Source organism: Pocillopora verrucosa, chromosome 1, assembly GCF_036669915.1.
Source record: "Pocillopora verrucosa isolate sample1 chromosome 1, ASM3666991v2, whole genome shotgun sequence".
Taxonomy (NCBI): domain Eukaryota; kingdom Metazoa; phylum Cnidaria; class Anthozoa; order Scleractinia; family Pocilloporidae; genus Pocillopora; species Pocillopora verrucosa.
The window spans coordinates 18,006,547-18,116,325 of NC_089312.1; the positions used below are offsets into that span (position 1 = coordinate 18,006,547).

Sequence of the window (109,779 nt, forward strand, 5' to 3'; positions counted from 1 at the left end):
ATTGTGGTGAAAATAATGAAATTTATTTTCAAGGATTTTTGATTGTTTGCATATTTAATTTGACGAATTTTGATTTAAGAAGTTCCCTTTTTAGTTTATGAGGAGCTTCTACAGCAACACCTACCTTGTCATTTTTGAAGTACAATCCCCATCTGAATATCTTGTTTTTCAGAGAAGTAAGGGTATTTTACAGGAAAATTTCTGATCTAACCCCAAAGTTTTGGTGGCTGGGTACACAAGGGAAGTGAAGTGCTTTAAGTTTTGATAGTCCACTTAACTTCTATTCAAGGTGAAGTTAAATATGAAGCTGTTGTTTGGTCTCATCTCTGCAAGGTTGACAGTGTGGAGAAACTGCTTTAGGTCTTTTAAGACTAAGCAGCAACAGCAAAGGAGACAGACTTAAGGGTAGGATATACCCTGTACAATTCCTTTTAAGACTTTAAGAGATAGCTATGTCGTAGAGAGGCACCATGTAAAGGCTTGGGCCATATGGAAGGATAGGGAATTACTAACTGGTTCAGGGATAGGTAAGGGCAAGAAAGATTGCAGAAGGGTGAAAGGGTAAACTTATGATAAACTCAATAAAAAAGTGAGTTAAAGCTGTTTAGTTTTCAAGCCTTTACCCTTGTTTTCCTTTGTAACAAAAGGAAATTTCAGGAATACAGAGTTTTACTTCATGAATATAAAAGTTGTCAATTTCCATAACTGTTATACAAATGGGTTACCATTTGGTGAAAAGTTGTCAGTGAGAAGTTCATTCTCAAACAAGATTTTATTAGGTACATGTGAACTTCTTCCCTCAACTCATCAATTTGTTTTTCCCTTTCTGGGCCTATGTGACAACATATCACTAATGTGACAGTTAGTTGTTTGGTTGTTTCTCTGTCTGTTTTTTTGTTTGTTTGTTTTTTGTTTCCCTTTTACTGCTGAGCTGTACCAATAACCAAGGCAAACAAACAGAAAGTTCTTACATCTCCTGTGGCTTATTATAATCTTATAGTCCATGCAGTACCTGAAGGCACTGCTTAATAACTGCTCATCATCACAGGTCAATGTCCATCATTCTTGTCTGAATCAGTTTATAATCAACAAACAAGATCAGAATGCAAAACTGGACCTGGATAAAATTATGGTATGCATAACTACCTGCCAAATAACAAGACCCATGCTCTTTTTATAAATAAGAAATCAAGTAATCCTATTTAGGACAATTGTTTATATTAACAATTATTTTCTTTCTTTGCTATTGGTGAAATGATAGTCTTTAATGAAACCATAAGTATTAAGTAAGTGTCTTCCTGACAGTCTTCCAAGCATTTCTTACAAGTTTAGTTAAGAGAAGTTGGCATTATATAAAGTTGTTTATAGACTAGTATAATTCTCAATTCAGACTACCTGCTTAACAATGTAATTATACTGCAAAGAGACATTTTTATTGGTCACTCCGTGAAAGGCTTTTAGGGAAAGAAGATATAATTCTCATCTGTGTAATTTCAGCCTTTTGAGACTTCGACAAGTACCTTCATCCTTCAAAAATTGTCCTTAATTGTGCTACAATAGAGAGTATGGTTGATTATTGGCACACAAACAATTCAGAAACCTATCACAAAACACCTAAAGGGTGGGAATCAGAACAAACTGTCAGAAAAAAACAAATTGAAAATTTAAAAATGCCTTTTTGTGCAACTCATTTATGTTCAGACACATTACTAAGATTTGACAAAAAGGGGAATGAAACTTTGAAACATCAAAGGTGGGAGCCACAATGCTGAGCAAGATTACAGACAGTGGCATCTTCCTTTGAATTTTTAGCACATTTAAAGATAATTTTCAAGAATATAGACTACTAGATAGAATCTCAATGTCACTAGTGCTATAATTTCATATAAACCTTTAAAAATGGAAATAAAAATAACATGATCTCTGGAGCATACTTCTCCTTTGGGGAATACAATCTACCACTTTGTGAAAAGTGTAGAAAGAAGTGCACCCACCACAGAATTGTTTAACCTGCTGAAACCCCGATCAGAGGTTTGACTCTTCATTCTCCCATTGATAGGGTGTTTATAGAGCAGGGGGAATTTCATAATTGATCAAGAAAGGTGTCCACAGAAAGGAGATAAAGCAAAACAATTAATGTAAAGGAGCTGAGTGACTTCAAACTTGTCAAAAGGGTTCTTTGCCCTGCCTCTCCAATGCCATTTCTATAATTATTTTTGCACCTGCAAATGAAACCCACACATGAAAACTTCAAATAATCTATATCATCCAACTTGTAATGTCCCATGTATTTTCATTTCAATTTTCCTAGGCTTTTTCTCTAGTTCTTCCTAGAAGACCTATTAAGTTAAGAAGTGTTACCTAAGATAAATAGTCATCACCTCTTGGTAAAGGAGGCTAGACAACTGTTGAACCACTAAAAAACTTGACATACAACACCATCTGCTTTTCATCATCTCCATATTTCAAAGCTGAAAAAAAACCTTGAAAAAAATTCTTTCTTTGACAGGGTTTCTTTAAGTTAACTTCTTGGAGAACAAGAGAGTTCATCCACATATTACTGCTGGAAGCAATCAAGACATTAAATCTCATTCCTAAGACCCCCTTCTACACATTACACAAACTTTTCACCAGAATAAAACTGAGAAGCGAAGCCCATATGTACAACTTACAAGACACTTGTCTTATATCTGGATTTCTCTATAATTTAAACCATATAGCATAGCCTGATGTAGCTTAGAAGGTCTTGCGATGAATGGCTCTGGCTCCCTCATCATCATATTCTTTTTTGGACACCCACATCTTCTTAAATGTGTCTAGAGATGCTAAAATAGAGCCCCTAAAATAACAAACAAAAAAGGAAAACTAAGAATTTTGAGATGCAAGGTTTTCATAACCAAACATGTTCCACAACATACTGAGAAAAAGGATCATGACAAGTATTCAAACAAGTGCGAGGCAAACTTACCCAAACCATGTTGAGTAAAGCCTTTCTGGAGGAGCTGAAATCTAAAGACAGACAAAAAAATAAATAAATGGAATAGAACTCGAATTACCTTTAGTCACACTGATAAAAAAGTTAGACATGTTATGTCTCATCAACCAGCCCTTGCTGTAGTTACATGCAGCTTTAAAAAATTTAGTGCAAGAAGAATTATTGAGAGCATACAAACCCTAATTTTAATATCTTTTGGTGCCAATTTCTTCACTTCACTCAGCAGCCTATCTCCAAAACCTGTAAAAAAGGAAAAATTGAAACTGATGATGTGTTGTAGTTCAAAATTTTCCTTGCATTTAATTCCTTGTTTCAATTTTGAACCACAAAATACACAAACTCAAATCTTTCCATCAGGATTACTAGGATACTTGTGCTTACAACATCAATGCATTATCCAGTAAAGTGGAAGGGAAATGATGCAAACTAATCAGCTGGATAGTATTTTCTTCATGTGGCCAAATCTTCTTACCTTTAAACAAGGTTGAGCCACCAGAGAGCACAATATTCGAATAGAGAATTCGTCTTAGATCCATGTCAGATTTTTGAATAGCAAATGCCAGTACCTAAACAAAAACAAAACCATTATTCAGTTCTAGACACTCTGGCTCAATGTAATTGGCAGTACTGTTATATCAGTCTCCCTTACTTCATGGATTCCTTCACATTCCTCTCCAACCAAGTCAGGTCTAAACAGAAGTTCTGGTGCTCTGAAACGTGCTGGTCCAACCTAAACAAGACAAAAAATAAGTAATTAGAGACAACTGAACATTTTCTCAACATTATCATAATGGTTCTGTCTCAGCATAACAGTAGGTATAGAGGGTAACTTATGACAGGCTAATGTGAAGGAGTAGCAATTCAACCTGAAACTGAAAGAGGCTTCAGTAGTTATTGAAGTCACACTCATGACATGTAACCTTTATCTAGTTCAGTTTAAGGAAATTTTTGAAGCAAAAGTCTTTTACCTCTAATATGCTTCCATCTGGTAGTGCATATTGCATTCTTTCTCCTTCCATCGACTCCTGCAAATTTGATCAATAATTTTGATCACTGACATTTTCTCAATAAAATGAGTGGAAACATCAAGGCAATGAAATCAAAATTAAATATGTCTCAGAATATTTAAAATCAATTAAGATCTCCTTCACTTACCTCTTTCTGTGGGTTAATTGCAAGGTAGCAAGCACGCTGGAAAAAGAGGAATTAAACATTTTTAGTTTTTTATACATTTGTTCAAAAATGTATTTGCATTGACCATTCACAAGCATATTTGCAGTTTCAACATATACGTATTCAAAACAGAATCCAAGATTTTCTCACCTCTTTAATAGTTCTTACTATTTCCAGCTCTGATGAAGAATGAAAGTTGAAGCCTTCCTTTCTCAAAAGCAGTCTTAAATAAGCAGTTACATCTCTGTTGACAGTGCAAAGTAAAGTGATGGATAATAAGTTACTCTCTCAAACCAATCAAAATTAAGGTCCACTTAATGCTCACCAGATGAGAATTAAATAAACAGTACATTATGTAAAAAGTAGTTTGATTTATTTTATTATTTAACCCAAAACATACCTTCCAGCAATGTCTGTCCTCATAATTGAGTGTGGCATAGCAAAGCCTTCATAAATAGGGACTGAATGAGACACTCCATCACCAGAATCTAACACCACACCTGTGGTACGACCTGAAGCATACCTGAAGAGTAATGTTTAGTAAGAGTTTGTAAACAGAGGTAAATTTAAACCACAACATAACCAATCAGAATACAGGATTCCCTTCATCTTGCCCACTCCTAGAGCCAGCCATAAACACTTGTTATTTTCATTATCCCCTTTAAGCTACTGTTTAAATTATTTCATTTCCATTATCACCTTTTTGCCCAGATTATTCTGTAAATATCATATATAATCATGACAGGGTTTCCTCATTAAAAAAGAATCCCATGAACAGAACTTCCAATAAGGAACAAAAGCAAAAAGATGGTAAGAATTCAATTAAAAACCGTTACTTACAAACTAAGTACTGCCTGCATAGATATGAACAATGCTGGAACATTAAATGTTTCAAAGAATATCTGTGGGAAAATTGCATCAAAAGAAAAATGAGTACACCATGGAAACATACTTGAAAGTCACCTTTAATTAGAAGATTTTCATTTTAGACCATACTGAATTGACTTATAATTTACTCTAATTTTTTTTGTGCAAAATTTTCAGCATTTGTTAAAAGAACTCAGACATCTCAGCTGTCATTTTGATATAAAAGAAACCAATGGCATTGATAGTTTCCACCTTTCCTCACCCCCCCCCTCCCCCATATAAATCCATTTCTTGATTCTTTTCATTATTTCTAACCTCCGCTGATTTCTCTCTGTTTCTTCGAGGATTCAGGGGAGCTTCTGTCAATAGCACAGGATGCTAGTAAGAAAAAAATTACCACACATCACATTATTGTCCATACAGGTGTACCAAGGTAATGGTAAAAGAGTATGAAATTTTAGTACTGTATGACACAGATAAAATGTTTACCTCTTCTGAAAATGTTTGAAGCTGGTCTTTGGAGTATATATACTTGAAAAAAGAGTTAAAATGACAACAAATGTCAGTCTGGCAAATAGTGTAAAAAAAAAAAAAAAAGAAATTCCATTAAAGTTTTTATCCATCTACCTGCCAAATTCTTTCCATGTCATTCCAGTCTTTTACAACACCATGCTGAAAACACAGATAGGAAAGGTTAATTGATTTTTTGTCATCAAATAGTCATACTATATTGTTTGTAATATACTAAAGAGAGGTGCATCTTATTAATAATAACATTATTTTGTTCTGATTTGCACAGTACATCAATACAAAAACAATAAATGCATCAATTAACCAATCTGATACACGGACCAGGGATTGCAAGGCTAGCAAATAATTGATCATCTCTTACCTCCATGGGATATTTGATATTTAATAGGCCTCTGTGCTCCTGAAAAGGACAGCATAAGGGAAAGGCATTTGTTAATTAAAGAACCACTAAGTGTGAGCTACTTTGTATATAATAAATCAGTTGTCTAACTCAGCTTACGCTACTAAGTGTGAGCCACTTTGTATATAGTCTAACTCAGCTTGTGCTAGAATCTTACAAAAAAAACAAACAATTAAAACAATTCTCAATTCATTTTCCATTACTCAACATAAACAGACTAAGTCATGTACCCATGGTAACAAGAAAATCTTTTGCAGTAGTTTTGACAGCACACACCTCAGCTTTAGGTCCAATAAATATGTCACCCTCCAAGGCTCCAGCCATGACACGAACATGTTTGGGTCTGCCCACACTGACATAAAAAATGTGTCAACATACATCAATAAACAGTGTCCCTGGAAAAACCTTTTTAGTTCACTTTCTGGTGAAAAATACATGTATAATAGAGATGGTTTTCCATAGGACAGTACATTCTTTTAAGAGAGCTTGTGCATCATGTCAAAGTAATTGGACAGCAATTTATGTTAGGTAATAATAAAGGTAATAGCACTGATTAAAGTCCAGTTCAGTCAGTAATCATGCAAGTTATTAAAAAAAAAAACCAGACGACCATGAAGCGGAAGTCTGATTTGTTGGTCACAAGTATAATTACAGACAAAATTGGACCACACAAAGTCCTGGTAATTATCAAAAATATGACAAAAGTTGAGAAAGAAACTAGACATTGGTTACACCTTTTCATAAAAAAATAATAGTTCATTTGGTGAAAAGCACAGCAACAGCATGTGCACATGATGCATACTGTTCAATTACTAAGGCATAACAGTCCTATTATGCTGTCCAGTCACAAGCATGGCACTTACACTGTCCATTGGTGCTCAAATCAGGCTGGTAATAACCATTCACATTCAAGATTTTGACATAGTTTTGATTATGTCCTCCATATCCTATCTTATATTTTACAGTTGTGTGCTTACTTTTTAAGCCTTTAAAAGAGGGTAAAACTGGACATCTGGACAAGATTGACTAAAACCTTAAGACCTTAAAAAATGTTAGGTAAATTAAGCACACAGATGTAGAATAGAATACACAACAGCTCATATTTGTTGGATTTTGTTGAATTGCTTTTGTCATTTCAAGCTTAAGTGGACTCTACTCAATAAGCAAGTTTACGAAGCCATTACTGTATATCACTTTCACCAGAGATCTAAATTTAAATATTGGCCTTAAGAGCCATTCGTTAAGATTCTGGTTACAATACTCAAAGCTGAAATCCAAATTACACTATTTTCTCTCAATATAAATTGGTCATAAGGGTCGGGCCAATCAATCAATTTGATCACTTGAAAATAATTACGCTTTTAATTTATCTTAAGCACAAAAATTAAATTATGTACACATGGACTTGACATTTTTCTTACAATCGAGATGAAGAACAAGTTTGAGGACAAAAATAATAAGAAACTTACAAATTTGGAAAATGATATTTGGGAATCTGATCTCCAGCAAATCCAGCTTTGATGACTCCTGATCCCTATTAGATTGAAATCAAGGTTAAAATACTAAAAATATTCACCTATAAGAAGTTAGCTACACCTGATTTCAATACAGAACTCGATACAAGCCTTAAAAAATTGTCAGTCTTCCCGAGAACGATATCGTTGACAAGAATATGACATACATTATCTATGACAATAGGCTGATTTGCTATCACGTCAAATTGGTCCATCTTGCCACAGAAAATAAGTACTATTTACACTATCCTCAGAAAAAACATAGAGCTCGGTTCAGAATGTAAAATGGCGGACAACCCTTTTTTTCCACGTGACAATTTTCGACCAATCATTAGGCTGTGAATCCTACAAATCGATTTCTATTTGACCAGCGGTTCTCCACATTATAAATATTATTACAAAATGTCCAAGATGGCGGCGAAATTAAGACAAGGATCATGGAATTTATTGGCCGAAATCGGAGCACGAATGATCCTGTTTGCAATATTTATGTAAGTCTTTTGTTTACTTATTGTTTTTTCGTAAAATAGAAACAGCTCTTTTAACGAAATACCGCCTTTCCACGTCCAATTTCATTCAATTCCATCGGCCAGAAAGCCAGCTGTCGACAGTTGTACCGAAAAACTTCGTTACTATGCCTCCCTATCGCCAGAGAACGAATGCTCCATTTGATGCCTGTGATTCTTTTATTTTGATTTAACCCGGGGTCAATATTTCAAGCATATTCTAAAGGTAATAGATTAGTTGCTAAATATATGAATAGTTGTGACATCTAACCTGTAGAACTGACCAAGTGACCGTAAATCATTGATTTGATCAACAAATTTTGCTCATGTGGCCACCGATTGCTTCCTTCATTAGTAAGATCCTTCCGAATCAGTTCGTTTGATAGTATGGTCAAGTCTCTATGCTAACCAACAGAAAATGCAGTGTCTCAATAATTATGTAAAAAGACACGCAATTTCAAACGGATGTTTGTGGACTGGACAGAACTACAGAAGTTTCCCAGATTCTCCGAGATGACACTTTGAAAACTTTGAAAACTTTCACACAAAACAGTTTGAAAACACAACTTCTTTGCTTAATTCCAAATGCAGTGACAAATTCAGTTTAACTTATCCATTACCTATCATTATCTGTACGCATGTAAACCATCATGAGCTATATTACCATAGAATTATGGTCAACTCGCCGACGGACCAACTCGCCAACATTTAAAATCGAGTAGAGACGTCGGCGAGTTGGTCCTCAATCCAATACAACTTATTAGAAGTTAAACATACAGAAAAGTAAATGATATTTAGTAAAAAACACTGGTGAACATTGGTGAACATCAGACAGAAGCTTAAACATTGGTGAACATTGGTGAACATCACCAATGACTATAACAGCTTAAGACGTGAACAAGATAAATTGTGCGACAACAACGCCGTAAAGACTCATCATGTCAATCGCTCAGATTTTTTAAAGAAAACTTGGCTCTCTAGACAAGATCTTTAGTAAAAAGCAATTCTTTCTGTTTGCAACAAAGTTCATAAGGATCTCAAGGCGAATAAAGCGAAGTAAACATCACCAATGACTCTAACTGCTTCAGACGCGAACGAGTTATTGTGTGACAACAACACTGTAAAGACTCATCATGATAATCGGAGATTTTTAAAGAAAACTTGGCTTTCTAGACAAGATCTTTAGTAAAAATCAATTCTTTTTATTTGCAACAAAGTTTAATTAAAGGGATCTCAAGGCGAATAAAGTAAAGTAAACATCGCCAATGACTATATCCGCTTTAGAAGCGAACAAGTTATTGTGTGACACCAACACCGTAAAGACTCATCATGTCAATCGCTCAGATTTTTTAAAGAAAACTTGGCTTTCTAGACAAGATCTCTAGTGAAAAGCAGTTCTTTTTATTTGCAACAAAGTTTATAAGGATCTCATGTCAATCGGTCTTATTTATTTAAGTCAATTCGCTTGGTAAAAAGTCAACGCACAAACGGTGTTGTTGTCACAATAATTATCTCGTTCACGTCTGAAGCGGATATAGTCATTGGTGATGTTTACTTCACTTTATTCGCCTTGATATCTTTATAAACTTTGTTGCAAATAGAAAGAATTGCTTTTTACTAAAGATCTAGAAAGCCAAGTTTTCTTTAAAAAATCTGAGCGATTGACATGATGAGTCTTTATGGTGTTGTTGTCGCACAATAACTCGTTTGCGTCTTAAGTTGTTATAGTCATTGGTGATGTTCACCAATGTTCAAGCTTCTGTTTGATGTTCACCAATGTTCACCAGTGTTTATTTTTACTAAATATCATTTACTTTTCTGTATGTTTAACTTCTAATAAGTTGTATTGGATTGAGGACCAACTCGCTGACGTCTCTACTCGATTTTATATGTAAGCGAGTTGGCGTCAGCGAGTTGGTCCGTCGGCGAGTTGACTGGATACCTTACCATAAGCAGAAAAATTAGAATATGTTATTGAATAGTCTCACCATGTAAAAGAGTGGTGGAAAAATCAAAAACACACTTAAATTTTGCAAAAATATTCTTGGGTTTCAAAGTACTGCTAAAGCGTAGGGTGATATTTATACAGTGTCAGGTGGGAGTAATAGACACTTTTTTTGTTAAGCTTACAAACATTTTAATCTCTTCTCAGGTCATTGGAGTATACTTCTGCATTTGTGCGTGTCATTCACGAGGAAGAGATGTGGCTGTACAAGAACCCTAAATCCAAAAACACAATCTCAACAGAAATGCTTTTTGTAGGTTACTGTTTTATGTTTTTATCAAGCTAATAGATACATGCCTTCAACTGCTACATGTATCGAAGTTTAATTAAGGAGCTAAAGAGGACTAAAGAGCCATCAGGGCTGAAACAATTAATAACTCATGGTTTCTTCTCTCAAAAGCCAATTTGACTATTTCATAGACTGACTTTATTCAGTTTAAATCAGTGGTCTGAATCAATGAAATAAGCCAATGTTGCTTTTGAAATGTAAATTATAGAGTCTGACTCATATAGACATCATTCATATATGGTGGTTCTAATTTCTGTTCTTAACTATTCATCTACATTAGCCTTTCTGGCATGGATAAAACACTGAAAAATAATCCTATTTTTCCTCAAAAGCAAAGGCAAGAGGGCTTATTTACAAACAGCCAAAAGGAACTTAACCATGCTTCCATTTTAAGAGAGGTCTATCTTAAATGTTATAGAAAGCCTTGCTTAGTGATACAGTATGATAGTTGATGAAAGTTTGTTTATTCATCCACAGAGTTGTAAGAACTGTCTATATGGTTCCCTGTTTATTTATTTTCTGTTTTTGGCAGGTAATAGGTGCAGTTCTTCCTGCTGTTTTAATCCTTTTTCTAGCAACATTAAGAAAGGACAAAGTTGATGGTACACAAGCTATTTTAGGTAGGAGTAACACTCACTTCTTCTTCAAAATTAACTAACTTTCTGTTCTTACTTTTGTCCACCAATTGGTATCCCTCATATCATACCGCCACATTTATTCATCTGTGTATTTATCATCCTTGTTTGCCTTCCAGCTCTAACATTAACTCTTGGACTCAATGGAGTTGTGACAAACATAGTGAAAATTCTTGTAGGCAGGTAAACATTTACGTCAGATTTAAATTTCTGTGAAAGTACTTGCAGAGGGATTTCACTGTGCAATTTGTTTCCAGTTGAATATTACTTCTCTTACCTTTACTACATCTGTACAAGAGAAGCAAAACCTACTCATTACTTAGCTTCTAATTATTTGAAACAAATTTGATTTTGTAGAGATTCTTAATATAGAAATACCATGACAAGTTCTTACTTGCTTGAGTTGTTGATCCAGGCCTCGTCCGGATTACTTCTGGCGTTGTTATCCAAATGGAGTTATTCCAGCAAGTACAGAGTGTGACGGCAACCCTGATGAAATAATTGAGGGCAGAAAAAGTTTTCCAAGTGGCCATTCTTCATGTAAGTTGTCATTTATAGGCAGGAAAGGAGTATTGAAAAATAAGAGATCTCTTACCAGGAACTCTATTTTTCTGATAAATAGACTTAGCTTAAAATTCATAAAGTTGAGGAAAATCTTGTTGTCAGTAAAGTGGGAAAAAAATCTAGGGCTATATCCTCCATATGTTTGGTGATAGGCAAAGGTGACCCATGGTGAGCTTGCTGGACTGTGGATCAAAAGGTTCTGGCTTGAACTTGTAAGTTCAACCACAGTCGCATTGCTGCCAAGAAACGTCACTCTCACACTACCACTTTCCCCCAGGAAGGTAAATGATTACCACAGAATTGTTTAGGAAACTTAATAAAATCTTGAGGTTACCTATTCTGGAGCACTATTCCTTGGCAGAGAAGGAACTAGGTATTAGTTCTGTGAATAGCAGGAAAACTTTCTACAACATAGGCCATTTAGCTCAAAAGCCATACTTAATGTCTTTATTGCATGTATACAAGTTAGATCACTGCCTCTGCTTTTTTTGTTGTTGGTGGAATTGCTTAATTTGTCATGCTTGTGTATTGCTTCAATTTGCAGTTGCCTTTTGTGGCCTTGGCTTCACCTCACTTTATCTTGCGGGAAAGTTACACTGCTTTCAAGCTCAGGGAAGAGGACAAGGGTGGAAACTGTGTATTGCTCTAACCCCTTTGATAGCTGCCATGGCATTGGCACTCACCAGATATTCAGACTATCGCCATCACTGGCAAGGTATACTAGACAGTAGAAAGGTGACAATCTCAGGCTCCCCAGGCCTTGTGGATAACTATTTCATAATTCATACAGGGAAGTCCTGGAAGCCGTAAAAAAAAAGGCGTCATGGCTCTCAAAAGTAAATCTACTGTTAATTTCAAATAAATATATATTTTTTTGCTGTTGTTGATTGGAACTCCTTGTTACAGTGAAGAGAGACATTTTCCAATGTCGTTTTAAAATCTGTTTTGTCATGTTTTTTTCCATATTCTTATTTTTGCGAAATATACGTCTCAAATTTAGGATTTGAATGGAATATCATATAACAGATCAGTTCAGAGCTCTAAGATACTTCTGCCTTGAAATTTTCTTTTATGAGAAAGTTGAGCAGGAGAGAGAGAATGATTTACAATGAACGTATCTTCCTTCCGACGTGCAAGCAATCCAAACAATAGACTGATCTTGTACAGTTTGACGAGAAATGAGAAACGGGAAGCAAATAATTCGCTCATAGATGTTAAGCAGGAACATGGTCGAAGAGCTTTGACATAAAAATTAAGTTTAATTGTCTTCTGATCACTATCATTTTTCCACAGACATAATGGTTGGTACCATGATAGGTGAGTTACATTGTTACCAGCCACTTAGCCGACTTGTCAACTCGTCGACAACCAATTCACCGACACCGTTAAAGTCAACTCGCCCACACCAGTCAACTCGCCGACTTCAATTTGCCAACACCGGTCAACTCGCCAACACCGGTCAACTCGCCAACACCAACTTCTGGTACTCAACAGGTTACCAAAGACCAAAGGCGACTGTCGGCACGTCGATATAAGGTGTCGGCAAGTTGACCAATGGTGTAGGCAAGTTGGTTGTCGGTGAGTTAACTTGTTGGCAAAGTGACTAGACATCGTATTGAAACACTACTTGTTTTAAAATGTAACTTTCCTTCGTTGAAGAACTAGGGATTCAGTTGTGATTGAAAAAAAAGTCTTTTAAAATGCAAGTGTTTGGTCTCTTCTCATCTGTTTTGCGTTGAGTATTGGTTGAAGATTTCTTGATATCGCATTTCCTGAAATCGGGAACGGAACTGTTCATTTTTCAATAAGTTCGACAAAGAGTTTTGTATATGAAGAAGATAGGTATTATGAGTCGTTTTTTCCGCGTCATTCAAAGCACCCCCAACTTGAGGAATAACGTAGAGTTTTTAGCTTGCTGTGTTATAAATACACAAAAAATTAAGAATTACAGCAAAAAGGAACTATTGTGGTTACGAATGGATGAGAATCAAATGGATGGATTTGATAATATTAGACTTGAATTTTTAGGATGGACAAACCGTGACGGTTTTATCTTTAGGAGTGTTGTGTCAGCGGGTTCCACCGCAGTGCAACTTGCAAACATGAGGTGGTATTCTTAAAAACTTTTCTTTGTTCCAGGTTTGTTCTTCGCCTATCTTTGTTACCGACAGTATTACCCAGCGCTTAACAGACCTCATTGTCACATGCCATACTGTGCCATCATGCCGGCTAAGTTTGTTGGTGATGAACATGATCACATGTTACCAGTGACAGTTCGAGAGATCAAGAATGTTCATCCTATTGTGACAAAATCTCTTTGACTACAGCTGAATCTTAGAATTAGATGTACGAGATGCAAGAAATATACGTATCGAGAATGGTTTCTTCTTATTTGGAATTTTACTAGATAACCTACAGAGATTTAAAGTTAGATTACGCCCCCACCCCCGTCGAATTGTTTCAGGACGAGTCTCATGCATTCGCAGTTTTCAAGTAAAAATTACACCTTGTACACTGGCAAAAAGAACGTCACGTCAAAATTCTTGTTCCCTGAAAATTCCTTTCCATAAGAGTTTTAGAAATTCAGATGGCTAACGGCTTTAAAATATATATTTTCAGATTTAAATTGGGAAAAATTTGATTGGAAAATTGTCTTCAGAACTAGGGCTGGTCGACATACGCTTTTCCTGAAATATAACAAGAAGAATTTTTGATGGGGTATATTTATTTCACGAAATGTATTTTAAATACTAATAAACCAAAGAAGACGTAATACCTGGCCAGTCAATAAAAGATACAAGTAAGAATGCGTGTCTATTCATCTGTTCAAGGAGGTAACGGGGGGGGGGGTATCCCTGGGGTGTCCGTGTCCGTGTCCCCCCCTTTCCTAAGCCTTTTTTGTCACATTGACTGAATGAAGTAAGGCATGAAAAATTCTTGGCGACGCCCTAGTTGTCTATGTCATATTGGGGGAGATTCCGCTTTTGAGGATGTTTTAGCTTCCTTCACAACTCGGTTAAGCTGGAATTATGTTGTCTGGCGCTTCGAGGCTTCTATATTCCCCCAGGCATTTGCCTCACCAAATTTTAATGTCGAAGGTAAAATCAGAGACCGTGTCTCTCCATACATTGACCAAGCTTTGAAACCTAGACCTTGTAGACCTTTTCTTTCGAGCCATTCGCTCGCGAAAGTGTTAACTAGTATTATCAACTGAGTTGATGACTTCGATCTGACGATGAGCTAAATACTTGGCCTACCTGGCTAAATACGATGGCCAATTTACGCTATCAACTCATTTGACAATACTAAATTACCCTGTTGTACTCTTCCACCGACGTAGCACTACAGTTTCGTTAGAAACTTAACCCCTTTGCACCTAAAAGTGAACTGCTTACCTTTAAAACCTTCATACTTACGGATACAACAATTTAATTGTTCTAGAGAGTCTTGACACTTCCAGTTCAAATTTCCCACCCTGGCCAGGCAAGATTCCACGGTCCCATTCCCGTGGGTTGCCCGGGAGGGGGATGTTGAAGCTTCTAATTGATCGGCCCAAAAAAAGTTACACAGCTTTCAAGCTCAGGGAAGAGGACAAGGGTGGAAACTGTGCATTGCTCTAACCCCTTTCATAGCTGGCATGGCATTGGCACTCACCAGATACTCAGACTATTGCCATCACTGGCAAGGTATACTAGACCGTAGAAAGGTGACAAGCTCAGGGTCCCCAGGCCTTATGGATAACTATTTCATAATTCATACAGGGAAGTCCTGGAAGCCATAAAAAAAAAAAGGCATCATGGCTCTCAAAAGTAACTCTACTGTTAATTTCAAATAAATATGTATTTTTTTACAATAGGCAGTTCCCGTCGACAAGCGGTCGGAACGAAGATAGTTTCTATAGCAAAGAAAACGACGTGTTCGCGTGTGACACTCCAATAAGTAAATTAACGGCTTTAAAGAAGACCTGAATGAAGATAGCACTCTTCTTCTCCACTATCTCAATCCAAATGTCTTTAAAAGGAGCTAATAAAAATTCAAACGTTAAGTCACGAGAAAGTTCGAGGCTATTCTTCCAGCGCTCTAAGCACAAAGCTGCGGTGAATCGGGGACTATCATAAACCGTTACGTCACCGAGTAAGACTCCCTAACCTCTTTCAGACTTCGCACGGACAACGAAGTGAGAGAAAACATAATACTCAGTGCACTGTATCCTATGTGACCTGCGTACAAAGCAGGGGAAGGGGTGGGGAAGTAATGCGAGTGCGAAGCGTGATCGTTAAATCTACTCAGATCAAAAGATCCTGACGAACGCGCCCTGCGCTCGCACCTACCGCTTTTTCCGCAGCCAAGCAGGCTAACACTGCACCAGTCTGCTTGTCACGAGATCATGCTGATAGATAACAAGGCCGTTACGAAAGAAAAAAGACAAATATAACGCAAACGTCTGTTATTTACCATACTAACACGCAAAGCTAACAAAATGTAAACTGTAACTACACCAAGTTTCAATCCTCGGTCAATTTACATTTAACAGTCTCTGTAATAAAGAAAAAAAACTCGACCCTCTGCTCAGTAGTAATGGGTGCCAATATAAAGGAGAACCAATCAGAATCGAGTAAATAGCACACGTGACTTGAATTGACCAATCAGATTGCCGGATTTCCGGATTTAAAACCACGGAGGCGCCTGGAAATGATAGAATGGAATCTGGAAATCCGGCAATCAATTCAAGTCACGTAGGCTATATACTCGATTCTGATTGGCTCTCCTCTATACTGGCACCTATTACTACTCTGCTCTTACTTTTGAGAATAAAGAAACAAAGAAACACAACGATTTAAAACAGTAAAATATCAATTTTCATTTCGACATGAATTTTTTTTTTAACGAACTGTGGTCAAGACTGTCCATCATGCTACCGCGGTTATTCTGGCTCGAGACAGCTTTTGAGGGACTGATGAACGAATATTTAGATTTAAAACTGTCTAAAAAAAAAGTCTGAAAAAAAAAGCCTATAAAACTGAACGATCACTGATTATGAAAGGACCTATATTCACTTCAACAATTGCCGAAAGCACCGTAAGATGTATACCAACAAATTATAAGACAGGAAGTAAGGGGGAACGTAGCCTGCGAGCAGGGCCACGCCTCGTGTGTTTCTTCGCTCGCGGGAAGTAAGAGGCCTTGACCCCGAAAAAACTCGCCCCGACTCGTCTCAATTCTTCACACCAGCGGAGAAACGCGCGTCCAACAACTCGCAGGCTAGGCGGAACATTGTATTCTATGTAAACCTTCGCCATTCGTCAACTAAAATTGTTCTTTCTCTTCGTGATCATAACGCAAGCCGCATGATTCCGCCAGGCACTCTTCGCAAACTCTCTTAACAACGACTCCACCTATCAGACTGATCGTAAGAGGGTGACCATGGAAACTGAACCGGCAAGAATGCAGTAGGGTGTACAGCGGGTAACCATGACAACTGATAGGGAACGGTAACGTTGACAGGAACAAAAGGCGCTGCAAATTGTGGAATACCGTTCACCATGGACACTCCTGGAAAGTCAGTCATGATACTATTCCACATAACTTGACTCTTTATATCAGCGATTTGAAATCTGTGGGTGACAAAAAGCTTTCCAGTGAGCCATCTCACAGCTTCTGTCTCAAAGTGAGAGTAAGTTGAAGGCTTGTAACAAGAAAATGACTTTTTTACTCGCTGCAAATGTTATTCATTTACAAAGTTATTTTTAGCACTTAGCCCCATTTTGAAATTGAGGGTATCTAGAACTCGGAAGTTATTTTTAATACTTTAGTTTATAAAATCTGAGTCGTATAGGACTTATGCGCGGAGGCTGACATCGACAAAGTCGTTTAGCCAGTTAGAACAAGCAGGCAGATTTTTCAACTAATCAGGATAAACCTCGAACTTAGTCAAGAGTTGAATGAGGAGGGTAAGTTTCTTAGGAAACTGTCGTGCGGTTATTTGGTATTATCAACTGAGTTGATAGCGTAAATTGGCCACCGTTAAGAGTTTCAAAGCGGACGTTTCGAGTGCTAGCCCTTCGTCAGAGCGAATGGAGAATGTCCCCCTGCACTCTGACGAAGTGCTCACGCTTGAATGTCAGCTTTAACACTCTTAACGGTATAGACTAAACCAATTTACGTTATCTACGATTCAGTTGAGAGTACCAAATTACCTTGCTAGTCAAGAGTTGCTTCTTCAGCGCTGTTACGACTGTATGACATGTTTTCTTGTCGCTTTTCCTACTTGTTTTGTCTTCTTCTAAATTCACATTAAAAAAACTGTTGGGTTATTTCCTGTTGCTAAACCTACGCCACATATTTCAATGTTTAGTATATACTAAAACGGCAGATAGCGTGTAAGGCGCGCTCTGATTGGCTACTCCGTATATCCTTTGATATTCGCCTCCAAGCAACTCTCACGGAATTTGCGCCCGAAAATTTTGCAGGAATAGATGAGTTAAAATTATCCTTTTGTGCTATATTATCTCACTTCTTTAGTATATACTGACGCAACGATTCACCTCAGTGTGACGGCGGCTAGGGGTGGATGTTTACCTCGCCGCTTTGTCAAAAACTAGCCACCTTCACTTCGGTGAATAGTTCTAATTATTACATTTTCAGATGGAATGTGCGATGTGTTTCATTGCACCAATACAACCGACTTTTTGGACAACAAAAGTTACAGCCAACATCGTTGCGATTGCTTGATACCTTTGAGGTTGTTTCTGCCCTTGAGCTGCGTTGAGAGATAAAGCAGATGCGCTTCTCCCTGATATGGCGACGTCTTTTCTCGTTTTCTGTAGTGTTTTTCTCTGCCAAAGATTCTTCTTCTTCTTTTTGGGATATTTTAATAAGTGGCGGTTTCGGAGACGTCTTCGGGCGTTGGCAAACCAGGTCTTTAGCTTAAACGAAAATAACAGAAACGGTTCCAAAGTTTTCTTGATTCTTTCGATTATATTTGTTTTCACCGAAAGTGTTTCAAATCGCTTGTTTGGGTTTAGGCAATTCGAGGATAGTTTCATTATGTCACCGAGGGAGAAAGGCCGATGTTGTATCAATTGGCGTGCCCAGGGATAGGTCACGGCTTGAACATCGAACAAATTTAAATTTAATGAATTTCTGAAAAAAAATTATTCAAGTTCATTGTTTGCCCCAAGCTTTAATCTTCTCCATCCTTAGCTATCCTTGTTTCTTCTTGTTTTTTATGTTAATTATTTTTTGTTTCTATCTACTGGGAGGGCTTGAAAACTAGCCTCAGGAGCGCGAGTTTTTTAGGGTGTCTGTGGCCATTCTCCCCCAGAAAATATTGTAATTGCGATCTCGGAGGATAATCTGTGGTGAATTGGGTTTTTTTTCGTATAGTTCTCTTTCATTCGTCATACGTACTTCATGCTAAACAAAAATATTGATATTAAATCTGTACGGCTCCGCTGCCCTAATAAGGAAGTCACGTAACACATCCGTTGACATGCCTAATGGGAAGTACACTAATAGTGACGTAGCCCTTTTAAGTTTTCTAGGGAAACCTAAACGCAGAGTCCTTTCTGATGTTATGGAATTTTCAATTCTCTGATCAATGTTTTTCTTTCTCTTTTTTACCCTGATACTCTACCTGAGCTAAAGTAATTCCGTGCTGCTCGGCTAACATAAGTTTCTCAGTTGAGTCAGGGTAGGGATTCCTGATGCGTTGCATGAGCCACGCCTGTAGTGCTTTATAGGTTTCTCTGGGAATTCCTTTCTTCTTGCGAAAACCTGAAGGGCAGATGCTCCGCGGAGGTGGGAACCTGTGGATAACAAGTAAATTAAGGATTTCTAAACCTCGACCTGTCCGTTAGCCGTAAGCTGGCGCGTGGTAAGGGTACATGCTGTAATTGTCCAGTTTGAGTGTGGGGTGGGGGCACTTACAAGCATTTCACTGTCAACTGAGTAGGAGGGGAGAGGAGGGGAGGGAGGGGGGGGGGGAGGAAGTGAGAGAAGGCAGGTTGTTTTTATGGTATGAAAAGCGGGTAAAACGCATACCAAGATCTCCTTCAGTGTCCCTTTGATTATTATAACGGAATTCATGATACAGGCGAACCTCTCCTTAACTGCCACCTTGGAAATTGTGAGGGCGGCCGCTGCAGAGGACTGGCATTTGTAGGGTGGAAGGGGACGTAATGCAACAGTTTTTGTATCTATTATTGAATGGGTAGAACATCTTTATTCATATCTAATGGTTGTCGTCCAAATTAAATGGACGTTTCCGTTGTGAAGAGATAACCGTTCTAAGAGTACCCACCACCAGGAAAGAAAAAAAGTAATTACTGTGGCTTGCCGGGTTAGGTTCTGGCACTATAGCTTCATGGACAAGCTACATATGTCCTGCTTTTGCTTCTCCGTACATGATGCAAGTTTTTCACAGTATCATAGAACAGTCTATCTGCTATTCGATCTGTTAAGTTCATCAGATTCAAGTTAAGGGAAAACATCCCGTGTACCACACGAACAAAGGAAGTGCTTTACTGTAAGACTATGGCATGTTAATTATTATAATCCATCAAGTTCTTTGCCCGTCTACGATTGGTCTAAACTCACCACCTGATCGAAGGTGCTTCTGCTATACTCGTAACCCGCCTAGGTGGGGTCACCCGCCTGTCCATATAATTTCTTATTTTATTTTGATCAGGTTTACATGATGGGTGGGGTGACCCGCCTTGGCGGGTCGCCTAGTCTGCCAGGTAGGGTAACCCTGTCAGCCGGGGTGACAATTTGCCATGTAAACGTTCAAGGTGGGGTAACCCGCCTAGACGGGGTCGCATTCATGGCAAAAAGCTCAAAAGCGAAACATGTATTTTTAAATCTTTGTACATTTCCTAGCCGTCTCCTGGCAGAAATCACCACAAACCGCAACGGACACACAAGGAGTGTAAAATGTTCACATTTCAGAATATTTAGCGTTGTAAATCGACCATATTTGGTTTCCCAAACTATTCTGTAGAACGTATTAAATCAATAGTTCCTTGCGAAACCAAACACCGCGTAACACAACGCGTGACGCTTTCATGAATAAATACATATGTGTTCGAGAATTAATCTTTCGTGTTTCTCGAGATGTGAGCTTGGGACGCCTCTGCTCAAACTCCTTAAATGCAACCGCAACAACAACCTCAAGAAACCTCACTCCAGCACCCCGGGGTTGTAAGATTGCATGTAAACGCGTTTTATTTTTCGACCACAGCTAAGCGGGTTACCTCACCTAGCTGGGGTCCCCCACCTCCATGTAAACAGGCCCTAAGTAATAAATTGATAATCCTAAATTATCAAACCTTGCGTCGACTACGATAAAGAATTCGTTGAAAATTTAGTTCAAGATGAAACCTTGTTTAGCTATTGTTACTGTATAAATGATATGTTTGTTTGTTCATAAAGCCGTATCAGAGAACAATACAAAGTAAACATCCCACGCGCAAAAAAAAAAAAAAAAAAGAAGCAAATTAATTGTAAAAATTTTACCTGCGCGTTGCAAAAATATTATGAGGTTAATAGACACAGTAGCTTCCATTTGGCGCGAAAATATGCACGGATATTTGTTCAAAGACATTATCTGTTCCGAGATGCAAACAATTTTCCGAGAGCGAAGCTCGAGGGACACTGTGAGCTTCGAGCTATTGTCGACATATCGGCTGATATAAACGCAAATTACTCAGGTAAAATGATAAATCAAGAAGATAATCCGAAAATTAGTTACTGCAAATAAAAATGACAAATCAAGTGTACAGTACTCTAACTTTTCTTCACTTCCTTGTCGAGAAGTATTACAGACGGTATAAAAATTGGACCTTTGGCTGATGAATACACCATTTATATTTTACTATGCTCGTCCTCATTTACGCTTCCATTTTTTTAAGTAATTCGATTCCTTTAGGGTTAATCTATATCTCGATCAAAGCTGTGCGACATACCTTGGAGACGGAAAGATTCCGCGCCGATGTATATCACTTCTAAACTGAAATTCACACACGACTATTTCCTTTTTTTCTTAAAGATATGATAGAAACGAAGTAAAATCCTTAACGGCCTTATCAAAGTCTATATGTAAATAGAGAATATGAAGAAACCTATCAAATGTGAAAAACCCCCATCAGTCACTTTCCAGAATCTTTTAGAGTATCTCTCAAATAAATCAAACTCTAGTATCATTATCGCTTTTTCTTTTGAACTCGAAGATGTACCGTGAAGGTCGCACTTCAATTTTATTACTTGGTGCCTTCAACAAGCTGAGACCAATAAACTAAATTGTCAAACAAACCTTTGTCGCACGCGAAATCTTTGGACTGCAGTTCTCGCTTTTGCTTGATAAACATGAGCTTCGTCCCATATTTCAATAAGATCGTCGCCTTGAGAGAATGTCCCTTCCTGGATATGAACAAATTCCAAGCAGAAATTAGAACGCGAAACTAACAACTTACAACTGCTGCAAGATACAAAAAAAAAACGCAGCGTACCACATCAAAGCGAAAATGTAAACAATTACGGTCCAACTACCTCTATGAGCTTATACACCGCTTGGATGTCTTTTCTATGCCAGGCTAGGGCAATTTTTGCCCGAATAATCTCTTCATTCTCCTGATATTCTGGACTGTTAGCTAGACGAAGCAGCAAATTTTCGACTTCAGCATATTTTTTACAATGAACAAGACGCTTAGCTCGCGTGCTCCAGTATGTTAAATTATCACGATTGGTTAATTCGAATAATGGCTTCATGGTTATTAAAGACTTAATCTGTAGGCAGGAGTTGCCAACCAAAGGCACTGTTCAAGCAGACTACTGTTCTAACAGTTTCAGCGTTGATTGTGGAAAAGTTCGACTCGTGGGAATAGCGCCTTCCTATTGGTTGACAGTACGTAAAGGTGTCGATCAAACCAACCACATGCTCGGGATTGATATTACAAATGGTAGAATAGTTATGGGAATTGGAGAATGTGGGATAGAAAACGAGGAAACAATCAGCCCATGACGTGGATTTGGAAATCTCGTAAAAAGATTTTAAAATCTTTCGCTTCGTGCGTACCTACATAACAGAATTGACAGGATTTGATAATACTTTATTCACAACGATGCGGCATACAATCTCTGTTCGGTTGATAATTCAGGTGACGTTTGAGAGAAAACTTAAAAAAAGGAAAAAACTGAGCCATATCCATGCTTGGTCACATGATATAGCATACAAGGCTCTTACTCCCGTGAGCGACCATGACAGAATTTCTCTGAACGACATCAATACAGTAACAAGCAGGCGAATGATAAGAACAAAGATAAATATCAATTAGGGGATGATTAGTTGATCTGGTACCAAATTCTCCAAACTAACATCGTAAGAATTGTATGACAGACAGTAAGGAGAATTACTTAATGAGATCCTGAGTGAGAAAGGGTTAACTAACTGAAACTAGGTTTGCAATCCCAGAAGTGCTAACAAATACATAGAAAGTCCGATGAATCTACTGGAATTAAGACTGAGGTGGTTATTCCACGTTTTACTCATCGCGATGAACGGAAAAATGCTAAATCAAACTTAACGTCAATACGTTGCAGAGTTGTTTCTTCATTTTTGCTATAGGACCTAGTTTAAAATGCGGATAATTTTCGATAGGTTTAGACTCCTATTGTTTAATGTGGCAAAGTAGATACCTGTCTTGATTTCAGAGTGTTAAGGATAAAACTTTCAAGAAGGCTGTGTAAACTTGAAAGGTTTTGGTCCTTTGTATTTCAAGTATCCTCACAGACAAATCGTTTGAAATTTGCCCTCTCATTCCAATATTGGCTTTCCTACATGCATGTTCCTTTTGTTTCTTTAGTCATAAGTTACTATTTCAATATTTAACCTTACTCAGTTATATCTTAAAATTTCCTTAAGGTTTGAGCGAACTAGGTGTGGCCTATTGACGGTCAGAACACATTCAGCGACAATTCGCTACGTGTGACATGAGTTTTTTTTTCCATGAAAAGCTGTATCCCCTGGACAGCATTCTGTCCTTAAAACAAGTCGCAACGACGCGTTTTGCAGGCAGTGCTAACGGTACGTAAGGGGCGATTTGGAGTGGGACCTGCTGCAGCACATTGTCGGCTCGTGTGTTCCGCCCTTTAGGCTATTTTCTTGCTCGTCCTGAATACTAAGGACGCACCTGTGAAGAGCCTAGCCAGACCGAATATTGGAAGCAAGAATATAATAAAGGCCATCATGATAACAAAATGGCTGATACTTGTCCCAATGTCTAGCCAACTACCGCTATCCTGCACAAGGTAAAAGAAATGCAGTCCCATTAAATCCGTCATCACTAGCACTACCAACACTAGACTTTGAACTGGGATCGAGAGCACCACGTGTATTGCGTCGAATGCACATGCTACAATCACAAACGGAATAAGCACTTTACAGAGCAGTAAACTTCCCATAACGAAGGGCGAGAATACAGTCAGGAAGCAATAAACGGACGCGGGATCAAAGCTGTTTATACTAGCAATGTTTCCTGTTCCAAAGAAGGCCACTACGATAAAGAACACGAAGAAATAAGCGCAGCGAAGGTCCTCTAGAGTGAGTTTTCTCATTACAGGGGTGTCCATGCCTCTTGTAAGCGCTTTCCAAGCTGGCTGATGAGTGCTCGTGGAGCTGTCGTTACTTAGTTGAGTTTCTAACAGCGCGTCAAGGGTTTTGCCAGAAAGTTTGTGCTCAGACAAAAGCCATGCACCCATTAGCAGCGAGAGGACTAACAAAAACAGGCCTTCATAGGCAGTACTCATCAATATATATAATGAGGAAAACGCTATAGCTATACTCGACAATCGGACCGTTAAATTACTCGAGTTGATCAGAGGTAACAGAAAAGACGATATAAGAATAGTCCAACTCCCAAGTTGGTTTACTAATGGGAGTCCGAGTTTTTGTTGTAGACTCGCTGCTGTACTGTTCACGATATAAATTGCTAATCCCGTGAGAAGTGCTTGAGGGAGCAGGATTTTACACGATTTTGTTAATTCTGTCCTAAGTGAGTAAGACACACTGGAAACGTAAAACAACAGAGACGAGAAAATGATTAAAGTTAAGAATCCTGCCGCAGTCACCAAGAAATAGTTGGCTTCACGTCCGACAACAGGAAGAACAGGAAACACGGAGAGAGCGAAGTTGAGGATCAGCCAACCTGCTACAGATAGCCTGCAAGTTCTGTACAATTGAGTGGTGAAAGGCCACAGAGCAAGACAGATGAGACCAACAGAGAGAATCTCTCGCTTGAAGAAGCTCATGACTAGAATCTCTAACGAGAAACAACCGAACATGAAGGTAAACAGAACTCTATGCTGCAACTGTTTTGCACGGATATAGCTCCAAGCCGCTTTGACCACGTGAAGTCTCTTGGCAATGCGGTTCCAAAACACCAAGGGCAATAAGCAGTAGCTGTAATACATCCAAGGCGCTTTTTGAATAAACAAAAGAATTAGCGCGAGAAAAGCGAGGACCAAAGTTGCGGTGTTTAAAGGCACCGTCTCCACCATTGGCTGGACACTCCCTTTATCGAGTTTGGACGCCTCTTTGATGACTTCGCTATGATCTTCGACAATCTGTAGGATGATGCACGATATCCATCCCAAAAATCCAAGAGTAACCACTAAATTTAAGAAAACCCTGTCGTAGTTCTGGTAGTAATTGAGTCCTTCTAATGCAAGATTGATTAGACCTCTGCTTAGGCTCTCGGCTTCTTTATACTTCTTGGCTCGCATGAACTCTTTTATGTCACGAATCATTCCTGTTTTCTTTGCACCTATATGACAAAAACAACAAACGAAAAACATCTCAATTTCCAATCGGTATTTGTAGAAGAACCAGTATAGTAGTCACACAGAGGGAGAGTAGGGAGGGAGGGGGAATGGGGCTAGGGGTTTGGGATTTCTGAGAGGGCCGATTGAGAGTGTGGGGTGTATCATCATATTATTTATTATGAAATGTTTCTTACTTTTTAAAATAAGTCCTCTAACATTGTTGCTGATCTGGTACAGACGAAGGGCTAACTCTTGAAAGGTCAGCCTAGAAACTCTTTGAGGTGGCAAATTTACATTATCAACTCAGTGCTCAAAACTAAATTTTCTTGTTATACCCTCCACCGATGCAGCATCATAGTTTCTTTGGAAACTTACCCCCTTTTCGTTTTGTTGGGGCCTCCTTTCATGTTGGCACTAAGAAAATAACAACCCCCTACAGTATAAACTAAAAGGATTATACCTGCCAAGGAAGAGAAGGGCCGAAACCAGAGAGAAGTTTCCTTTCTGAACAATTCTTTCACATCATATTGAGCAAGAATCTGCTGTGAATTCATGAAGAGGTTTTCTGCAAGGTATTGCTCAGAGTTGTTGAGATAGTCCAATGGTAAAATTCCCACAGAGTTCAGAGGAAATGGAACACCTGATCAGAAAATAAACTGTGTTATCTGCTGCGGGATAATAGGCAAGTTATTGACAGAGACAAAAATAATGGTAAATGAAAGCTCAGCAGAGGAACAACCCCAATATACAGCCATTTTGACTGAAAAAAGTAGGTAGATGAAGGATTTATCCCGTCGCAAAATTAGGATAACTTGCAATGATCATACTGTGCAAAAAGCTTACTTCATGCTGTGTTTTTATTTACTTGTTGAGTCAATGGAAAACAAGAAAATGAAATTATTCTTTTATAAAAAAAGAGCTGTTTAAGCTGATGGATGTTGTTAAATACAAACCCACCAATCAGAGAAGTCATCAGTGGTGCAATATCAGCTTGATTGACATCTATTCTTTTCAGATGACCAAGATTCCACTTGATTGTCTCCTCGGCAATATCAACACCTTGTGCAGGAGCCATTGGTCCTTGTACACCAGCTCCCCAAGCTACTAAGGGAGTCAGTGTTTCGTGAGGATGTCCTGCCCCATGGGACCCCCAGTTAGTCATCCCATGATCAGCTGTCAACACAAATGCTGTTCGATGATCATGACCATAAAATTCTTCAATTAAATTTTCCATGTCTTTTATCCCTTTGTCCACAACAGCAATATTCCTAAGATACTCTTGGGAGGTTGGTCTGTGTGCATGGCCATTGGTGTCAATTCCTGAAAGCAATCACAAAAGTCAAACAATACTTATACTGATAAAATGTAGGTAGACTTGATTTGATATAGCATTTTTCACAAAACTATGCTGCTCCTAAAGGTGGGTAAATTCATTAATTACCAAAAATATGAAATGGCAATGCCTAAGAACCCTCTGAATCATGAAGTGGTTATCATCTAGTGTTAAGTGTACAATTTTAAAATCCAGTGACACTCCAAGCTGTCTTCATTAGTTTTTAAACAAAATATTTGATTCATGAAAGTTTAAGTGTTGGTACACATAAGGAAGAAAGAAAGATAAATGACTATTTGTGCAGTTTCCCAGTCATAATCCTGATGAATACTTCAAGACAATTTATCTTGTTATACTCCCTACCAATGCAGAACCACAGTTTCTTTAGAAACTTGCCCCCTTTATTTCTATAAATACTACACTTGAGAAAGCACCATACCACTAATGGGTCTTCAAAGGTCTTGAAAGAAACATTGTGTGAAACTACTTTACAACTAATTAATCACAAAAACAAAACAAAACAAAACAAAAAAAAAAAAAACAAAACACAAAAAAAACCAGATACTTTGTATCTTACAGGTAAGAAGTGCAGGAGCAGTGAACAATGCCACATCTTTAAGAAACCTAGTGGTATTTATGGAAAGCACTTACCTAGAAGGTGAAAGAAAAAAACAATTTTCTCTTCATGAAGCATCCTCTTCAAAGTTTCATTATTCATTGAAGCACTAAAGAACTTTCTTACTTCATTAAACACCCAAGTATCAAGCTTAGCAGCATCCTCATTTGCAAAGTCTTCTGCAACATCTTCATACATGGATGTAAAAACATGGTTTCCACTGGCTCCCTTGGCAAACATTGGCAGGATATCAGGGCTTCCCCAAGACCATGTGTATCTGCTTTCATTAAAGGTAGAATCAAACTCCACTGGGTTCTCTTTCCAACCTAGAAAAAGGAAGCAACATATAGTGTGGTGAGTAATCCATAGCAGTAAAAATAGAATTGTAATTTGGGAGAGGCCTTAACTCTTTGACTCCCTAAGAGTGACTAGCTTCTAATTCTCCTTGCAACATCACTTCTGAATAAAGGAAATTATCACCAAATAAAGAAGCTCTTGATTGTCAAACAAATCCTCCTTCTCTGCACCTTAGGAAACACTACAGACCTTTGGGCGTAAAGGGTTAACTACTGTTTAAATCAATGGCATCATCTGGGATAATATTATCCCTACTGATGCCATCGATTTGTCAAAACTCAGATTTTTAATGTTTGATTCAAACAGTATGGTTTTAGGCCTCCATCCAAATCTCTTTAATATGCTGAAAATAATTTTTTTTTAAATCATTTGAAGAGTTTTGATAGTGACATCCATCAAAATCAAAGTAACTCTAGCCAACCTCTAGCCTGCATGGCTGGTATATACATGTAAAGGGGAGAGAAGGGGTAAACTAGGCCTTCTACAACCACAATCTCAACATCAGTTCTCCCTACTGTCTGTCTTCCATTATCCATACATGATCCAGCAAACAGGTAGTGAGAATACACAAACTTATCATGTTAAAGTTGCTGCCTTGTCTAACACCAAATTCTTATACCTAATTTACAAGGAAATTTGTAGTAGCTAGAGGGGAGAATTAATAATCAGATCTTAGGATTTAAAGGATTGCACAGAAATATCAATGCTCCCCACTGAAAAATTCAATATATTGTTAAGTGTTTGCTTAATATCAAGTGTAAAGTTCTGTCCATCATAAATTTACTGTAATTTCTGGTTATTTACCTACACAGCTGATTACCTGTATAGGTTAATTTTTGCAACAATGAGAAAAAATTTCAACAGATTTCGGGCCACACTGGCAGATAACCCGCACCCAAAAATAAAAGAAAATTGTCAACTCACACAAAGTTCCTCCATTGCTTTTGTTGACATGATATCCTTGAGCATGCAATTAATAAATTTTCACACTTCTTGCTTTCAATGTTTCATTAAGAATGATACCAGTTGTAAAAATCTGCTCTCAAAAGAAATCGATATCTCAAGATCTATGAGTTGAAGAAATCGCTTGAATTGTTTTTTAAACCAAACAAAGAAACAAGCTGAGAAATTGACAAGGTAAGTAAGTAAGAGTACAAACAAGATAAAAGCTTTTGTTATTGAGTTTTGAAGATATCTTTTAAAAAAGTCTTAAAAGTCTCTGAGCAATCTGTGCAAAATAAATGAGTTATTGCACAGGTCTTTTGATGGGTATCTTTAGTGGATCTTATTATCATCTCTGTTTCTTCTGGCTTATAGTTTAAAAAACTATACAGGAAGCTTTAAAAATTAGTGTATTACCTGCACCTTCCTATAACCTGCACCAACAACTGTTTGTGGAAAAATTAACAGATTACCAGTGTGAAATCAACCAGAAATTACAGTAATACTGGAATTTATGCTATTTTTATTATACAAGTAAAGAGAAAGTCCATCTCCATATTCTTACAATTGCAGCTCATTTATATTATCATCATCCTAAAGCAAACCTGTAAGCTCAGTAACTTGCATAGATTCTGAATTTATTTCATTGCTTTCAATAATTTTGGAAAGAAAAAGTCTCTTATAATACCGAGCAATCTGTGCAAAATAAATGAGTTATTGCACAGGTCTTTTGATGGGTATCTTTAGTGGATCTTATTATCATCTCTGTTTCTTCTGGCTTATAGTTTAAAAACTATACAGGAAGCTTTAAAAATTAGTGTATTACTTGCACCTTCCTATAACCTGTACTAACAACTGTTTGTGGAAAAATTAACAGATTACCAGCATTAAATCAACCAGAAATTGCGGTAAAACTGGAATTAACGCTATTTTTATTATACAAGTAAATAGAAAGTCCATCTCCATATTCTTATAATTGCAGCTCATTTATATTATCATCCTAAAGCAAACCTATAAGCTCAGTAACTTGCATAGATTCTGAATTTATTTAATTGCTTTCAATAATTTTGGAAAGAAAAAGTAACAAAGTTCACTCACGCCAAATATGGGTATAGGAGCCACAAAATTTATCAACAGGAGATTGAAATCAGTCTAATTATAACATATTACACACTGAAAGCAAAATTGCAAAACAACTTAAGTCATACCTAACCTTAGATTTTTCTCCTTTGGGGAAAACCAAATGGGTAAAGTTTCAATTTTCTCAGAAACTGAGCTTCTCATTTCTAAAAGGTCCTGAGCGTCATAAACCTACAGTAAAGATATGCAAATGATAGATCATTTGCCAAACTAACAAGGGCCGAGTCTTCATCAATACAGAATAAGGAATAATAATGAAATTGCTTGTCAGAAGAACATACTAGAAGTATCTAGTTTCAATTTTCCCAAAGTTGGTTTCGAAAGCAACTGCTATTTTCATAGTCCAATCATAGATCTTATTCACGGGAGGTTCTCATAACTAAAAGTAAAAGAGGACGTGAGATCAAAGAGCTTCTTGATTTACATCTATTGCTGGATTATGGACATCACTCCAAATAACAGTTATTTCTTTGAAAACCTTGGGCTCGTGAGAAAAGTTATACTCTCTCTAAAAATTGAGCATAAGACGTGATTATATTTGTTAAGACTACAAGCAACTTTATCACGAACCTTTGGCCACGGCGCTGACATCTTCGTAGAACCCAGCAATGAGGGCCACATGTCCAGGCCGAGACTCTGTAGGTACTCGTGTGTGAGAAACACCCCAACTGGCTTTTGTTTCGATCAAATCTCTTAAATATGGTGCGCGAGTTTTTCCGCGTTCATCAAGTTCATAAAATTTGTCTGCTCGTAATCCGTCGGCAACAAATAAAACCAACCTCTTTGCGGGCGCCTTTAGAGTCGATTGGTAAGGGGTCATGCCATGAACTAGGGGAGAAGTAAAATAAATATCGAATATGGACGCAAGATAGATGATATGAACCAGTATCCCTAAAACTAAGAGAGTTGACTTCGCTGCGGCCATGTTGGTTTAGGTACATACGTGGCTTATCATACACCACGTAGCCACCCACGCCAATCGAGATGAGGAGGGAGGCTGGAGCGAGAGAAAAAATTGGGAGAAATTCGGCAGAAAAGAGTCCTTTGATTTTTACTCATATTCATACAATCCATAACTCCACCTTAATGGGAAATAAGCAAAGTTCTTCTCTCACGGCTAAAGCAAACCATGTGCGCTCGTTCGCTCGCTCGCGCAGGAACTGAAACGGAGACCGAAAACGGAATGACTTTAGCATCGTCGAGTGCTTTGTTAAAATAAGAAAATTATCCCGACCACTGATTGTTAATTAACCAAAAACAAAATAAATTTATTTGGCTGTTATCCAAAAAATGATGTAAGCAAAATGATTTATTTATTTTAGGAAACTTATGCACGGTTTTTTCGGATCAGTGATATAAATCGGAGATCGTTTTGTGACGAGGTTCAAATTTTGTCGATACTGAAAAAAACTCGGCAATAACTAAGACTTGAAAAAAATCATCAGAAGCTAGAGAAGATGTCAGACGAGTTGGCTCTCCCGATTGGTATCGACCTTGGAACAACTTACTCCTGCGTTGGAGTATTTCAACACGGTAAAGTTGAGATTATCGCCAACGATCAAGGAAACCGAACGACCCCGAGCTATGTCGCCTTCAATGAAACGGAGCGCTTGATAGGAGATGCAGCCAAGAATCAAGCAACTCTTAACCCAAACAATACAATCTTTGATGCCAAGAGACTTATTGGTAGGAAATTCAACGACCCCCTGGTTCAATCCGACAGAAAAAATTGGCCCTTCGAAGTAGTCAGCGAGAATGGGAAACCCAAAATCCGCGTGCAGTATAAAGGCGCGGCGAAAAATTTTACGCCGGAAGAAATCAGTGCCATGGTCCTAACCAAGATGAAAGAGATAGCCGAAGCTTACCTGGGCCAGACCATTCATGATGCTGTTGTCACAGTACCAGCATACTTCAACGATTCACAGCGACAGGCCACCAAAGATGCTGGAACAATAGCAGGGCTGAATGTCAAGAGAATCATTAATGAGCCCACTGCCGCCGCCCTCGCGTACGGTTTGGAGAAAAACCTCAGCGGCGAAAAGAACGTGTTGATTTTCGACCTTGGTGGAGGGACCTTTGACGTCTCTGTGCTAACTATCGACGAAGGTTCCTTCTTCCAGGTTCTCTCCACAGCTGGCAACACACATCTTGGTGGAGAAGATTTCGACAACCGCATGGTGGACTATTTTGTGTCAGATTTCAAGCAGAAAAACAAGAAGGATCTCAAGACCAACCCGAAATCCTTGCGTCGCCTGAGGACCGCATGCGAAAGAGCCAAGAAAACTCTGTCGTCTGCAACCCAAGCTAATATAGAGATCGATTCACTGTTCGAGGGAATTGATTTCTACTCCAGAATAACCCGTGCCAAATTTGAAGAGCTCTGTATGGATCTGTTCCGCTCATGCCTCGACCCAGTGGAAACTGCCCTTAAAGATGCGAAGCTTAACAAACGCAAAGTGCATGACGTGGTTCTCGTTGGAGGATCTACAAGAATCCCAAAGATTCAGAGTCTGTTAGAAGAATTCTTCGAAGGAAAACAGCTGAACAAATCAATCAACCCTGACGAGGCCGTGGCGTATGGTGCCGCTATCCAGGCAGCGGTCTTGTCCGGAAACAGAAGTTCCGAACTCAAGGATATCCTGCTGCTCGACGTTGCACCCTTAAGTCTCGGGATTGAAACCGCCGGTGGGGTAATGACCACTATAGTTCAACGCAATACAAAGATTCCAGCGCAAGTTTCTAAGGAAGAGTTCTCAACTTACTCAGACAATCAAACAGCCGTTACCATCCAGGTGTTTGAAGGAGAGCGTGCCTTCACCAAAGACAACAATCTACTGGGACGATTTGATCTGAAAGGAATCCCCCCTGCACCACGAGGTGTGCCCAGGATCGAGGTCTCCTTCGATGTTGATGCCGACGGGATCTTAACTGTTTCCGCCAAGGATCAGAGCACTGGGAATAGCAACAACATCACTATCACCAACGACAAGGGAAGGCTGTCCAAAACGGACATCGATCGCATGGTGGCTGAAGCGGAGCAGTACAAGGAAGAAGACGAGAAGAAACGCGACAAGGTAAATGCAAAAAACAACCTGGAGGGCTATGCGCACCAAGTCAAACAAGCTGTAGAAGATCCGAAAAATGATCACAAGCTTGATCCTGAAGATAAGAAGATGGCGAAGAACAAGGCACAAGAAGTGATTGCTTGGTTGCAACGCAATCAAGAAGCTGAAAAAGAGGAGTATGAAGAAAAGCAAAGAGATCTACAGCAAGTGTGTTCACCAGTCATGTCCAAGGTACAAGGACAGGAGACCCCGGAACAAGGGCGGGAAAACAGCTACTGCGGTGGACCTTCGGGTGCAAGGCCAACCCCCAATAGATACAGTTCTATAGTCGAGGAAATTGATTGACTGAACGCTCCGTAAAGGAGTTGATATTTTGCATTCTAGACTTTAAAAACGTTCCTCTTTGGTTTTTAGTAATTAGCTTTTTATCAAATCACGGACTAGAGTAGCTGATCGAGTAACAGACACTTTTAAATAATGAAACTTTAGAAACCTTCTTTTGGTGAGACGAAACGTTCGGTACTAAGTTTTACTAGTTTTACCTATCGGGCATATTATTCCTCTCACACAGCGACTCGTTGCCAGTGTTTTCAGTTTCTATTAAAGGCAGTTTGACATCAAATTGATTGCGTGATCTTTTAGATTTTTTAAAAGGGATGGCAAAGAACGTTGGTAATGGCAGAGGTCTTCGAGGATGATACATGGAAACAAACAAATACATAAATATATAAGGAAATACATTTAAAACATATTCATTACGGGCGTCACCAAATCCTCGAAGAAATTATTTTACTTTCTGATATCTTCGAAATTATGGAGAAAAAAAATTGACTTTCATTTTCGCTGTGTACATGATGAACCTTCCTAAAAACAAACAGAGTGATAGGGTAAACCAAAAAAAATATATCAGGCGCTGTCGATTGAAAACGATCTTTATTCTGTGCATCAGCCATTCGCATAGAGTTTTACACCTTAAGGTAAAATAGTATTTCATCGATGTTATCACTGACGCAATAACAGTTTTTTTGCAGTCCTTGCTGACATAAAACTAAATTCCCTCCCAACATCCAGGAGGTGCGACGAGCAACCTCCTTCCCAGGCTCTTTCAATCCCCCAACCCAAGGGCGAGTAGAAAAGTGACCCTGGAAAGGAGATTGACTCAGCGCGTTCTTTTAGAACGAGCCTCAACATGACGCAAGTACTATTATAACAACAACAAGGCTCGCCACTTGTTGTAGAGGTATTAAGTCTTTCAAATTTTCTCTCAACACTCGTCGACAAAGTACAGAAGGGACATTATTAGTCTAAACTAATGTAGACATTCTTGAGCCCGTCACGAAGTCGTTCCTCCCCACGAGGGGAGGAAGAACTGTGTGATGACCCCAAGAGCGCTTCACGATATTTCAAGAGGTAACTCGTAAAGACGCTTTCACAAAGGCAGACACAAAGTAGCAAAACAGCAGAGAAGTGAAAACATTCGCAAAAAGGAATGAGTATACGCTAACCGCGAGGTAACTCCTTCAACTCCTTATCTGTAATTGACTCCAAACAGTGCTTTTGAAAAAAGCAAAGGGTGACAGAAAACCATTTGCTAACTTTCACAAAAGCAAAGTTAGACATTTAACCAAATATTTTCTTTTTTAGTGTATTTTTTCTCATGACACAAATAAACGATCTGTGCCGTTCTAGATTTGGTTTGTGCTTTTGTTAGAAAGATCAACAGCTGGTACACTAAATTAATCGACATTTAACCCAGATTTTTTTAACTACGTCACGGAAGATGTCGAAGAATTAGGCTTAAGTTTGGACACCAAGTCCCTAAAACTATATGACTTAAAAAAGCCGAGGATGTATTTTCATCAACAATCTCTATACTCCGTAAGGGTTCTGAAACAAAAGTTGCTTCCCACGACAACTTATATGGGAATATTGAGCTAGGAGTAAGGTGAAATTTCTAGTTCCTTATCTCTTAGTCTATCCTTGCATCTTACACGTAACTGTCAGTTAACCCTTTAACTCCCATGAGTGACCAAGACAGAATTTCTCCTTACAACATCAATACAATATCAAGCAGACAAGTGTTGGGAATAGAGAAAAATTTCAGTTAGGGAATTGTTGGCTAATCCTATACCAAATTCTCAGAACTAAAATCACAAGAATTGTATGGCAGACAGTAAGGAGAACAACTAATGTGATCTTGGGAGTAAAAGGGTTCACTCAAAATGTGTAAAATCAAAGGCCACATCAACCTTATTTTGATTCATTAAATACTTTGTATCTTGCATAAAAAATGAAATTTGTTCAAAATTTATTTCCCACATAAGTCATGAATAGCACTGACCAGCTTGAACTCTGGCCAATCAATTTTCATACTCTATTTGGATATTTTTCTCTATGATACAGTTGCCATGGCCATACACTATACAACACAAAACTATTTTCATCAATTTAAACCTTAGAGTTCATGACAACCAAAACTTGAGGTATTTAACTTTTTGTAATATCATCTACATTTAGGAGACATAAAATTACAAGGGATCTTGGTTAGTCCTGCAAACTCACTACCCCAAAGTATCAATACAAAGAACACCACTTTTCCACAGAAGAAGAAGATCACAATGATAAATCCAATTACGAAACAAATCTTGTTAAAATGTTCTACCAAAGATAAGCATGTCAGGAGGAGCTGGATCCTTGAGGGGAATAGCATAGAATCCTAATTTGGTGTAGAAGTCCAGAGCATTGTTGTTTGTGGTTGCTATCTCACAGTGCACACCAGTACAGTCTTCAGCCTTGAGTGCAGAAAGAACACAAGCTAACAACCGCTTGCCAAGACCAAGATCCTATCAGAAGGAAATAGTAGAAAAACACACTTAGCAGAAAAAAATAAAAAAATAAATAAAAAAAGGAGGTAGAGGTGTCACCATGGTGAACTTATTAGGTGTGTAGGATTTCAATGACCTTTTCCTCAAACAGTTTCCAATTGTGAAATGGGTGGTTGTTTATGGAATGGGGGTTGTGAGGTCCTTTTCCCCTAGAGGGGTCTGGGGGCATGCTTCCCTGGCAAAAACTTGAAATTTAGAAGCTCAGAAATGTAATTTCTAGCATTAGAGTACTAGTAGAGTACTAGCAAGTTAGACATATGGCAGATGGCACTGCTAGCTAGCTTTTGAAATCTGTATTCTTTGTCTCCATGGTTAACCACCTATCCCTTTTCACTGATGCATGAAGAGCTCTTTTTTTTTTAATGTCAACTAAAATAACTATCACTTTTAGGATTCCCTTCAAATATGAAGTAACTTTGTACCTGTGCTCTGGGAAGAAGATGGATCTGTACATGAGCACCAAACTTTAAACACACATCTTCAGGAAGGAATATTTTTGGATTGTGCAAGCTATTGGCAAGTTGTTCAGCATACGTCCACTCTGGTGAATTCCCAGCTGGCATCTTGTACTTCTTGCAAACCTGAGAAATCAATTATTTGAGAGACTGAAGTGGAGGAGGGAGAGTGATAGCAGTTACAATGTACCTGACAGCCAACTCAGTCAAAGGTAATTCAATTAAAGTAGTTTCCATATGTGGTGTATGATGTAAGAAGTCACGCTGTCATGCCACTCCCAGGCAATAACATATTTACCTACCCAGGATGCATGACATGAAGACTAACATACATGTAAGAAGCAGTGAATAACAAATCAAATAGCTAAAGGAAAAATGTTTTCTTCACAACTGTACATTTCAGTTTTCAAAGCTGTAAAGTAACTCTGCTTTCAAGGCAATTGATTAACTAGTGTGCACATGTATTCATTGATGGAAATTTACTTCTGAATTCTGATGTCATTGTGGTCTTATCCCAAAATTCAAGTTACTTCTAGTGCTGTGCACAACTAAATGTAACAGAAAGGATACAAACACAATACCAGTTTAGTTGGAGTGCATGACTGAACAAGAATGGAAAAAGAGGTGGAAAACTAACATGGATTGAAAATGGCAAGCTTGAAAATGTAAGACAACACAATCCAAACTTTACAAATACTGCAAAGCTTACTTAATTTTATCATTAATGGGCAAGTCAAGTGAGCAGTCCAATTTTTACATACCTCTGGAAGCCAGTGTTTTTTGAACTGCTCATAAAAGTGTTTGGAATCAGGAGCTGCTACTGCATAACCACAAATGCCATCACCATCTTCCACTACAAACACATGTTCAGGACAGATCTTCAGATATGGACCAACAAACCTGAAAAAAGGACATCTGGATAGTAAGATAAATTGTTATGTTGCTTCCAAAGGTGATAAACAAACAAACAAACAAGCAAGCGAGCAAGCAAGCAAGCAAGCGAGCAAGCGAGCAAATAAGCAAACAAGCAATGTTTTGTCTCCCCTAGGCACACTGAATATCAAATTTATTTTAACAAAAAAAATTTATTTCTATAAAGAAGAGAGAGATAGGGAGAGAGAGTGAGAGAGATGGGAAAAAAAACTTTTGGCAGATGCTAAGGACATTTACCATTTTTCAGGTTTGAAGTTTGTCTAGCCTTAAATCACAAATAGATGTCAAAAGTTTATCCAGTACAAAGCCTCTGCTTGATGGTAATACACAAAGGAGCTGGCACTCTCTTTTCATCTTTACAGTAAAGACCTGGCAACCTCAACATCTCACAGAGGAGTTCTTGTAAGTTAGCACAGTCAGAGATATGTGAAGTTACACACTAAACTACTGAGAGAGAGCAAATCTAGGGGATGATGGCATGGCTTCGAGAGTACAGGGGGGAAAGAAACTGTAGATATATCTTCTATCAAGAGAACCACACATACACAAAAATAGAAAAACCACATTACTGCTATAAATTACTGACCTGTCTCCTGCCATATTGAATTGTTTGTCAGGAAATAAGTCATGGCCATCTCCCCAGTCATCACAAGTGGACACACAAATTTCATACAAGGATTTCTGGTAAGAAAAATCAAATGCAACAAATTGCACCATCATTCTGTTTTGTTGTAAAAAATTTTAAAAAATATATGTTGGTTGTTCTTTTAACACATGAGTATGTATCGACAACACTTCTCCACCCTGCACAAAACCCTTGTAGAAGCTCCACAAATCAAATGTTGCTTGTAACATTAATCCTCCAACCGCTAAGAGTGACAAGCAGCTAATTTCAAACATCAAGGTCATGAGAATGGAAGAAATGACTTAAAAAGCTCTTGATCATTAAACAAATTTTCCTTTTCAGCACCTTAGAAAATGTATAAAGAACAGCATGGAATATGCATGCTGATGTCAGTGTGTAAAGGGCTAAGGAAAAGAAGAGATTTGTTTCACTGAGAAATGTCCATACAATCATGTACCTCATCATCTGCTTGATATGGTCTGATGGTGTAGATACAGGTGGTAGGAATTTCTGGAGCCCTCAAGTTAAACACTTCATGTCCTCCATCAATTGGTAACAGTCTCTATTGACACAATATGCCATGACAGTTTGAGCAATTCACTTGAACAATAATTGTTTTGGGTACGAGTCTTCAATGTGCAAGTCATACATAGGGAAGAGAGGTGATAAAAGTACATTATGTGCTCCAATCCTGTTGAACTGTCAGCTTACTGTAGATTTTTTAAAAAGGGCTGCAACACATCACGAATCCTTCCTCTTCACACAAAGAAATGTAGTCAAAACAAATATGGTTAAAACCTTGTACTACTGTACAACTGAAATTTAACTAAAGCTTGGGCCTAGTTTTTCAAAAGGTGGATAGCACTATCCATTGGATAAATCTTTATCCAGTTGATAGTACTGTGCACTTTGTTAACATTTATCCACTAGATAGCTATTAATCTGTTCAATAGCTATATCTACTCTTTGAATAACTGTGCACTGATTTTCACTTTCATAGTAAGTTTTTTTTCTAACAATTATTAAAATAGGAATCAGTAATTAGATGCACTTCTTTTTCCCCGTTCAAAATGTGCACCATACCTGCAGCTCTCCACACAGACCTCCTCTAAACACCCATGGTTCAGGGTCCTCAGGGAAAAAGCTCTGTCCCTTTTGTTTCTTCCTCTTATTCTTTGTACTTAACCAGTTCACAAATGTGTCTAGTAACTGTAGGACTTCCTTGACATCCCATACGTATGGATAGAGATCATACAGCAATGCTCTGTTGGAGGTTTCTGTTAATCTTACAAACATCTCTCCCACTGATCGGCAGATTTCGTGGAACTTTTCAGCTCTCTCAGTCCATTCCGATAACTGAAATGTAGCAACAGAAGAACTTGGTGGTAAAGATGTTTGTTTCTGTGTTTGTCATCTCACTGGACAGAACATTCAACAGCTCAGATTAGCGTATATGTTTGTAATCACATTGAATATTTCACCAAAAATTTCATCACCACTGTTGTGCTCTGCTATCTCTACAATCCTTGTAAACCCTGTAACTCCCAATCCTAAGATATGATTGTTAATTCTACCCTCTGGCTGCTAAAAATATCCTTGTAAATAAGTTACCATAAAAACCTACAGATAAGCAGCACCTTTTTTCCAAAAATCGTTGTTAGAAATTGGGGGTCAGGCTTATCTGCAGGAATATTTGAAAAAGGTGTTGTGAATGTTGACATTTTCACGTCCAATCTAATGCCTGGTTACTGAGCTTCGAATGTTCTGCTCATGTTCTTGTTGTTATGCAAAAATCTATGGAAAAACTGTGTTGAATGAAGAAATTCTTGTCAACAAATACCAGAAAAAGATCAATCACATGTCAAAGTTGGTAGAAATGATGTTCATTATATTAAAGTGCTTAAAATTACGGGTAAAACTTTGAAGTATTTTCCGTTGCAATGTTAATAGTGATTTTATGTTCAATGAACAGTGGATGAAGAAGACTTCTCAAGACTCAACTTTGGATTTCTTTTGATTTCTTTCAAAAAACTTTTTTTCTGAAATTTGAGCTGCTAAATTCAAGGTGCAGCTTGTCTGTGGGTGCAGCTTATCTGCGGGTTTTTACGGTAGGTGAATTTGGTGTTGAATCAAGACAACAACTTCTACATAATAATTTTGAGTACTATTTCTTTTCTAGATAATGTATAGATATCATTTGGGAAAAGGTTTCATGTTATTCACCTTAAGGAGTTAAGTGGTTAATAGATACCTTATATTTCTGTTCTTGCTCAGTAAGCTCCATAAACTCTTGTGAATCCTCTTTTATTGCGTTGAACTTAAGCCATTTAAAATCAGCAATAATCTGCATAGCCTTTTGACCATGATTGTATGGCAGGTAGAATAAATCTACCAACAACAGTAGATCCTCAACACTCAGTGGTGTTATTGCAGGTTTCTCTTTTACTTCCATCACCTCCATTGGCATCTCTTGCTCCTTCTTTACCACTTCTTCAATCTTAGTTTCTGCCATTTAATTACAAAGATAATTAAATGCATATATTTGGAGTGCAGGTTAAAAGATTAAAGAAAAACCTTGATTTAAAAATAGTAAAAGAGATATTGCCTTCAAAAAATTGTTGCCTTCTTTACTGAAGACAAGCATCATTGATGTCAAGTTTAATTTGAAAAGCTTCTTCAAGCCTTTTATGACATTAAATCATAGGTTGTATGATCTTGATTTGCCAGATAGTTTTACAAAGAAAACTAATTTTCTCAAATGAACATAATGTTGACTGACTTTTCCATGACCTTAAAAAAATTTTCCTTAACTTTTCCTGACCTCTCATAACTGTGAATACTAGTAAGAATACCTCAATACCCATAATCCTTTTTAAGATTCTAGATGGTCTAATGTTTCATACCTGGGGAAGGAGAAGTGGCCAGCTTTTTCCTACTATTTTCCTTTGCAACCTTTATTGGTGAGGCATTCACTACAGGTGAACAAACAGGAGAAGTAGCACTTGTAGTTGATGTAGTTTGAGCTACCATAGGGGCTTGCACCTGAACTGCCATGGACTCTGGCGTCATACTGTAGGCACCACTTTTTGCATAGGTTCTGGAAGTAGCAGCTTTTACCTTAGAGAATTCCTCTAGCCAAGCAGACACAGCCTCTCGCAGAGCAGATTGGGGGTTATAAGCAATGCGACTGGTGGTGCTCTTAGCTTCACTTAGCGATGTACCACTCTCTGTTTCCATAGCTCCCTCTACCTTGACACTTTCACTATCTGTTTCTGGAGAACTATTTTCTTCAGCTGTGTCTTGATCAGTTTCTTTATTGGTGTTTTCATTTCCTTCACTCTCTATGCTGGCAAGAAGATCTTCCTCCATAGGCTCACTAGAGTTACTTGACTTCTCTGCCTTTGAATCAATACTCATAGGTTCCTCAGCAGTGCTAAGTGAGGAATCTTTCAACCATGAAGAAAGAGTGTGGACAGCAATAAAGTTACTTTCAAACTCACAGTTAGGATTGGTCAGTACTCCATTGAGCATGGGGATTAGCTCTACTGGCCTTCCATCATAAGGTCCCAAGAAGACTCGACGCTGGTCATAGTCATTTGCATGAATATTGTCCCATATGACAGGTCTGCGCTTCAGCACATTTGTCAGTGTTTCAATAGTTTGAGTGCTGATCACTTTTGAGACTACCTTGGGACCTAAAATGATTGAAGCAACATTGTAAGACCTATGCCATGTTGAGTGCCTTGACACAGAACACAGACACACATGTAGGCTGCTACATACAGGCACGTCTAGTCTTTCTTTCCCAAAGCCAGCATTTTTTAATAGTCCACTATACTTTCAAAGGAAAAATTTTTTTTTCTGTTGTTCAAAATTTAAACTAACCAACTCATTTAATTCATGCAATAGCATAATTTGAAAAACCTTTTTGAAAGTAAGGCATAAATCCAATGAAGTAAGAACCCACTCTGCTTTTTTCTTTCAATTTTCTTCACCTTTTCATGTTTTTTTTAAAATTAGATTTCTTCCCAAAGTTTAAATCAAACAAAGTCAATTTAAAACAAGCCAAAATCACACAAACTTTATCTTTAGTTAGAGTGAGCATTCTTCATTGAAATTGAACCACACCTTTCAGAATCAGAGTTGACAATTATAAAGGTCTAGAAACATATTCAAAGTTTGGTAAAAGACATTGCACACAGCCACACCTGAGAGTTACTTTAACAGAAGTTTCATGAACATGGATTGGCACCAATTTTTAACGATAATAAACCAATGGAGACCAAAGACAAAACTTTCACTCAGCTGATATGGGAATTTGTAAAGTTGATTTGCTTTCCATGAGAGTGGGGTTATCACATCAATACACACAACATACAAAAAGACTCACATACTTCTTCAAAACCAACTACATAACCAACTCAACAAACACAAAAACGACACACATACAGGACAAAAAGGCACAAAATGTTACAGGACCATTATGTACACTAGTCTACTGGCACAAGTCAATACAGTTTGGCCTTTGTCTGATTCTCTTATTTTCTTCTATGTAATTGTTTAATCTTAGTACTCAAGAGTGCCAGAAAATGCTTTGACAACACTATGGCCATGTAACATAAAACAATAATTCTATTTTCAAAAGTGTTGCTTTCCCTTTTTGATTGGAAATGACAAAGTTCACTGTTATGTTGAATAGTTCTATAAATTCAATATTCACCAAAAATTCTCTCTCAATACAAGTTACTTTGCCAAATTCAGGTGAAATTCAATTTTTTAGTTTGTAGCAAAAGTATAAACAAATCATAAAAACTTGTATACTTCCCAATACTTGAAAAGAACAAAAAATGAAAATAGAATTATGTGCTGGATTGCTCACAATATTTAAAACATATCATCCTTTGTTTACAAATCTAACCAATCTATGGTAGGTTTGCTGATAATTTTTCAAGAATCTTTCCTAATGACCAACACTGCAGTTTAAGTCTGAAAGGTCAGATTTCACTGTAGCTGAAGTTTCACAAATGAGGTTCAGTTGATCAGGGGTGGTCTTTTTTTCATAAACAAAGGAAAACCAGCTTAAATTTTGCAAGAAATCCTTCTCATCACTGTTGATTGTTCTTTGCAGGAAGGTACATCCATTAAAACAATTTAAAACATGCAGAAGAGATCAAATACATGCACACTGACTGCAAAGAACATCAATCAACACATTCACGTGGCAAGCAAGGAATGATGTAGTTCAAGATTCTTCCCTGAGTTTATTGATTCTGTTTATTCCCTTAATAGCATTACAGCGAGTGAAGATTTTGACAAGTTTACTAAGATATTTTGTATCATGATCCTGCACCAAAACTTAATATCATTCAATTGATATCAAGATTCTACAGAGATGTTAAATTTGATTTTTTACTCTCTGCATCTTGTTTTTTTTTTCCCTTTTTTTTTTGTTTTGTTTTGTTTTTTTAATGTTTGTCTTAAGTGTGGGTTCATAATTTGCCTGACTGCAAAATGCCAACCAAACCTGGAATATGCAGTGTTATCCACTGTGCTCCATTTAAGAAACACATGCAAATGCTTGTAGGATTAAACCCCTTCATTCACCTATACTAAGGTAAATGCTTGTATGGCAAATATTACATTTTCCATTCATGTTTTTTTTCATTTTTACTGAGCCATTCAAAAACTTTGGTCTATAAAAACACACAACATTAAAAAATTCAGTAAAATACAGGCTATAATCCTGCAAGCATATTGTTGTTTAGAATTGTTAATTTTTTGGTTGGGCCAAAATTTCTTTTGAGTTGGCTAATTTGTTTATGCTTTTTAGCTTGAGCTCTTTCTTTAGTTTGTTTAAAGGAGGACTTTTGTTCTGTGTTAACTAAGTTCAAACTTCTTCGGATCACCATGATCAGAAGAACTTTAAACTGAAAGATTAAAAACATTACACATGAGTCCATGAACAAATTTGGAGACAATTTAGAAAATCTTGAAAAGCTGGCTGGCTGGCAGGAAAGGAAAAACTAAGATGCAACTGTACCTTTAACCAAGCATAGAAGAATCAGGATAGGATTTGTTCCTCACCAACACTGCTAAATGGAACAGGACATGTTGACAACAAAACCAGCATTCAGCAATAATAAATCAAAAGACAAATGAAAGCCACAAAATAAGAAAAGTAACAAAATAAAATTGGTCACCTGTCCACATAATGTTTATCTTTGGGTTCAGTTTGTTTCCCAGTGTGATAAGGTAGTCAGATGTCTCTACAGATGGAATGGCTCTTGTGCCACAATATTCTACACAAGGAAAAAAAAACAGCATCATTCCAAAACCATGGTTACAATTTCTGAACACCCTCAAAACTTGCTGATAGCACAAATTCCCCTTACATCTTCACCAACTTTTTCTCTAGAGAGGGGTAAGGGAGGTAATAAAGGAAAGGACGTGGGGAGGGAGTGTAGGAAAGGGAAGGTCATTACATACACTGTATTGGTAAGATGCACTAAACTTCTTTAAGAGGACAAGGTTTGGTTTAAGTGTCTCAAAGATTTATTGGCCTGAAGATTGTACAATTCTGCCATGCAAAAGTTACTTATCTGGTATTACAACTTGTTGCTACTAATTCAGATTGTTGTTTAATACAACAAACAAAAGAAATCCTGCACTTATATCTGAAGTGGATCAGAGATTTACTATACCTGTTGGACAAAACAGAAAGCTTGGGCATCCCAAGTGTTTGTACACATTATTTGTGATTTCCACCTGAGCATCTCCAAATGAACTAAATGCATCAAGATCAGCACCGTGTAACTGTGGATCAATGTCATCAAATAACAGAGCAAATGCTGTGCAACCAAGCTTCTGCACCTGAAAAGAGAAGAGCAAATGGTACAATTAACTTGTTTTCAGTTTTGAGCCTGTATTTTCTAGGAAGCTCAAGCTTGCAAATATGCAGCTTACAATCATTGGAACTCAAGATAAACCTCTTCTTTGGAGGGTACTTGAAAGGGCTACTCATGTGCATCCAAGAGAAAGTCATGAGGAATACCAACACTAGCACCTAGTGATTCTGATGCTGTATGAGCAAAAGAAACAACCTTCCAGAACTTCTCTATCCCTGGATGGCTTTTACCAACTTAAAATATACTTACCGTATTTACCTGTGTATAAGTTGACCTTTTACTGCCTAAAAATCGGTCCAAAAAATCACTCTCGACTTATACATGGGTCAAAATCTGACATAAAAAAACTTTCAACTTCGTCGACTTGTACACGGGTAAATACGGTAAATGACAGAACTTGCAATTGATCCTGGGAATAACAAAATCTAGATAAGACTAAAACCTCTAAAGGACACTAAACAGTGAAATACTATAATTTAAGTCCAACACCCCTGAATATATTTTACTAACTATTTAATAATTTTCTGTTTTTTTCTTTTTCATCCATCACTGTTTCGGTGACACAAAAAAGTATTCTGCAGAGATCTAGTAACAACAAAGAATACTAATTGTACCTGATCCATTTTTCGTTTGAGCAGCTGTACGTCTCTTGAGCTTGAAAATAATATATCAAGTCCAGGGGACAAGGCATAGTAGAGAGTTATACCACATTCCTTTGCTGATACAATAAGCTGTTTTAAATTCTCTGTGAATGATTATAAAGAACAAATAAGATAAATTATTTGAAGAATGTTGAACTGGCAATTTAAAGGTTTAGAAGCTAATGGACTTTTCAGTAAATGCAGAAATTTTAGCTAAGCAATTGTTCAGTAAAGCTCAATGAGCACTTCTGAGGTTATGCACTTGCTGTTGTTTGCCATCTTTGAGCCACTCTAATTCAAACTTTAGCTGGCAGCCTAATTTCTAAGCTACAACACTGCCTCAGTAATAAATTTATGATATTATCTGTTGAACTTTCAGGTAAGTGCAAGAAAGTACTCTCCAAGGAAACCAATTTGCCTATAACTACTTAATTAGGAGACACTGAACTCAGTCTAATTTACCAGTTTCTTCTGGACTATAGAGGTCTCTCCACAGTGCTCTGTGTTTGAGGTCATCTTTGGGAGCATACAAGTAAGTATTCATTCCCAGCTTCTTTATCCTAACAAACAAAAAGCAGATTGGCCTCATTTATCTCATGTGTTATGTCTAGAAAACAAAAGAAAACAATCAAACCTCCATTATCCCGACCTCCATCATCCAGATTTTTTTGTTTATCCAGAGAAGCTTCTCTGGTCACATTTGTTTTATGAATAACATAAATAGGACACACACACACATGCACACAATCTGTAACACTTTTTTTTTACATCAAACAAAGCAAGTGCAAGGAAACATCTGTTGAAATTAAATTTGTTCCACTTTCCAACTATTGACTACTTTTAATAAGACATGTGCATTAGTTTGTAAACCATACAGTGCAATTCAGAGCCTGGAAAGGTGCAAAAAGTTGCATTATATTTTGTATTTTTACTTCTCCTTTTTTCCTTGACTACCAGTACTATAAGTATGTTTCTAGTTATTATCTATTTTTTCATAAAGTATAAAACCTTTAAACTCTCAGAATGACTAGCATCTAATTTCTCTTGACAATATCGCCACTAAATCACACATTAAGGTCATGAGAATAAAGGAAATGACCATCAATGAAAGAAGCTTTTGATCGGTAAACAAATTCTCCTTGTAAAAACCTTAGGACATGTATAAAGAACAGTATGGAGAATATACATACTGATGTGAGGGTGTAAAGGGTTTAGGCACACAACCCAACAAAATTGTTCATTTTCCCCACAATAAACATTTGAGGGTTTTGGATGACAAAACTTGATTATACATATGGCTTGGTCAGAAATAAAACAACCTCAACCAACTGAAAGGGTATTATTCAATTTTAAATAAAATTGTTTCAGTGTTGTGAAATTAAAATAAATGAATATTCCTTGTTTACACAACAGTTTTCCAAGCTGTTACACGAGACAGACCATGGTCATAACTTTACATCCTTGGGCGACAGAAAATAAAACCGTGTAATATAAAATATATCTTACATTGAAACCAATTAAATGTAATTACTTCCAAAGCAAGTGCTTTGAGTGTAACCTGAAATCGAGCTGAAGAAGATGATTTTCCTAAACTCAAACATTCCTACTTAATCACGGAAGTCTTAATTACAAAAATAGTATGCTTAGAACATTTATCACAGCTGTACAGAGCGAAGTTACTCGTCGTTAACTAGGTAGCGTCTAAATAAAAGTTTATTTTGTGTAAGCTTCTGTAACCGATCTAAGTCAAATGTCACGGCCGATAATGCAGATCATTTACCTCAAAAACAACTCTTTGCGCTGTTCAAGTGTCCACGGTCTTCCATAGAAACCTGTCAAAAGTTGATAAGGAAATGAGTTATCAAGTTATGTTTACAAAAGCAAGCTTTCGAAGAAGATAATATTTCCTACAAGGTGGTTTTCGTTCGGCCCTTTACGTTCGTCTCGGATTCAATTTAGCTGCAAGAAAAAAGCTCTTACCTTCAACAACCCCGCTAAGAAACTCTTCGCTCCTAGCTTTAGACGTATCTGAACTCATCTTAGTTCTTTTCTTGGATCCTACACGAATTTTAGGTTTTGAATTTTTTAGAATACGAACCCTTTCAGAGAACGCCTTCATCAGTACCTTCTCGACCTTCTCGACCTTCTCAGCTCCGGCCGGATTGTGCGCAGTATCAACACTAAATCACGTTTGTCCGGTTTTCGCGATTCCCGCGAAATTCCCGCGCCCGAGGGGCAAAAACACCTGCAAAGAAATTAACACTGATGAAAAAGCGGCTTTTAGGGTTTCAAATGAGCAATTCACGTATGGAATAGGAGAGGCAAGTAACCGCGGTAAAGAGAGGTTGTTAACTTTTGTGACCCCGTGCATCCTTCTTTATTTTGGTCCTAGTTCTCTCGGATGCTGCCACGATCACATCGTTACGGTGGCCACCGTACATCGTTACTTGAGGGTACCCGCTAGAACATGAAAGTCAATCAAAATAACTGTGTTTCTGTGATAAACATCCCAGAGTATGTTGCAAAATGTGTTTGTGGTTTTGATTACAATCCAGCTTTGGATTTGTATGCAACGTTTAGTTTCGAAGATGGTATATCAGTTTGGGATCCCAGTGATGGACAAGTTGTTGTCAGATTTGAAGACTCGGATGAAATCCTCTCTTTCCTGCTCTTTTTACCGGGAAATCGCCTTGCTATGAGCTCTTCGTGCCCAAATCATGGAGGTATCATCGAAATCTGTACTTTTGAGGAAGACAAATCTATGTCTGATAAATTTGAAATCGATTCTAAAGATCTCCCCCTAGATCTACCAGGAGCCATTGCTTTGTCTCCAGGAGGGAATATTCTTCTCTCTGGGGAAATTTATGGAGATCTTTTCGAAATCTTCATTGATAGGGCTAATTCAAAAGTTCTGAAATCAAGAGAAATTGTTTTTCCAAACGAAGGGACCGTGGTAATCGAAGAAGATGTGACAACAGAACTACTTTCTTGCTCTCAGGATTTCGGTGTTGTACAGTGCAACTTTCATCAACCTCACTTCGAATCCGACTCTTTCTACGAATTGTTAGCTGCAAAAGTGAATTTACACATTGAAGGGGAGGCTCAGATCCAGGGTCACGAGAAAATCACATATTATGTGCTTAATGGAGAAGAAAAACGAATCTCACCGCACGATTGTCTTGGTGGACTTGTTCACGATGGACAAAATCTTATCATTGCAAATGAAGATGAAATTGTGTTGTTGGAGTCAGCAACAGAAGGGAGCGATGCACATGTGATTGCATCAGGAGTTAAACCTTCACAAATAAGGATAAACCATGAAGGCCAATTGATGGTCTGTGAGAAAAACACCATCAAGTTGTTTGAATACAAGAATGAAGTCAAGTCACTGCAGAGATTGTGCCGACATAATATCAGAGAAACAATTGGCACTAATTGTGCTGAAAGAGTAAAAAATTTAGAAATTTCATCTTTACTGAAAGATTATTTGTTGTACAAAATTAAATGAACCATAAATGTGTTTAAAATACTGTATCTACATCTGTTTTCCCAATAAACAGATTAACTACCATTTTCAAAATAAAAATTACTCTTAATTAGTCTGTTTCAGGCTATTAGTTTGTGGAGATGTGCCTAAGAGTGGGATAAGCAACAAACAACTGATGTGGTCATCACAGAAATGATCCCTGCTATTTTTTGTACACACACTATTTGTTTTCAGTAATCATATGGCTGGCAGGGGTCAAATTACTCTCTTCACTTACCACAAAGGCACAGAAATAATTGTTTTAAAACTGAGAGAAAATTAAAAATGGTTATCTTGGGGTGCCCTCTTGACCTGGTGTTGAGCACACATAGCAATAACCATTATGACAGTTTTAATGAAGTGTTTTTGAGCTTGTTTTATAAACATGACTTTACCTCCTGTGTTATTTTGTATTTTCAGTACTCAAATAAAATCAAGTTTTTCATAAATTCTTTTTCCTTCCCTCATATTATGCTCAATCCCTTTAGTCTGCCCTAAGCCATGTTCATTAAATACCACACAACTGTTAAATCACTTATGCTCTAGAAATTAAGCTTGGGGAAATATAAGGTAAATGAATGGACTACAACCCAGTTGACTTTCTCATATCATCAATATTTTGGAGTAGACCTTTCCCCAAACAGTTGCTCACAGGACACCAAAAGAAATAAGTTGTACAAAATCAATATTTTCTACAATCACTGAATAAGTTAGATACTAACTTAGATTACTGAGAAGAGGAAACTACTCAAAACATTTTGCCATTTTAGGTCCGGTCATAATGACCACATGGATTTTCTAAGTCTTTTCCCTTTCATTCCAATCATTTATTTGACCTTCAGTCACACATAGACAAAAATGAAAGCAATGTAGAAATCATATCCTGTTCCACGCCATTTTGTTCCGTATCCCTCATTTTGCGTTCCTTATTCCATATTTCCTAGTCTTTGCCCATGTGACCAATTAAGGGACCTGCAGTACCTGAGAAAGTGAGGCACAGAGTGCTCCTGAGGGTTAAGTACCAATATTTCACACCGTAAAGCTACCAGTTGGAAGATGAATGTTATCCCAAACAACTGTGTTTCTGAAATTAAATACCCAGAGAGTATAGCAAGAGCAGATGGTGTTGATTATAATCCAGTTTTGAATTTGTTTGTAACGTTCAATTATAACTACGATGGTGCATGTGTTTGGGATTCCTCCACTGGAAAAGTCTTAGCTAGATTCGATGAATTAGGTGAAAACTTCCGTGACGTGCTGTTTTTACCAGGAAATCACCTAGCTGTAAGTTCGTCAGAGGCACATCACGGTGGCTGCATAAAGATCTGTTTCTTTGAAGATGGCAAACCTGCCTCTGTTAAATTTGTAATTGATTCCGAAGATCTTCCCGTGGATTATCCAGGAGCCATAGCTTTGTCTCCAGGAAGGAATCTCCTTGTCTCTGAAGCATTTAATGGTGGAGATCTCTACGAGGTATTAATAGACTGGGATAATTTGAAAGTTCTGAAATCAAGAGAAATTATCCCCTCAACAGAGGAAAGCGTGGAAGATCAGATATTACAGCTTTCCTGTTCTCAGAATTTCGATGTTGCAAGGTTTGATATTTCTTCCGATGCAATATTAGTTGCAAAAGTGACCGAATTTAGCACTGAAGGGAAGGCACAGACCCAGAAGCAAGAGGAAATCACATATTTTGTACTTGATGGAGAAGAAAAACGAATCGTATGCAATGATGGTTCACATGTACCTGGACTTGCTCATGATGGACAAAACCTAATCATTGCCACAGAAAATGAAATTGTATTGCTGGAGTCAGCAACAGAAGGGAGCAATGCACTTCTTATTGCATCAGGTGTAAAACCTTCTGGACAAATAAAGATAAACTGTGAAGGCCAATTGATGGTCTGTGAAAAAAATGCAATCAAGTTGTTTGAATACAAGAATGAAATTCGGTCACTTCAGAGTTTGTGCCGGCATTACATCCGAGAAGCAATTAGCACTAATTTTGCTAGAAAGGAAAACAATTCAATAATTCCATCTTCACTGAAAGATGATGATGACAATGCTGATGTTAGGGATGATGGGGATGATGATGATGATGATGATGATGAGGATGAAATCAGAGAACCAATTCATACTTACTATGCCAAAGTAGTACACAAATTAATTATTCCTTCCTCACTGAAAGATTACCTGCTGTACAAATCAAACTGAGCTAATGAGATAACTAGAGTTATTTATGGGAAATCCTCATCAGTTAAACCAACGTCTGTGTGGGTCTTGTCTTTTCCCTCATAGCTGAGGATTATTAAGTTTGCCAACCAAAATGAAAGGGAAATAGGAGAGTGACTGGAATTCTGTCCCTGAGTTAAGTGCATTTTCAGAGTTGCTTTGCCTGAGTGAAACCAAAGCAGTAATGATATGTTATTATCTCCTTTGAGAAGAATATGATACACAAATATTGGTACATAACAGTATTACACTTACTACGATGTAACTGAGATATAACTACGTGAATTATATAGTTTAATCTATAGATTAGATGTCTGTTATACATTAAATAGTTCAACTGAGTTTCAGACAGCCAGCCAGACAGTTTTAGATCAAAAGTTTTAAATTTCATTTAGTTATTAATCAGAGGAGCTCTTTGCTTGAAATAAAAAGAAGACACCAGGAATGTTTCATAATGCTCCTTATGTTGTAATATTTTTCCACTGGAGGGATATTTTTTCTTATTTATAACAGTTTCATTGGGATAATTTATCAAACCTTAGGCTCTTTGTCAGAAAAGGCAGAAATGAGGTTAATGCTCTATTTATTTGATAATATCTTTCGTTTTTAAATAATTATGGCCCCAGCAATCCCTGTTTGTACTCATTCTGACTTAAATTGCTAATAATTGCTTAAAGTAAGTAATGGCATGAGAGTACAGGCTCCCTGGGAACCATGGGGGGTAGCAGAGCCAGGCAGTTGTTAAACAGTCAGAGTTAAGTGCAGACCAAACTTGCACACTCACTCTCAAAAGAACAAAAAATAACAAAGATAACACTGACTTGCACACAGAGACATGACCTGTGAATTAGTGACTACAACTCACAACTTATAACATTTGGAGGGAAATGTAAAATTTTTATGAATAGATATACATTTTATCAAAATCTAAATGTAAACGAACAATAGCTACATGTATACAAACATCTGATAGCACGGCTAGAAAATCTAAGGTATGGCATGATTTTTCAGTAAGTAGACAGCAACTCACCACAAGAACAGAATAACCATTTATTTTGAAAGTCATTCTTCCTTACATAAACATCAAACAAGGCTAGCAGTGCACCCTGATACCGAGGCTACCTAGCCTACCATACATAACATCCTTTTTCCTCTAAAAAAAAAAAGGATCTATCGATATCTGGCACTATCTTCAATAATCACTTCATAAGACCAAGTTCCCACAGGTTTGTCCACTCTCACTTTGACGGCCTCATTAGATGGACTTCAAGAAGGAATTAAATGCACTGTATCTCCGCTTTTAAGCTCTTCAGTATCTTTGGCTCCCTTGTGGTAATTACTTGCTTGATGTTCCTTGTTGATTAGCAGCTTGTCATGGACATTATGATCAACTACTGGTCTAAGGAGCCGTGGTAAGGTAGGGACTTGGGTTCTTGTCTGTCTGCTCATGAGTTGTACCACTGAGCTATTGTCCATTCCCTGACTGGGGGTGTTCCTGTATTCAAGAAGTGCAAGATAAGGATCTGTCTTGGCCTTTCTAGATTTCTTGATAACTGCCTTTGCTGACTTGATAGCTGCCTCAACTTTCCCCTTACTCTGAGGGTATGTCAGGGAGCTTGTCACAAGAGCGAAACTCCACTGATGACTGAACTCCTTAAATTCATGCGAAATAAACTGTGAGCTGTTGTCTGACATGCACATCTCTGTGCCATGCAAATTGGGCCTTTAACTTCTGGATCACTGTTGCTGACCACATGTCCTCAAGAAGATCAATTTCCCAAAACAAGGAGTAGTAATCCACACAGATGATGTAGTTACAACTCCTGTAACTGAATAGGGCAATTCTAACATTAGCCTAAGGTCTATCTGGGACTATATGGGAAATCAGCGTCTCTTTAGGCTGTCTCTTAATTGTCATAGGATTTACAAACACCACGCACCTCAATGAACTGTTGGATCTCACTACTCATGCCAGGCCATTAGATGCATTCTCTTGCTTGTGAAAGGCTGCTGACAACACCGGAGTGCGCATAATGAAAGTAACACATCAGGTCTTGACACAGTGACAGAGACCGTGAAGATGTAAGAGATAAACTACAGACTTTGAAAAATCATACAACTACAAAAGGAAAGCTGAAATTATTAATTTAGGAGAAGGGAACATTAAGTTGAATCTCTGAAAGCAGAGTGAGAGAAAATTTTTATTTCAGAGATTTTAGTTATTATTTTCATTCACAAAGTTTCAGTGATTTATTCTGGCCTTAAATTCTGTGTTTAAAATCTTAAAGTTGGTTCTTGCTTTAAGTGAGGGACCATAGCCCAGCAGTATGGGACATCAAAAAAGTGAATAAGATGATTATTTGTAATTTTCATTGAAATTGTTTAATCAAGCCTGCATCTGTTATTTATTTTTAAAACATCTGTCTAATGACTTTTGAGGTACATCTTAAGTAAAGTATTAATATAACTTCCAACTTCCAATAAAAATTTCCTCAACTTGTGTTTACAGAAATCCTCTTCAACAACTCTTTTGAATGTCCATGCAATGACTGGTGTTGAATTGATCCCTGGGAAAACCATCAGATTCTCAGTCCAAAGGAGACCCCTTTGGACTGAGAAAATTTTATTAACCCATTCAAAAGCGGCATCTTAGAACATAGTGACGTCATTTGCGTAATTGTGCTTTGCGGCTGACAAGCCAATATGGCGACAAGAAAGCCTCTTCACAGTAGTCACAGCTTTGATACGGAATCTAGCGAAGGGGGAAGAGAATTGTTCGAGGCTTGTAGAAATGGTGACGTAACAAAAGTCAGAAGAATAGTTAACATCAATTCCAATGTAAATCTCCGAGATACAGCCGGCAGAAAGTCATCTCCGCTACACTTTGCAGCAGGTAAGCGAATTCGATGAAAACAAACAAATGGCGCTCTCATCATTTCAACATCTCTGAAAGAAAGTCAGTCATTTTGTTCTTTTGCAGATGATCTGATCGATTTCTTTTTGATCGAAGTTATCTGCTATGTTAAATTTCGCGATTTACGAGAAGCTTGTGTAATCTTGAATGCAGTAAGGATGTAGTCTTTTTATGAAAACTTTCGCAAGCCTTTACCTCGACTTTTAGCGCTTTCTCTATTTTTACAGAAGCTGATTTGTAAAAGTTTATTTTATATGTAATGATTTCTCGATTTACGTTGAAACGTTGCGTAACGTGTTGAAATAAACCAAACATGGAATTAGTTTTAGCGAATCGAAGCGGACAGAATTATCAAAATTATTGCCAGAGATAACTCTGTGATATGCATGTATGGCTGACATTTTACGAAATCCTGAACTGTTTTCGATTGTAATTTCTTTTTGCTGTGTGATCTGTTTCCTCTTTACTTACCTAACTGTGTGATGACAGTTGTTCAAACGAAACTAAATTATTTGAAGTATAAATAGCACTTTTTAAAGGCCTTTCATTGTGACTTTTAAAGAACATGAATTTTTACAATGCATTTTTCTTGCCCCCGCTGAGAGACAGCTCACATGTATGGCGGAATGAAGAGAACTTAGAGGTGTATTGTGACGATTTGAGGAGTAAGATTTGAAGAACCTTTCATGAAACCAGTACCTAAGGGAAAGAGTCCTATAGTGTACGTAATCGCTAAGTGAGGAGTATTTTCCTTCTGTGTGTAAAGCTTGTCTTGTTACTTCTAAATTTCAGGATTTGGAAGAAAAGAAGTCGTGGAGTACTTGCTGCAACATGGAGCTGATGTGCATGCTAAAGATGATGGTAGGATCTGTTTACTATTACAGTTTTCATTTTCACACAATTTATCATCTTGCCATACCCATAAGTACTACACTTTTTTTTTTTTTTTTTTACCTTGAGTCACTTTTGGGTAATCATAGACATATTTTTTAAGGGGGTCTTGTTGGTTTGTCAAGTTTGGTTGTACTCCAAGATGGCTTAAGACTTTGTTGGGCAGAGCCAGGATGGCTCAAGTGAGACATGGGGCATGGCCAGGAGGAAGCTCTCATAGGAACTGTGGCATGAATAGAGAGGCTGCAAGATATAAGTGGCCTCATGCTGAATTGCTAATGAGAGCTTGTTGGATGGCTTCTGAAAGTAATTGACAGCAAAGTATGATGTGGCCATAGTTGCATTATAGATCAAAGAAAAAGAGACTCCAGTGGGGGAAATGTTCTCTTCTGCAAGGATGCTACAGAGTCCAGAGTCCTGATATAAAAATGCTGATGATGTGGTTCATTTTGCTTTTGGTTTTGATGTTGTCCTTATTTTGGGGTTGTGTGCTTGTGGTTTGTTGTAATTTTAAATAACTCATGTTGCCGTTTTCTTTATGAACCATGTTTCCTTGCAGTATTGATCCTAACAGGGACTTATTTAGCTCTGTTATTGTGGCCCTTAGAATTTATTAGTGATACAGTTGAATACAATTTTTTTTAATCTAGAAAATCATGGATAGCCAAAATGAAAAATATTATTGTCTGTGTTGTGTGACACCTGTAGATATTTATAAGAATTGATATTCTTCATGTATTTGAGTACAGGAAAAAAAAGCTAAAAAAGCTGATGTCATGAAGTTCAATTGGAGGATAGAAAAAGGCAACATCCAATTATTTAAAAAGAGTGAATCTCAACATATTGATGAGAAATCAAAGTAAAAACATGCAAACTGCCTGAATCAGGAAGAAAGTTACCACTGGTTTTAGTTTTGCATCTCACTGAATAATAGGAGAGTGTACAAGTAAATTTTAGAGCAAAGTGAAACAATACTAATGCAATTGAAGGCAACTTTAGTCCTCCCTGGAAATTGTTCCAAACTTGTCAATGACTTAAGACTAACATTCCATGTTTGTTAATACCCGTTTAATATGAACATATTGGTATTGAACTTTTACAGCTCAGAACTACACTCTATGAACTTGTCTTTTCAGTTCATTGTTTTCTTTCTCTCTTGCGCGACCATTTGCCTGAAATTTAGTCAGTTATTGTTTTTCTTTTATGTAGAGCAAAATGGTGGGTCAATCAGTTTTGCTTATGAATCTTCGGTAAATGTAACTTTGTTAATTGGTTTGGATCAATTTGGTATTTCAGGAGGGTTGATACCACTTCATAATGCCTGTTCATTTGGTCATGCGGAGGTGGTACGATTACTTCTGCGACATGGTGCTGATCCTAATTCAAGAGATAACTGGAATTATACCCCTTTACATGAGGCTGCTGTGAAAGGAAAAGTGGATGTTTGTGTGGGTCAGTAGTGCAGCTTGTTGTAAAAATCACTTTCTTACAGATCCCTTGGTTTTGCATGTTGTTTATTAAGGATACTCCAGGTCCTCTGAAATACTCAAGGTCCATTGAATGAACCACAGTTGATTTGGTTTTACTTATTAAAAACAAAGACGTCAAATAAAATGATTCTTTCAGTATACGACCATTGCATGACATGTTGATGTGAGCAGTGTTGTCTGTACTCTTGCTATTTACAACAGCAGATTAGCCAATCAGGTTGTGACATTACTGCCAATTGTGGTAAAAAAAATTTTGAGTAGAGGGTTTAGAAAATATCATTGTATGATTGTAATGTCAACCTTGGTTACTTTGCTTAAATGTGGTCTTTGAATCCATTCAAGCTTAATTACAGTCTGTGTTGTTATTAATAACTACAGAAGTTTCTTGGATTGTTTGCAACTTAAATATGAGTATAATTGCACATGTAAACTGTTTATCTCCTTTATTTAATGATTATCAAATACTATGTAAGGCAGAGCAAAATATCCTGATAAGATTGGTCAGAAGTGAGTAGATGACTATTTGCCAAAGCTGAAGGCAAATAATTAATCTGCGAGACATTGACAATTCATAAGGTCTCAGGATAATCAAACTAGATGATTATAAAGTAATGTGATTGCTGCAATTATATTTCATTTTATTAGGGAATCTTTTTTTAACAGATCAGACAAGCAAAGAATGTTTTTTGTGCTTGAAAGAGCATAAACACAACTACACAGGAACAGACTATTGTTTATAACAGAACACAGTTAGATGGTATAACACATGAGCAGACCTTTATTTCTGGGCAGTTTTTTGCAGGTCACACAAATGAAAAGGAAGAAAAATTGTTTTGAATTTTACTTGTAATTCTTATTTTTATTCAATAGTTCTTCTGCAACATGGTGCAGACCCTAACATTCGAAATACAGATGGGAAGACAGCACTAGATGTTGCTGAAGCATCTGCCAAACTAGTTTTGACAGGTATGGGTTTTTCACAAAGTATTTTCTGGTTTTTATGTTAAATAGGCCATACAGTGTACCCAGTCCACTCCCTGGCCCTTTTACTCTTTTAATCTTGTAAAACCAGATACTTTTCTTACTTGTTTCATTGTTAAGATATTACTGGGGATATCACTTGAAGTGTAGTTTTTTTCAACTAATATCTCCCTTTATGAATTCCTTCATCTTTCAGGGGAGTATAAGAAGGATGAGTTACTGGAGGCTGCAAGGTATGTGCATGCAGAACAACTGTCATATGCAAATTAATAGGGACCTTCAGTAAACAGGGATTGCAATGGCAACTAGGACATGGCAAAACAAAAGATTTAATGGGCAGAACAATAGCTCAGGGCATGCGTTTTAAAACTGTGTATGTTTCCAAGCCGTCCTCTGCAAAAACAGCAATGTGAAATCACCAAAAATTCGTGTGGTCTGAGGACAGAAACTTGGATGCAATTTTATTAGTATCAATTTGGAACTCATGCTGAACTCAAGGTGTGGCACTGTAAGAGACAGTGAACACATCCAGCTGTCTGCAAAATTCTAACTAAAGATATAAATTCACTATGGATTAATGTCTTCCTCTGCATTACCATCCTGATTGGTCCCTAATGGGTTGTGAGCAAGTCCCTTTGACTATAATACTGATGCTCTTGCAGGTCAATGTCAACACAGTGATACAAGGAAGTTAATTACTGAAAGTGGGCTTAGTCAAAAATGCTGTGGTTGAACATTCGATTAAGCCCTACAAGCACTATGTCTGAATGTTTATTTTGTTCTTTCTGATTGCTGCTTAGTTCATTTTCTCTTTTTTTCACTTTGTCATGGTGATTTTCATGTGTTTAAGTGTACAGCTATTGTAGTCATTATCATTTTTGAAATAGTTTAGCATCTTTCTTTTGAAAGTTGTCTTGATTTATGTTTACTGTGGTGCACATGCTTTTGAGAATGGTTAACATGTAAAAATGTGTCAATCAATCAAATTATTAATTTCTTTTGTTTGTTTTCTTTTTTGTAGAAGTGGCAATGAAGAGAAGCTCATGTCTCTTCTTACCCCTCTGAATGTTAATTGCCATGCAAGTGATGGAAGGAAGGTTAGCTTAAGCCTGTGTAAAAAGAATATAAAGGAAAAATATGTTTAAAAAATATTCAGTCTTTTGTTTCAGTTACCTCCCCCTCCACACATCATCTTATTAGTGAAACTACTACATCAAGTTACAACCCATTCAGTCTTGTTGAATAACATGTAATAGTTTCTCAAGGATGCACTATCTTGGTTATTATTTGAATATTGTTCTTTGATTGTTGTCAGTCAACTCCACTCCACCTAGCTGCTGGTTATAACCGTGTCAGAGTTGTTCAGCTTTTGTTACAACATGGAGCAGATGTACATGCCAAAGACAAAGGGTGAGTGAACTTGTACATGTAATTCAAGGTAATTGACACTTGCCAAGTCTGAAAGTTATCTGAAAACCAAACTATAGGTAATCTTCCCTTTCATTGGTTTTGGATTGAGAAAATAAATTATAAGTGAATTATGATAAATGTTTGGATTGGGATCATGAGAATTTGGTTCAATTTTTAGGATTTATTCAACATATACAAACGTGAATAACCTTTATATACACTGCAGCCTCTTGTCTCAGCCTGTCAAAAAGTTTGGGATAAGACTTCAGACTGGTCAGATTGACTTGATTACTTTAATTATTTTTATAAAGTAACATTAAGCCGGATTTTCACTATTTAGAGTTAAGATTTTATGTTGTTATTGATTATTATTGACACCTATCTAATGTTTTTTTTCAGTGGTTTGGTGCCATTACACAATGCCTGTTCATATGGACATTATGATGTCACTGAATTATTAATAAAGGTAATTAAAGAATACTTTTGTTCAAACTTGTGGTAATTATGACAGTTTTAATTCAGTGAATATTTTTGCTGGCTCATGATTGGTCTAAAAGTATCATATGGTTGAATATGCCCTGGCTAAAACTGGGAAATATAAGAGGATATACCCCAATTGATATTCCCCAATTTTTAAACCTTGCATATATTGCCATGAAAGTGTTCATTTGAAATTTAATTCAAGATGAAAGAAGGTCTAGCTATTGTTACTGAAGAATGGACATATCTGTCTGTTTATTAAGTCCTACTAGAGAACACTGAACAGTAAGCATTCTACTTAGCAAATAGTGTGCTGTATGTTGACATTTTTCTGGCACATTACCAAAATATTTGAAGGATGATAAATACCATTGCCTCCATTTGGTGCAAAAATATGCACAGATATTTGTCTCCTTACATAATCTGTTTTGAGATATGAACAGTTTTCTGAAAGCAAAGTTGAGGGAAACTTTGAGCTTCAAAGAACAGATACATCCAAGGAAATATACCCTTGCATGTTTTTGTGTCAAATAGAGGCTATATTCTATTTATGATCCATTAAATATTTTTGCTTGCATGATTTGTCTCAAGGCTTCAGAGGACTGGATATTCCCCAGCTAAAACTTGGACATTATCTCTTCCTTGAAGCTCACAGTTTTCCTTGAGCTTTGCTCTCAAAAAATTTTTGCATCTTGGAACAGATAATTTCTGCTAACAAATATCCATGCATTTTTTCATGCCAAAAAAAGGATATTGTTTATATATTATGATGTTTTTATACTTGCTGATGTGTTTGTATGAGTCTTATTTTAGAAAGTTTGATATCTTTTACTCTTTTGTAGCATGGTGCAAGTGTTAATGCCATGGACTTGTGGCAGTTTACTCCTTTACATGAGGCAGCTTCCAAAGCAAGGTAAATGAACTGTGTTTAAAATTAGCTGATAAACAGCAGTTGATAATAATATTATTTATCAGAATCTATGGAAGAGGCTGCTCCTCTTGTTGGTAGCTTACAGACCTGAATCATTGAGAAGGAGGGCCATCTGTCTTTCATTTTTATCTTACCACATTTGAGTGCTCAAAGTACTCCTTTTGAATTTTTTTTTGTTGGCACAGATGGTCAACGAAGAATATCAAACTTGAAAAAGGGAGAAATATATATGTATAATTATATATATGTGTGTTTTTAGTGCAAAAGAAGAGTTTCCTAATAAATGAGTTTGTCTTGACCATTCTTGAAGCCTTTTCATCCTTTTTATTTTAGGGTGGAAGTGTGTTCTTTGCTACTAGCTCATGGTGCTGACCCCACATTACTTAACTGTCACTCCAAGGCTGCTGTTGATGCTGCTCCAACAAGAGAACTTCAGGATAAGCTTTCTTGTATGTGCTGTTTACATGCATGCTCCATTCGAGGCTGTTCTTTAGTATTGTGTTTCAGCCATATCTTAGAACCTGATAGCAAGCCTGTCAATAACTTTGGCAGTGAAAGGCAGAAAAGTAATAGTGGGTAGCTAGGTCGTGGTGCACACCTTGTTGTTTGGTCAGATAAAACGCAAGACTGGTAATTAATCAGTTGAGTTGTTTCAAGCATTTTGTGAAGTTCCCATAAGCATTCTGAATGTGGAATCAGTTTGCACTTATTAACCTGTTATTGTGAACTAGGCAGCAGTTTTGATCAGCTACAATGAACAAGCTCTTACTGGCAGCTCTATGATAGGTGCATTTGTATAATAACATTTTAGCTTTTGTGTAAACTTGTAATTTTTTTTACTTCTTTTGTACTGAGCAGTGACTTTTTTTTCTCCAAAGGAAAGTTAGAGTTTTTTTAACTAGTCCCCTCTTAATACTTATTGTCCTAATTCAAACTCAAACAAAGCTCCTACCCTTGCTGAGACAACTTAGCTATAACCTATCTTTTGTTTTTAATATTGTTAATTTGATCTTTCCTTCCTTTTCAGTTGAATTTAAGGGTCATCAGCTTTTGGAAGCAGCCAAGTTATGTGACTGTACGAAACTGAAGAAGCACATCACCCCAGAGATCATTAACTTCCAGCACCCTCTTACTCTTGAGAGTTCTTTGGTGAGCATATGTGGTTTCCTGATAACAAGCTGCTATTTGTGAATATAGACAGTTATTTTTGCTGTCTAAGACAAGAATCATACATTTGGTTGCTGGGTTAGGGCAAGGAACTAAATTAATAACATGTTGTGATTGTCACTGTTTGTAAATTTACCTAAAATTGAGACCCTGTCAAGATGTACCCTTGGCAGGACAGAGTTGAAACCTCTACCCACCTACACCCTTTAGAGAATCCAAGTCAGGGTTCTCAGTTGAACCCGTAACCCGTAACACCTGTCACGGGTGTCACAGGTAAGTGTTACGGCTGTCAAAGTGCTTCAACCAGTAGATCAATTCGTCTATCAAATGCAAATAAAAGAACGGCTTTTTGAGTAAATTGCTGGGTAAACTATTGACTGTTAGTTGCTTTCGCAATGTACCTTTCTTCGGTTTTAGTTGTCAAAGTGAATAGCCTTTTTGCAGACCATAGAATAACCGAACAATCGCTTCACGTCTCCGCAACGTTGAATATGGCCGCCATATTGAATTTGTAAATTTGAACCCAGGCCTCTCGCAGATGTCGTCTTTCCACGTGCAAAAACATGGCCGATTCATTCATTAACAAATATTTGCGCTATCTTATACTCTTTCTCATTTAGATATATAGCAGTTACTGGGTCAGTGTGGCCTTGAGAATTAGTTTTTGTAAGTGGGTGCCCCCATTTGGAGAGGACTGGTTACCTAATAATTATTTTTGTATAAAATGAATGCCATTAACTCAGAAAGCAAAGCATTGTTATTGCAGGTTAATATTTCATTGAATATTGCAGTGTAGTTTTCAGTTTGATAAGAGATAATTTCAACTTTCCGTAGTTCAAAGCCACTGAACAGATTACAAAATGTACTTAAACTGGTTTGGAGAAAATGAGAAAATATGCCCCCAAAATGAAGGAAAAAGCATTTCTGAGCATCTTAAATAAAAAATTTCCCAGGGGAGCATGCCCCCAGACCCCCCTAGCAGCTTGGCCCTATGGGCCCAAGTTACACGCCCAAAGGGCGTGTATATTAGGGTTACGCCTGTAACTACCAAAGCAACGGCTGTACAAAATTCTACTGAGAACCCTGCCAAGTCTTTGTTGAATTAAATATTAACTTATTATCGATTTGGCTTTGTTAGACAAGTTACAATAACTTATGCATTCAATTACATAATGTACACAACATTTATTAACAATGTACCTGCTTTTCTTTTTAGCACCTTACGGTAGGTTCTGTTTGTCAAAAAAGGAAAGCTGCCATTGAATTACTGTTGAAGAAAGGAGCAGACACAAGCTTACAAAACAAAGAGTAAGCATTACATGAATTAGTTTTTCTCCTTGTGAGTTTTCCAGCTATCTTCAGGGTTTAGTTTATGTAGGAAAGTAATATTGTTGATGAATTTGTTTCTTTAAAGCTCCTTGACACCTCTTCACATTGCCTCAGAAAAGTCACATCTTGATGCTGTGGAACTATTGATGAAAAATGGTGCTAAGGTAAGGGCCAGCTGCCATTGTGATAGGTTTAGTGTTCTATGGGAACATCAACAAGAGCTGGCATGCAGCAGATGGGCTACAACTACATTTGGTATCTACATGCATGTCCATTCTGTTCATTCAAATTTTCAGCCTTTATTTGAACCAAAGATAGTTTACTGAGAAGTGAACCACATGTTCTTGAAATCCAAACCTTTGCTTAAGACTAACAGGACATTATTATTATCATTTAAAAGAATAAAACTGTGTTGTGATCACTAGGGAGAATAAAGAAGATTAACTTTAGTCTAGTTTCTGCTTTCAGCCTAACGTTTCGGCCTAACGTTCAGCCTAACGTTTCAGCCCTCCAGAGTGAGGTATGAGTTATTGCTTTATTCAACCTTTCACATTTCATTTTGGCACAGGTCAATACAGTCGATGCTCTAGGAGAGACTCCTTTACATCGTGCTGCAGCTGCTGGGCAGATGTCAGTTTGCAGAGTCCTACTTACGCATGGTGCAGACATAGGATTGCGATCTTTTCAAGGCCATACTGCAGCAGAAGTTGCCTCGGAACCTGTTCAAAAAATTCTACAAGGTAAAAGAAATTACCTTTTGTTGCCATTTAGATGGTATCATATAGGAGTACTGATTTAAAGGAGTCTCTTTCAGAGGATCCACCTTCAACTGGTTCAGATGTGGAGAAGCAATTACTTGAGGCTGCAAAATCAGGTGACATGGAACTTGTAAAGGTAAACTTGTATGGTATTTCTGTTTTGTTTTTGTTTATTTTCATGAGAATAATACCCTGTGCACCCCCTGGAATGTCCAATAATGTATGCTGGGGCTAGCCTGAAGAATGTGGGGCACTATATTGTGTTTTCAATTTAGTTTAGGTAAGCCATAAAGGTATTTCATAGGGAGAGTCATAGGAGAGAAAGGGAAAAAAGGAAAAACTTGGTCCCTGTGTACCTGTTGTTACTTTGCTGCAACCAGACATGCCACATACACCACTTTTTCAAGTTCCTCCTCCCATGCACAACTCTAATTTCATGCTTGCCTGGACATTGCTGCTCCCTGCCTAAAAGCACACAAAAGACAAGCCTGTATTGCAGGCCAATTTAGTTCATGGGTGTTTTCTGGAAATGTACTTCATGAGCAGTTGTTGGTTGTACATAAAAAAAATAAACCTGGCTGTTAAGTTCAGTTTGTAATTAAATTTTCTAATATACATGCAGTCATCAACAACATATGATCATTTTTTTCATAATGTTTATCAGTTATCATCAATACCCTAACTTGACGCTTCCTATGTTTTAGAAACTGTGCACCCCACAAACTGTAAACTGTAGAGATCTTGAAGGACGGCACAGCACTCCTCTTCATTTTGCTGCTGGTTACAACAGAGTGGCAGTAGTGGAGTATCTGCTACAGAATAGAGCTGATGTTCATGCTAAAGACAAGGGGTAACAAATTTCAAAACATATTTTCATTGAATTGTAATAGTTTTGGTGAATTTAGAGATACATTTGCCATGAATGTTGAGTATTATGTAGTATCCTGCCATAATCACCTTGTGCAAGATGATTCAAACACTAAACCACTACAGTAATTTACAAAATGGCTTTGGCACAGATTTTTGTCTTTTCTGAAGAAGAAAATGAAAGAAAACGAGAGTTGCTTTGATGTTCAGTGCAGTAGTTTTTAGAAAATGTTCTTAAGCTGGCTATGATTGTTAATTGATCTTCTTGATTTCCTGTTGGGGATTATTCAACAGTGTCCACTTCAACTTTGGTAAATACCCTTTGATAGGGATTGAATTTTTTTCAGATAAAGCCATGAATTGATGCCCCCCTTCCCCTTTCTGTTTTAGTTGACCAAAATTACTAGATATAAAGTGTGGGCATGAAGTGTGATACAAATTCGCTTTTTCTCTCCTTCATATTTTTTTTTTCAGAGGGCTGGTACCACTACATAATGCTTGTTCCTACGGCCACTATGAAGTAGCTGAATTACTTGTTAAGGTAATGCAGAGACACCTACACTATGCAAACAAACTTAACGGCAGTGACCATGTATTTGTTACTTTATTTGAGGTCAGCTTTCCTAGAAACGCAATCATCTATTTTTAGTGAGGGTTGAAATGACAGATTGACCACTCTTGAGATAAATTTAATGCTGTAACCGCTAAGCGTGATAAGCTTCTAATTTCACCTTTTAGTACTACCTTTTAATCATAAGTTGAGGTCATGAAAATAAAGGAAATGATCACCAATTTCAGAAGTTCCTGATTGTCACTCAAATTCTCAAAATCAGTACCATGGGAGATATACTGTAAAGAGAACAGTCTGGACGATATGATTACTAATCTTGGTGTGTAAAGGGTAGATTTGCATAATAGGAACGTTCTCTTTGAGCAACTTTCGTTCCAACACAAATGCTGTAATGTGATTCTAAACAAAGAAATGGGTTGCTTGAAATCTTTCATTCTTTTCTATTATGTAGCATGGTGCTGTTGTCAATGTTGCTGATCTCTGGAAGTTTACTCCACTTCATGAAGCTTCCGCTAAAGGAAAATTTGAGATCTGCCGGCTTTTGCTGAAGGTATATTTCTGGTAATATAGAATAACACAAACATAGAAATGATTAATCATGAATAAACAAACATGGTTAAGGATGGAGAAGAATATCACGGACTGCTGTTTAAACTTAGTATTAATATTCACAAATTATGATGTGGCTTCTTTGTTTTCTCATTTCTTCAGCATGGAGCTGATCCTCTAAAGAAAACTCGCGATGGTCAAACTCCCTTGGACCTTGTGAAAGAAGGAGACGCTGATGTAGCAGACTTACTGAGAGGTGAAATTCTTTAACTTTACGGCAAAATTGAGATGAAGTGGTGTACTTCTGTTGTGTTGAATTTAATAGTTTTAAAAAGTATTAAATGTGAGACTGGCTTTTTTCTTTTGTGGCAGGCGATGCGGCTTTGCTTGATGCAGCGAAGAAGGGAAACTTAACAAGGGTAATTATTGCAGTGTACGAATTAAAGCAACATTTCCCCATTGGTATATCTGTGCTCTTATGTTAAAGGTGAAGACATGGCAATGAGTAACAATGTGTGTACTTTTCTTAGGTCATGAAACTGTCCACGCCGGAAAATATCAACTGTAGAGATACTCAGGGACGCAACTCGACTCCTCTGCATCTTGCTGGTACATGAGTGCATTTTGTTTGATTAGTTCATTTGTACAAACACTCGTGCGAACAACAAGAGTCTAATGCTTCAAACAGCATCTTTTCCAAATTCGTAATACTGATCAATTTATCATTTCAGTTTTTTCACTCAACAATCAATAATCACGAATTATTTATAGAAACGAAAGGTCTTTCTCAACTGTAACTGTTTAGAAAGGTTATTTGGAGGTGTTTTTGTCCCCTTAAGTGCGATGAAATATGAGTAAAGCCACGTTAGAGAGATGACATGTTGATATCACGTGTAGTCGAATGAGGACGTTTTCTTTTGTCCCTGATTCCTTTACGGTTAATTGTTACGTCCTTTGTCTTCTGCAGCTGGTTACAATCATTTTGAGGTTGCCGAGTATCTGTTGGAGAATGGAGCTGATGTAAATGCTCAGGATAAGGGAGGGTTGATACCATTACACAACGCTTCTTCTTATGGCGTAAGTTTACTCCTATTGTGTTGCTTTATGTTGGGCCCGTTACCCCTAAAGGTTATAACGGTCTTTGAAGAATTGCGCCCCAGGACTTATAACCAAAATTAACCCTCTCCACCCTAACATCTGTATGTATATTCTCCATACTGTTCCCTATACATTCTCTAAGGTGCTGATGCGGAGAATTTGTGTCATAATCCAGAGCTTCTCTAATTGGTTACCATTTTCTTTATTCTCATTACCTTACTGTGTGATTTTGGGGTGATATTGTAAGGAGAAATTGGATGCTAGTCACTCTTTGGGGATAAGGGGTTAAAACTCCTACAACATCCAGTTAGAAGAGAAGAAACTATCTCCAGGAGCCAATGAGAACTCAACGTGAAAACAAGCAACCTGCTTGGAGCCTAGGGAAATGCGCAGGACCAAATCATGATCGGTTTTACTTTTGAATCTGATTGGTTTAGAAAAAAGCGCGAATTTTCGGGATCAATCACATAGCGAAGTAAAGTAAAATTAAGGCAATCTTGGAGTCTTCTCGACACTCAATGGAAAATTGCTCGGACAAAATAAGCGCTTGAACACAGCATTTTCAAACATGTTTGATTTCGATTTCTTACTTGAGTACTTGATGTTTATTTTAGCATGTGGATATTGCGTCTCTTCTCATAAAACATAACACCGATGTAAACGCCACTGACCGTTGGCTTTTTACTCCACTACACGAAGCCGCCCAGAAGGGAAGAACTCAGCTCTGTGCTTTACTGGTACGTGTGATAACTTAGATCATTTTAATGCCTCTCTCTGTTATTGATGAGCGAAATCTTAAATCAGGACATAAGCAAATAAAATAAAGGAGAACATCACAGGGAACCACTTAAAACCCAGATGTAGCATCAGCGAGGGAATTCACTGTGGTGCGATTGGTTTTTCTTGTGCTCATGATTGGGTACGAGGATAACGCGATTTTTCTTTAACAACCACTTTATTTCGTACGGAAACATAACCACAGCAATACCGGGTTATTTGCGACACAGAACTGAAAATTGCTCCATCTTCTGTATGTACTAATTATTTGAAATTGGGGTATTGTAATTTTTATTGATTATAGGTACGTAATGCGCGCTTGGTTCCATGGAAAAATTTAGAGTTAATCTTCGATTTTCTTCTATTCTTCCATTTTCCTAGTTGGCTCATGGTGCAGATCCCACCATGAAGAATCAGGAAGCACAGACAGCTCTGGATCTTGCCACAGTAAGGAACTCCAAATGAAATTATCAGTTTCTAGAAGGATGACTGTAGAATATCTCTTTCTGCGACGGGTCGTGTTTTAAAACGCACCCGCCATGAGGCTACCGACTCGCTCAGTTCTCTGTTTTTGTTTTTGTTGTTGTTGTTGGAATATTTAGGTACTACGGTTGGGGTATCGAAAATTTTTAGGTGCAAGGTTGTCATTTTCAGTCCATAATATTCTTCTCAAACTTAGACGTCTTTGCTCTTGGTTTAATGTGTTTTGCGTTTTGCTTTTTCGTGAGTGTGTGTGTTTTCTTTCTTGCTGAACTAATAGCCTGGAACCTCTTTTTTTTGTCGAAGGCGGTTTTCCTCGTTGTACAAATTTGCTGAAATATCGTGAAGTTTCCCATCTAAGTAGTGTCAATTCCGATTGCCATGAATAACCTTTCTTACGCATCTCTCTCTTTCATGACAGGCGGAGGATGTGAAGTGTCTGTTGAGTGACGCTATGATGGCCCATGTAAGTACCAGCCCCCCGAGTACCCCGGCCCCTACCACACCCTCAAACAGCAATGCGTCCCCTTACCCAATACCAGCAACACCAGCAACACCAGCAACACCTCTCCGCCACTGTCGCAGGCCAATGCTAGCTTACTGGCTAATAGTCCTGCAGGCTCAGGAGATGGAGCCGTCAACAAGCGATCCATTGCCGAAGCTCAGGGATGTGGAGAGACACGGATTATGATACCAGGTAAATATTTCTTCTTCTCTAATACGCCTTTATAATTCCTGTGCTTATAAAAATTCAGAAGGAGCTTTTGGTGGCCTTACAACTGAAGGGATAAACTACCGGAATACGTAAAAGTTCGCAGAATGCTGATAAGGAAGCGCTCTTTATTTTATCACAAGAAAAACAATTTCTTAACTCTACAGCAGGCTTTTTACTGTCCATGGTGCTCGACGAGAGAGTACAAAGTCTTTGTATCATCCTCTATTTGTTCAGCTTTTTCTGGGGATTGATTTGAAGAAAAAACAAAAAGTCAAAAAAGGAATGGGTGGGATGCAAAAACCTTTCAAGCGATGTTCTCATGTAAAGGGCTAGACATGGGGGGGGGGGTGCGTCTAACCAGCATAAAATGATGGAGGGGTGGGAGTGGAGAATGGGGAGGGCTTTTATGTGACAATTGTTGCGAAATTCTTACCATTGGAGAGACCGTAGACCACTGCCTCGAGTGCCTTTTTGTATTTCATAATTTCTACACTGGTGATGATTTGAACATATCTTTTTTAAGGTCATCCTGGTTTGGATCTTGATGTTGGTGACTTCCTTGACAGCTTACAACTGAATAACCTGAAGGATATATTTGAAAAGGAGCAGGTTAGGAACTGTAAAAAGGTCTTAGAATATGAAACTTTCTATTTAAGAAATTTTCTTCTGGAGATGAACTTTGTTCGTTTGTCTCACGATAGAGTCACTTGATCGCGATCAACATCAAAAGTGACTCTATCATGAGACTAACGAACAAAGATCATCTCCTATCTTACACCACGATGAACAATAAACACATATTTTATTACAAGTTTCTTCTGTTTGTTAGTCCTGAGTTTGACATTCTGTAATGACTTGTTGGCTTTTTTTGTGGTACCCAGATTTCCTGGGATGTGCTGGTTGATATGGGCCACGAGGAGCTGAAAGAGATTGGTATCCATGCATTTGGGCACAGGCATAAAATCCTTAAGGCGGTGAAGGAGAAACTGTCTGGACTACCAGAACTTGGTGAGCTTTGTCATGCTGCCCGTGATGTAGAGATATTAAAATACATGGAAAATTGTGACGTATTTGTTACTGAGATTAACGAAGAATTCACGAGCGTCTTAGGGCCCGCAGTGGCTCAGGTATTAACATAAGTACTGTTTTAATATGTTTTAGGCGGTGGTCCCTTCACCTATTCCAACCAACAGGGAACTGTTTTTTACGAGTTGTCAGTGGATGATAAAGACTATGTATCAGTAGCGGAAGAGGTATTTAATGTGTTTCTTTCTAGATAAAACGAGAAAGATTTTCATGGTAGCGACCAGCAAACAATTGTTCGAGTGCGTGCCCTCGAATCCTAAAGTTCTCTAACCATTATGTTATGAATTTGTATTAATTTGATTGCTGTAATCTAAACTTTAGCACCTCAATATGGCTATAGGTCACTAACGCTTTACCAGTTAGGTTTTGTGATTTGCCTACCTCCCCCTCCCCCTCCCCCCCCTAAAAAAAAGGGTATTCTATAAATGTAGGAGAGAGAGAGGAGGGGTGCTCTCACTCGAGTCCCATCCCTATTCCTGTGAGTATGTCTGACTTTTTTTGCCTGTAGATGCAGAGCACTGTAGTAAAACACAAGAAAGATGGCGGACAATCCGGAGGGGTCTTTGATTCCTACCATATTTTAAGGGTAAGTCTGACCGAAACAGGTTCGCCTATAGGATGGCGACACAAGGCTATGAGACCTGAAAGAGTTAACGCTGACGAGTTTACATATCAATGAAACAATTGTTCACATCTTTTAAGGTACTTTGGATTCTGTAGTTTACGGAATTTTTGTTCGTTGATATAAGAATCTGAACAGTTTTAACAATTGTTACTATCACACTCGACCCTGTTTATGCCCACTGGTCTCATAAATTTGAGAGAAACACGACTGCACAAACATTTGGCCACATTTGCGCTGCGTCAAGCAATAGATTATCTCTCTCCTGCAATTACTAATACATACGCATGATGTAATTCTTTTTCAGATTCAAAGGGTTATAAACAAGCGTCTGTGGGATAAGTACGTGTACAGGAGGAGAGAGGTGAGAGCCTTTTGAGTGAGAACCAAAAGCTGATCGATTATTTCCTTTCCAGCTTGTTGATTTTAGTAAGGAGAGGTTACGTGTTTGTTGTCATTCAAGTTTGGTGAGGTTTTCATCATCAGTCTATATTCGTCACGAAATCATGAGTGCTGAAAATGTTGGATCAGACTGCATCATCTTCTTTTCCAGGTTGCAGAAGCTAACCACAACCATAGTAACGAGAGGATGCTTTTTCATGGTATGTGCTTGAACCAGTTTCAGCGTTATTGTGTAAAGTAACAGAAAGTGACCTGCGTTTAAATTTATAACCAGGCTTGGTTACAAAACAAAACACACCAATAACAGCAAACCAGGGGGCTATAAGTGGCGACACGTAAACTTTCGACCTCGTCGCCTGACGAAGACTGGCTGGATAGCAGTCAAAACGTCACGATCGATGCAATTGATAGCGTGGCTCTACGTTATCTTTAACAGTCATGAAACTCTGGAAATATCAAGATATCGCCTACTCTTGAGTAAAGTGTACTCTTTCTCCAATTCGTCTGTGAACGGACCTTCTTTCTCAGAAGCTGAAATTCGGAAACCAAATACGTATGCGATACTGAGTGTCTAACTCGCCCAACCGCTTTTTTTTATAGTCCGTGGATCATTTTGAACGAATTAAGGTGAATGGTTATCTTCAAAGATTAATCTCAGGTCTGTCTTTGAACTCAGGGTCGGCATTTATACACGCTATTCTGCAGAAAGGATTTGACGAACGTCATGCTTATATCGGAGGCATGTTTGGCGCGGGTGAGTTTTTCCTTTTTTAGCTACGTTTGGTTCTGTTCAGTAAACTTGCGCTTTGCCGCAACCAATCAGATGGAAGACTAAAAGCAATCTTGGCTTGGTTATCTGCGTTTTTGTGCGCTCGATGTCGTTCACTTGTTTTTACCTTTAGATCTCATTGGTTCCTAGAGATATTTAACAACTATTCACTGAAGTAGAGGTGGTTGGTGGTAGATATTTATCATGCCGCGAAGCGGCGAGGTAAATATTCAACGCTAGCCACCGACATTGAAGTGAATAGTTGTTTAATAAACTAAAACAGTGAGATAATATAGTGCAAAAAGATTATTTTAACTCGTTTATTCCTGCAATTATGACAATATTTTTGGGAGCAAATTCCGCTCAAGTTGTTCAGAGGTTACTTGCAGAGGACATAGCCAATCAGAGCACGCCTTCAATGCTGGCCACAGTTTTAGTATATACTGATGAGATTTCTTCTGATTGCCGTTGTCATTGTCAGTTCGTTTTAGTGTGGTTACATTCAATCGATTTGTCATCTGATTGGTTCGTTTGGAATAGTGTCGTCATCAGGACTGGATAGACGATTCCTTAAACCAAATGAACTTGAACTAGACCTTTTACTTTAGTTAATAATGCATCTATTTTTGTATCATTCTCTTTCTATTCAGGTATTTACTTTGCGGAAAATTCTTCCAAAAGCAACCAGTATGTATATGGTATTGGTGGAGGATCAGGTTGTGCTCTCCACAAGGACAAATCTTGTTACCTATGCGAAAGGTAACGACGAACTGCGAGTTTTTCTTACAGCTCTCGATAGGAGTAAACAACGTTGAATACATATATTTTGTTTTGGAACAATAGATTGTGTGTATGTTCCCTTTAGTTGTAGTTTCTTTTGAGGAAAAATTTGAGCGCTGACAACTCTTTTCGCGAGCGTTGTTGTTCAAAACTTTACGGATGTTTTTCGCCTTGAGGTTATTTTGTCAGCGTGTTAGTGGGGAAGTGAACCGTTTATGTGATCGAAAGTCGTTTTTATTAAGACCGTTTTAACATCTGGAGGTGGGTTAACAGTTACCATATATTGAGTTGTGCACAATTTGCGTTAACAGGAAGGTGTTGACAAAATATAGTTTGATACGGTAAAAGAACACAAAACGAAAACAATTAACTAAGAGGGAACGAGGGAACGAGGGTGATCAACCATGGAGGCGATTGCCCCGGATTGGAAATGGAAATCTCGACAGCCATAATATTCCTCGATGGTTAAACCATGACCTAGTCCCTAAATTCGTTACACCCTAACATCAGTTTGCAAGTCCTCCGTACTGTTCTCTGTACTTTTCCTATGTTGCTTACTAGGAGAATTTGGTTAATAAGCAAGAGCTTCTTGACCCCGCGATCATTTCTTTTATATTCTTTTACATTCGTGACCAGAATATTTGATTCAGGGGTGATACTATTGTACGAAATTAGATGCTTAAAGGGGTTAAGGCAACGTCCAGCCGGCGGTCCAAAGAAAAACAATATTGTCACATGTGATTTTCATGTATATCTGAATCATCAGGCAGTTGCTGCTATGTCGTGTGGCTCTTGGTAAGCCATTCTACCAGTTCTCTGCCGTCAAGATGGCGCATGCACCTCCAGGGCATCACTCAGTGATCGGTCGTCCGAGCTCGGAGGGACTCTCGTTCGCAGAATATGTTGTATACAGAGGAGAACAGGTACACAAGCATTGTTTGCACCATCCATTTCCGATAGCAAATAGTAATAGCTGATTTATAAAATACTGTCATATTAACAACCGGCGGTGGAGCATGGGAACAGGGTGTGTAGGCCCCCCTCTCCCCCTCCATACCCCTTAAACGAATTTTTTTAGAGGAATTGTTCCCCTCTCCCAGTTCTGGTGCCAAAAATACCACAATCGCTGGCTAAAATTGGTTTGAGAAATGTTTCACTTATCATAGGTCTCATCGTCAGGATTGCGTTTTACTAAATTATGAGTTTTAGAAAGTTTTTTCTTTAACAGCTCCGGCCATTGTGCCTGTGTGCACCGGCCAAATATTCAAATGACGTTTTGTGAAAGGGGTATCCGCTTGTCTCGGGGAACTACGACCTTTCCCCTTCCCTCCACGTTCATAACGCTTCGTTGCCTCTGCTCTTTCATATGCAGGTGTGGGTGCCCTTTGATATGATGCTGTTTCTTTCAGAGTCTTCAGCTTAGTGTGGGGGTGTCTGTGTGTGACGTTTGTGTGATTAAGTGACCTTTAGAGAATCAATAATATTTGTACCGGCAGAGTGGAATTTGGTTTCCTAAGTATTTTGGCTAATGTTAGCACTGCTGTGATCCACTACATTTATATCCTTGTGTAGTTGCACTCTGGTTACAATTTGTTTACACGCCTAACAACATTTTTGTTATTATCGTCACTGTAGGCTTATCCAGAATACCTGATCACTTATAAGATCGTCAAATCCTCGGGTGCGGAAGGTGGCAGTTCTCCTGAATGAATTCATCCTGTAAATAATTCCCGTTCATCTTACATTGTACTGGAAGTAGGTCGACAGCTATTGTGGTGATGAAAGAGATGAAGAAAAGCGTGGGCTATTCGCCCTCCAGAAGAAAATGTCCACTGTGATTTAATCAAAGTTATAAGTTAATCAGAAATTTTTACATAAATTTCTCATAAAAACGAACGACGTGATATTAAAGACGTTCCTTAATGCATTTTTGTAAATAAGACGAGTTTTTTTCGCGATGTATTCACGCTGTATTGACAGGCTGTTGTGTATCGACGTTTTGAAGATCGATCTTCAGTGCATTCATTGAATAACTCCTCGCGATTTTCACATTTAAAGGAGAGAACTGCATGATTTTGCGCTTTGTGAAAGCCAGTGATCAACAGCTGGAATTTGCAAATCGTGATACACTCGAGTAAAAATGTGAACAATTTCTCAAAGTTTCTCAGTAGATAATTAACAAGTACGAGTGACACTGAGCTGTTCAGATTGTTGTAAGTTAAAATGCAGCTGTAGGACTAGCATCAATGACTAAAAAATATTGTAAATATTTAAGATATGTTAATAAAAGAGCGATTTTTGTGTGAGTGCTGAAAGTAAGAAGGAATTTCTCTGCTTTTGTTTTAGCATGTTACATTATTTGCTACAAAACTACCGCTTCAGATTTTTAACACTCTATCAATCGTGACCTGTTTCAACCTGCTCTCACGACCTGATTATTTAACCTGATAATTTCCCCCCCCCCCCCCCCTTAACTCTCTCTCTCTCTCTGTGTTCTTTTTTTTTTTTTTTTTTTTTTTTTTTTCAGATTTTTAGTATGGACCTTCTCTGTTTTCATAATGATTGTAAATTTTAAAACAGACTTTTAACACTCGTAGCATCCCCATTTTAATTTTGTATTTGCAATGTTCTTTTATTGTTAACAATTAGCTTCTATATAGCTCAATACTTTGACACTTAAATGGAGTTCATTCATTAGTTAACCAACCGGGGTTAAACTGGCCAATCACAAATGACATCATACAAAGGTGACCAATCAAATGGCGCGAAACCGAAGTATCGTCTGACAAGTAACTTGTTTAATGACGAATTCCACTTAGATTGTCGAAACGTCAGACACTGACTTTTAGGACTTCCCCCTCTCTTACAAGACCACTCGGTCAACTTTTCATTTAGGATTCAAAACGTTTACTTTAATTAACCATTTATGTGACTGCTATGTGATTGGTTTAAAGATTCTTCGCTCCGTGACAAATTTATTGCAGTGCCTCGCAATTTTTTATTTTTATTTTTTAATTGCCACCAAAGAACTACTAGTACTATACATATTAGCATGAATAGAAATGGTGAAGGAGCTCAAAGAAACCAAGAGGCTTATGAAATAAGGACTTCCTTATCAATCACTAAAATGGGCCAAACAAGAACAAAAGAAAGCAAATCAATAATAGGAAAAAAAGGGAATTAAAGGAGAAGAGAATCTAGGAAAGAGGGTGTTTTTCAACTTGTTACAATGACCTCATAAAGTCATAAAAACGATCTATCTACGAACTTTATACGTTTATCCCCAGCCATGAATTTCCTCACGCTCCTTAGTCGACAAGAGACCGAAATTATGTTCGGAACTCTCGGCAGAATCTACCAGGACTTCAAGATAGCTTCGTTCCCCTTCTCCTCGTTCACCTTTAATGTGTAACTTATTCCCTCTATCAGTCCCCTAGTAACTTCTGCCGGCTATCAAACAGTTATAACCAAGGAACAAATCTGTAAACTAGGTCCGCCTACGTCTGGTAACTTAATATCTTGTTAGTTGTGACTATAAGAAGTGCGTAGTCAGTCTCAAGTGTCAGAAGATGATCACAAGTTAATTCTTGAGAGGATTTCTCTGCCCGTTGTTGAAATACTTAATTCACACATTCAGAAATTCCGTCTCTTTTCAGTATTTCCGATATGATTTCTTCTTTAAGTCTTAACCCGCTTGAGGGCGTTGTGCGAAAGTACTGGGTATGAATAATTAAAAAACTCGCAAAAGACTGGATCGAGGTTAATAAAGAGCGGCTATTTACAAAATGGCGAACAGTACAGACGTGTCAGAACCTTCGTATGTGATTGTAAATAAACAACTTCAAGATGTCATACGGCTCCAACACACAGCTGTGGCCCGGCTAAAAGCCAAGGTTAGAGGAACTGAGTCTTTTTTTAGATGTCGAGGAAAGACGATCTTGTGCCACGTGAAGAACATGAGAAGCTAATCATGGAACTTGAAGTTGTTGTTAATTTTTAAGTCCTTTTAAATATAATTAAGTATCCCTCTTATTTCTAGTCAATTCAGTTTATCGTATTGAAATAAAGGTTTCTTACTTACTTACTTACTAACTTAGTGGACAGACCTTTGTGCGTACATTGTCAGGAATGTTGTAGAAAAATCAGCTTGCCGTAATTAGAAGGTTCTAAAATATTGTTATGCTCCTTTGTGGATGTTCTGTTAGATGTCGAGGAAAGACGATCGTGTGCCACGAGAGGAATATGAGAAGCTAATCAGGGAACTTGAGGTTGTTGTTGATTTTTTCTTAATTCTACTTTCATGACCGTGTAATTATTTTGTCGTTTGATAAAATTAAAGTATGAAATAAGACCCTGACAATCAGTGCCCCACTCAAAGAATTCTTTTGCCAAGAGATGCTGAACTCCTAATAGAAGAAGGGTCATAAGGGTTTGTGTCTTCTGACTTTGTTTGTTTAAGTCAAAGACATCTTGAGCTCAGAAAAGTCTTAATTGAGTGCAGAAAGTAGTTTGAGACTGCTTAGGTTTTGCTTTACTTTACTTCATGTTAGTCTTGACATTGGATGCAGCAACCAAATTTATTATGATTTGATCTTTTACAATTTCCAATGCTCTAGGCAATTCCATGTTTTTGTTTCGTTTTCTATTGAAGGAGTGTACTGAATGAGGCATTTATTAGCTTTTGCTTCAACTCCTACATCTCATTTTTTCTCAAGTGAATACATGGCACCTTGGAGAGAGAATCTGTTTGTCTATTAGAAGTACTCTTAAGAGCTTTCCTCAGTTCACTGTTAAATTGGCTCCTAGTGATGTTTTCCTTTAAGCTTATTGGTTGTGATTACTGTGGTTTGGTTTAAAACACTTGATTGAAATGCACTTTATTTTGTTAACCCCTTAACTCCCAAGATCTGACTGTAATTTCTCCCCTCCAGCTGTTAGACATTTCCTTGTAAATTACTCATAAGAATTTGGTGTTGGCTCAAGATAACAACTTCTAATTGATAATTTTGAGTTCTCATCACCTGCTTTCTGGATAGAGTATGGATGTTATAGGGAGAAGTTACATATGAATCACTTTTGGGGTTAAAGGGTTAAGCAGAGTAATCATGAATTCAACTGATTAATTTTGAAATCCAAGGACTGAAAAAATTTGTTAACTTGACTGAGTTCTCTCAATTCTCTCCCTGAATAATTCTGAGAACAGAACCACATAAATTTTAACAGTAATTTGTTTTGCATTGTAACTTGTCTCATTTGTTTCACTGTCCATTCCATTTTATAGGAAGAAAAACTTGAGCATGTAAAGACAAAAGCAAAACTGGCTAGTGAGAGTGAAAGATTACAGTTTGCCTTAGGGGAAATAGACATTTTAAACAAACAGCTGCAGCGTGAAAAGTTATCATTTGAAAATGCGTATGTAGAAATTTCTTCAAGATTGTTTTATGTTTTTTGTCGGTACTAATTATTATATGCCTGAATTTCCTATTTCACCTGTTTCCTTTATGCATCATGACTCATAAGTTGAAGCTAAGATAGCATGATAACTTTTGTAAATCAATAAGAAATTATTCCCTTTTTTACAAACTTTTATGTACAGGTTTGGCCAGGTTAAAAGTAAAGCCTTTGAGGAAACCCAAGAGAAAATGCAGTTTCAAACAAAGTGCCAAGGTTGGAATTATTTATCATAATTGAGACAAAACACTCAATCCTCTCCTGGTTTATAGTTATTAATACTGATAGAGACCAAGCTCAATTTAAGATTGAGTTTATATTGTCAGAGGAAAAAGGTTTTCCTGAGTAGAAATGAGACATGATTATTTAGCAGTTAAAACTGCTAGAAGTCACATTTCTCATTGAAATTTCTTAACTACTTTCGACAATTTTTCTCGCTTTATTTCTGCCCATAAACAAAGTTATGCTACTTTCTTCAATTTGAATGCTTTTGCAGCTTTATGTCCTAATAGTTTATTGCTTTCTTGAATTACCTAGCAATGGAAGAGCTCTGTTCCAAACAAGATGATATTTTAACAACAAAAGATGCAAAAATAAAGGAACTCAAACTTCGCCTTGTTCGCCAGAAAGAGATTCATCAACAACAACTTTCTGACCTGGACATTCATCGGCAACAAGAACAATACATTAATTACAATACACAAAAATCTCAAGACAAAGGCAAAAGAACTCGTCAGAAACGGGTATCTTTCAGATAACCCATAATTGTACACTATGGTGAGAATTATGATTAAAAAAGTCATTATTTTTAATCCTTTGACCTTAAAGAGTGACTAGCATCTAATTTCTCCTTACAATATGACCCCCGAGTCATAAAATAAGAGCTCATGAAAATAAAGGAAATTATCACCAACTGAAGACGCTGTTGATTGTTAAAAACAATTCCCCCAATCATCACCTCAAGAAATGTATGGAGAACAGTAAGGAGAATATGCATGCTGATGTTAGGGTGTAAAGGGTTAATACTATTAATTATAATTCTATAGTTATTACTGCTGCCAACTATGTCCTTTGCAAGTACATAAGTAGCCTAGTGTGTGTCTATGTTCCTTTTTTTATGTTTTAAAAGGAATTGCGTGGAAAGAGGGAGGCAGAAGAGATGGATTGTCACTGCCCTCTCATTCTATCCCCCTACAATTCTATGTGGTCTGAAAGTAATATTTCTGTGTTGTATCAATAGCAACATTACTTACAAATATATTTTGTGTAGGTGTAATAGCTTTAGTGTTTTAAAATTTCAAGTCAGTATGTGGCACACAGTTGTAAAAAGATGGAGTGAACTAGCTAGAATGACTAGTAAATTTCCTGTTGCTTTTTGTATTCCATGGCTGCTAAAATGTCTAAGCTAATATTAAATTGCAGAAATTGTAAAAAAGGCTACAGTTACCAAAAAAAATTTTATCTTGTTCAAAAGTAGGTACTGGAATAATATTTTCAATGAAGTAAATTGGTGAGAAAGTTCATTAAACTTTTTTCTTTTAACCCCTAGGGGTGACTAGCATCTAATTTCTTCTCACAATATCACCACTGAATCACACATTAATATCATGAGAATAAAGGAAATGATCACCAATTAGAGAAACTATTGATTGTTAGACAAATTCTCCTTGTCAGCACCTTAGTAAATGTACAGAGGACTGTATGGAGAATATAAATACCGATGTGACGACGTAAATGGTTAAGTGATTGCTTCCCACATAGTTAAATACACCACTCAATTTGAGCGCAAAGCTCCACTAAAACATCTGTGATTTTTTTATTTTTCCATAATTACTTAAAAATTTAGATATCTTGTCCTTTAACGAAAGTATGGTAAAAAAAAAAAAAAGGTTCTTGAGACAGACAGGCTTAAGGGTGTGCCTTAACCCCTCCTACCCACTGAAAAAGACTTGAGGAGCATGAGAGGAGTTTGTTATGGGTTCTAGTTTGAAAGTACAGAGTTTTATTCCTGTGTGATAAGAGTTACTGTTAGAATGAACAGGTTTGCCCAAGGAAACATCACTGTACAATGATCAGACAAGGGCTGAAACTTGAGCCATTTGATCTAGAGTTCAATGCAATTACTACTAAGATACCATGTTTCATTTGAACAACCCCTCCTTTAATAAACTCTCATAATAGGTGTTGAAGATGAGATCTTTCGTCTACATCGTTACTTATTTTTCATGATGAAGAATGATGAGACTTTTCCACTTCTCTTTTGGTGTAAAGAAGTTTTAGGGTTCTTTTTATAAGCCTAAATGTATGTTGAATACAATGATCAAATCCCGAGTATGAAAAAAATTCCATTTCAAGTCTACCGGAAGTTAAGAACTGTTTGTACCTCATTCTGTTGGCCTTTCTCCAGAACAAATATCGGGAAACAGTGCAGGACCATTCATATTTAGGATTACCATTTATCATCTTTACTAGTCGCGCTTAGAAATAGGCTCATCACTTCTAGGAGTTGGTCGTGCTATTACTTAATTGAACAGTGTTTTAATCTATGCAAGATTTACCGGAAATGCTTTATGACCGGATATGGTTTTCTTTTAAATAGAAGAACACTCTTAACCCAGAGAGCGCATGAGTAACGAGACAAAACGCTGACTCAAAACTGTCTGGCTTGATAACATGGCGATTGTGCATGAGTGACTTCCTTTGTAAAAAGGGTGAAAAAAAACAGTATGGAGAAAGCTGATATTTCTTTTGTATATCCATTTTATCTATAACCTTTTTCTGGAGTCGAAGTATCTTTTACAGAAAGTCATGAACAAGCCGGCGACTCGTGTATGTACACGCACAACTCTGTTCTTGTTGGGATTTTTCCAATACCTCAGTAATTCCACTAAATAGGCGAAAGTGTTTTTAATTTTGTATTTTCCAGCGTTTTCTTTGACAATTTTTTCCTACTGATGTGAAAGCGTTTCGTTTCGAAAAATTTCGAATTGTTTCGAATACAGAATTGTTGCTTTACTTCAAAGAGGGTCGTACCACTGGTTCACGACTAGAGCTACTGAAAGTAGAACAGTATTTCAAAATATTCATGTTTGGATAAAGAAGTTAACTTTTGAAGGTTCTAGCTTCAACTCAGTATGATTATTTTATCATTAATACGGTAATGAGACGTGTAGTTTAGCGTTTTACAATCGAAAGAACGTGACTTATCGTGTTTGCTTGTTTTTTCCTGTTTTAGTGTAGTATACGTTTCTAACTTAAGATCTAAGTGAGTTTGAAAACTAAATTTAAGCTTGCATATGATCATATTTAGGGGCGTAAGAGGAAGAAGAGAAGTACTGGATGTTCATCTTTGGATGAAATGTCTCCTTCAGTGTCTCCAACTGAGAATGAATTTTCTCTTCTTCCAAGTGGTGCCCAAGAAGAACAACAAGGGGAAACAAATTCTCAGGTAATGATAAGTGTCAGGGAATAATCTGCGACATCACGGTCAATTTGCCACCACAACAAACTCACCACCACAAAACTCACCACCACTGAAAGTCAAATTGCCACATGTGGCAATTTGACTCTTTTGTTATGTTTAGCCTGTTGTATTAAACTTTGATTGAAAGCTAAGATGTCGTAAAACTAAAAAAATGAATAAACAAACTAGGCTTTCATATGATATCAGTTTCTTTACGTCTGATTACGAATTGTGTTTGTAAGGACAAAACTTATGTTAAAGGTCACAAAAGCAAGGATGTTAAGTCCGTTTCTGCAAACTTCACTGTATTTGTGTGCGCTCTTTGTCGCAATATACTAGTACTTTTTAGCCTTTATTTGATGTAATTTTCATACGATTAGATAAACATTGCCATTTGCCATTTCATTTGAGGTTTCTCTCATTAAAATGGAAAGTCAAGCCCAAGTTGACCCATGTTTCCTATAAAATCCTGGTCCAGAGGTTCTTATAGGCATGATTATGCATTATTACTGGTTTTTTTTCCATGCTGCATTCTTACTGTCTGTAGCTAAGTAATCCCCATCCATTTGAAAGTGGCAGACCATGAAATCTCTATTTGACAGCATTGAAACCCACCTCTGAGTGGGTCAAACTTCCTTTTTTTCCTCTATTGGTGTTTAGATGGGTATAAACACAGCTTTTGAAGAAAAACACTTCACAGGTTAATAATAGGTTTTCATGTCTTAAACTCAGGCTAAAAAATGAATTTTATAAAGGTAGGCTACAATTCATTAGAGTAATCAAACCTTTGAAAATAAAATTGAAGAAGTGCCATTAAGGTAGCAAATGAGAAGAGCAGATATCTCCTTAGCAGCAAGCAGATACCAGAGCAACCCAGGCTTGGCTTCTCTCCTTTAGACACCTGTCAACACAGCGCTGGTAAGCCAGTGTATGTTTTGAGTAATCACAGGCAGCCCAAGCTCCAGCCGTGAGATGATCATCATGTGCAATAACAGTCATGGTGGAATTATAAGAGTTTGTATGGGAATATTTACAACCACTCTGAGGAATAAAATAATACGTCAAATTCTCAAAAAAATACCTCACCTTACTTTAGCATTTTAGCGAGTTGTCTATTTCAAGGTTTTCAACATTCATAAGAAAAGCCCAAGGCTGAACACTCCATTTCCAAATGCCTCATCCGAGAAGCAAAAAATCCAAGCTCAAAATGACCAGGCGGACACAAATCCAACACAGAATCCAAGCACATATACTGTAGTTTCATTTCAATTCACTAAAAACTCAATCTTCCCTGTGCAACTGACACTAAGCCGCAGTTTGCTTCAAGGCTATTGTTTACAAAAGGCTTACAAATCTGTGATAATTTTAGTAATTCTCTTTACCGTCTGCCTTGCAATTCTCATGATGTTAGTTCAGAGAATATGGTATTGGATCACCTTATAATCCCCTAGTTTATTTTTTCCTTTTTTTTTATCATAACTGCTCACTTAAAATTGTATTGATATTGTAAGGAACATTCTGTCTTGGTTACTCATGAGAGTTAAAAGGTTAAACTGCTCATTTTCCAGGCTTGACATAAAGGAATTTTTCTTCTTCTATTGATAGGAGGAAAGTCTTTCACATGTAAACAAGAGAACAAGAAATGACAATGAAACTGAAGAAAGTACAAGTCTTACAGAGAACAATACTAACAGTGAACCAGCTAATGAAGAGCCTCATTCTGAAGAAACTGCAGCAGACAGAGAACCAATCAGTGTTGAATCACCCACAGAATCACACTCACCAGATGATGTTACAATCATTGGTGACATGCGGGTTGCAAGGCCAGAAGTTATTGACTTAGATAAACTTCCAACAATAAGAAGAGGTACAAAGTTCTGTCATTTCCAAGAAATCAAATGTATGAAGTGTCCCACTTTTTTTGTCACAAGGCAGAACTGGCATTACTGGTTAAGACAATATAAGGGGTTAACTTATAATGGTATGTGTTTGACTTTTTTTAAAAGGTGGCTCAGTAGTGGTTGATTTGACTAATGACTCGGGTTACCATCACAGTAATGTGGTAGATTTAACCAGAGACAGTTCGACAGATTCTTCTATTGATTCCAGTCCTGTTATTGTGGTGAGTAATTACTTTACTTGAGTTGATTAAAAAACAGCTCTTTTCTCTAATATTGTGAATAGAGTCACAACAAAACTTCTAGGTTGGGAGAGAATTTTACCACTGAAAACAAAGACTTTTATTTTGAATTGTATTAGAGGGCTACATTTTGATCATAGCATAAGCTCTGATTTGCTTTTGATTTATCTTATTCATTAGTTAAAACAAGTCCACCAACCTTTTTTTAGACTACATGCAGGTGTATGCTACTGCTGTAATTTTGAACAATTATTAACTTCTGTAAATTTAAGTGTGCAAAGTATGCAGGATTGTTACTTGGTTCTTCACTGTGTGTGTAAAGAAAAGCCAGACATCTTCAGAATTATTATAAATGACACGCAGAATTTCAAATCTCTTGATATATGTTTCAAATCAATTTCCCCTCAGTGTGTAAATAGAATATACCGTGGAGATCCAGCAATGGAACTGCCATCTTGTCGTTTCTCACATTCGGGTGTGCTGGGCAGAACTTTATCCGACACAGATGATGATATATTAGAAGTAGCAGAAAGCAATGAAGCAAATGAAGAAAACACAAGTGGAATAGAAGCTTCAACGTCAAATAGTGAAGATCCAGCAGGAAAAGTACCTTCTAAGAAAATATGTTGTCCTATCTGTTTGGATGATGAAGAAACAGTGAGTAAAAAGAATTTGACCTGTTTGATTAGTACCTTCAATTTTTTATACAGTAAAAATCCTTTTTTTTTTTAGAACAACATTATTGGCTTCCCAGTCCCATGAAAAAATGCAAAAAGAATCATCAAGTGATTTTTTCCAAAAACTATATGCTTTTATTTTGGTTTAGATCATTGTGGTTTCTCAAATTAAGTTTTGTGATGGTTAAATTTTTTTTAATTTTTCTATTTTCAGATTAAAAGGAGGAAGAGAAGATTAATGTCAACAAATTGTGGACATGTTTTTTGTGACAAATGCATAAGAAGTGCAGTTCAGATGCAGAGTAAATGCCCAACATGTAGAAAAAAACTGACTTTAAGACAGTTTCACCCAATATTTTTATAATTTATATTATTAGGAATTTACTGGCACTACCTCACCATCGATTTGTAGGTACAAGATAATTGTGTCGCACCTTGTCACTTACCTTGCATCTCATCTTAAATGACAGCATTTGACAAATTGAATAAACCCAGCGTAACTGTTACTTAGAACAAAATACTTCAGTTGAAAATGATCAATTTTTTTTTATATTTAAGAGAAACTTTTCTGAGCTCACGAGTATCTTGCAATGCATAAATGTTTCCTTTGTAGATGTATCACATTACAGTCTGAGATGGGACCAGAGAGACAAACATCAAAAAGCATTGATTTGTTGAAGGACCCTAGCTAAAGGGGGTTTTACTTTAGTAGAAAATTGCAATGACAAAAGGTTTAAGAAGCTCTGGTAGAGAAATTTAGAGGTTGTTATGCCTAGTGACATAATTTGTAAAAAGGGAAAAATAGAGTAGTTTTAGCTATTAACAAATAATTTAATGTCAAGATTTGCTAGGAATGAACAGACATAGAACTCTCCGACACCTGTGTAGGAAAAATTGTATTTAATAAGTTCTTGAGGTCTTTTACACTGCTACTGAAACAACCGGTTTGATGCTAAATATGTTTATTTAGGTTTGATATATGGATTAAAGTGCTTCAGGTTGTGTTTGTTTTAAGATTCCATTTATCTCCTTGGCTTATGCATACCTGCAGAACTTCTTCCCAATTGCTTTTCAAATTGAGCGAAAGATACTGTTGTTACTTGTTTCCAATAAGCAATCCTAGTCAACTATTTCCAGTGCGCACAAAGTGCAAACGATATGTTTTCCCCACTGGTATGTAAAAGAAAAATTTATAGCTATAGGCTGTCAGTTAGTGACCTCTGCATAAATAATAATGCCGTTGAAGTATACGTGAAGTTTTCACTCCGTTTTCGCTTTGATTTTTGCAACGTCCTTCCTATTGTGATTTCGGATCGACTCTCAGACTGCCAGCAGTTCCTTTCTTTTGGCGAGGTCCGTCACGTGAGTCAGAAAAGAACATTGATGTCAGCGCGCTGAATATGCAGTTATTAGATGATTTGCTCATCACTTTCTTTGTCTGACCATCACGTTAACTTGGTGAATGAACTGTACGTTAGTTAATTGAAAGGTAGTTAATCTCGTGTGCTCTGTTTTGTTTCGTTTTTCATTTTTAGGCTAGTATCTTGCGCGTTCTGTCTTTGTCTTTGATTGTTGTTTTTTTTTTTTTTCCGTTTCTCTCGCGCTCTGTTCCTTGATCCATTTTTTATGTTGGTAAGATTTCCCTTTAATTGAGTTAGACCCTCATGCGTTTTCTTTTGATAGGCTGGTTACAAGTGCGCCCTTATGTGTTTGTTTCGCTAGTGACTTGTGTATTCTGTTTTGTGTTATTGTTTCTTTAGTGACGTGCGTAAACTGTTTACTCTGATTCTTAAGTAAGTGACTTTGATAACCTCCATTGTTTAATCGGTGCGTTAGTGACGCGCACGTTCTGATCTGTCGAACGTAAGTTCGTGACTAGCTCAATTTTTTGTTTGATTGTTACGTTTGTGACCCGTGCACTCTGTTTAGTGTATTTTGTTGCGTAAGTGACTCGTGCATACATTTTATCGTTTGCTTAGTGTTATGCCCTTGCATGCACTGTTCTGTGTTCGATTATTGCGTTACTGACCCGCCCACGCTGTTTTGTCTATGATTGTTGAGTTAGTGACTCCCGCATGTTATCTCGTGTTTGATTTTTAAGTTTGACTTTGATTCTTATGTAAGTGCCTCGCCCACTCTGTTTCGTAATTGATTCTTTGTTAGTTTGTGGCTCGCGCACTCAGTGTAGCGTTTGATTGTTACGCAAGTGACTCTCACACTTAAGCGTTTGATTGTTATGTTAATGACTCGCACTCTGTTTAGCGTTTGATCGTTACGATAGTGACTCGCGTACTCTGTTTTGTGTTTGATCGTCATGGTAGTGACTCGCGCACTCTGTTTTGTGTTTGATTGTTACGTTAGTGACTTGCACACTCTGTTCTGCGTTTGCTTGTTACGTTATGGACTAACACACTGTTTTGCGTTTGATTGTTACGTTATGGACTTGCGCACTCTGTTTTGTGTTTGATTGTTGCAGTAGTGACTTGCGCACTCTGTTTTGTGTTCAATTGTTACGTTACTGACTTGCATACTCTGTTCTGCGTTTGCTTGTTACATTATGGACTTGCACACTATGTTTTGCGTTTGATTGTTACGTTATGGACTTGCGCATTCTGTTTTGTGTTTGATTGTTACGTTATGGACTTGCGCTCTCTGTTTTGCGTTTGATTGTTACGTTAGTGACTTGCACACTCTGGTTTGTGTTTGATTGTTACGTTAGTGACTTGTACACTCTATTTCGTGTTTGATTGTTACGTTAGTGACTTGCGCACTCTGTTTGCGTTTGATTGTTACGTTATGGACTTGTGCACTCTGTTTTGCGTTTGATTGTTATGTTACTGACTGGCACACTCTGTTTTGTGTTTGATTGTTACGTCATGGACTAGCACACTGTTTTGCGTTTGATTGTTACGCTATGGACTTGTACTTTCCTTTTTGTGTTTGATTGTTACGTTAGTGACTTGCGCACTCTGTTTTGTGTTTGATTGTTACGCTAGTGGCTTGTGCATTCTGTTTTATGTTTGATTATTAGGTTATTGTCTCGCACATTCTGTTTTGTGTTTGATTGTTGGGAAAGTGACTCGCACACTTTTTTGTGTTTGATTGTTACGTTACTGTCTCGCGCACTCTGTTTTGTGTTTGATTGTTGGATCAGTGACTCGCGCACTCTGCTTTGTGTTTGACTATTAGGTTAGTGACTCGCACGCTCTGTTTTGTGTTTGATTGTTACGTTATGGACTTGCGCACTCTGCTTTGTGTTTGACTTTAAGGTTAGTGCCTTGCACACTCTGTTTTGTGTTTGACTGTTTGGTTAATGACTTGTGCACTCTGTTTTGTGTTTGACTGTTTGGTAAGTGACCCGCGCGCTTTTTTTGCGCTTGACTGTTAGGTTAATGACTAGTGCACTCTGTTTTGCCTCTTACTGTTAGAGTAGTGACTCGCGCACTCTGCTTTTTGTTTGACTGTTAGCTTAGTGACTCGCACACTCTGCCTTGTGTTCGATTGTTCGTTAGTGACTCGCGCACTCTGTTTTGTGTTGGACTGTAAGGTTAGTGCCTTGCACACTCTGTTTTGTGTTTGACTGTTAGGTAAGTGACCCACCCGCTTTGTTTTGCGCTTGACTGTTAGGTTAATGACTTGTGCACTCTGTTTTGCGTCTTACTGTTAGGTTAATGACTTGTGCACTCTGTTTTGCGTCTTACTGTTAGATTAGTGACTCGCGCACTCTGCCTTGTGTTCGATTGTTACGTTAGTGACTCGCGCACTCTGTTTTGTGTTGGACTGTAAGGTTAGTGACTCGGGCACTCTGTTTTGTGTTTGTCTGTTACGGTAGTGACTTGCGCACAATGCTCAAGAGTTTCAGGCACAAATCCGTCTCGTCCATTCTAGCGCTGTACGGAATATTTCGGGATTGGAATCCGCTATCGTTGCACTTTGCGTAACTGAAATATCTCTGAAACTGACGGAAATACTAACTGAATAACACGTTCCTAATTCCAAGACCTTGTTTACGTATACTTTCGGTTGCATCATGTACCTCTCATTTTCAGTCAGTGATTTCCACACTTTTAAAGCAGCCAGGACTACATGAGAAACTGTTGAGTGAGAAAAGGAACGTTTTATTATTTTAACCCAGTTATTGCATCAGTGACTCGTTACTTGTAGTGCAAGATTGAGAAGATCTGAAAAGGAGGTTAAGACGGGGTGGGTGGTTGGGTGGTTGGGTGTCTCAGTCTCTCCATTCTCAGGTTCTTATCCCTCAGGTCTTGCATGGGGCGCTCCTTAAGTGACCGCTATTCGATGACATTGCAGTGGCGTGTACATGCCTTAGAACTTGATAAAGCCCCTCTTTTTGGTAACATGAAACATAATTTGGCCCACACGTGAATGGAGTCAAACAGGTATATCAAAGAGAGTTTATTTACATTAACCTCTTGCAAAATATTATTTATAAAAGTTAAAGTTTCATCTGTGAAGTCTTCTTGACCTTTGCAAAAATAAATACACTACATCCAGCAAAAACAAACAAACAAAAATCACGTGTTTTAGCTTTGCATAATGTACAAAAATAGCCTTTTGCGTTAAAAAAATACTACAAAGCCGTGTTCACCTAAAAAATATTTCACACCTTTGCAATATGACAATATACTGAGTGAACTCAAATTTTCACCATCATAAATGGTAGAAAGTTGGTCCAAACTCTGCTAGAATGTACACAACACAAACTGACTTAAAATATAACGTTTGGTAATTCTACAGGGTAGCAATCATGAAAATGTAACATAGTTGTAACATTAGAAATAGTTATCAACTGAACCAGCCCTTGAGAAAGAGTTGCTCGTATATGTTGTGGTTTAATTTCGCTTTTGGTTCAAATTTTAGCTTCCTCTGTAGTCCCTGTGATAGTGTACGATGACAAAATTGACGGAAGGAAAATGAACTTTGAACCAAAGACAAATTAAACCATAACACATCAATAAGAAAATCGTAATTAATCAGGTTTTAATGCAAAAAAAAATCAAGCAAAATCGCATTGTGGAATTAATAAATTATAAATTGTACAAGCAATTATCTCTTGCTATTTAATTTCATTTCTAATCGATGAAAATTAAAGCCTTTATCTCACACTGCAACAAACAGCAACCTTATATTCACAAAATTTACAATGAAAATGAGAGAATGTCATCAAAAATTGACCATATAACACTTTTAACACAAGCCCTTGAAAGGGAAAGGGTTTTATATGATTAATGTTTCCTGGGTCCAGCAATGAAGTTCTAATAGGTGACCTGTAGTTTGCGTCTTTTTCAAACTACCGTGATAATGTAATTTCTGGAAGATGTATGATGAGTTCAGAATGCCGAAATAAATATATTTACAATGCCAGCAGAAATGAAAGCTTCCTAAAAATTACACTGTTAAAGCCTTAGGTGAGACTACTGAAAACAGAGGGTTTCAGAGCTGCTAATGAATGTGAGTACCTCCTGAGTTAACAATTGAATCAGACCAGCTGATTATTCTAAAAAAGAGTATTCAAAATGTGTAATTTAACACCATGTCAACACTTAAGCGTGAAATTCCCACCTCGGTGGAAAGATAACATCGTTAACTACATATTTATATCAATGAAAACTTAGCATCTACACTTGAAACAGCCCCACACATGCTGCTTGCAAAATAATTACTTTTTAAACGAGTGGATATTTATCAACAAATCATTAAAAAATTCACTTTTGTAGTTCTGTGTAAATTTTGAATCCTAGCATCTTAAGAGAGAAATTCTGCAGGAGTGGCTATTTTTGAGGACTTCAGAGCACAAGGAATGATTTGTGTAAATTATGGTAGATGCTCTTCTAGTGAAGTAAGTATGGTTTTTTCCCCTATCCAAACATGGGCTTCTGTTACAGTTTTTTCTCAAGTCCTTGTTACCAGAATGGTCACTTAAGTAAAAGAATATAATGGGTAATTGGTTCCTTCTGGTGTCCTTGAGTTCGATGTACCAGGATAAGTTGATCCCAGCAAACAATGTGGGTGAATGTGTAGCTGATCATCTGTGCCCGTTATCAAGGCCGGAGCACCCACAGGTGCCACACCCAAGTGGTAGGTAGGACTAAACATAGGGGGTGTGGGAATGAAAATCCTGGATGCTGTACACAAGTGACTCGAAAGTGCGTCTGGTGGTCCTTGCAAATGAGCAGAAGGAGAGGATATGTAAAGATCAGGGCGATCTGGCATCATGGAGGAAGGACTCCATCTTCCTGGGTAAAATGTCATACCATGAAATGGTAGCTCTTCTTCGTAATGCTCCTTCTTTGGCTTCGGTGGAGGGGCTCTAATTTCATCTTTCCTGCTTGCTGATAATGAGCAAGAGCAGTCTGGGGGACAGAGGTCCTCGGAAACATAGTTATACCTTAACTGGCCAAGTTCTGGAGTGTAGTGATGTCTGGTGCTAGATTTAGGATGTTGCTGTTGCCCAGTGGACTGTCTTCGTAGCCATTCTGCAAAATGCTCATCAACACTCTCTGATGAAGGGGAGTGTGTGTAGCAGCCTTCTAAGTTTTCCGATCGTGCCTGTTTATGCCTCTTCTTCTCCTGTTTGGAATGGGATGTTTCTTGTTTTAGAGGTGGACAGACTTCATCTAAAGCTTTCTTTGTTGTAAACCCAGGAGAGCTTTCATGAACACGAGATGGAACCTTGTTGCCATTAAATGGTTGACCACTGTACGGCTGCACACCATAAACTATGGATCCTTCTACTTTGGGTTTTAGTTCTTTAGTGGAGTGGTGCTTTGAACTGTCATTGTGTTCCTGTTTTATTTGCGATTGCTGCAAATGTTTCAGCCTGGAATTTTCTCCACCACCAATTATTGGTCTCTGCACCTTGGATATTTCTTGCATTTCTTTCTGAGTCTGTGGCACAGTGTGACTCCTAGACTGTACCCCCGGAGGACTGTCCTCTGATGTTAAATCAATAATCTCTCTTCCTTTGTTAGCAGTATTTAACTGCTGTAAAGGTGGTACCACTCGCATATCATCATTCACAACTTTAGAGACCCTCTGTGGTGGAATAGCTTGATTCAGATTGGTACTAACAGCAACTGTGTTTTTTGCGTAGACAAAGTTGGTTCTTGCACTTGTTTCCTCATGGCTACGAATCTCTTCCCTGCGATGCTGTTTCCTGTCTTGAGTGACAGTTGCCTCTTGTGAAAATTGTTGCACTGGAACAACTTTTTCTCTTCTGTCAGAGGATGAGGTGATCAGTGGCTCTGTGCTTGCAACTGACTTGCTCCTCCACAGTTTAGATTCTTCTGTGATGGATTTCACAGAAACAGGTGAAATTTCTTGCATATAGGAGGCTGTGGTGATGGCTGATGTTGTTATAACAGGTTTCATTTCTTGAGAATGGGCTATGTGCATTACATTCCTCTTTACATCAGGTGTGGAGGTCACTCTTAAAGGTATTGCTTGCTGTGATGACACTGGTGCAATATTATCATGTGTATTTCTATCTCTTTCCATGACCTGATTCTGCTTCTTCTCTATGACAGCCTGGTCTGCATGAAAGCTTGGTTGCACTGCTTTGCTATTGGAGACTGTTAAACCTGGTTTTTTCTTGGTTTTGTCTAAAAGCTCTTTTTGTCCACAGCTGTCAGCAAAAGGGGGATTTTTCTCATCCATCTGTCTCTTGAGATCGTTTCTTATATGCTTCTCATATGGCAAGAGTAACCTGAAAGAAAAGGCAAATAATTTAAGGGGATATCACATAATTTCTGCAAGATTTCAGACAAGAAAATGCATGCCAAAATATTTTTATCATCATGGCAGCTGCAGGTTAAACATACCAGTACATTACAGACAGGGAAAGCTTTGCAAATGTAACTGGATGACATTCAATTGAAATTAGAACATACATGTGTATCTTAACCCTTTAACTACCAAGTTCTGATTGTTAAATCTCCCCTCTAGCTGCCAGACATTTCCTTGTAAATTAGTTACGAGAATTTAGTGTAAGATCAAAATTACATCCTCTACCTGATAAGTTTGAGTATTCTCCTCACCTGTTTGCTGGATAATGTTTGGATATTATAGAGAGAAGTTACATGCTGGTCACTCCTGGGAGTTAAAGTGTTAAAGGAAAGGACAATGAAAGGTATCTAGTGGTAAAAAAACTCTCAAAAGGACAGCTACGATGGCATACCCATCTGATATGTGGAAAATGGACACATGGCAAAGAAAAACAACCAAGAATTTTGTTAAAGATGTAATCATTTCTAAATGGCCACTGTGAGAAAAACTTACTGCCAAACTCACCTTTCATAATGTCTCTTGGTATAAGTGGCAGCACTTGTTATAGTTGTACTTGCACCAAGTGAGTCATAAACACGTCGCCACAGACGTTTCCCAGTCACCTACAAGATGAACATTTACAACTGCTTAGGAGGTTTCTTTCAAAGACAAACTACAATGGTTAGATTCATAGGCAAATAAAAGTAATTTCTCGGACTAATTTACAATGTAAATGTCAAAATAAGTTGCTTTTTTAATGGGAGTTGGTTTCTATGGGAGATTTTTTCCCCATCCTGACTGAAAATAATGCCTCAGACACCTGCACTTCTATTAGCACGCAAACATGTGCAATGACCAGGAAACAGGACCTGTGTCCAATTCAGATACCTGCATATTCTGTGAGACTTTTCCCTACTTTACTGGAAACATTTTTTTCATAAAAATCAATTTCCAAACCAATTAACATACTTTTCAACTTTTACCTTACCTTTGTTTCATAAAGGGAATGCAACACTTACAATACTAAATGTAAAGCAACAAACTACTGAGTTTAAATAGTTTGATACTTACTGCATCATAGCCTCCAAATTTCTGCACTGTATTGTACATTGTCCACAGATTAACTGAGGGAATAAGACAACCATCAACTGATTATTAAAATAATTAAAAGAGCAAAAAAAGGTTTGAAAATTTTTCTCCCTAACCATTTTACAATTTCCGCTGTCATGCAAAATTCTTTTGCACAATTCATTTCCAAACCTCAAAAATTTAAAGTATTCTGCATCAGGATTTGCACAGGGATGCATGTATATTTTTAACACCCACATCCTTAAAACTACGAATTCTTGTTTAACTAACAGAAAAGATGGTGTACAAGCTACCTTTGGGAGCATGAAAAGTTGCAAATTTGTATCAAAAGTAATTACATGTTCATGTACATAAGCACAGTGTATGTATCTACGGATGTATGTATGTACTGTATTTATGGATGCAATTTTGTATTTATAGACTGAAGTACATGTAAATTTGATGTTAGCTTCATCCAATCCATGACCTGGTGGTAACAAAAATAGGTGTACTTAATAAACAGTTAAGTATTAAAAACACAAGAGTCATACCTTTCTTAAAGCCCAAAGCAGGCAACTTGCCAAGTGGCTGGTTATTCTTTCTCATGAAGTCACGTAAGGTTTGCATGAAGAACTTCTCATCATCGTCATCATACACCTGTTTATTTATAACAGAAGCAGGCATTTTTCACAAGAAATTCAAAGGATTTGTGTTCACTGCCATTAATATCATCATTATGATTACTATCATCATTATTGTTATCTGGCCCTTAACCTATCAATATCCCCACCCTAGCAAATGTTCATTTCGAAGTTTTATTGTCTTCAAAAGCAACTATTTTTGTTGCAATGTGCTATCAATTGACTTAAATCTTGAAAAAAATTAATTACAACTGCACAACTCCCTGTTATCCTACCCTAACCCATCAATATCCCCATCCTGGCAAATGTTCATTTCAAAGTTTTATTCTCTTCAAAAGCAACTATTTTTTGTCACAGTGTGCCACTTGCAGTACCTCATCCTTGACATTTCCAGGCATCCTCAGTCTTTTTTTCTTCTTTTTCCACAAAATAGATTCCTCCATTTGTTTCATCTCATTCTCTTTCTTCTCCTCTGAAACAGAGGGTGGTCTGAAATGCTTTTCTTCATTTTCCTTACTGAACCTTGGCTTTGTAACATCATTGATGTTCACTGAAGATGAAATGGGTCCTGAAATTGGTGTGGCATTTTGAAAAGATTTTGCTGGAACTGACTGCACACTGCTTATGGGCTGCTGCAAACATGCCACAGGTTGGTTGCGCATAACATTGCAGGTAGATGCTGCTAGCTGTGTGCTGACGGTGCCTTGTGTTGTAGTTACTGGTCGGGTGCTCAAGACAGTAGGTGGATGTACATTGGCCTGGACAGCTGGCTGTGTTCTCGAATTGTCAACATTATGGGTGTATGTGACAGCTGTCCCATTTGAAGTTTTCTTGTTTTCTGTGAGGGAATTTGGTACTCTGCTTGTTCTACTCTCTGACATAGAGCTTGAACTTGAAGCAGGTATAACTGTAACATTTGTTCTAACTCTATCAGTCAAGTGTGGTTTCATCAGTGAAACAGTCTTTTTATTGGTCATACTGTTTTCAACATCCCTTAGCTTTGCGTTCGAAGAGAAAACTTGCTTTTGAATAGGTGTGGTCCTTGAACACTCTGAAATATTTGTACTGATTTCCTTTTGACTAGACTGCAGTGGTTGTGAGAGACACAGCACATCTGCCTTTATCTTGCTAGAGGGAATAAGAGGAGGTGGGATCTTTGTATGTTCTCCTTTTGCCAATGGCACATCTTGAACAGCAATTTTGGGAATCTCTGCTGTTTCTGCCTTTTCTGCGTTATTGACTTGTATTCGTGGCTTTATTAAGGGCGGTGGCCCATTGGTCTTAGTTTTCCTTCCCATTGCAGGAGGTGCCTTTATCTTGTCTTGCACACCTTCTGACATATCAGAACCTGCACTCTCTTCTTCCTCTGATACTTTGCATCGTTTTGCTGCTGGTGAATTTCCAAGGTGATTTTGAATGTCTGCCACAAACCGTTTCTTCTTGAGCACATTGTTTTGCGCAGTAAGCTTCTTTTTCTTCCTTGGCCTACCTTTCAGAACTGGTGCTGGTAAACAGAAAGAAAAAGGGGATATAAATAAAAGTGGAAAAAAAGGGATTTAGCAGTGGACATTCCACAAGGTAGCTCTTCTTGTCCTCTGTTTCTATGTTGAATTGGAATTGACAGTGTTGAAAAATGTCCACATTCACTGAACTAGGTTGGAGCATAGATTCAGTAGCACAATTGTGCTACACATTTGTTCACCTTGTGATCACTTAGCTTCAGGAAAATAATATACAAGTATCAATCTTTTCTGCGACAAGAGCTTCAGCATCAGCCTTGTATATCAAGAAATAGTTCAGTTGGTTGTTTATATGTAGGAAAAAAAAACAATCACATCTGACCACAATTTTGGAAAAATCAAGATTATTCCAAACCTGAAAAACCATAAGAGAGACCAGCTTCTTATTTCTTCTTATACTGGTGAACCATTCATTTAGATCATGAAAATAAAGGACAATGCTAATGTCTAAAATGCTAATGTCTGGGTGCAAAGGATTAAGCATAAAAGATTGAATAATTCTCCAGATCCTACTCTGAATTCTCTGGCTAAATTTGGATGGCCTGAGCTTTGCTTTTCTTCAAACATGGAGCTGTTATGTATCCTGTTAGCTTGCAATTATTGCCTTCTACAATTCTTAAAAAAGGAAAAAACCCTTAACATGCAACATTATTCATACCTTTGTTATCACCAGATAATTCAAACTTGTCCAAGCTGGGATGATGAAAACTATCTCTACAGAAGAGCACCCGTATACTTTTGTGTTCCGCAATAACTCCACCCAGTGCAGTCAACTGGGCTCTTGTCAAAAACATGCCCGATAAGAGCCTCCTTTTAAGAGCCCTGTAGCGACAATAAGCCGGAAATGTAAGTATGTGGAGGCTGCGAGGATGATCCCTTTTCATCCATGCCTCCCGGGCAGTTTTTAAAGTTTCTTTCTCCTTAGCAACATTGTTGCTGTTCAAATAGTATTTGTCATTGACACATACAAAATCACTTTCACACAAGGGTAACATGCCACAATTCCATTGGAGTCCTGAATTCTGCCATACAGCCATGTCGTGGCATTTAATGACAACCTTCTGGTCAGCATATAGTAACTCATCCTAATAAATATAAACAAATAAATACAGTCATTTTGAACACATGTAAAATAAAATGTATGAATCAATTTTATCAATAAAATATTAATTGTTTTGTGTTTATTTACACATGACGTATTTACAAATTCTGATCTCTCGTCATTTCATTCACCAAAGAGAGCAGTTAAAGCAGCTGAAAGCTTGAGTTTTGAAGTTAAAAATACATTTGAAAGACTGATGATGTGATGCATTTAGTTTGAGAGAGCAATGAAGGTGAGTGCTGCCAAAAAGACACATGAACAGAATTTACCAGCAAGGTTAGATGATATTGCACTTAAGACTGCTCCCACATTTCTATCTACACTTATTTAAGATACAAGTTGGATTATATCAAAATATGTCTAAAAATTTTACAAGGTCATCTTACAAATATTATATCTGTCTAGACAAAATGCCTTTCATCTTTAATACCCTAAAATTAGAATTAAATTTTAGGTGGGATAAAAAGTACTCGACGTATAGTCTTAAAAAGAACAGAAAAACAATACTATTATCACCAATCAGATACAAGATCAAAGCACAAAAATTAATAAATGATAATAAAACCTGAAAATGACCATATATCCCTTAGTAATTAAGATTATCACATCATTTTGGAGTAATGCCAAGGTTCAGCAAGGAAGGTCTAAATGTGACTCTTGTTTGTGTAAATTCAACTACAAGTGATATTTTAACAGAAAGGCCCATGCAGCATTCTTTTGGGGGAAAAAACCTCAGTTGGTGGCCAATTAAAGTGAGGGCAAATTCTGGGCCTTGCACAGTTGATAATCATTTCAGTTCTATAACACTGGATGTTCATGTCCGATCTCACGTCTGATTTCCAGGCACCCAATTATTCCTTGAATGCACAACTTGAAACTTGAAACTTAAAAAAATGCCTAATAAAGCACATATCAGACCCCACTGTTACTAATATACAAAAACACATCAATGGCAAGCAACTTCACTGATTTTTAATTGTAAAAAGTTCATTTATTGTATGCACTTAGATTCCTTACATTCTTGCCTGCTAGAATGAAAAATTTGAAGGAGTTTCAATTACAGAAATACCATTTTGTTGTGTGTTTGAAAGAACACATTTTTACTTGTCAAGATGATTAAAATTTCTGCTTGGAAATAATTTAATAATATTTCTGCTGAAGCAGCTGCGCATCAACAAGGAGAAGAACTTAAAAAAAATAAATAAAAAAATATTCTATATATATTCTACTGAGATGAGTTATCCACATGGTAGTTTACTGCAGTGGATGATTTGTACATTCACTGTTATTTCAAGTGAGTTGGCAGACCAGTTGACACTTGATTTGCTTGATGCATGTTTCATTTAACTGAAATACATGAATTTGGAGTGCTAAAATACGTTTTTCTTTTTCTGCAGGGTTATAGTTTTGTGGATATTGGAAAATCTGCAAAATCCACAGAAGTTTAAACGTAACAAAAATTACATGAGACTGAGTACCCTGAAGTGATACAGAACCTGATGCAAAGATCTATTCACACAATTTTGAGAAGTTAAATTTCTCAGATATTCCAAATTTCATTGTAAACTTGGTAAGATGATCAAAATAATCCAAGATTTAGCTAACAACTGTATCAACAACAACCTCTTAATCATCAATCCAAATTATACACTTATCACTCCCTTGAAAATGAAAAAAAAATATGATAAATAAAAGGAAAAGCAGTATGACTTCCTTGTTATGTTTTGTTGAAAACATTGATTCAAATAATACAACATGGCAAACATTCTCTTGTAACCATATACGATAAAATTGAAAAAGCATCTAAAAACCCATGGCTGTGCTAAGTGTTAGGGTAAAGGGCTAATTGTTCTCTCCTATCTTGCGAGACTCGCATGTAATAACAATTCAAATAATTTTATTAATTGAAGCCTAAAAATCTGACAGTCTATCCAACCTTACTCTGCACATGTGTATCAACAATGTAGTTCTTGCTAGGGAACAATGTTCTGTTATGGAGTCTGTTCATTTTGCATACTGCTAGATAAAAATAGATGTGATCTAAAATTTCCCTGTTTTATAATTAAACATTCACTGAATAAAACATGGGAACAGGCAGATCAAACTCAGCAAGAAGGAAAATTTTGAATTGATAAACATCAAAAAGTACAGAATGCTAATTAATTCAAGGCCTTTTGATATGAACATGTGCTTAAAGCCAAACTTGGTCTTGGCAATAGTGTATTGAAGTGCATAAGAGTGGTCACTTGCAATACTCTTTCAAGTACTCAGAATAATCAACTAACATTTAGCTGTTAATGTTAAATAGTATTTTACGGAACAACTCTTTTACCGAAATGAATTAAACAGTAAATGTAGCACTGTCGCTGAAATTAATAAAATTTTTGTTTAATTGTATCAAATAACAGTCAAACAAAACAAAACAGATAACAAATTGTGACATTTTCCAAATAGTGTTCACTTATTCTGAAGGTCGAGACTTGGTACATTTATTGAACAAGTTTGAGGAATAAAAACAATCAAAATGAAAGAATTCTATAATTGGGTTTGGCAAGAAATAGCAGAATTACCCTTGATTATGTTTCATAATCCTTTCAGCTCTCACAAGAGATTTGACTTGACTTTATTCTTCAGTACTAAGAGATATTAAATAACATTGAATCACTTGATTTTATACATGTTTATAGTGATACAGGAACTTGTTTCATCCCTAAATTTAGAACTTGGAACTTCAAATTCTTCCAACCAGAGCCAGAGTAATTTATTTGCACAGTGAAATTAACATATAACCGAGCTCGGATGAGTGTTGAACCTTTTCCAAAGAAAACAATTCCAAAAAAATCAAACTTGACAATTTAGATATTTAATTGGTATTAATCACATGAAATACAAGGAAAGAGACATTGCATCCCGTACAAAAATCACAACTAAAATTCAATGATAGATTCGAGATATTTCGACAATGAAATTGACAAGCGGAATCACGGAGCGATTAATTATCAAACCAGAATATAGTGTGAAGCACATTTAAGAAACAAAATTTCGCGATCTATCAAAATCTTCTGCCTAAAATATGTCCTTAGACGTCTAAAGTGGATGCAAAATTAAAACAATGGTAAAAATTGACTTGATCTCCCATTTAATCCTACATAAAAAGATAATGTAATACAACACGTATTAAGTAACCAGTGAATTTACAACAGAATGCGAGCCGTATTTTCAACTAAACTTAAATCAGTCCGTACGTATCATCATCACTATATCTATCATTTAGCAATTTCAACGTCAAAACGAGCACCATCAAACAATATTTCATGAAAACAATCCGTGGTTCCTTATTCCAATTAATATCAAGACCATGTGGTAATTTGTTTACACGCATCGATTTCTGTTCAAAATGGCTCTTAAAATAGTACAAATCTGCCGAATCACGTCCAAAAACAAAGCGAATATTTTTTGTCGAGAAATCGATCTAAAACGAGTTTTCGGGTAGGGGAGAAAAATTCACTTACTTAGATTTCTAAAGCTGCAAGCAGGTTATTATTTTTATTCAAATATTTCCTATTGTTTTGACTTAATACACATCTGTCGAAGGCACAGAGGTGTAATTTTTCATCACATACAATGTCAATTTCTGCTTAAAATAGCGCCGAAAAACAGGTATTGTTATGTATGCGTTTTATTCGTAAAATTGATAATAGTGAAAACAAAACTATAGCCCAGAATAAAAATTACTTCGCAAACTGAAATACAATCTCTCGACCGGAAACATCGCGAGTGAATTTTACTTGCGGTGCTAAAAATGCAAATCAATTTCTTTTGTTATCATCAAACACCGCTAGCTGTTTTTATAGCTTAAATAATCGAACTCATATAAACTTTTCATTTCTCAATTTAATGATCGCAAATTTTAAATTAAATTTGCACCCTAATCGAGTAAAAAATTGGAAATAATTGTAAACATTGCACGGAACGCACTATGAATAAAACGTTGTTTACTGATATGACCTCATGAATATAAATTGCGTGGTGTTGTAAAAACTTCATTACATGGAACCACCGAGCTGTTGCTGATAAAATACTTCGATGAGTCCTGAACTTACCAATAAACTGTCAATTTGAATCTCTTGACTATTGAGTTTCTAAACAGTTTATCCAGGCAATTAAGAGACTATAAAATCAGTTCGGACGTTATCAAAATTAAGAAATGAAATTTAATGAAGTTCAGCACATGGGAATTCTTTCACTTCCTCGCGGCGCGCTATAGAAACAAAAGACCAAATCACAGTTTCTCGATCAGTTTGCCAAGAAGTGTTACACTTACGACTGGATGAACTTAAGATCACTACTAAAAAAACAAAATATTTTAGGCACATTATTTTTTCTCAGTTCTAATAAATATTCATCTAAATATAGGACATACAAGTGGTAGACAGATACAAAAGCGTGTTCCACTGAGCTTAAATATTCCGTTTTAATACGCCACAATTTCTTTCTCCTCGGCTCATGTTTTAAGTTTTAAAGTGAAGAAAGATTAAAGATAATTTGATTTTTTCTGATTTCTACGGTAAAAAAAAGATAATTTGAAATCGACGATCCAGCGCAAAATTTCTAACAACGTCTTCACAAAATCAATGAAGCATTATAACTTCAACAAACAAATTTTTAGTGTTTTTAGATTTGTTAACCTTGGCCATTTTACGGGCTCCAAAACGGCAAATCAAAGCAATAAAATGAAATAAAATCCCTGGTAAGTAAATTTATAAATAACTGACCTGTCCGTGGTTTGCAAGGCGTCCTGCGGGAGTATCTTCGGGTCTAAAATAAAGCCTCGCGGAAGCAAGCTGGCTGTCAGTACTCGCGTCGTACCAAACTAATTGTAGTTCAGCTATGCATATCGGTTGGTCTGTGGAATTCCTCACAAAATAAAACTCTCCGAGACAGAAATTTTTTGCCACGCCATCGACAATTAATCTGAAACCTCTGTAGAAGGTGTAAGTGCTGTGCCGTCCACAACTGGCCCCGATCCACTGAAAATAAAAATCAATAATTTAAAGTCAGTTAGGCAGTAATTCTGTCATGGTATGCTACAAAATGAAATGTATTGAACACGTCTAAATTGCCTGTTGACGCATCGGTTTGAACAGGAAAATATTCGTCAAGCCTTTGAAAAATAAAATACTACATCGATGGAAAATTTTAGACGCGAAAAGGGAAAACAAATCAAAAATACCTGTACTTCAGTTACGGGCATCGTAGATGAAGTTGAATTGACATCGCCACACATAACAAATGAGGTTTAAAGTTTGGCAGGACACGTGACTACGCAAACGTCATAGATCGAACTGACAGTTACAAACACGCTTGACACATGCGGTTCACCAGGAATTTTTTAATTTACAAAGTAATAGTTGAGAAGTATTTTGTTAAATTGGAAAAACTAAGCCCAGAAAACGTGTCTAAAATGACAAATTCTACAAAAAACCGGAACTGACAAATCAACGGCGTTGTTCCAAAACGGAAAAATATTTCCTTGTTTCATGTTGTTACCAAAGCCATTGATCATTTCCTGTTGCCTAATGTGTTTAATGACGTTTTTTTAGATGAAAATTTTTTTCCAATTGTGACCCACTATCCAACTTCCTCCCCACCCACTGGAAAGATTTTGATATGGTTAAAGACACATATCAATTTACTAATGATCCTACACAAGTTATGAATTTAAAATTTGAAATGTATATATATATATTTAGTAATATTCATGAAACTTTTCCCTTGGACTATTCATACTTTGAAGTATTCTTTAAGAATTTTCATATGTGTAAAATGTTAAGTTTAAACATTCAGAAGTTATTTGATTCCTTTTCTAATTCAGGAAGAAAAATTACAGGAAAAAAATATCTCATTAAAAACAAAATTTAATTACAAAGTAATAAAATTATTATATTCCTGGGCCCAGTTGTTCGAAGGCCGATTAGCGCTAACCCAAGGTTAAATTTTAATCTAGGTTTCTATATTTCTTTGTTCAAAAGCTGTTTGAGGGTAATTTTCTTCATTTATTTTTAGAGCATTCAATCAACAAATTGAAGACAAAAAGATTTAAGCTGAATTTTTTTTTTCAAGCTTTCAGATCTTAAATCAAATTTTATACTAACCCCGGGTTATCTTAACCCAGCTTTGAACAACCCGGCCCTGATGATTTAATTGCCTAAAGGAAGTCACAGCAGAACAAAAAATAATACTGTAGTTGAATTTTCTAAATATTTTTAAAGGAGCATGTTAGTTATTGCTTTGGTGATCATCCTTCTAATGGCAACACAAAAATTGTGTTAGCTCTCTACAGTTTTCCCTGTCAATCATAAAATAGGAATTCTTTCTCACTTAACTATTAACTTTTATGGTATTTATTGACCATTAGCTGTAATTTTCAGCCACACACTTTTTAATTAACAATAATGATGATGATGAGAATAAATTATTATAGCCTCATATACAGCTGATTTCCTAGTCAGAAAATGAAATACAGTTTGAAATATTGAACCTTCAGGGCCTCATCAAGGATAATCTCTTTTCGTAAACTAAAGCTTATTTGGCACGAGGCCGAATAAAGCTACTCACAATAAGTTAGGGCCAGCCTTTTCACCTTTTAACACCGATTTATATATTTTGATTTGATAAGAATCATTTCATATTTAGAGACTGTCCATGTCTAAGTAAAGTTAACACTTACCCTTAAGAATGACTCACATTTAATTTCCCCTTAGAATCTCTCCCCTGAATCAAACATTAATGATCACCAACTAAAGACTGAAGCTCTTGACTGTTAAACCAATTCTTCTAACTGGCACCTTAGGAAATGTGTAGAAAACAGTACAGAGAATTTGCAAACTGATGTTGGGGTGTAAATGGTCAAGGGGAAGCTTAACTTATGATATTCCATATAGGAGGCTCTCAAACATTTGACTGGCTTTTTAAAAACATGTAAGCATAATTTGTCATCAAACAAAGAATGGAGTTGAGAACCGGAAAAAAACAATCTTTCATCACGCATGTTTTATAAATTGAATACTCTCCTGGGATTAGAATGTTCCTTATCACAATTGAGGCTTTTCAGGGTTGGACTTACATTACCAAATTAAATACTGAGAACTATTTATTATAATCTGCTGTTTCTGTAACCATACAACTGCATTTTCTACCAAACCAATTAAAAAAATTAATTTCAAGTCCCATAATATTGGAAACAATATCAGAACATTCAGATAAAGTCTTAGAAAAAGTAGGGAATTGCATCTAACCTACTTCAAAAGGTACACACTTTTGATATATTTGACCTTAAAAATACACTACCAGTATATCACATATGTGGTAAAGAGATTGCTTATTATAGCTGTGAGAAAAATCAAACTTTAGGTGAATGTCTTCAGCTGTAGGTAAAGTAAAGTAAACTAGATAAAGGGATAAGTTTATTAAGGTTTTGCGGTGCTATGTGGGCTGGGGTATTAGAAAATTACTTGGTTTTATCAATGAAATGAATTGAAAATGTAAATTGGCTAAAATAAAGAGTTTCTAAAGCTGATGCTTTCACTCTGATGGAGGTCTAATTCTCAAAGTTTCAACTTAAGGAAATTTTTTATGGTGATCCACATACTGTTTTTCAACTCAGTCGATAATACCAAATTATGTAGTAAATTGCTCATTTTATTTTGTATACATTTATAATGTATTAATGGAAGTGTGAGCAAAATCAGATTTTCTTTTTGCCTTAAGCCAATGATGCAGATGTCATGCTTAATTTAAGTAAACATACTTGTACACAATAGACTTTAAAACGAGTATTAATCTAGTTTTGTCATAAATTCAACTGGTAACTTCAAACAATTAATGGTATTGAATGTAGAAATTTCCATAAATATTTCTATTCTTTAAAGAGTTTACTGCAACTGTTACACCATACAATATCAGAATACATGTCCTTGAAGGTAATCTCAAGGAAGAAATTTCAAAAGGAAAAAATTTATACTGCTAGAGGCACTCTGTAATCCATTTCAACACTAGTAGAAGACCTTTTTCTAATGGCATGTTACATCAATTGAGTAGATTGATCCCTAAATCATTTTGATAAATACTTCATATTGTTGAGATAATATTGATTATAAAACAATTCCTCTATTAAGCTCTCCAAGTATTTCAAGTCCTCCATTTAATTCTGAAAGGTAATTAACCTAAAAAATTCCTGTTGCAATATCAATTAATGCAACAAAAATAAGACATGCTAGTTGAAATGACAACAGAATCTTTTAAACAATTTACATGAAATGTATTAATGAAGCAGTTTAAACTTTGGATTTCAAGTTGGATCTTGGAAATGACTAGTAGTCTATTTGTTAAAATAATAACAATGACTTTGTTTTGAGATTCCTAACAACCTTCAAAGAATATTTTGAATGGTCTAAACATTCGAATATATTTTGATTCTTGCTAAGCAACTTGGACAGTAATATTGGAGCATCAGTCCTCTTCTTTCCATCTCTAGGAGATCTTTTGGATTATTATGATTTACACAGAAAGGCATTAGTCTTTGAGGCATTCTCTCCCTCTCCCATAAGTGATAACATGTAATTTCTACCTATAAAACATCCATGCATTGTCCAGCAAACAGGTAATAAGAATAATGAAAAATCAGATCTTGGGAATTAAGATATCACAGAAGGAAAATCAGCGTTTTCATTCACACTGAGACAGCATGAAAATTTCGCTTTCTATCCCAATGAAAGTACATTTTCTTAAATCTTAATAAACACTGATTTTGACTATGTAATTTAATTTAATAATTTTTACCATTGAACTGAATGGGAGCTTACTTTTTTCACGCTGAGACAATTTACAAGATCAGTTTATTTGACCACACATTTTTATCAATACATTTCTTTTACATTGGAATGTGATCTGCATTCACTAAACTAAAAAGATTGTCTGGAATTTGTATTTTAACACCTTGTTATTTTTAATCATTTTTTTTAACTTCAAAGTAGCACTTTTTAGCAAAGTTTTTGATGTAGATGCCATCTCTTGAGAATTAAGGAAAAAATTAAAATCTGGAACACCCTTTTGGGGTTCATTACATTTCCAAAATTACCACCAAATTTTGTGAAAATTGAGAGAATGCTGCACCAAGAATAAACTCTCCAAATATCAGAACTCAAGACAAAACACTTTACCAGAAAACGCGACTTAAATTTTTTTGGAGGGCCACAGTTTTTGTTTACATAAGTGCGTTTCCACTTCATGCGTGTGAAGGCTGTTAACCAATCAAATTGGAGCAAGCCATTTGACACTGATCTGGCTGTCAGCACTGAAGTGCGCTAGGGAGCAAAGAGCTGATATGATTTTTGAGGAGTTAGGATGAGAAGGTGAAGTGTAATATACATGAATATGTAGCTATTTTTGCTGATATGGAAGGTGCTTCAACCAGCAAAAAGAGGAGGAAAGAGGTTAAGCAGGGGAAGGAGAGCTACACTAGAAACAAAACTCAGCTTTTCAACTATCACTGCTCAAAGGGTAATACTACAGAAATGATGATGGACTGTTGGTGATATTTTTAATGAACTAGTGCTTACAGCAACTTTGATAGAAATAGAATCTGACCACTGAATCGCAAAGTCTAGTAGGAACTGCTATCACTATCAGTGAGCAATATTTCTGCTCCAATGCAAACTGTGAAGACATTTTAGGAACAGTGAAAGGGACTTGTTGCTTTTGGACATGATGACAGCTTGAAAACAACAACTGAATTATAAAAACACTCTCTCTAGCTTTTGGAAAGAACTAATTTCAGTAGACTTTATAACAAATGAGCAATTTCAGAACTGAAAGAAACCGTACAGTGTGCTTTGAAAATCAACAGTGGTTTTGAAATCATTAATTAGATGACAAAAAGAAGTTGACAAAAAGTGACATTAATCTTGTGCCTTCCGTTCTATTCTCAAATTACTCTTTGCTTTATATCTCCTTAAGCTAAAAGATAACAAAATCAAATTTTAAGAAGTTGATAGATCTTTTTATTTTTTTTAATAAGGTATCAAATTCTCAGGAAATTGAAAAAAATGATTTTTTTCCTTCTGTGATACCTTAAAGGGTTAAAAAAATTTGAGATGCTGCATATATTATTCTATCAATTCATAAGATGTTATTTGAGTAATAGAAACAAATAATGATCAAAAGATCTAGAAACTAATATTTCACATCTGAAAATGTTATACTGAATCATTTGAATGGAAGGTTTCCTAAATTTGGAGGATTGGTCAAGGATTGTGAAATTCTTCACTCCAAAATAACAAAGATTTACACTCGTTGTTTAGCTTTCCAAGTTGATTTAGCAGAAAGACAATCTATTTCAGGCCATACACACAACTAAAAGTTTCAAAAGTGGAATTTCATACCTCACATCTACAAGCCCAAAATAATGGTTTATGATTAGCTGTATTTACTCCTGAATAAGTCGACCTTTTATGACCAAAAAATCAGCCCAAAAAATCACCCTCGACTTATAGACAAGCCATACACAAAGACCTGACTCAAGCAATCCAAGAAATTAGAATAAGAATTGTGTCATTTGTCAGGAAAACTGAGTTTACAAAACCAGTTCTAATTGGGTTTGAGTTTCATCAATTTTCAGCACATTTTTCGTCAACAAAAAAGTTTGAAATAATACCTTTTAAAAGGGTTAAACACAAAGCTACTGGAGCTGATTTCTATTGTCTTCTGGTCTGCAGAGCAAACATTTTTTCTTACAGCTTTGATGCTGTTTATGGCACTGAACTGTTTAATTTGGTCAAACAATTTCAGTAGCTTAGTGACCTAATGAATGCTGTGCTCTCGCGCAGTCATCGGTCTACTAGAACTCCTTTCAAATTCAACATTAAGATGAAGGTTAGTTAAATGCAAGAGGATTTCATTTTCAATGCAATTTGCAAAATATGGTGAAATACTTCTTTAGTAAATTGAAGTGCTTGTGTATGCTTAAATTGTGGTGATATATACACAAGTGGTAATAAATTTGGTAGCACTTGGTTACAGTTTATCCTGCAGTTTTTTTAAAATTTTTTTATTCCCCGTGTTTTCAATACATTCTCAGAAATAAGAGATTAACTTTTTGGGAAATTACTATTGTTCTAAATTTGACTCCTTTTACTAGAAATGATGAAAAATCTGATTTTTGACCTTGAAAATGGGGATTGACTTATACACAAGTTCGATTTATATGCAAGTAAATGAGGTAAAGAACAAATTAATCCAAAAGTACCAATCAATACAATAATACAATATGGTAGAGGTCAACAATGCTTTTCTGATTTGATAAAATTTGAAACAACTCTTTAGTTGAGTAATGTGAAGTGTTTCCTAGCCTTTTTACATGATGAACCTATACATGCCATTTTCTTTTTGCACTTTCACTCTTGAAGCATTATCAATGACAAAGATGTCCATGGGTGAAGACTTTCATGGCCTCATACAAAGCTAAGGCTGAGAGTGCATGTGATTCCTCCTCTGGTACAAAATAGCAAAGGTTTTAAAGTCAAACAAAATATTACAGTATGGCATGAACAATTTTCATGGGGATCACATGTATAATTTGCAAATTGGCATTTTTTTCTGTTTTGTGAAAACATATGATTTTCTAGTTTTAATTGACTGAGATTTTGGCTGGGAACTAATTTTTGCAATTTTCTGTTAAATAGGCAGAACATTGATAAGTCTGACAAGGAAAGAAAATCAACAACTTACATTAAAAAAATTCAGGACTTGTTGGATGTTAGATCATTCATGATTATCATATGTAGATATTTAAAAAAACTGATACACGACTTACATACAGAGATTTTTAACAGACGGAAGGTAGAAATTTTTCATAGATTTTCATTTAGCAGGATCTTTTCCATTAAAACCTTTTTTAATTTTTGCATCAAGGGCAATCTACTAAGTCAAAAGTACATTGATACCCACAAAATTTCTACACCAAACAGTTTCTCCTAAACTTCCATGGCATGTTACATGGTATCCATTGGCCGGTGTCTATATGTCCCTTCCCCATGTAAAGGCTAAGATCAAGACAGAGAGTATAGTTTCTTTGCTAAAGACATGACCTGCCCCACATTTAGTCTGAAAAATACCATGATGGTTGTTAATTCTCCTCTCTGGTTGCCAAAAATTTACTTGAAAATTGGTTACGAGAATTTTGGGGTTCAGTTGTAGGTCAACATAAAAACTTCTACTTGATCAGTTTGAGTATTCTCATTACCTGTTTGATGGAAAATGTACATGTATGGATATAATAGGGAGAAGTTACAAGTTTATCACTTTTGGGAGTTAAAAGGCTAAGAGACTCAAAATTATCAATACTTTTTATCTTGATCTTGCACCAGCATCTCACAACCAATTTACAAGAGAATGAATGGCAGCTAGAGGGGAGAATTAACAATCAGATCTTAAGAGTTACAGGGTTAATGGCTTCCCCTCAGCAGTAACTGCTCATTGCTATGTTGAAAGGTTAACACCTAAATCATTAGCTTTGGTCACTGATTATTCTCAGTTGATAGAAACAAAGTATTAGCTAATCACGAAGTCTGATCATCTCAGTATAGAGGGTAGTCCTAAAAAATATTGTAACTGCTGACAGTGACCTATGTTTTACAACCAGAGAGAAAGTCACTATCAGAGTCAAGTGAACAACTGGTTTTCACAGACCACATCTACTTTCAATGGTTTAAATCCAAGGGTAATATTTGACTGTGAAGTCTAATCTTCAGGGTGAAAAAGTGTAGGACTGAAAAACAAATTGTTGTCAGTAGAATGGTCTGATGTTTCAACAACCTTAGCAGAATCAATCATCAAAGGCAAAAGATGATGACTTCCACCAAGGTTGTCAAATGTCAGTCACCACAACTGATAACAATTCCTTTCAGGACTACTCTCACCTAAAAGATCAGACAACACAATCAAGCAAACCAGACATGTAAAACTTGACTGACAAAAAAACTTTGCTTGATTCTAATAACAACTTTTGCTCAGGTTGTTGAAATGTCAGTCACCATCACCAACACAGTCTTTTTCAGAACTTATCAAGCTGGAATGATCAGACTACAAGAAGAATACCGACTGTGCAGATTATTTGTAAAATGCTGGGGAAAAGCAAATCTTAAGTGAAACAGTGTTTTAAACCCTTTTGTATATTAAGGGCATCGGTTGTTCAAATGGTCAATAATGCTGATACTTCCAATAAATTGATACCTGATGGATTGTGTGGTTAATTTGCTTTGCAGCAACATGGATTTCTATTTAACACAATATCTCAGATGGCAGCACATGTATATTAGAATAATAGAAGACCCCACCCAAAGGTGGTGTCAAAGCATGTGAAATCTTGCATGACCAATGTTCATTTACACTGATCAGCATCTGGCCTCAAATGTAAAACTCGAGTACCAATACTTTAAAGCCTGTCAGTTCTGGTCCAAAGTTTAATTCAAACAAGATGGACCATTTTTTGTTTACTTCTTGCAAAAAATAAATTACATCAAAAAGGATCTGTAAAATATATATGATAGTCTTCCCCTTGCTACACTTTCTAATTACAGAAATAGTGGCTGATTTCATAACCTACGGGAATGGAAGAGCGCGCAAGTACGGAGTCAAGGGAGAATGTTATGTACCTCCAACTATTCATAAGAATTTGTCCACATGCATCTAGATTGTGAATTTCTTACATGAATTGAGGATATACACACGGCGCTTATACGGTTAGGAACTAGCTCGGTAGTTAACCAACAAAAATAAATGATGTTTTCAACGTGACAACGATGACGGACTTTGATCTGGCTAGACTTGATACAAAATAATGTTGTAAAGTCTTC

General features: G+C 37.0%; 13 protein-coding genes across 14 annotated transcripts; 7 read left to right on the forward strand and 6 right to left on the reverse strand.

Annotated features, from left to right (window-relative positions):
- Positions 1–1,858: 1,858 nt before the first annotated feature.
- On the reverse strand, positions 1,859–7,783 carry LOC131799744 (alpha-centractin). Its single transcript, XM_059117443.2, has 17 exons — positions 7,648–7,783; positions 7,436–7,500; positions 6,243–6,318; positions 5,928–5,966; positions 5,663–5,707; positions 5,525–5,566; positions 5,351–5,413; positions 5,009–5,070; positions 4,569–4,691; positions 4,319–4,412; positions 4,151–4,186; positions 3,964–4,020; positions 3,645–3,725; positions 3,468–3,561; positions 3,174–3,235; positions 2,969–3,009; positions 1,859–2,839 (listed from the first exon to the last, which is right to left on the reverse strand). The coding sequence occupies exons 1-17, from the start codon at positions 7,693–7,695 to the stop codon at positions 2,737–2,739; spliced, it is 1,131 nt and encodes a 376-aa protein (XP_058973426.1). The 5' UTR covers positions 7,696–7,783; the 3' UTR covers positions 1,859–2,736.
- A 99-nt stretch (positions 7,784–7,882) lies between these two features.
- LOC131799750 (phospholipid phosphatase 5) lies at positions 7,883–13,968 on the forward strand. The gene is made up of 8 exons (XM_059117450.2): positions 7,883–7,971; positions 10,139–10,244; positions 10,813–10,900; positions 11,035–11,098; positions 11,331–11,455; positions 12,024–12,194; positions 12,773–12,796; positions 13,619–13,968. The coding sequence occupies exons 1-8, from the start codon at positions 7,883–7,885 to the stop codon at positions 13,798–13,800; spliced, it is 849 nt and encodes a 282-aa protein (XP_058973433.2). The 3' UTR covers positions 13,801–13,968.
- A 1,965-nt stretch (positions 13,969–15,933) lies between these two features.
- On the reverse strand, positions 15,934–22,389 carry LOC136283577 (homeobox protein six1-like). The gene is made up of 5 exons (XM_066172636.1): positions 22,028–22,389; positions 21,792–21,898; positions 19,116–19,287; positions 18,215–18,405; positions 15,934–17,094 (listed from the first exon to the last, which is right to left on the reverse strand). The coding sequence occupies exons 1-5, from the start codon at positions 22,244–22,246 to the stop codon at positions 16,860–16,862; spliced, it is 924 nt and encodes a 307-aa protein (XP_066028733.1). The 5' UTR covers positions 22,247–22,389; the 3' UTR covers positions 15,934–16,859.
- A 165-nt stretch (positions 22,390–22,554) lies between these two features.
- LOC131799787 (GPI ethanolamine phosphate transferase 1) lies at positions 22,555–30,614 on the reverse strand. 2 transcript variants are annotated; one of them, XM_059117485.2, is made up of 5 exons: positions 30,256–30,614; positions 27,282–27,572; positions 26,255–26,617; positions 25,758–25,937; positions 22,555–25,299 (listed from the first exon to the last, which is right to left on the reverse strand). In XM_059117485.2, the coding sequence occupies exons 1-5, from the start codon at positions 30,608–30,610 to the stop codon at positions 23,627–23,629; spliced, it is 2,862 nt and encodes a 953-aa protein (XP_058973468.2). In that variant the 5' UTR covers positions 30,611–30,614; the 3' UTR covers positions 22,555–23,626. The 2 variants fall into 2 exon arrangements, with proteins under 2 accessions (XP_058973468.2, XP_066028736.1); XM_066172639.1 differs by lacking the exon at positions 30,256–30,614 and adding an exon at positions 29,759–29,826.
- A 446-nt stretch (positions 30,615–31,060) lies between these two features.
- Positions 31,061–33,386, forward strand: LOC131799740 (heat shock 70 kDa protein 1). The gene has a single exon (XM_059117439.2). The coding sequence runs from the start codon at positions 31,143–31,145 to the stop codon at positions 33,093–33,095; it is 1,953 nt and encodes a 650-aa protein (XP_058973422.1). The 5' UTR covers positions 31,061–31,142; the 3' UTR covers positions 33,096–33,386.
- Positions 33,387–33,666: 280 nt separating this feature from the next.
- Positions 33,667–47,360, reverse strand: LOC131799739 (protein O-GlcNAcase-like). Its single transcript, XM_059117438.2, has 14 exons — positions 47,175–47,360; positions 46,975–47,026; positions 45,657–45,754; positions 45,168–45,298; positions 44,350–44,518; positions 43,849–43,947; positions 40,552–41,343; positions 39,900–40,153; positions 38,732–39,004; positions 38,106–38,210; positions 37,610–37,704; positions 36,852–36,990; positions 36,058–36,216; positions 33,667–35,593 (listed from the first exon to the last, which is right to left on the reverse strand). The coding sequence occupies exons 1-14, from the start codon at positions 47,311–47,313 to the stop codon at positions 35,399–35,401; spliced, it is 2,700 nt and encodes an 899-aa protein (XP_058973421.2). The 5' UTR covers positions 47,314–47,360; the 3' UTR covers positions 33,667–35,398.
- Positions 47,361–47,399: 39 nt separating this feature from the next.
- Positions 47,400–49,133, forward strand: LOC131799764 (uncharacterized). Its single transcript, XM_059117465.2, has one exon. It carries the CDS (start codon positions 47,662–47,664, stop codon positions 48,700–48,702), a length of 1,041 nt encoding a protein of 346 aa, XP_058973448.2. The 5' UTR covers positions 47,400–47,661; the 3' UTR covers positions 48,703–49,133.
- Positions 49,134–49,707: 574 nt separating this feature from the next.
- LOC131799768 (uncharacterized) lies at positions 49,708–51,416 on the forward strand. Its single transcript, XM_059117468.2, has one exon. It carries the CDS (start codon positions 49,777–49,779, stop codon positions 50,932–50,934), a length of 1,158 nt encoding a protein of 385 aa, XP_058973451.2. The 5' UTR covers positions 49,708–49,776; the 3' UTR covers positions 50,935–51,416.
- An 802-nt stretch (positions 51,417–52,218) lies between these two features.
- On the reverse strand, positions 52,219–52,653 carry LOC131799782 (uncharacterized). Its single transcript, XM_059117479.2, has one exon. The coding sequence runs from the start codon at positions 52,651–52,653 to the stop codon at positions 52,219–52,221; it is 435 nt and encodes a 144-aa protein (XP_058973462.1).
- Positions 52,654–53,645: 992 nt separating this feature from the next.
- Positions 53,646–74,325, forward strand: LOC131799743 (poly [ADP-ribose] polymerase tankyrase-2). Its single transcript, XM_059117442.2, is given in 36 exon segments — positions 53,646–53,845; positions 54,659–54,727; positions 56,054–56,209; positions 57,118–57,213; positions 57,425–57,461; positions 58,250–58,325; positions 58,544–58,638; positions 59,038–59,104; positions 59,961–60,031; positions 60,383–60,498; positions 61,077–61,198; positions 62,433–62,524; positions 62,631–62,709; positions 63,114–63,285; positions 63,360–63,439; positions 64,008–64,153; positions 64,645–64,711; positions 65,193–65,291; positions 65,453–65,546; positions 65,663–65,709; positions 65,821–65,899; positions 66,258–66,367; positions 67,003–67,125; positions 67,547–67,612; positions 68,067–68,214; positions 68,217–68,342; positions 68,884–68,969; positions 69,242–69,368; positions 69,522–69,613; positions 69,955–70,032; positions 70,376–70,432; positions 70,622–70,670; positions 71,147–71,224; positions 71,890–71,998; positions 72,786–72,942; positions 73,655–74,325. Coding segments are annotated over 36 exon segments (3,531 nt in total). The 5' UTR covers positions 53,646–53,655; the 3' UTR covers positions 73,730–74,325.
- A 1,479-nt stretch (positions 74,326–75,804) lies between these two features.
- LOC131799770 (spermatogenesis-associated protein 24) lies at positions 75,805–79,068 on the forward strand. The gene is made up of 5 exons (XM_059117469.2): positions 75,805–75,912; positions 76,225–76,287; positions 77,301–77,431; positions 77,616–77,686; positions 78,008–79,068. The coding sequence occupies exons 1-5, from the start codon at positions 75,805–75,807 to the stop codon at positions 78,226–78,228; spliced, it is 594 nt and encodes a 197-aa protein (XP_058973452.1). The 3' UTR covers positions 78,229–79,068.
- Positions 79,069–80,118: 1,050 nt separating this feature from the next.
- Positions 80,119–84,764, forward strand: LOC131799752 (E3 ubiquitin-protein ligase RNF4). The gene is made up of 6 exons (XM_059117453.2): positions 80,119–80,299; positions 80,781–80,918; positions 82,539–82,800; positions 82,940–83,055; positions 83,482–83,730; positions 83,965–84,764. Exons 1-6 carry the CDS (start codon positions 80,279–80,281, stop codon positions 84,112–84,114), a joined length of 936 nt encoding a protein of 311 aa, XP_058973436.1. The 5' UTR covers positions 80,119–80,278; the 3' UTR covers positions 84,115–84,764.
- A 3,401-nt stretch (positions 84,765–88,165) lies between these two features.
- On the reverse strand, positions 88,166–101,242 carry LOC131799755 (uncharacterized). Its single transcript, XM_059117456.2, has 8 exons — positions 101,100–101,242; positions 100,642–100,896; positions 95,423–95,849; positions 93,619–94,748; positions 93,155–93,260; positions 92,607–92,659; positions 92,061–92,158; positions 88,166–91,476 (listed from the first exon to the last, which is right to left on the reverse strand). The coding sequence occupies exons 1-8, from the start codon at positions 101,151–101,153 to the stop codon at positions 89,691–89,693; spliced, it is 3,909 nt and encodes a 1,302-aa protein (XP_058973439.2). The 5' UTR covers positions 101,154–101,242; the 3' UTR covers positions 88,166–89,690.
- Between the last annotated feature and the right edge of the window lie 8,537 nt (positions 101,243–109,779).

Coding starts and splice junctions, on each gene's coding strand:
- LOC131799744 (XM_059117443.2), bottom strand. CDS start 7,695: ATGGACCAATTTGACGTGATAGCAAATCAGCCTATTGTCATAGATAAT. Junction 5,708..5,927: donor ATATCAAATATCCCATGGAG/GTAAGAGATGAT, acceptor CTGTGTTTTCAG/CATGGTGTTGTAAAAGACTG. Junction 4,413..4,568: donor AGGACAGACATTGCTGGAAG/GTATGTTTTGGG, acceptor CACTGTCAACAG/AGATGTAACTGCTTATTTAA.
- LOC131799750 (XM_059117450.2), top strand. CDS start 7,883: ATGTCCAAGATGGCGGCGAAATTAAGACAAGGATCATGGAATTTATTG. Junction 10,245..10,812: donor TCTCAACAGAAATGCTTTTT/GTAGGTTACTGT, acceptor TGTTTTTGGCAG/GTAATAGGTGCAGTTCTTCC. Junction 12,195..12,772: donor CTATCGCCATCACTGGCAAG/GTATACTAGACA, acceptor ATTTTTCCACAG/ACATAATGGTTGGTACCATG.
- LOC136283577 (XM_066172636.1), bottom strand. CDS start 22,246: ATGAAGCCATTATTCGAATTAACCAATCGTGATAATTTAACATACTGG. Junction 18,406..19,115: donor ACGGAATTACTTTAGCTCAG/GTAGAGTATCAG, acceptor TTTTCGTTTAAG/CTAAAGACCTGGTTTGCCAA. Junction 17,095..18,214: donor GGGCAGAAACAACCTCAAAG/GTATCAAGCAAT, acceptor TGTCACCCACAG/ATTTCAAATCGCTGATATAA.
- LOC131799787 (XM_059117485.2), bottom strand. CDS start 30,610: ATGGCCGCAGCGAAGTCAACTCTCTTAGTTTTAGGGATACTGGTTCAT. Junction 27,573..30,255: donor TGTCAGCGCCGTGGCCAAAG/GTTCGTGATAAA, acceptor TCCTTTTTCTAG/GTTGGAAAGAGAACCCAGTG. Junction 25,938..26,254: donor ACTGATGACTTCTCTGATTG/GTGGGTTTGTAT, acceptor TTTTCTGATCAG/GTGTTCCATTTCCTCTGAAC.
- LOC131799740 (XM_059117439.2), top strand. CDS start 31,143: ATGTCAGACGAGTTGGCTCTCCCGATTGGTATCGACCTTGGAACAACT.
- LOC131799739 (XM_059117438.2), bottom strand. CDS start 47,313: ATGAAGGCGTTCTCTGAAAGGGTTCGTATTCTAAAAAATTCAAAACCT. Junction 45,755..46,974: donor CGCAAAGAGTTGTTTTTGAG/GTAAATGATCTG, acceptor TTTGTTTGTTAG/GATAAAGAAGCTGGGAATGA. Junction 40,154..40,551: donor GGCCACTTCTCCTTCCCCAG/GTATGAAACATT, acceptor ATTAAATGGCAG/AAACTAAGATTGAAGAAGTG.
- LOC131799764 (XM_059117465.2), top strand. CDS start 47,662: ATGAAAGTCAATCAAAATAACTGTGTTTCTGTGATAAACATCCCAGAG.
- LOC131799768 (XM_059117468.2), top strand. CDS start 49,777: ATGAATGTTATCCCAAACAACTGTGTTTCTGAAATTAAATACCCAGAG.
- LOC131799782 (XM_059117479.2), bottom strand. CDS start 52,653: ATGTGCATGTCAGACAACAGCTCACAGTTTATTTCGCATGAATTTAAG.
- LOC131799770 (XM_059117469.2), top strand. CDS start 75,805: ATGGCGAACAGTACAGACGTGTCAGAACCTTCGTATGTGATTGTAAAT. Junction 75,913..76,224: donor TGGCCCGGCTAAAAGCCAAG/GTTAGAGGAACT, acceptor ATGTTCTGTTAG/ATGTCGAGGAAAGACGATCG. Junction 76,288..77,300: donor AGCTAATCAGGGAACTTGAG/GTTGTTGTTGAT, acceptor TCCATTTTATAG/GAAGAAAAACTTGAGCATGT.
- LOC131799752 (XM_059117453.2), top strand. CDS start 80,279: ATGAACAAGCCGGCGACTCGT. Junction 80,300..80,780: donor TGAACAAGCCGGCGACTCGT/GTATGTACACGC, acceptor GATCATATTTAG/GGGCGTAAGAGGAAGAAGAG. Junction 83,731..83,964: donor GTTTGGATGATGAAGAAACA/GTGAGTAAAAAG, acceptor TTCTATTTTCAG/ATTAAAAGGAGGAAGAGAAG.
- LOC131799755 (XM_059117456.2), bottom strand. CDS start 101,153: ATGTGTGGCGATGTCAATTCAACTTCATCTACGATGCCCGTAACTGAA. Junction 100,897..101,099: donor TGCCCGTAACTGAAGTACAG/GTATTTTTGATT, acceptor TTTTATTTTCAG/TGGATCGGGGCCAGTTGTGG. Junction 92,660..93,154: donor TGCTTTGGGCTTTAAGAAAG/GTATGACTCTTG, acceptor TTATTCCCTCAG/TTAATCTGTGGACAATGTAC.